General features: G+C 35.9%; 1 protein-coding gene across 2 annotated transcripts; it reads right to left on the bottom strand.

Moving 5' to 3' along the window:
* Positions 1–44,790: 44,790 nt before the first annotated feature.
* Positions 44,791–142,424, bottom strand: LOC149534186 (uncharacterized). Of its 2 annotated transcripts, none has more exons than XM_089804925.1 (5): positions 142,251–142,424; positions 122,647–122,858; positions 122,141–122,222; positions 101,954–102,078; positions 44,791–45,235 (listed from the first exon to the last, which is right to left on the bottom strand). In XM_089804925.1, exons 2-5 carry the CDS (start codon positions 122,830–122,832, stop codon positions 45,017–45,019), a joined length of 612 nt encoding a protein of 203 aa, XP_089661051.1. In that variant the 5' UTR covers positions 122,833–122,858; positions 142,251–142,424; the 3' UTR covers positions 44,791–45,016. The 2 variants fall into 2 exon arrangements, with proteins under 2 accessions (XP_089661051.1, XP_089661052.1); XM_089804926.1 differs by lacking the exon at positions 142,251–142,424 and adding an exon at positions 142,151–142,250.
* Positions 142,425–144,179: the final 1,755 nt, after the last annotated feature.

Genomic DNA, 144,179 nt, shown 5'->3' with positions numbered 1-144,179 from the left:
AATTCCTTTTTAATTCCTTGATCTTTTTAAGTGCATAAAGAAATTCACATTCTAAATTAGCCTCAACAAGTTCAACATCATCATCACTATCTGATTCTTGACAAGTAGTTTTTATAGCCATGAATGAAACTTCATTTTCATCACATTCAAAACTGCTAGAGTCACTATCTGATACATTAGAAATCAAACTCTTCTTCTTCTTAAAGAACTTTTTGTTATAGAATTTCTTTTTACTTGATTTCTCTTTCTCATCATCTATGTCATCATGACTATTATAAGGATATTTAGATGCAAAGTGTCCTATTTTACCACAATTAAAGTATTTGAAGGGAAGTTTACCTTTGTATTTAATTGCTCCTTTATTTAATTTCCTTGATAAATGTGCTTCAAGAACATCAAGATCTTCTGATTTTGAAGAGACTTGCTTCACTTTCTTTTCCACCTTGAATGCTGCTTCTTTGCTTGTGGATTCTTGTTTGCCAAACTTTATCATTTCATTAGCTACAAGTGCTCCATGAATATATTTTATTCTATACATTTTAATATCTCTAATTTATTCTATATAACATATCTTAGAATCAAATCTATCAGGAAGAGATCTCAAAACTTTCTTTACAACATCAATATCATCAATTTTTTCACCAAGTCCCCTTATGGCATTTACCGTTTCATCTATCTTAAGGAGATAGTCTTCTACTTTTTCATCATTACTCATCTTAAGGTCTCTAAATCTTTGATTTCAAATGTTGTATCTTGGCTTCTTTTAACTCTATCATTACCATGATATGTGTTTTTCAATTTGTCTCATACTTATTTAGAAGAACTGCAATGCATTACCTTAACAAAAACATCTTTAGATAAACTGTTAAGTATAGAAAATTTAGCTTTCATATCAGTTTCATACTTCCTCTTTTCATCAGATCTGTAGGAAAAGTATTAGGAAATTTATAACTATTAACAATTGAATCTAAAACATTAACATTAATAGATAATAAATATGTTTGCATCATTACTTCCCAAAAAGCATAATCTGATCCATCAAATATAGGAACCTTTGAAGAACTATCTTGAGCCATAAAAGATAAGTATTCCACTCAAACAAAATGTAGCCAAAGTTTTTAAACTTGATATAGGGAACTTTACTCTGATACCACTTGTTGGAATTCAAACACCACTGAGAGGGTGGGGGTGTGAATCAGTCGTTTAAAATACTTTTAAAAACTTGAAACAATTACAAGTTATAAAAATTTAACACATGAACAAGATAGTTAATGAATAAAAAAGTGACACAATATTTTAATGTGGAAAACCCCTTAGGGTAAAAAACCACTTGAATTTGAAACTTTTTTGGCCTCTTGGGCAAATCTTTTAGAGCTACAACTCTGGGAAGCACCAACACCCTATATTAGTAACACCAATTTCAAGGAACACCAATCCCTTACACCCAAAGCACCAACTTCATGAATACAAGAAGCACCAACTTCAAAAATAAACAAGTGAGATATAAAATTAAAGGATCATCTCTATTACAACACAAATCATGAATCATTAGTTTCAACTTCTTGTTGAAAACACAATGCAGTATATACTTCTGTTCTCCTCAAAACATCCAATACCCAAATGTATTTTCTTTTTCCATTAAAAGATCTGATCAAATACTGATATGAATGAATGAAGCAGCAATATATAACCCTTCTTCTACCTCTAATAAAATTTTTCAATAAAAATCAAATCAAAAATATGAAAATAGAAACATAAAGCATTACCCTCTTCTTTGCTATTAAAAATCTGCTTGTAAACTATTCGATCTACAAGGAATTCCACACCAATTTTGCAACTTCTATCAAAACCACCTATTGAATGTTTCAGAGGAATGTACCCTCTACTTATAAACCAAGAAATTCAAAATTTTGGAGGCAGTTACATACCCCAAACTTCCATTAGACCAAAATTGCTCAAAACTACCAAAACTGTCATAACAATTTGGTACTTGTTTCTAATAAACAGACTTTTTCTCTTTCCACACATGTGTTATGCAAAAACTAACAAAGAATTATTTTTTCTAACTCCGAGACCTTTCTAAAAAGGTATGATGGTTGGGTTCTATCTGATAAAAAACCTTGTTGACTTTCTAATAGACCAAAACTATTTTTTTAAATCCATTTTAAAAAACAATGTGAACATTAAGTGTTGATTGTATAACACTTTTTTCTTAAATATGTTTTGAACAATATTGAAGCACATGAAATAAGATAATTACATGATGTTAGCCATACCATATGTTCATTATGTTATCCATATAATATCCTCATTATTGACACCAATGACAACAATCAAAGACCAAATGCCAAGGGTTCAACAAAGGGTATACAACCAAATCACCTAAAGTATATACTTCGTTAGGTATCCCTTATGAGGTTGCATTAAATACAGTCTTGGCTGATAATCTTATAACATTACCTTAGTCTAAGCCTTATGAACCCATACCCAAACCAAAGAGATGGAAAGAGACAAACTATTACGCCTACCATCAAAATCGAGGCATGTTACTCAAAATTGTTACTCTCTCAAAGATGCCATCGAGAAGTTAATCAAAGATAATCAGATTGAGGTCAATAGTTTTCAAGCCAATGACGATCACACAACATTTAAGACCCCCTTTATGAATCATGAGAGGGGTGAATCATCAAAGGACAACCACAACAAAAAATCTTGACAAGAAAGTTAATTACATTCGATCATATGACAATACCATCAACATGATATCATGTTTTGATGATGTGGCAGGTGTCATTACCACCAAAGAAGAGTGTAATAACCAACATATGATTGTTACTACTCAAGGCCAAGCCTCTAAGGTGGTGTTTCCAAGAGTAACACCTAATCCAAACCAAGCCACGACAAGTTTGAGTATTGCAAAATATAATTTGGTTAACCAATTGTGCGAAAATCCTGCACATATCTCTATTTTTGAATTGTTAAAGATATCCCCTGCAAATAAAGATATTTTAACCAAGGTTTTAGTACCCAATAATTTGGATGTTACCAGATTTCAAAACATTGTAAGTACTCTTGCAACACCCCATTGTGTCTCCTTTTCAGCACAAGATGACAAGTCCTATCCTCAACCTTAGAATTCTCCTTTGCATATAGAGGTATTCATCCATAGACATAAGGAAAAAAGAGCAATGATTGATGGGGGTGTGGGTTTGAACATCTACAAATTTAAACCTTGTTAAGCAGTTGGGTTATTCGGAGGATACAACAAACCCATTGAAGAAAATAACAATCAAAGCATATGATGAACAAGAAAGATCTTCCAAAGAGATGGTTATTGTACCAATAAGAGTTGGCCCTGTAATTAAAGAGACCATCTACCAAGTGCTTGATCTTAATTTGACCTACAACATCCTACTAGGTAGACCTTAGATACATGACATGCAAGCTATTCCATCTACCTATCATCAATGCTTGAAATTTCCATATATGGGTCAAGAGATAACCATATTAGGGGATCAAAACTATATGCTCAACACTATAATTCTATTGTTTCTCATAATAGAGAAGACATATCCACTAAAATGAATTCGCATAAAGACTCTACATTGACTCCAGTTCCAAGTTCATCTATTTTTCCTAGCACTTCCAACACTACATAATAAAATAAAGGCCCTATGACTGCAACATATTTCAACTCTCATGGTCAACAAAACACTCACCTAACTAAAATAGCTAAGGGACAAGGTTGATTGTTCTACATTAGCTCCTATGTCTCTTTCTAGATCAGAGGCAAACCAACTACATTAAGAAAAAATGGACAAGGCAATGAAATTTTTTGAACGTAATTTCCAAATTCAACAAAGGGGAGTGGGGGAATATTCTATTTCTCTATTTGATTTACTTATATCTCCCAAATCACATGGTAAACTACCTCCAACTACACTTCGTCAAATGTACAATCAACACTTTGTTAGAGGTGAGGCTTCACCAATTAACGTACCTACAAATAGTTCATCACCCACTACATCAGGGGGTCATAATCAAAGAGTTCAAAATGTTGATATTTCACCCCATCTCTTTGGTAAATGTTTGATTTTGATGACGAAAATGGGATATAGTGGGATAGGCCCATTAGGAAACAATATTGGCCTACTATAACATATCACAGTGAACTTTAGATCCAACAAACTCAAAATAGGTGTGGGGTATCTAGAGAATCAACATGTGGGGATACATCTTATTCAAGGCCATAACTTCTCCCTGACCAACAACACATACGTGAGGGTTCTTCATCCAAACAAATTTAGATCCCAAAGGTAAAGGAACTATTGAGAAACCCACTATAGATTCAAATGCTATGAATATTTCATTCTCAAATCTCCATATTACAGATGCACCTACTGAAGATGTTCATGGATTTTCCCCAGTTTCCATTCCCACAAATTTTGATAGTGAAGGAAAAGACCCAATAGTTAATGAGAGCGAAGATGAGGACGACTCTACTATGTGGGAATGGGATACCTTATCTGAAGAGTCTATCCATGACAAGGAATATGTCACTGTTCACATCTCTTTCTTAGAAACTATGCATGATCAAGGTTCCCCTGTCCCAAAAGATTCAGAAGCCACTATGGAACCATTGTTTGATCCTACACTATTTGGCCCAACAAATTAGTCAGGTAAGCTACATGATGAGGATCCGATAACATCTCAAAGAAGGAAAGGTGATGAGGAGTTCCCATTCCAAGCTTTGTTTCCACATTTTTTCCAACATGAGATCCAAGATGAATTTCATGAGTGGTTTCATGACCCTAGTCCTTTAGATCACCTAGATGAAGTGTTCGTTATTGATTTTGATGATACAATGGTTGATCCATCACACGAGGTTATGTCTTTAAACCTTCTCACGTTGAGCCATTATCCTTACTTTATCTCAAACTCATCAATTGGGACACATCACCTCTTGAGCTACTCACCTTTTCCACGAACCAAGACATAAATGTGTACCTAAATGTGGTTGAACCATCTCTAAGACTTGGGTCAGGAATTTGATTCATAGAGTAGGAGTGTATTAATGATTCTAGCCATCATAAAAGAATAAAAAGATATAGTAATCCAAGTCACCACATGTTTGGACTAGATGCAAAAATAAATAAAATAAAAGATGGCATAGGGTATGTGCAGGATCATGGTGTACCAAACTATGGCCTTAAATGGCAATGAAAAATCAGCAAATCAGGTTTATGTCAACTTGACACATAATTTTGAAGTGGTTATGGACTTTATATCAAAAAGTTGTAAGAAAATAATCTGTAAGAAATTGAATGTAGTTTCTAAACTACTAGGCCTTATCAGGAGAAAATAATAATTAATTGGTCAAAAGTTTGAATTTTAATGCAGTACTAAGAAAATTTCAGGTCGAAAATAAAAAGTAGGTGTATGTCTAACCACCTTAATCAAAATCAAATCATAATATTTTTTAAATGTAATTATAGATATGAAAAGTAGACTCATGCCCGGATGTGACACATATTTTTTGGTATTTTATTCTAAATAAATAATTAAATATGGATTTTCTACCAAAAAAATTTTGAAAAAAAAAAGTCTCGTGTCTGACCACCCTAACTAATAGAAAAGTTTACCAAATTAATTTTTTTTTTCTTATACTAGCTAAAGTATAGAATGTGATGCAACTTTTAGATTTAAAAAATGTTATACCATTTGAAAGTTATAGCTATTTTTCAATTAGTACGTCAATCAACACTTTACAATAATCTTCATTGATAATTGACTAATAAATACTTATCGAACTCAGAATTTGATAGAAATTATATTGATGGAATCTAGAAAGCGATATTAAAAAAACCTTTTTGTTTTATTCAATTTCGATCAAAATAACATTGTCAGACAGCTATCCGAAGTCTGAGTATCACTAAAACCCTCTTCAAACACGTCTTTTGGGTTGATCGGGTAGGCTTGGTAAATACAAAGCCTAATCGGATATTCGATTTCAAATCGGATATCCGATTTCAAATCCGATATTTGATATGTTGCGGGTGGGAAATTTCAAATCCCAACCCATTTTGGAGGGAAAATTGGGTTTAAACGTCATAGCTTATGATTTATAAATTATTTCACTTATATTACTATGTAAAGACATATTTTAATATATTATATATATATATATATATATAATGACGTAATGTAACGATATAAGATATAATCTAGTAATATATAACAATATATTATGTTAATCTTATTACAATCTATAAATATAATTTATATTATTATTATTTTTACTAAATATAATAACGTAACTTATATATATATATATATATATATAATAACGTAATATATTAAATATAAATATATAATATGTATTATATATATTATTACATTAATATGTATGTTATATATATATATATATATATATATATCTATAATAACATAATATTTTTATTAAATATAATAAAGGAATACATATATATATGTTATTAATATATATAATAACGTAATATATATATATATAATTATATATTATTATATTAATATGTATGTTATTAATAGATATGTATATTATTAATATATATGAGTCAAAGGGGGTCATAGGTCAACCATTGACCCCCTTTGATGCATTAAATGACGACATATGTCCTTAGGGGTCCTAAGACACCTAGGGACATATTACAATGGTTAATATGAGTCAAAGGGGGTCATAGGGTGACCTATGACCCCTTTTGACCCATTAAATGATGATATATGTCCCTACGGGTCCAAGGACCCCGAGGGACATATTTGAATTGTTCATATGGGTCAAAGGGGGTCATAGGGTGACCTATGACCCCCTTTGACCCATTAAATGACGACATATGTCGCTAGGGGTCCTAGGACCCCTAGAGAGATATTCGAATGGGTAATATGGGTCAAAGGGTTCATAGGTCCCTTTGACCCATTAAATGACGACATATGTCCCTAGGGGTCCTCAAATCGGTAATATGGGTCAAAGGGGGTCATAGGGTGACCTATGACTCTCTTTGACCCATTAAATGACGACATATGTCTCTAGGGGTCCTAGAACCCCTAGGGACATATTCAAATGGGTAATATGGGTCAAAGGGGATCATAGGTGACCTATGACCCTCTTTGAACCATTAAACGATGACATATGTCGCTAGGGGTCCTCGGACCCTTAGGAACATATTCGAATGGGTCATATGGGTCAAGGGGGTCATAGGTGACCTATGACACCCTTTGACCCATTAAACGATGACATATGTCTCTAGGGGTCCTAGAACCCCTAGGGACATATTCAAATTGTTCATATGGGTCAAAGGGGGTCATAGGGTGACCTATGACCCTCTTTGACCCATTAAACGATGACATATGTGTCTGGGGGTCCTATAACCCCTAGGGACATATTTGAATCGTTCATATAGGTAAAAGGCACCCTATGACACCCTTTGACCCATTAAATGACGACATATGTCCCTAGGGGTCCTAGGACCCCTACAGACATATTCGAATCATTCATATGGGTCAAAGGGGGTCATAGGTCTCTGACCCATTAAACGACGACATATGTCCGTAAGGGTCCTAAGACCCCTAAGGACATATTTGAATCATTCATATGAGTCAAAGGGGGTCATAGGGTGCCCTATGACCCCCTTTGACCTATTAAACGATGACATATGTCCCTAGGGGTCCTAGGGACATATTCGAATGGGCCATGTGGGTCAAAGGGCCCTATGACCCCCTTTGACCCATTAAACAACGACATATGTCCCTAGGGGTCCTAGGACCCCTAGGGACATATTTGAATCATTCATATGGGTCAAAGGGGGTCACAGGGTGCCTTATGACACCCTTTGACCCATTAAACGACGACATATGTCTAGGGGTCTTAGGACCCATAGGGACATATTCGAATCATTCATATGAGTCAAAGGGGGTCATAGGGTGACCTATGACCCCCTTTGACCATTAAACGATGACATATGTCCCTAGGGGACATTCGAATGGGCCATATGGGTCAAAGGGGGTCATAGGGTGACTTATGACCCCCTTTGACCTATTAAATGATGACATATGTCCCTAGGGGTTCTAGGACCCCTAAGGACATATTCCAATCATGCATATGGGTCAAAAGGGGTCATAGGGTGACCTATGACCCCTTTTGACACATTAAATGATGACATATGTCCCTAGGGATCCTAGGACCCCTATGGACATATTCAAATCATTCATATGGGTCAAACCGTATGACCCCCTTTGACCCATTAAACAACGACATATGTCCCTAGGGGTCTTAGGACCCCTAAGGACATATTCGAATCATTCCTATGGGTCAAAAGGGGTCATAGGGTGACCTATGATTCCCTTTGACCCATTAAACGACGACATATGTCCCTAGGGGTCATAAGACCCCTAAGGACATATTCGAATCATTCATATGGGTCAAAGGAGGTCATAGCGTGACTTATGACCCCTTTTGACCCATTAAACGATGACATATGTCCGTAGGGGTTCTACGAACCCTAAGGACATATTCGAATCGTGCATATGGGTCAAAGGAGGTCATAGGGTGACCTATGACCCCCTTTGACCCATTAAACAACGAGATATGTCCCTAGGGGTCCGAAGACCCCTAGGGACATATTCAAATCGTTCATATGGGTCAAAGGGGGTCATAGGGTGACCTATGACCCCCTTTGACCCATTAAACGATGACATATATCCCTAAGGATCCTAGGACCCCTAGCGACATATTCGAATGGGCCATATGGGTCAAAGGGGGTCATAGGGTGACTTATAACCCCGTTTGACCCATATGAATGATTCGAATATGCCCCTAGAGGTCCTAGGACCCCTAAGGACATATGTCATCATTTAATGGGTCAAATGACATCATAGGTCACCCTATGACCCCCTTTGACCCATATGAACGATTCGAATATGTCCTTAGGGGTCCTAGAAACCTTGTTCATATGGGTCAAAGGGGGTCATAGGGTGACCTATGACGCCATTTGACCCATTAAACGATGACATATGTTCCTAGGGGTCCTAGGATCTCTAGGGGCATATTCGAATCATTCATATGGGTCAAACGGGGTCATAAGGTGACCTATGACTCCCTTTGACCCATTAAACACCGACATATGTCCTTAAGAGTCATAGGACCCCTAAGGACATATTCAAATCATGCATATGGGTCAAATAGGGTCATAGGGTGACGTATGCCCCTCTTTGACCCATTAAACGATGACATATGTCCCTAGGGGTCCTAGGACCCTTAGGAACATATTCGAATTATTCATATGGGTCAAAGGGGGTCATAGAGTGACCTATGACACCCTTTTTCTCATTAAACGATGACATATGTCCCTAGGAGTCCTAGGACCCCTAGGGACATATTCGAATGGGCCATATGGGTCAAAGGGGGTCATAGGGTGACCTATGACCCCTTTTGACCCATTAAATGATGACATATGTCCCTACGGGTCCCAGGACCCCGAGGGACATATTTCAAATGTTCATATGGGTCAAAAGGGGTCATAGGGTGACCAATGACCCCCTTTAAACCATTAAACGACGACATGTCTCTGGGGGTCCTATAACCCCTAGGGACATATTCGAATCGTTCATATGAGTCAAAAGGGGTCATAGGGTGACCTATGACACCCTTTGACCCATTAAATGATGACATATGTCCTTAGGGGTCCTATGACCCCTAGGGACATATTTGAATTGTTCATATGGGTCAAAGGGGGTCATAGGGTGACCTATGACCCCCTTTGACCCATTAAACGATGACATATGACCCTAGGGGTCATGAGACCCCTAAGGACATATTCGAATCATTCATATGGGTCAAAGGGGGTCATAGGGTGACCTATGACCCCCTTTGACCCATATGAACGATTCAAATATGTTTCTAGGGGTCCTAGGACCCCTAGGGACATTCAAATTGTTCATATGGGTCAAGGCCCATTAAACAACGACATATATCTCTAGGGGTCCTAGAACCCTTAGAGACATATTCGAATTGTTCATATGGGTCAAAGGGGGTCATAGGTGACCTATGACCCCCTTTGACCCATTAAACAATGACATATGTGTCTAGGGGTCCTATAACCCCTAGGGACATATTCGAATCGTTCATATGGGTTAAAGGGGGTCATAGGGTGACCTATGACACCCTTTGACCCATTAAACAACGACATATGTCCCTAGGGGTCTTAGGGATATATTCAAATCGTTCATATAGGTCAAAAGGGGTCATAGAGTGACCTATGACTCCCTTTGACCTATTAAACGATGACATATGTCTCTAGGGGTCGTGAGATCCCTAAGGACATATTCAAATCATTCATATGGGTCAAAGGGGGTCATAGGGAATCTTTGACCCATTAAATGACGACATATGTCCCTAGGGGTCCTAGGGACATATTCGAATGAGCCATATGGGTAAAAGGGGGTCATAGGGTGCCTTATGACACCCTTTGACCCATTAAACAATGACATATGTCCCTAGGGGTCCTAGGACACATAGGGACATATTTGAATCGTTCATATGGGTCAAATGGGGTCATAGGGTGACCTATGACCCCCTTTAACCCATTAAATGACGATATATGTCCCTAGGGGTCCTAGGACCCCTAGGGACATATTTGAATCGTTCATATGGGTCAAAGGGGGTCATAGGGTGAACTATGACCCCCTTTGACCGATTAAACGAACCTCTAAGGACATATTCGAATCGGTCATATGGGTCAAAGGGGCTCATAGGGTGACCTATGACCAACTTTGACCCATTAAACGATGACATATGTCCTTAAGGGTCCTAGGACCCCTAAAAACATATTTGAATCGTTCATATGGGTCAAAGGGAGTCATAGGGTGACCTATGACCCCTTTTGACCCATTAAACGATGACATATGTCCCGAGGGGTCTTAGGACCCCTAGGGAGATATTCGAATCGTTCCTATGAGTCAAAGGGGTTCATCGGGTGACCTATGACTCTTTTTTACCCATTAAACGATGTCATATGTCCCTAGGAGTCATAAGACCCTTTAGGACATATTTGAATCGTTCATATTGGTCAAAGGGGGTCATTGGGTGACTTATGACCCCCTTTGACCCATTAAATGACGACATATGTCCCTAGGGGTCCTAGAACGCATAGGGACATATTCGAATCATGCATATGAGTCAAAGGGGGTTATAGGGTGACCTATGACCCCATTTGACCCATTAAATGATGACATATGTCCCTAGGGGTCTTAGGTCACCCTATGACCCCTTTTAACCTATTAAACGACGACATATGTCCCTATGGGTCCTAAGACCCCTAGGGACATATTTGAATGGGCCATATGGGTCAAAGGGGGTCATAGGGTGACCTATGACCCCCTTTGACCCATTAAACGATGACATATGTCCCTAGGGGTCCTAAGACCTTTAAGGACATATTCAAATCGTTCATATGGGTCAAAGGGGGTCATAGGGTGACCTATTACCCCCTTTGACCCATTAAATGACGACATATGTCCCTAGGGGTCCTAGGACCTGTAGGGACATATTCTAATCGTTCCTATGGGTCAAAGGGGGTCATAGGGTGACTTATGACTCCCTTTGACTCATGAAACGACGACATATGTCCCTAGGGGTCATAGGACCCCTAAGGACATATTCGAATCATGCATATGGGTCAAAGAGGTTCGTAGGGCGACCTATGACCCCTTTGACCCATTAAACGATGACATATGTCCCTAAGGGTTCTAAGACCCTTAGGGACATATTCGAATGGGCCATATGGGTCAAAGGGGGTCATAGGGTGACCTATAACCCCGTTTGACCTATTAAATGATGACATATGTCCCTACGGGTCCTAGGACCTCAAGGGACATATTTCAAATGTTCATATGGGTTAAAAGGGATCATAGGGTGACTTATGATCCCATTTGACCTATTAAACGATGACATATGTCTCTGGGGGTCCTATAACCCCTAGGGACATTCGAATCATTCATATGGGTCAAAGGGGGTCATAAGGTGACTTATGACCCCCTTTGACCCATTAAACGATGACATATGTCCCTAGGGGTCCTAGGACCCCTAGGGACATATTTAAATCGTTCATATGGGTCAAATGTCACCCTATGACCCCCTTTGACCCATTAAACGATGACATATGTCCCTAAGGGTCATGGGACCCCTAAGGACATATTCGAATCATTCATATAGGTCAAAAGGGGTCATAGGGTGACCTATGACCCCCTTTGACCCATATGAACGATTCGAATATGTCTCTAGCGGTCTTAGGACCCCTAAGGACATATTCAAATCATTCATATGGGTCAAGGGGGTCATAGGTGACCTATGAGCCCCTTTGACCCATTAAACAATGGCATATGTCTCTAGGGGTCCTAGAACCCCTAGGGACATATTCAAATTGTTCATATGGGTCAAAGGGGGTCATAGGGTGACCTATGACCCCTTTTGACCCATTAAACGATGACATGTGTTTGGGGGTCCTATAACCCATAGGGACATATTCGAATCGTTCATATGGGTCAAAGGGGGTTATAGGGTGACCTATGACCCGCTTTGACCCATTAAACGATGACATATGTCTCTAGGGGTCCTAAGACCCCTAGGAACATATTTGAATCGTTCATATGGGTCAAAGGGGGTCATAAGGTGCCTTATGACACCCTTTGACCCATTAAATGATGACATATGTACCTAGGGGTCCTAAGACCCATAGGGACATATTCGAATCGTTCATATGGGTCAAAGGGGGTCATAGGGTGACCTATGACCCCCTTTGACCAATTAAACGACGACATATGTCCCTAGAGGTCCTAGGACCCTTAAGGACATATTCGAATCATTCATATGGTTCAAAGGGGGTCATAGGTCACCCTATGACCCCCTTTGATCCATTAATGACGACATATGTCCCTAGGGGTCCTAGGACCCCTAAGGACATATTCGAATGGGCCATATGTGTCAAAGGGGGTCATAGGGTGACTTATGACCCTCTTTGACCCCCTTTGACCCATTAAACGATGACATATGTCCCTAGGGGTTCTAGGACCCCTAAGAACATATTCGAATTGTTCATATGGGTCAAAGGGGGTCATAGGGTGACCTTTGACCCCATTTGACACATTAAATGATGACATATGTCCCTAGCAGTCCTAGGACCCCTAAGGACATATTCGAATCGTTCATATGGATCAAAGGGGGTCATAGTATGATATATGACCTCCTTTGACCCATTAAACGATGACATATGTCCCTAGGCGTCTTAGGACCCCTAGGGACATATTCGAATCATTCTTATGAGTCAAAAGGGGTCATAGGGTGACCTATGACCCCCTTTGACCCATTAAACGATGACATATGTCCCTAGGGGTCCTAAGACCCTTAGGGACATATTCAAATGGGCCATATGGGTCAAAAGGGGTCATAGGGTGACCTATGACCCCTTTTGACCCATTAAATGATGATATATGTCCCTACGGGTCTAGGACCGCAAGGGACATATTTCAAACGTTCATATGAGTTAAAGGAGGTCATAGGGTAACCTATGACCCCCTTTGACCCATTAAACGATGACATATGTCTCTGAAGGTCCTATAACCCCTAGGGACATATTCGAATCGTTCATATGAGTCAAAGGGGTTCATAGGGTGACCTATGACACCCTTTGACCCATTAAACGACGACATATGTCCCTAGGGGTCTTAGGATCCGTAGGGACATATTTGAATCATTCATATGGGTCAAAGGTTTGACCCATTAAACGACGACATATGTCCCTAGGGGTCATGAGACCCCTAAGGACATATTCGAATTGTTCATATGGTCGACCTATGACCCCCTTTGACCCATATGAACGATTCGAATGTCTCTAGGGGTCTTAGGACCCCTAGGGACATATTCGAATCATTTATATGGGTCAAGGGGGTCATAGGTGACCTATGACCCTCTTTGACCCATTAAACGACGACATATGTCTCTAGGGGTCCTAAAACCCCTAGGGACATATTCGAATTGTTCATATGGGTTAAAGGGGGTGATAGGGTGACCTATGACCCCCTTTGACCCATTAAACGATGACATATGTGTCTGAGGGTCTTATAACCCCTAGGGACATATTTGAATCGTTCATATGGGTCAAAGGGGGTCATAGGGTGACCTATGACACCCTTTGACCCATTAAATGACGACATATGTCCCTAGGGCTCCTAGGACCCAGGACATATTCAAATCGTTCATATGGCTCAAAGGGGGTCATAGGGTGACATATGACCCTTTTTGAGCCATATGAATGATTCAAATATGTCCTTAAGGGTGCCCTATGACTCCCTTTGACCCATTAAACAACGACATATGTCCCTAGGGGTCCTAGGGACATATTTGAATGGGCCATATGGGTCAAAGGGGGTCATAGGGTGACCTATGACCCTATTTGACCCATTAAACGATGACATATGTCCCTAGGGGTCCTAGGACCCCTAAGGACATATTTGAATCGTTTATATGGGTCAAAGGGGGTCATAAGGTGCCTTATGACACCCTTTGACCCATTAAACGACGGCATATGTCCCTAGGGGTCCTAGAACCCATAGGGACATATTTGAATCGTTCATATGGGTCAAAGGGGGTCATAGGGTCCTACGACCCATAGGGACATATTCGAATCGTTCATATGGGTCAAAGGGTGTCATAGGGTGACCTATGACCCATTTTGACCCATTAAACAACGATATATGTCCCTAGGGGTCCTATGACCCTTAGGGACATATTTGAATTGTTCATATGGGTCAAAGGGGGTCATAGGGTGATCTATGACCCCCTTTGACCTATTAAACGACGACATATGTCCCTAGGGATCCTAAGACCCCTAGGGACATATTTGAATGGGCCATATGGGTCAAAGGGGGTCATAGGGTGACTTATGACCCCCTTTGACTCATTAAACGATGACATATGTCCTTAGGGGTTCTAGGACCCCTAAGGACATATTCCAATCGTTCAAATGGGTCAAAGGGGGTCATAGGGTGACCTATGACCCTCTTTGACCCATTAAACGATTACATATGTCCCTATGGGTCTTAAGACTCGTAAGGACATATTCGAATTGTTGATATTGGTCAAAGGGGGTCATAAGGTGACCCATGACCCCCTTTGATCCATTAAATGACGACATATGACCCTAGGGGTCCTAGGACCCCTATGGACATATTCAAATCGTTCCTATGAGTCAAAGGGGGTCATAGGGTGAGCTATGACTCATTTTGACCAATTAAACAAGGACATATGTCCTTAGGGGTCATAGGACCCCTAAGGACATATTTGAATCGTTCATATTGGTCAAAGAGGGTCATAGGGTGACTTATGACCCCCTTTGACCCATTAAATGGCGACATATGTCCCTAGGGGTTTTAGGACCCATAGGGACATATTCAAATCGTGCATATGGGTCAAAAGGGGTCATAGGGTGACCTATGACCCCCTTTGACCCATTAAACGATGATATATGTCCCTAGGGGTCCTAGGACCCCTAGGGACATATTCAAATCGTTCGTATGTATATGGGTTAAAAAATGAAAGGATATATATATACTATTTATACTATTTTATGATAATAATAATTTTATATATATATATATATTATTTATACTATTTTATGATAATAATAATAATAATATAAATAAACACTAAATATTAATATTATTATATCTATAGTAATAATAATAATACTATTATAGCTATAATAATATATATATATTAATACTTTATTGTAGCATAATAATAATAATATAAATAAACACTAAATATTTACACTGTTATATCTATAGTAATAATATCAATACTGTTATGGGTATAATAATAATATTGATACTATAGCTATATTAATACTATATATTAATACTATTATATATTAATATTATTAATACTTTATATTAATACTATTATACTATTAATACTATTATATATTAATACCACTATACTATTAGCTTAGTAATAAACCAAAGTCGGTTTTCGGCCAATGATTTTCATAATATTAATATAATTATGGCAAAGGCGGGAAATCATAGCAAGTTTTCCCTCCAAAAATTTACTTTGCAATATTGGATATCCGATTAAAAATCAGATATCTAATTTAACTGGCACCAATTCCCAATATTTCCCTGTCCCTGCAGACCCAACAACATCACTTTTTCACTTTTTTTTTCATGGGTTCTGCAAAAAGTCGCGTTTTGGGGCCCAACCAATAAAAAAAAATTCAAAAATATAACCTTAGGTGTTCGAATTTGTCATCTGAATGGGGAGCAACAGTCGTCGAAAGGATAAACGCAAAAGGAAGATATCCAATGAAGATATTGCGACATATAGGGAAAGGGACAAAATGGAACACCGAAGAAAAAGACAAGGTATGTCAAATATCAGTCAAGTTGACGATGAATTAATCGAAGGTGAAATCATAGAGTCAGATAATGAATGTGTACAGTTGGGGAATAAAAATTTACCTATTGAAAATGATAATGCTAAAATTGAAAATTTGGAGAATGAAAATTTTGAAGAAGAAATACCACCAAGTCATAATCCAAATTGCATAATTGACCATGTCGAAGATGACAATGCACAGGAACATAATGCACAAGAACCTTACATATCTCCTAATTATAATCGACATGCAGGTTCTAAAACACCAAAATGGATAATTGAAATTGATGAAATGATTATTACTAGTTTGGAAGGAAAAAAATCAGAAAGAACCATTCGGTTATGGGCTTCAAGACTATATTAGATATTTTTCGACAACAAGACAGTGGTAGAGCAATGTCAGCTTTTCATGCACTTATTAAAGATGCAAAATATGAGACCTATGCTTTTCAAATTGAAGATTCGTGTCAATAAAAAGTTGGAAAGAAATGCCATTATCGTGAAGAATCTTTTCAGTGCTCTCAATAGCATTGAAAAAAAAGTAGAGATAAGGATAATAGAGCTACTCGAAGGGTTATTACAACCTCTTTGGTAAGTCATCATTTGAGAAAGGGTAGATATATGAGACAAACTTGTATTGATTTGAATCTAAATCGTACTACTTTGAGAAGAGCACTTAGTCGACCAGAGAAAATTGATGATCCTCTTCAAAATGAAACATGGGCATTTGGTGGGAGACTTCCATGTTTTGATAAGAAGCTATCCGACGATGTGAAGGAAGAAATTACACAATTTTGGCACTCTAACTCACGAGTATCACCCAATGCTAAAGACGTCTTAAAGTTGAGAATTGGCATTAGAGATCGCACACCACATCCTAAACACCATTTAGAGGTAAGTCAAACTATGTTGTTCAAACAATTTAGAAAGAGTCATCCAAGTCTTCATATATCACAAAGGGCTTTTGAATCTTTGAAGCCATTTTATTGTGTGCCACTCAAAATTTGAAATACATGTTGTTGCAAATATCATGTTGAGTTTTCTATGCACCATGAACTATTATGCTCCATCCTTTCTACTTTGCATAGTAAAGAAATGTTGGAGGATTGTGGGGCTAGTGGGCTTCCAAAATCATCAAGAGACTTGCTAGATAAACTCTTATGTCGTAGAGTTGATGGTTGTTCCTTTTATAGAAATGCTTGCTTAAATGAGAAGTGTTCAGAATGTGGTGGCTTATCCAAGTTTGACACATGTTTCCATTAGGGGTGCGAACAAGATCTTGGAAAGACAATACTAAAAAAAAGGGTATATGAAACGATGAAATACACATTGAAGAGTGGGAGTGAGAGCTCTAGATGTGAATTGGTTGGAAAAGATATCAGTGTGGTTAATTTTATTTCAGATTTCAAGGCAAATCTTTTTTACAAGTATGCAAGACATAGTCACAGGTCTCAGTGGTTGGATCAACAATTTAGAACATGTAAGGAGACTTTTCCCATTGGCACTATTATATCAGTTTTTGATTTTGCTGAGAACTACACATTGCTACATCAAAATGAGACACAATCTCAGTATTACAACTCCATTCAAATTGTAATTTTTGTTCACATAACATATAGACATGCCCCTGATAGTGCGGAAGATAATTGAAAGATTATTAGAGAGTATCATTTTTTTATGAGTGATGATAGATCCCACTCTCACGAGTTTGTGCAACATTGTTTTGAGATTTTTTTTAATTTCTTACATGAGAATGCAATTGCTATGGATAGACATATCATTTGGTCAGATAATTGTACAGGTCAATTCAAGAAGGCTTGCATGTTTTATTGGTTGTGTAGGATGCATGTAGAGAGAGGGGTGCCTTATATTTGGAGTTTTTTTGAGTTCGGCCATGGAAAAGGGGAACATGATGGAGCAGGGGCATGTGTGAAGAGAGCTCTAGTTAAGGAGCAACTGAAGATTTCAACAACAAAGCTTCTTGATGCTTGTAGCATTGTTGATTGGTGTAGTTTAGCATTATCATAAGGGGGGACTCCTGATTCAGTGGTACGCAGGTTCTTTTGGTTGGTTGAAGAAGGGTCCATAGGTGATAGATCAGATTGTGCTATAGTGAGAGACTCATAAAAAATACATTCATTTTGGAGCTCTGATTCTAGTACATGGACCATTTGGACACGAGAACTAGCTTGTTTTTGTCGTACTTGTTTTCAGTGTGATTGGGATCACTGTGAGTCAAGTGAGTGGGTAAACACATGGGCTCCATATTATCTTACTCCATTGTCTATCATACCCTCTATCAAAAATGATGACATGGAAAGTTCACTTGAGCATAACCATCTATCAGATCTACTTCAGCCAAGACATGTCTTTGCATTGGTTGCACCACAAGGGAATGATGAGAAATCCAATTATTGGTTAGCATGTTGTGTAAGAGGCAAACAAAAATTTGCACAACCGATCACAGATGATGATAGATTCACATATCCTATTGGTTCAGTGGTTGTTGTTGGAATATGGTTGCGGACATACATGCTTAGAAGGAACGAAATTCCTGCATTCAAAGACTATCAGAAGCACAAAGTAATTCTCATATATTCGCATCTTATTATAGCAACAAATGTAAATTTATTAAAGCATCAAGGAAGACCAAAAGTAAAAGAACTTTTTACTATTGCTAATTCTGATCATGAAGCCCTGTTGGAGACCCTAAAATAGAGAGAGGACCCTATTGGAATACTCAACTAGGTATATATACTTCTTATGTTATTTTCTTCATAATGATTTAATGAATTGATGATTATCTTGTTTAATAGAATAAGTTACTAATTTTTTTATGATATTGGAATGTAGGTACATCATGAAGAGTTGGAGGGGGGTGGTATTGGGGAGAATTTCTAAAATTTATGATGTATTATGATGTAACATGTGTACTTTTTTTGTATATGGTTTTTGTATTTTGGTAGGTTCTTTGTAAGGAATTATAAGAGGAAGATATTGAACAAGTTCTTGCAAATCATATTTGCATGTGATACAAGGCTATAAGGACAATTTTAAGAGCATTTATAACTATATGAAAGATAATTTCTTGTGGATATCTTATTACAAATTTGGTTTTTTCTTTATTTGACATAAAGTTGACATTATAAATATTAAAACTATTTTTATCAAATTAATCAAATAAGAAAAATCTAGAAAGTACGGATGAACAATTAGAATACTTGATTTCTTCCATTTTGCAACCAATCATAGCATTTGAAAGCATAAAGAGTCATAATATTGTATAATGTTTTGAAAGACTTTCATATTGAAAAATTGTATGAAGCACATTTGGGATAAGCCATGAAATCCATGAAAGAAGATAGCATGTAGGATAAGCAATTAAAGCCAATAAGCAAGATAGCATATGCATAATGACATGATATAAAGTTGGATATGAAGGCTATGAGTGAATGAGAAAGTAAAATAGGGAATCTCATGGATAAGATAATGGTTTTCACCAAGGCACATTTTTTATCTTCTTTTCTATTTTTTTAAAAAATTTTAGAAATAGGTCAACTATTTTCGAGTTAGATAGTGTTCCTAAAGGAAAGATAAGTTATGATAAGCCAAGACCATAGATAAGTATGCTCAATGATGTTGATAGGGTGAAGGAAGTGAGATGATAGTAGGATAAGAGTTCATTCCTTGGAAGGATTGTATGAGTATGGATAGTAGGTAAGTGTAGCTTTGAAAACATTGCACAAGGGTAGGTGACAAAGTGGGGAAGATCAACATTTACACACACCTTGGATGGTTTCTGAATGATGGAGGAATCATGGATTAAATGGATCAAGGTTTAGATGTATGAGCTGGTAGGACAATGTTAGAAGAAGATTGACTGTAATATTTGTAAGCTTTTGAGAAAGATGTTTGGAAGAAAATGGAGTGGAAGCCTTTGGAATATTGAATGTCAACTTAGATTTATGTTCAATATTAAAGTCTTTCAAGAGAGACTTTGGAATCCATATAGCTTTAGATTTTCCTTTGGATACTTTATAACACATTTCTTCAATAATGGGTATAGGAACCCATATTTTCTTTGATTTCACTTTTTGAATAGTGAACCTTTGTGGTATATTCAATATATTTTCGTTATGTCCATTCACATGTTGATTAGATGAGACATAATGATCTCTATTTTTCAATTTATTATTGTATTTCTTGTGTTGAACATCCAAATTGCTTCCAAAAGATTTGGGACTTATGGATGAATAAGGCTGATATGACTGGTTTAGATGGTTGAGTGGACGGTTATTTTCTAGGATGAATGCCTTGTTGATCTTGAGGTACATTAGGAGAGCTAGAAGTAGAAAGTGTAGGAGAAGGTTTGAAGACTTTAGATTAGATGGATAAGGACCAAGGATAGAATTACGAAATGCAAAGGGATGGTGACTAGGGATTTCAACATCTTTAGAGTGAGTAGCATGACCAAAGTCATCAATAGACTCATGAGTACCTTTTATAGGAGAAAGACCTTTGATAGGAGTGTTTGAATCTTGAGCATAGTTTTGAAGTGGATATGGAGAAGTAGAACATGAGGGGACACTTTGATCTTGACATCTTTCTTTATATAGCATAGAAAGATCACTTTTCCCATAAGTTTCAGTAAGCTCAATGGAGGTAGTGGAAATGGTATCCTCATCATATGTAGGAGGTGGGTAACACATAGGATATAGAAAGGTGAAATTTTGGATGAGATGAAAAGGTGTTTGATCTTGATCTTTATTTATATATTTTTCTTTTTGAGAGTCATCTTGATATGGAACACCTTCTAAGGACAAGGGAAAATGTGAGGTGTGCATGATAGAATCATAAAGCAATAATGCAGGATTAGCTAAAGTGGGCATAGTAATCATAGTATTGCATGAATGTTGAGGATATTTAGTCTTAGTAGCATGGAAAAGGTTTGCAGGTTAGCTTGATTTTCTTTTAGTTGTAGCCCTTGAGGGTACGCATGGTCTATATGGAAAGAATTAGGTTCTTTATTTGGTGGAGGCAATTTGGAAAGCTTTGACACTTTAGGAGGTTCATTAGTGTTATAAGAAGTGAAGGTGTCAAGGAAATCATCACTTGACATAGGTTCATTAGCATGATCTTGTGACACATGAGTCATTAGAGGTATCAACAATCCCATCATAAATGAGATCTTGCATTTTATGTTTCAACACTATGGAATATTTAGTTTTATGAAATTTTCTTCCATGGAAATGGCAATAATGATAATTTCTCCACCATGGAGGTTTGATTTTGGGTTCATAAGGTCTAGAGTTGTCTAGTAATGTGATGGATTCATTATCAAGAAGTGTTTGCAAGATGTTATCATGAGAATCTTCCAATGGAGTAAAATTTCTCTCAAAAATTTCTCCATGATAATTTTGTTGTTTCTTAAGTGAATAGAATGCATCCATGTCTTCATCACTATCTTGGTCAAAGATAGGTCCATAATGAAAGTTTGGCATAGGCTCAAAGGAGGTATCACTTGCTTGTTCTCTAAAGAGGTCTTTAGATCTAGAAGATGAAGATATTTGATGTCTTGGCATAGAATATGTAGACCTTGAAGAAGATGACCAGTGTGTATGTAAAGGTCTTAAGGGAGATTAATTTAAGAATGCAATATTCTCCTCTAACCTTTTCTCAAGTTTAGAATTGATTTTTATCATGTGCTTAGAGAGATGAAGGTAAGAAAGATTATTTGTCTCTTCTAGCTCTTTGTATTGAACATATAGATCTTGAAACTCTTTAGTGGCATGGAGGATATCATGATCATCTAGATTTGGTTGAGGTTTGGTAGCACAAGGTTTGAATACCATAGTGGTAGATAGATAATAAAGCATGAAGGAGACTAGAGGAAGCTAATAAGGTGACACAAGATAACTTGATGTCCAAACTAGAGAGGTAGAGTGTTCACATGTCAAAGAGAGGTAGAAATGAATGAGTGACTTGTCAAACAAATTGTCCAAGCAGGTTACAACACTAGTGACTCAAGTCAAGAGCTACGAAAAAATCCCAAATAGCAATGTAGATAAAGAAAGAGAGATGACAAGTGAACAAATTTAAGTGTAGTCAATAGATCAAGGAAACCATTTAGTGAAAGAAATTCTTAGTATGCATATCATAGACCATGAAGTTAGAAAATACCAATAGCATGTCATTAGAGGTAGCTCGTCAGCTCATGTACCCTATGTATAATTAATGATAATATGATTCATGTACACCACATTTTACTATTTTAGTTGCATGAAATGATGAATACATATATGTCAGAACAACAAGGTATGTTATATACAAACCTTATTTATACGCTTGCACCTAATCCTTGCATAAATAATTCATCTAACAAATTTAAATTGACACACTCAATACGATGGTGTAGTAGGATGTGTTTAAATACAGATCGTGAATTATTATTGAGTTAAGTGCTTTGAATTGGCCCTTAGACTTACTAAGAGTTCCTCATTTTATGTGCTTACTAATTCGTACTATGAAACTACTTTGAATCTTAACATGCTTTGATAATAATAATATTGATAGCGAGAAAGTGAGCTTATGGTGAATAATTAGATGTAATAATGTAAAAAGTAAATGTAATAGTATAGTAATTAAAATAGTAAATGTAAAAGCATGGCAATGTAGCTAGATTATTTAGTAGTTGATGAGCTAGATAGTTAGTAATTGTCTTTTGTTAGAGTGAGTTTAATTTATGTATTGAAATAGTAATTTTTGTGTTTAGGAAACTATAGTGAGTGCTAGTTTGGTGAGGAAGAAATGTTGATAGAATGCATAAGGATGAATAAATAGAGTAAAGAGGGAGAAAATGACTCAGTATTGGTCCAATCTTCAAGAGGACCTGTAACCGATAAGATATGGATGCAAGCACATGATACATGTTTGTCACATAAAATAAATTGTTTATTCCATAAGTTGTGTAACTAATGTGTTGAATGATGGATACTATCAATGAAAGTGGCCCCTTATCCATCATGTAGACTTCAAAGCTACCTTTGGGGCATATCTTTTCTAATTTCCAATGGTTAGATCCGATATAGTGTGGTAGATAAGTGCACATTTTCTTATTTGACTAAGGGTGCTCATGTGATGAGTACTAAATCTAAATTCTCTAGATACGTGTGTTTAATCGATTAAGATATACTATACTTCCACACCATATAGTAATTTTCACATTAATATATATTGTAATGATTAATGAATGTGTGTACATTGGTAATGAGGATAATAAGTAATTCTGATCCCCTTCCCTTACATGCTAGAATCATGACCTAGTCCATATGATACAACCGACAGACCCTAATAGAATATTAGTATCAGAGGCTTGTTAGGATATGAAATACCTCACTAATTTATGAGTGTTTTATCTTGAACTTTCTCTTTCGACTCGTGACGCTAACTTGAACTAGACTTTCATCCAATCTATTTGAAAACCACCTGTGACTAAAATGTTACAACTGGATGACACTATCCACATGAATCTTGAACTCCTATTCAATGATAACCTTGTTTTACAATATGTAATTTCTTATGTGACTTCATAAGCTACAAAAAAAATAAAAAATTGTTGTGTTTTTACTAGTAAAATTTAGGGCATGACACATGATCCACGATAAATTGAACAATACTAGATACTAAATTAATATGTATATCATTGTGCACATAAATGACAAAAATATATATCAAAATACATGTATCCATAGACAAAATTTTACACAAATATATATCAAAGATCATGTATCCATAGACAAAGTACTCAAATATATATCAAAATACATAGATCCATATACAAAATGTGGCTGATCATGCCATCAGAATGTGTATAATATCAATGTTTATGTTTACAATGTGGCATATGCCATCTCAAAATGTCTCATGATGCATCCTACAAAAACTATACTATCCTAGGGTGCTGGTGGATGATCAAAATGCAGCCTCTTCACTGCACTAGGTGGATCGGATGACTCCTACATAAACAAAAAAGGAAAACCCAAAGTTAGACTACTAAATTTATATGATTCTACGTATCTAACATTGAATTACTCAAATGCATAATGATATTTTCCGTAATGGAGATTAATACTATCAAAATTTCATAATAAATACCTCTCTTGTCGACATCCTGTGCCGGTCAAGAGTCCTCTCGTATGCCCTCGGCAATGTTGGTACCTCTCTGATTGTGAGTTGTATATGTTCAAATACCTTTGTCAGATGAATCTACAATTTAAACTATAACATTATAATTCATAGCATGCTAAATTTATAACATATTTAATCATGAATTCAAACTACAACTTACTATTGTAGGCTCCACCTCAGGAGTGAGTGGCCACGTCATCAAATCTACATAACTATCCCGTCGGACCTCATGTGCACTAGGAGTCTCCTATGAGATACGAAATAGTAGTTGTTAATATCATAGAAATTAGTTTTGAATGTATTTATGAAGATAAGTGATGCAGGAGCATCCCATGCTCATCAGGGGAACATTGAAGATCCAAGGCATTACAAAGGTCATGGAGCATCTCTTGAAGTCAATTGGGCAATCCTTGCACCAATTATGGCTCATGGAAGCATACAAAGTTATAATATTGGACTCATATGTGGAAAGAAGTTGTAATTGGGCATGAGATAGGATTTTATGATTCCATATGGTAGATGTGTCATTTGATAGGTTCATGTAGGTTGTCATGATCATATCTTGTCATTAGACAAGTCAAAACGTTCAATAAGCCCATTAAAAGCATAGTTTAATAGTTAGAAATTTGAATAGTAACAGTTATGTGTTTTTTGGAGGGAAACTCCATAATTTAAATATTATGAAGAGTTAACAAATGAAACTGATTGGAGGTGGTTGAGGAGGTTACTAACCATCCCTTGAAACTTATAAATTATGATTGTACAGACTGTCTCAGAAAATTGAATGAAAGTGCTTGGTTTTCAAGAGCAACTTGAAGAATCTTTTGTTTTGCAAGTGCTTTCTGATATTGGAATGAGTGGTAATATCATCTTAGATATGTAAATTCATGGTGAATGCTGAAGGATAAGTTCTAGAATTGAGTTTTGGGGTTTGAACAAGCAGGCCCTGGTTTTGAAGTTTGGGTGTTTAGGAGTGTGACCAAGACCTATAATCTTGAAAATCCTTTTATTTAGATCATTAATAGAGACTATGAAAAAGAATTAAGTCAGATTGCAAGTTTGAAGGGTACTTGCTTTGTAAAAGTGGTCTAATTAGGCTTAATTATGAGACAAACTGCCTTGTTTTGTACAATCTTTCCAAAGGAGTGATATCTAATTTTTGGATATGTTATAAAAATCAAAAAAGGGTATCTAAAAAGCTAGTTTATTTTCTTGGTGTTTTGGAAAGTTTGGGATAAAAATCAAGAAAACAGGGTCTGTTGATCTAAAGAAGAGAATAGCCTAGTAAAGGGCAAAACTGGTCTCTTTTGTATCTACTAAAGATTTGTGGGTTTGGAAACCTTAGAAACATGTTGGTTGAAGTTTTTTAAGGTGTGTAGAGGTGGAGGGAACACTTGGTGAATGTAAATCCAAGTTTGGAGTCTTTGGTGGCATTGTGTGCATTTGGGAACACCAGTGAAACATAGGGGTTGGGTCCATATTGTGATTGAATTTGCAAGTTTGTGGTTAGATCCTCCATCCTCTGCATCAAATGGTATCAGAGCATCAACAAGGTCATTTGGGAGTAGATAAGTTGTAGGTTTCGTCATCATAGGATTCTTTGTCATCCTTAGTGTGCTGGTCCCTTTGTTGAAGCCTTGGAGTGTCTAATTCCTCCTTGTGTGTCCTAGAGTTGAAAGGTACATAAGTGGTGTCCAGAGATTTCTTGGTGAGGAAAGAAAGAGAATTAGTGAGTTGGCCCTTGGGAAGGAAGAAAACTTGTTGTGAAAATGCCTCCTAAAAATCAAATGGCTAGAGAACTTGAAGAATTGAGAGAAGAGTTGGCAAGAGAGAAAAGAGAGAGGAGAGAACTTGAAGCATCTAGAGTGAGGGAAGAAAGACAAATGAGAAGAGAGAGGCTGCAGCTTATTGCAAGGATAGAATCCTTAGAAAAGGAAAGGAAAGAACCTAGAGGAGAAGAGGTTAGAGGAAGAAATCATGGAGAGAACCATGAAGAAGAAGAGGTTGGTAATGCAAGGCAAGAGCATGAGACAACAAATGATCCTAAAGAAAGGAGATTTATGAGAATCATTAAGGAAGTACAAGGTAATGGTGGGAAGAACCATATTGATTTGCCAATATACCAGGGTAAAATGGATAGTGAAGAAGTGCTAGGGTGGATAGAGGCCCTTGAGAACTACTTTGATCTTGAAGACATAGAGGCAGATAAGAAGGTAAAAGTAGTAAAAGCAAGACTAAGAGGAACAACACTCACTTGGTGGGCTATTCAGAATGAGAGAGAGGAAAGGTGGTGCAGGGCACCTAACCTATGTGGTAGGGGGGAACAAGTATCTATGTTGCTGGACACCTTGCCACTCCATGAAAGCAAGGATTCAAGTACATTAGGAAGTTGGAATAAAGGTTTGGTCCATATTTTACAAGTTGGTTTATGTTTTTTAATAAAGGCACATGTAAGGCCCACGAGCATTTTGGTGTGGTTATAAACCAAGTGACTCCATGGGACCAAAAGGCCTTAGAATAGGGTATTTAGATTCTAAATAGTATTAGCAAAAAGTGGTTGTTTGTTTGTTTTATGGTTGGGAATGCCTATATGGTTGTTCCAACGGTCATGTAGACCTTTATATATGTCATATGTGATCTTAGTTGAAAGGGGGAGATCAGAGTGTACGGTGGTTTGGAGAAAAAACAATAAAAACTTAAATTTTCTGGAAATTTACTGGTAATCGCTCGGCTGTTACGTTGATATGGATCCGTACAAAAATTTTATGATTGCTAAGTGTATGAAATAGTTATAGGGGTGAGTTAGGAAACTTTTGGTTTTGGTTTGACTCAAAAAGGAGTTGGGGTTTAAAAGTTATCTGCATTTTAGTAGAAGGTGGTCTGAAAAGCCTTGTTTCCTAGACCCTTCCACAAATGCATCCCTAACTTGCATTCCCAACAGTGGCACCCTCTAAAACTGAGGGATATGCAAGTTAGGAGACTAGGCAACATAATGCCAGAGGTTGGAGGCCTGGAGAGAAGGGCAACTATTTTTCCAAGTCGACCCTAGGTCAAGCAAGCCCATGTGCTTGACCGATTTTTGCAAGGTAATTGGTGACAGTCATGGTTGCAGGAACTTCTGATCAATTTGAGTGCTAGAGTTGGATGCATTGAGTGTTTTGGAGATTTCCTTAAGTGTTTTGGGTCTTGGGAACCCACCTTGCCCATTCTTCCTTGAAGCCCTAGCCTAACTTGATCAACTAGGCCTAAGTACCAAGAAGCAGTTTGGAGGGTGTTGGAGCAAGATCAGCCCAAAATCTTTCTGATTCTTAGTAGGTGCCAAGAAGGGTGTTTGGACCTATGGAGAAGTCCCTATGCTGTTAAGGGATACTGGGAGAAAAGTGCAAAGAAGCTAATTGGAAGGCTACAAGGTTTGTAGGCCTAGAAGTGCAAAGGTGTGTTGAGAGTTTGGTGGAACCAAAAAAATTGATGATTTTGGGTTAGAACAGTATGTCCATGATTGTCTCCATTTTTGGTGATAGTTGGTGAGGCTTTTGAAGTGGAATTTCCTTGTTTGGCTTGGAGGTTGAGTATACTCGGAGTGGGTAAGAGGACTTGTGAGAAGTCCTAGAATCTTGAGTTGGATTGTGACAACCATTTATTGGCTTGTGGAAGGTAGTTGCTGCAAACATTGCATCAAAAGGGGATTGAATAAGATTTCAGATTGGGAAAGAATGAAGACCATGGTGAGAAATCAATTCTTGCCATCTGATTTAGCAATCCAAATAAAGATAAGAAGGAACAATTTGAAACAGAGGGATATGGATGTCATGTCCTATACTGAGAAATTCCATACCTTGAGTATTAGGGGAGGACTGGAAGATGGAGATGAGAAGGTGGCTAGATACATTAATGGCCTCAAGTACAATATTCAAGATGAAATAGGATTGAATGTACCAAGGACACTTGGAGAATGTTTTCAGTTGGCAATTCGGGCAGAGGAGAAGTTGAAAAGAAAGAATGAGAGGCAAGAAAATCAGAGAGGAGGTGGAACAATGAGAGGAAGAGGTGTAAGAAGTCAGTTTGAAACTTCAAACGATCAAGACAAAGATAAAGGAAAAGAGATTACATTTGAGACAAGAGGAAGTTTCAGGGGAGGAAGATTTGGAAGTGGAAGAGGTAATAGTGTTTTCATAGGTAAATGCTTCACATGTGGAGGAGTAGGAAATCAATCCTACAAGTGCCCTGAGAAAGGTGTGGTGATTTTAGGAAGGAGGAGAGGAGAGTCATCTTGACCCAAGGAGAAGAGGAAGAAAAGAAGTACAATAATGCAAACCCTGAACTTGAAGAAGAATCTTTGATGGTGAGAAGAGGAACACAAATGCTGCAGCAAAAGGAGACTAGACCATCCATTTTCAGGACAAATTGCATGAGCCATGGTAAGATTTGTAAGATGATAATAGACTCTGGTTCCTTTGATAATTTAGTATCTTATGAAATGGTAAATAAACTAGGATTGAAGAAGTATCCTATTGATAGACCATATAGGGCATCTTGGGTTAGTGATGCACAAAATATTGTTGTGAGGGAGCAAGCAATAGTGGATTTCTCTATAGGAGAATATAAAGGTCAAGTTATATGTGATGTCATTCTAATGGCATGTTGCCATGTAATCCTTGGAAGGCCTTGGCAAGCCTCAAGGAACACTATTCATTTTGGCTTATCAAATGTTTATATAGTACACAAAGATGGTGTGAAGTTTAAGCTAAATCCTTTGACTAGTCATGATGAGGAAAGAGTTATTTGTTTTGGCAAGAAAGAGTTTGTGGACTTGCAGGAGCAGAGGGAGAGTAAACATGATATGAAAGATCTGCCACTGAAGCCATCTCTTTTGGTTATGAAGGATGAGATTGTTCAAGACAAAACTCAGAATTCTGCTTACAAGCAGACAATGACAGCAAAAGGAGTGATGATAGGAATAGTATGGTGTCCTTTGGTGACGAGAGTGAACAAAGAAGTGAACATATCCATGGAGGATAAGAGACAAGGTTAGCATGACCTCAGACAACAAGTTATTCAACCTTTTTCAAGGATAAAACATGATTGTTCACAATCAGCAGGCAGTAAGGTTACCATGACTGGTAACAAGGATCCAATGCTTTTTGTTTCTAATGATTTGTATGCAAGTGTGCAGGGTAATACATTGCAGGTGCAAAGTTGCAAACATCCCTCTAGAAGGATGGGAGGAAAGAAGATAGTACCCCTTAACTCTTGGGACAAGAGTTGCTTTGAAGGTGGGGTGTTTGGTGCAGGGGCACCTATTAAATCATCTAAGAGAGCCTTGGTACCAGATGAAGATAGAGGATCAAAGACATCATTGATTGTTAATTGGGATATATTAAAACCAATATTGGAATCATGTAATAAACAATGTACTTTGAAAGACAAAAGTCATAAAAGTCCTCGTAAGGACCTAAGGGCAACATGATGTAAAATGGCCAAAAGAGCCAAATGGGGTAGTCTTAGGATAGTTTCATACTTAGTTGCATTTAATAAATCCATATGACCAATTTTGAGTCAATGGAATAGTTTAGAAAGTTAGGGAATGCATAAAAACTATAGTTTGAAATTTGAATTTCAAATTCAAACGGTCATATTAGTTTTGGAGGGAAAGTAGTAATTTGGTATTTGTTTGATTAAATAAACCTTTGTAACCAACTTGGTCGGTTGGACAGGTGCATATAAGCCTATTTAAGTTGTAATGAACATATGCAAGACATGAATCATTATTGGTATGGAAAAAATCACAAAAATTGTACGGAACAACAATCATACTTTCCTCTGCATCAATAAGAAAAATAAAAAATAAATGATACTTATACATACAATGGGGCTCTCTGTGCGAATGGAAATCCCTGATGATCTAGGATGCCGAATCTGTATAGGCTCATCGCCAGTAGCCACAACCTATATACAATAAAGAATGTAATTAAATGGGATTACCACAAACATTTTACAAGAATGCATCGATATTTAATCAATTAGAAAACATCTAATTACCTTTCCTTTGTCAGTGCATGTTGGCTCACCCCCCGCACTTTGTCCCCTTGGGGCAGGTGGTATCTGCAAGATAAAAGAAAGATTAGCAACCATATATGCTACAATATCAAATAGAAAAAAAAATGCGAACACAACATAATGTACCATAGATGTCTCAAGGCCAAATGAAATGGTTGAGAGTGTAGCATCGTCTATCTGTCTGAGCTCCTCCTCGGTCATCAACTAAACATGAATGAAGATCACATACATGTAAAAGTCAGTATGGCTTAAAAATTAAAATTACTCTATTATAAAAATTAACTTTAAATCGCATATGTCATAACAAAAAAATGTATACACGTACCAACACCGAAGGAGTCCATGCCTCTGCATTCCCCTCCTCTCTCGCATCAGGGTCTGTAGCCTCTGCACGTGCGTCTGGTGTGTCCTCGTCTAATACAAAATGATACTTAGGAAGATCACTTATGGGACCCAGGCAAATATTCTTGCATGTAATGCAAGTGTGAGGCACACAAACGTGTGATGAGCTAGTCGATGATGAACTGGCACCAACATCATCAACACGAGGAGGCAGGACTGACCTAGCCTGAGATATCATTAGACTACTCAGCCTATGAATGGCTTTGATGGTCTAAGAGCTAGCCTCTGCCATAATATCTGGATGTTGCAATCGAGGAGGGGGGGAGATATCAGGGAAGGGACAAAAGTGCCAAGTTTCTTCTGCTGGGAAGAGGGTCTATCCTGAGGAGCTCCTAGTCCTAAGCCCATGTTGGGCTTCATGCTCCAATAGTTCACTTTAAGTTTCAACACAAATTCTGCATATAATTTTCTAAGGAAATAAAATGGTATGTCTAAATTGCCATGTGGAGGGATATCAAAGACCATCCACCAACGATCCCAAAAATTTGCACGTATGGCATCATTTGTGCACCATTTAATCGATAGTTAGGTTTTTTTTGGGTCAACTGGTATACCCGTTTTCGAGTTAGCAAAAAGGCTAGCCGAATCGTCTTTGGTTATGTTGAGGGTCATGACCTCATCATAATCCAAACCATCATCAAACATTTGGTGCATTTCATCACACCAACGAAGAGCGGCATTTTGTTGGTTCGTAAGGGTTTCAATGTTATCCACTATGGTGTTTAACATGGATAACATAGGAGCCAGTGCAGGTACATTATTATATGTTCTATGCAAACCTCTCAACTTGGTGAGATTTTCATTTATCAAATCCTCGATTCGAGGAGGGTTTTGAGGAGGTAGAGGATCATTTGGTGGACGGTTTTTTGGGGATACTGGATCGTTTGGTGGTGGGTTACGAGGAATATTATTCCCTGCCTTAGTGTCATCATTCTTATCAGCCATTCCTATTGAATTGCAAAACGTAATATATATTTAAAAAAAATCTAAATTTTAACCATTTTTGTCAAAAAAAACCCTAGATTCAACTAAAACAAACAAAATCATCCTAAAATATATTAAATTTAGGTTAAAAATGAGTTGGGGAAGAAAAAAAAACTTAAATATATGATATCCAATCGATAATGGTAATACTAGTCCCAAAATCGCGTAAAATGAGGGCCCACGAGTCTGTGATTTTATTTAATCCAATGCACAGGTATCGGATATCCGATATGGCCGCAATAACATATAATGAGTATAATATATATAATATAACGTATAACATATAATATATATTACATTATATTACATTTTATATATTTTTATATTATATTTTATATATATTATATTAATTTACTATATATTATAATATAAAATATTATATTATATAATAATATTATTATTATATTATATTATTATAATTTATAATATATTATACTTTTTTATTATATATTATATTATAAGATATTACTTTTTATTATTATATTATATATATATATATATATATATTACATTACTATATATTATAATATATTAAATATTATATTATATTATTATAATATAATACATTATAATATTATTATTATTTAAAATAATATTATTATTAAATAATAATAAATAATATATCATACTATTATATTATAATAATAATAATAATAATAATAATTATTATTATTATTATTATTATTATTATTATAATATTAAATAATAATAATAATAGTGGTATAATATTATTACTCTAATTATCAGATATCCGGTCACATGTCGAATATTCGATTTAAAATCGGATATCCGATAAGGCTCGGCCTTACCTTCCAGGTTTGGTTCCTGGATAGGTGAAAAAAAGTCAGAGCGAATTTTGAAGCACTTTTAGGCATCTTCAAACTCTTTTTTTTTCACATCACCACTTTTTGGCACACCATGATCTTGCACATACCCCGTACCTAATGCTGAAAACCCAACTGTGGCACCTAACGATGGGATCACTGATACATTGCTTGACTATTTTGAAGAAAGGTCCTCCATTTTGATTGAGCCAACTGAAAAGGTCAATATTGGGACAACTAGAAAATCCAAAGATCATACATTTAGTAGAATCTTTATCATCTACTGAGAAAGAAGAATTTATTCAATTCTTGAAGGAAAGGCAAGTTAATTTTGCTTGGTCCTATGCTGACATGCTAGGTTTAGATCCAAAAATTAACTTTACATCACCTCAATATTGTACCAAGGGCAAAGCCTGTAAAACAAAAACTTAGAAAAATACATTCTCATGTAGCATTGTTGGTCAAAGTAGAGTTAGAAAAACTCATTCAAACTGGTTTTTATAAGACCACTGGCATATGCTTCATGGATATCAAGCATTGTTCCTATATCAAAGAAAGATGGTAGCATCCAAGTCTGCATTGATTTTAGGGTTTTCCTAGAAGGACCGTGCAAGTGGGAATGCACCCGACAGGAAATTCGAATGTCAAACCTTCACGTGGAAGACCTCAATGAGCAATTCATTTTGTGTTTTTCTATGTTGTGTAGAGTTGTGTAAATAAATGTTTGTGTGTTGTCATTTGACTGGTTTGTAAGTAGTGCTCATTTATTAAAGAAATAAAATTTATAGTTTGATTTGTTTTGTATGGCGTATGATGTATTGAAACTGCAGATTTGATGTAATGAAGTATTTCAAGAATATTAACTCGAGACCTCACCAATGTTTTCATATGAACTCGATTGAGGTACACATAGCCTTCCAATTTGGAGAAGGCACTTATCAATGGACACCAGATAGATATAAAAACATCATATCATCAGAAAGAAAATATCAGTGAATACATAACTTGATGAAGAATCAATGTTTGGGTTTTTTTGGAATATATGGTGTTTTTGAGGTTTTTTTGAATGTTTTTGAATTTTATTGCTTTTTTTTTTTTTTTTTTAAGAGGCATTTGTTGATTTTGATTTTTTTTTTCGTTTTGATTTTTATTCTTTTTTTTATTTTGAAATTGATCGGATTTGCAAATGAGAAACAAATAGATATTGTGGCCAAACTGCTGGGAACTTGTTAAACCAGAGCCAACATAAACCAAGACTCCTTGAAAAAGAAATACAAAAATTTATCTAGATGGATTTTGGAGAAAAGAAAATGCCAGTCATCTGAAAACTGACAATTCCTGTAAAGACTAGAAGGTTCGAGGATGATAAAATCACCCGTTGGGTAGTACAACTTTCCTTTTCTTGTTTTGTTTTTGGATTTTTGAATTTTTAAAATCGTAATACAAAGTGAACTTCAAATTTTGACCAAGTAGCGGAGGAACCTGAATAAACCAGAGCCAAGATAAACCAAGACTCCTTGAAAAAATAATACAAAAATGTATCTGGATAGATTTTGAAGAAAAGAAAATGCCAATCATCCTCAAACTGACAATTCCTTGTAAAGACTAGAAGATGTGGATAGTGCCAATGTGCTTGATTTCAACACAATTTTTAGTGCCAATGTGCTTGATCATGATCTTTGTATTGTTTTTAGTTTTCTCTAAACTACATTTTAATGTCATTGTTTTCTAATTACGTTATGATTTCAATATATCTTTAAAAGCTCTGATTTTTTCATTTTCTCAAGAGGATGGAAGATACATTCTTCGTTTTCGCTTTGTAATGCAACATCTTGGAAAATGAACTTTGTGTTATTTGATGTTCAATTTCTTTCAGTTAGTTAATCTTTCGCATCTATTATGTATTTATGAGTGGATGTTTGTAAACCTTTCGTGTTTTCTAATTAAAAGCATCCATATTTGAATTCATTATAAATCATGTACGAGGAGTTGTACCTGATAAAATTCACAGGAAGATTATCAATCCAATGATAACCTATCCAACTGTTAGTGCTGATTCAATCTTCCTATCTGGGCATTTACAGTTAATTTGTGTTTATTTCTTCGGAGGACAATCTGTTCACTAACAGAGTCAAAAGAAGGTTGGAGAATTTGATCACCATAAAAGGGTGAGAGCATATCCCTACTACTTTGATTCCCCAAACACATCAAACATAGATTGTTCATTTACGAGCCTTTAAATGAAAGAAGACAGGAGGCTCCTAATTAGTCTATGTGTTTGTTCTTAGCCAAATTGCTCTCTATAGATTTCTTTGGAATGTTTGGCATTTTGATCAACTCAAATAGTTAAGAGCATAGGCCTAATTTGAACGAAATTTTAGAGATCAACTTCTTTTAGTTATCTAAGTGTAGAAATTTGAATTGCTACACTTTAAAGAAAAATGAAAGGTTTGGCTTACCTTGTTCGAAGCTAGCATAGGTTAGGCGTATTTTTAAGGGTCTTCACCTTGTTTTTTTCATTTTTTGTCTTTGGCTACACATCTTGCAAGCATGCGTTAGCAAATTTGTTTATGAGTTTTTCTTTGACATGATTTTTGTAGCAAAAACCTCTTGGCAACATCCCAAACCTACGATAAAATATTCAAATTAGAATTCCATGATTTGGGTCACAAATTTAATTTGTTTATCAAAAATCATTAAGTTTCTTTATTAAAAATAGAGGTTTGATCATAAAAATTTGTCTTTTTTTTTATAATAGTCTCCTGCAAGCATCCCAAACCTGCAAAAAAAAATGAGATCAAGATTCGTTGATTTGGATGCTAAATGATTTTTTTAATGAAAAATCATAAACAAATTATTAAAAATCGATTGTTGCTATGAAAAATCTGAATTTTTTTACTATAGTTGCAAGCCATTTTCCAAAACCTTCAATAAAAATTTGAGCAAAATACATTGTTTTGCGTCCCCAAATAATTTTCATATGAAAAATCATATTTTTTAAAATATAAAATAGAGGTTTTATCAGAAAAATCTAAAATTTTGCATGTGATTTCACCCTATTGTCCAAAAACTTCAATAAAAATTTCAGACCAAGATTCGTTGATTTGATCTACTTTTATGATTTTTATGAAAAATCATAAAAATAAAATTTTGATCAATTTTTTTTTACTTTAAAACATGAGAAGGAAGAAGAAGATGAGAAATAGAAGACGAATAAGATGGAGAAGAGGAAGAGGTCTCTCAAATGCTACTTCGAACGTGATGATTGTTGGGTATCTTCTCAAAGCTTCTTCAAACCTGCAAAAACAAGATGTGAGGCTTTCATTCCCCACAGTGGACGTTATTTTGTATGCTCTTGAATGATGTTCCTGTGCAAATCAAAGCTTAGACAATGCAAACGTTAGTGGATTAACTCATATATATCAATATAAAGCATATTCATGAAAAAATAGAATGAAAACTTGAAATGATAGCAAATCCAAAGATAATGAAATTGAAGAACAAACTATCAAATTAAGTCTTTCGAAAGCGTCTCATGTCTCCCTAACTATAAAGGCTAAATTTCTCTTAGATCAAGCATCTCAGTGACATCCTAGAATGGGATATTGTGGGATGAAAAATGAAACTAATGCAAAACTAGCATGAATATACAAAACTATGAATTAAAATGAAACTATAATAACAATGCATAAAAACTTGCTCTATTATCTTAAAATGAAGCTATAATAACCTTGCATAAAAACTTGATTGAAATGCTTAAAATGAAACTATAATAACACTGCATAAAAACTTGATTTTCTCAAAATGCTCTAGAATTGAAACTATAATAACAATGCATGAAAACTTGATGATTCAACTCTTAAAATGCCTTGTATTTATAGATTTTTCAAAGGGTTGGGGTAAGGTTTGGTTTTTACCAAGGGTAAAAGGTTAAATAATAAAATAATAATATCTATGAACCCATTTTGAATAAAATATTCATTATGGAGAATTTACTCAATTATTAAATTATTATTTGAATAAAATAATACTATCCATGAGATCCACTTTGAATAAAAAATTCATAATGGAGAATCACACTTCAAATATTAAATTATTATTTGGAATAAAATAATAATATCCATGAGATCCACTTTAAATAAAATATTCATAATGGAGAATCTCACTTCAAATATTAAATTATTATTTCGGGTCCATGTGAATTAAAATATGATTTTTATGTCCCTATTTTGATTAAAATATGGTTTTGAAGATATTTGAATATAAAATTAATTTTTGAGGATAAATGCCCATTTTAATTTCTTTAAAATTGAATTTCATGTGTAAATTTCAAATGTGTTCAAATAGTTGATTAATTTGAATTTTTGGTTTAATTCAAATTTGATTGATTTATCCTCAATTCTCCAAAATACAACCTTAAAACCTTGCTAATTTGGTGAAAGCCCTGATTAAAAGATGTGGCCAATTTTAGGTGTCTAGAAATGCCCCTCTTTGAACTAATATGCGTAGCATATTGATTCAAAGAATGCTCTTGAATTATTTGGTTTTCATCCAAGTTGAAAAACCTAATGTTTGATGATCTGGAAAAAAAAAAAACTTGGATGCCTTGGTTTGATTGAATGGTTAAAGAAGTTGGATGAGAAACTTAGATAGATTATGTTTGTTTTTTATTAAGGAAAACAGGTTTTGAAAGGAGCTTGAAATCCTTTACAAATCATAAAATTTTCAATGAAGCCCAAACTAAACAAAACTACAACCCAAGGTGAAATAGGTCACCCAACAAGACATAGTGACCAGGGTGGCATCACAGATAACACAATATTCATTAGCCACACAAACAGGTTTTGAATGGGCACCTGAAACCCTATGGTAAAAAAGAGGAATATACAATAGGTCCCTTACCATGTCAAATATGTTGCCCCCTTAGAAATGAAATTGGAAAAATCCAATTGTATTTTTGAAAAAATGATGATAAAAAAGATTGTAGAATGTGATAAGAGTGGTTGCGTTGAATAACTAGATCACACAAAAACTTCAAATAACATTATAGTGTAATGACCAAGTGATATGGAAGATTAATCAAATAGATCAAATAGATGAACCATTCCCGTCTCAGGATTTAGAGTTGGGAAAACGAACGTGTCTTGGCTCAAGATATAGAGTTGGACAAATAAATGGTTCATGATAGAACCATTAGTTGGATAGCTAGATGTGGTTGACATAGATTGATGTAGGATAATCACTTGAAATGAAAAACCGAGCAATTTTTTGGAATTTTGTGTAAACAAGCCCATGGAGGACAACTTAGGTGCTCTAGTGCACATAGTGCACATAGCAAAGATTAAATCTAATTTGGATGATTTGGATGAATTTGATTCAGATAGTGGTTTCATCAATGAAATGAGATAGAAGGCAGTTCTTGATCAAATGCAAAGAGATGGGATGTATGCAATGGTTCAGAGATTGATATGGTAGAAACATGAGAGAATTCCAATTAATTAGGTGGCACCAATCATATGAGGTATATGAGCAAAAGATGAAGGAATGGGTGTCTTTAATGAGCAATAATCGACATATCAAATAGAGATTGTTTTGGTGCCCCTAGTGATAGGATGTAACAATGATAGTGGATAGATCATTCTAATTGAGCATAGATGCACCATGGGGTTTGGTGAAGAATCGGAGAGATGAGACTGTAATTGGACACATTGGTAGACTGGTGATGGTACTATTGAGAAAGATAGTTTATATGATATTAAGTGTCCTTAGGGTCATGAATAGAGGCTAAATCTCAAACTTTATACCAACCCTTTGAAAATAACTTTTGGATGAGCCAAAATGAAGGAATGAAATGCAAACCTAGGCAACATGAAATGTGATGCAAACCTAAGTTATGAAATGCAACTAAATGTCACTTTTTAAAGAGATGCCTTTTAATTATCATCATTGAGCACTAAAAACATGATATAGTACAATTACAACTAGTTCAACTATGACAATATGAATACTTTATCATTCCGATAAAAAAGAAAAAACTATGTACATGAAATAAAATATTTACAGGAAAGAAAACTATGCACAAAAAAATAAAATATTCATAGTATGTACAATATTTACAATAAATTACAAAATTGCCACAATATTTAACAAATACCACAAATAGAAAACAAAGAAAAGGCCCATGATTTCATTTTGGCGTCTCTAGTCTTGGATATCATCGAGTCACTAAAAATCATGGCATAAGAGAAAATAAGCATACTTCAATCCTTTATAGTCGTGGTTGTGTGTGAAGCGAGTGTAATATATATAATTTGTACAATAAATGGGAATGTGGTCCCCACTTGGCAAAATTGTTGTATACAATAAACAATTGTGGACACACATTGGATGCAAGTGAGTGAATAACTTATGAGAAAAGTCGGTGCTTCCAGTGTTAGAAGCATGTTGGCGTGATAATTATGAGCACATAGTGGAAATGTATGTGGGAAGAAATAGTATAGCAGTGCAACTGTCAAAAGGCATTGGATTTTTTATTGGCAAGATAAGGTTGATTGTCGTGCGATTGTGATGTATCGTGACTTGTGCAAAAATCATTCAGATTGGCATTATAGTGCATTGTTTGTGAAAAAGATAGTGGACATCTCAACTGCTCTCAATAAGTTGGTAGCGTGTAGTGGAAGGTAGGAAGATTTTTGTTTCCATAAATAGGTAAGCGATATCCATTGAGCTCGTAGAACATTTGTGGGATTAACAAACACAAGAGAAACTTGTGCAAATAATTGTTTGTTTGAAAATAGCAATGGCAGACTCACAAGAGCAATCGCAACAAATATCTGAGTTGGTAGAGGCAAGAAGCAGAGGATGGGTGGACGATGATAGTGATAGCCTAGAGGAAGGAATGCGGTGGAGGAGACACAAAAGGGCAAAGCGCAGTCGACAAGAAGCAAGTGGAGCATCCTCTCATTGAAATGTGCGACAATGCGAGCAAGAAATGGCAGAGGCAAGCCAACGTGATCCAACCCAGGAGCCAATAGAAGAAAAAGAGGACCCTACCCTGATGCAAATGTTATCTAAAAGTGTGATGCAGATTGCAAGGCAAGATGAGACAGCGGAGGAGATTAGATCTCCAGGTGAGCAGACACGACTAGAAGATATCAATGTGTCTGTCTGCTTTATAGATAGCCAGCCAGAAGATCAAACGCCTATGGAAGAGACTACCCCAGTCATAGAGAAAGGACCTATGGTGAAACTAGTGGCATCACCATTTTGACATGGATAGAGCATCTTGGGGGTCTAATCAATATACCTAAGAAGAAGGCGAGTGATTCTATCATGTCTTCATTTCGTCCTTTCAGAGAAGCGCAACCTGGTGTTGTTTTGCAACCAATTCATGATGCAGTCGTGGCGATGGAAGTGGAGTTGAAGAAAGCGTTGGAGGCTGAGACGGAGCGAGCTGATAACGCAAAGTTCTTTCAAGGGTTGATCGAGAGAGCTTGAGAAGATGGAGCACGCGAGGAGGCGAAGCGGGTGAAAGCAATGCTGTTAGTGGAACGAGCATGAGTAAAGATTGCAAAGGCATCTTTGGCTGCAGAATGGGCGTTGGTGGAACAAATCCACAAGGAAAATGTGTTGTTGCGAGCTCATGTCGAAGCATTTAGAGAAACCATGGCGAAGACCAATGCCATAGCATATCAGTCGCAAGAGCAATTGAATGTTGCTAAAGCAAGGATTACACACTTCATGAACCAAATGCATGAGGTGAAGCATGAGAGGGAGTCCTGGAAAATGACTGCAAACACCTATAATGCAGAGCGAGACATTGCTCAACAGGCGATGACGCTACCTGAGGAACCAAAGTTGCGGGCAAATATGAGTGAAGTTGTGGAGAAGTTAGAGAAGCTTGCGCGAGAGGCAACATACTACATGGGATTGTACCATCAGACAATCCCCCCATAGCATAGGAGAGGAATATCCTTCTCAAATAGGACATTTATGACACAGATGAATACCCTGTTGAGATTCAACCATATCCCGATTCTGATGGATACAATCTGGGAAGGTACAAGACTAATGCCAGGAGCTTCATCATCTAGGACCGTGCAAGTGGGAATGCACCCGACAAGAAATCTGAATGTCCAACCTGCAAGGAAAACCTCAATGAGCAATTCATTTTGTGTTTTTCTGTGTTGTGTGGAGTTGTGTAAACAGAGGTTCTTGTGTTGTCATTTGGATGGTTTGTAAGCAGTGCTCATTTATGGAAAAAAAAAAATTACAGTTTGTTTTGTTCCCAAAACATTTGTTTTGTATGGCGTATGATGTATTGAAAATGTGGGTTTGACATAATGAAGTATTTCAAGAATATTAACTCAGGACCTCAACAATGTTTTCATATGAACCCAGTGTAGACACCTAAAATTGGACACATCTTTTAATCAAGGCTTTCACCAAATTAGCAAGGTTTCAAGGTTAAAATCATATATATTTTGGAGAATGAAGGATAAATCAATCAAATTTGAATTAAATCAAAAATTCAAATTAATCAACTATTTGAGCCCATTTGAAATTTACACATGGAATTCAATTTTAAAGAAATAAAAAATGGGCATTTATCCTCAAAAATCAATTTTATATTCAAAAAATTTCAAAATCATATCTTAATCAAAATGGGGACATTAAAATCATATTTTAATTAAAATGGACTTGAAATAATAATTTAATATTTGAAGGGGGATTCTCCATTATGAATATTTTATTCAAAGTGGATCTCATGGATAATATTATTTCATTCAAAATGGACCCAAAATAATACTATAATATTTGAAGTGGATTCTCCATAATGAATATTTTATTCAAAATGGGTTCATCGATATTATCATTTTATTATTTAACTTTTACCTTTGGTAAAAACCAAACCTTACCCCAAGCTTTTTGAAAAATCTATAAATACAACGCATTTCTAGAGCAAAAATATCAAGTCTTCATGCATTATTATTATAGTCTCAATTCTAGAGAATTTTGAGAAAATCAAGTTTTTATGCGTTGTTATTATAGTTTCATTTTACGATAATAAAGGAAGTTTTTATACATTGTTATTATAGTTTCATTTTAATTCATAGTTTTGCATATTCATGCTAGTTTTGCATTAGTTTCATTTTCATCCCACAATATCCCATTCTAGGATGTCAATAAGATGCTTGATCTGAGAGCAATTTAGCCATCATAGTTAGGGAGACATGAGATGCTCTTGAAAGACTTAATTTGATAGTTTATTCTTCAATTTCATTATCTTTGGATTTGCTATCATTTCAAGTTTTCGTTCTAATATTTCATGAATATGCTTTATATTGATATATATGTGCTAATCCACTAATGTTTGCATTGTCTAAGCTTTGATTTGCACAGGTACATCATTCAAGAGCATACAAGAGTCGTTCAAGCATAATCTATCACCCACATTGCAAGGAGAAAAAAGGGAAAAGGGCACAGTGTTGAATGAAGATTGGGAGAAGATGGACATGAAAGCTCGAGCAACTATATTCCTATCTTTGGCCCTCAACATGCTCTTCAATGTCTCAACTGAGAAGACCACAAAGGATTTGTGGGCCAATCTATCTTCCCTGTATAAGATTACATCATCTTACAATAAGGTATTCATCATGAAGAAATTATATTATTTCAAAATGCGAGAAGGGGGGGGTTATGTCAAATCATTTAAATGAATTCAATACATTAGTCACCTACTTAATTTGGGTATTAACTTGGATGATGAGATCAAGGCTATTTTTTATTTTGTTCTTTACCAAATAGTTGGGAAGATGCAGTTTATGGCACTGAGCACATTGGTGGCTGCCAAAAGCAAGTTAAAATTTGATGATGTTGCAACCACTCTTCTTAGTGAAGACATTAGTGAAGACATAAGAAGAAAAAATAACAGTCCTCATCGAGTGATGCCTTGATTGTTGTAGTTATTGACGATTGTTGTAATTATTGACAATAGAGGAATGGGTCAAGATAGAGGCATAAATAACGATAGAGGAGGATCGAAGTCCAGGGGCCAAAATGGAGAAAGCAAGCCGGATAACAGAAAAAGGAACTGTTGGAACTATAAAATGGCTCATAAAACAGTTTTCATTAATGAAGCCGACACAACATACAAGCCCAAGAATGTATTCCGACAGTTGGGTGCTTGATTCATGTTAATCATTTCATGTCACTCCGTGCACGGAGTATTTTTCGAAGTCTACATATTGGTGACTTCAGTAACAGTTTTCTTGGTAAAAATAAATCTTATCATGTGATTGGGATAGGGAATATTTCATTAAAACTGAAAAATGGATATACTTGACTGTTAGGTGATGTTAGATATGTCCCCAGATCAAACAAAATGTAATCTCAACTGGACAATCGGATTCTCCAAGGTTGTGAAATTAGTTTTGAATCAAATAGATGCAAAGTTAAAGTTGGGTGTGAAGCAAAATCATTTTTGGTAACGGTTACTATTGGCTGGAAATGTCAGTCAGTTTACTGACATGTAACGCTTCTTGGCAGAAAACTATTCTCAAACGCTTATTGTTGCAACGGTAAAAACCTTTAATCTTCCACTTTTTTTCGCTTGCTGCAGACTGATATCAGTGTTTGGTTTTATGGCAGTTGCTGATTGTATTGAGAGTGATTAATAAATATTGAAACCCATGTTCACAGTGGACGTAGCCTGAAAAGGTGAACTACTGTAAAATCTATTTGTCTTCTGTTCCTTTGGATTGTGTATTAGTTCTGCGTTATTTAATTTATTTCTGTACTTTTTAAGCTCGAAATCTACAATGTCAACCTCCGCTTATTATTCTTAGTATATATAAAAGTGCCAAGGTAAATGCTTTAAACATTCACCTAGTACCAAAATAAATGCTTATACATTTATGTCGGTTTGTTATTTTATACAAATGAGAATGAACTGAAAAGAAAAAATACTACAAATGTAATTTTAACACTCTTTTAGCCGCGGAATAAACTGAAATCAATGCCATGTTTAGCCCCAACAATTATGTATCAAATAGCAATAAACCTGTAATAATATGCACTTACATCGAATTCCTTCGATAAAATTCGCTTTCTGATGGAAAAGTAGAGTCAAGATTCATTAACAAGATGCTGCTTTTTCCATTTTATTGCATTAGTTTTTCCTTCAAATAAAAGAAAACTAAACAATCGTAAGGTTTCATGGGATAGATTGAGTTTGAGTGACTACTTAGCTCATAGACACATTTACATTTAATTTGTTTGCCAATGGTGCCTAACTCACAGATACAGGAATGCATGGAAAAAATTACGAGGTTGTTTAAATTATATGTACACTAAATCCCATGCAAAACAGCATATTATGATAAAGGCAATTTTGATCGGAATAAATTTCATGATAAAACAATTATAAAAAGTGCATGAATATTGCTCGAGCTTCCTTTACCACGGTGATTAAAATATATATTACCTGATATATATATATATATATATATATATAAGAATTTTGTCTTCCATGGCACCTTTAATAAATAAGAAATGCACGTAAATTTTGAAGAAAGATTGATTTTTTACACATTCAAACATCTGCACAACAGCATGTTGTATTGCCAGAGGCAATTTAGCGCAAACAAATTTCAATATGGTAAACAATTCTAAAATTCATTGATTCAAGTTTGAGTTTAAAATAATTTAAATGAAAACTTAGTTTTACAGATTTCAAAAATGTTCATTAGTCCTTCTGTGAAAATTTGGTTAGTTGATCACTTTCTGTTTTCTATCTTTGCTAAAATCTTTCCTGACAGGAAATTGCTGCTTTGCAACCACACGAAATGAAATGTAAAACAAATGGAAAGAGAGTTTGCAGAATCCCAGAGAAACAATGGTTCGTATATAAAAAAATATGAATAACTATTTAAACAGGATATGTAACAAAAAAATATCCACAAAATCCAATGATCCAATATGTGCAATAGAAAGCACATATAACAAAAGTATCTTTTTCCATTTCCTCATTCATCATAGAGAAATAAACTATGATCTGGATGGTTTAAGGAACTAGTTACAAACATTAAAATGAAGTGTGTCAGACAGTGCTGCTAGAGAGGTAGATGCGGTGGATATTTTTCATTGTAAGTCTTTTCCGGCAGGTTGGACATTTCTTCTGAACTTGGATAGCATTTGTGATGCACTTTTTACAAAAAATGTGACCACAAATAGTTGAGGTCTCTTCATCCATTGTAGACATGCAAATTGCACAGGTGAGCTTGAGTTCCTTTGGTTCATCAGATCCAGCATCCACCTTCTGCAAATATATATTCAAGTCAATTTTACACAAAATCACCTAAAGGAGTTTAGTCGATGAATCAAAGCCTATTTGTTGTATTACATTACGAAATGACAAAGGGGCTATATTTTACTGGATTTTAAACCCACCATTCCCAGGCAACCCTATCAATAATATTGATCATAAAATTTGACATAGATGATTCCTATGTTACATACTACCTGGTCTCATGTCTTCCTAGTTTATACTTTTAATGTCCCGTTGAGCTTGAATCCCATGTCCTACAACCACCCCCACACCCCCCCCTCCCAAGCACCCCCAGTTTTATATTTAATATCAACCAAGTGAATCTTATATAAAATGAACATGTTTGCAGGTAGCAACACTGATGTTTTCTGGTCCACTAAATTATTTTAACCAAAATCACCAGGTTATTTGAATCTTGTTATATGGAGACTACCTATACAATTATAGTTTCTACCATCTCCCAAGATTCGCAACCAAACCTACCAGATTATATGAAACTTGGTTCATGAAGACCTATGCAATCGTTAATGTGTCCCTTCCTGATGCATTCTTTACAACTTAAGTCTATCCATTGGAGATGATAAACTGAAGCACCATGTTTCCCCAGAATACTTTGTAGTGTAAATTTTAAACCAAAAAATGTGTGTCTAGTGGATCATTAAAGTGAACTGGATACAATACTCAACTAATCATAATAAGCACTCAATCAGGGGATTAATGGCCTCCTTTAGGTGCTTGAACATTAGGCCGAGAGCATTTAAGCTCGACATTCACATGCAGGATCTTTAGGCTGTAACTCTTGTAAAACCAGTCTTATAGATATCTTCATGTCAATCTGGTATTGTTAGATTGCCAGTTGAGAAAAGACACCCACTTCAGGCAAGAAAAAATATTCTTAATCATTGTTTTGACTTTTTTCAAAATCAATAGCAACCAATAAATATCAGACTCAGCCCGCATCGACGAAAATGGCTATTAACTGTTAGGATTAAGGTATCATCTACCTTGTAAATCCTATGACATGGTCCCAACACCCTTGGAAAGTGTCCTAAGGAGCTTAGGCTGTATTGGAAAAATAATATATTATATTTAATTCACTATTGTTATGCCGAGAGGTGTACCCTATAGCTGCAGCACCGAGTTACTAAGTCTGTGTACATAAAAAAGATTTGCTATATTACAAATGCAAAGTAGAGAGTAGAAAATGAAGTGCGCAGCAGTTACACCACATGGAAATGAAGAATGGAGAGGAAATTGGAGGAGTTGTGTTGGCGAAAAGTCAGTTTAGCACTTATAAAACAGAAATATCACCACGACATTTGTCTATATTGTTCCTATCCTTTAGTAATCTATTTTGACCTGGCTGTACCATCTAGATATTAAATTCTAAACATTTCTTAAGCTATTCTGCTGGTCTTTAAACTTGCTGGATTCGATATTTTTACTACCGAGGTGCGATATTTCATTCAATGTTCTCTCTCATTCTGATGTTCTTTCTTTAGAGACAATCCTTTAGCTTGCCAATTATTTCTGTCTCCTTTTTGTTGTAACTGTCCGGACTGTTTTTATTTTGTCTCCCACAAAGATGATTGTTGTTGTTTATATTATAGGGGCTTATTTCCCTACACCACCTCTCCTTTAATAGTGGCCAATGCATTTATAGTCTGCATCATTCAATATAAAATTTGTTTGCTTAAAATATTAACAATGATATTGCACTTCAATAATAATAAAATATTATATTATATTATAATTTAATATGATACACTAATAAAAAAATACTATACAGTCAAGGTTAGGTTAGAGTCATGAATATAATAATATGATAACAAAATTATAGTATAGTAATATTATATTAATATAAGATTAAATAATATTAATGTCCACGAAAAACCAACAAGGTTTATGGGACTGAGCATACAAAGAGAAGAGCCAGCCAAAGCAAAAGCACCAAACGGTGGCTAGGAAGAAACGAAAGCAATACACAAAACAAGAAAGAAGACAAGGTAAGGACTAATGGTCCTTCCTTGTCACAAAGAAATCAATAATAGAGGGGTAAACCCATGAACTATCCATAGTCTTAGAATGCCGTGTAGAGCCGCTGTAGGATTGTCCCTGCTTGGAGAGACTGGTGCAGTGTCTAACCGATCTGGAATGAGAAGCACTGAAAGGCCTTTTCAAACCCCATGGAGGAGACAAGGGAGAGAAAAAGGCAGTAATGAGCTGATCAGAAGTATGCCCCTGAGGTATAAAATACTGCAAGGTAATCTGTTGAAGATAAGTGGCCTCCTGAAGATAAAGTGCAAGACACCGCTGATCAATATAGCTGAAGAACATCGAAAGAGAAGAACACTTTCGGAAAAGGCAGTAAAATCTCCCTTTGATCTCATAGTAAAGAGGACATCGAAATATGAAGTGGATCTCAATCTCAACCTCTGCCAAAGTACACAACTGACAAACCCTATCAGCCTGATCCATATGGTGATTAGTCTGAGCCCTAAGGTGGTGAGAACCAACTTTGAATGAGCCTAAAGAAAACCGTAAGGCATGGTTCCACTGCTGATAGAGATCATAATCTAATATTATATATGGTTACAGTAAAATTATGGTTATAGATCATATTACAATAGAATTATATTAAATTAATAGTTACTAATATAATACTAGCATATATTATACACTTGGAGATATCCTTCTTGAAACATCTATTTTCATAAATTTGTAAAGTGCAATAGACGTCTTGGGAAGGATATCTTTGGGTGTTTATTATATATATTTTTAAATATAAAAATGCTAGTTTGTAATACATTTATAATGGAGATGGTTCCACTAGCAGTGGTAAAGGTAGGTTGTGAACACAATTATTTAATATATTCTCCCCACATGTGGACACCTAGAATAAGATAAATGACTTAGTAAGTGGACGAATGAGCCACCTTTGGACTTCTCCAAGTGGGGCTTAGAAAAGCAACATGTGTCTCTTGGTATTCTGTCATTTATTACATTTAATAAAATGTTTAGCTAGCAAGATTAGGTGACCAAGTTGGAGAGAACATATTAGAGCTTAAACAGGTGTCCTTTCAACTTCCATGTAGGTAATCTAAGGGTTGTGTTTGTTTGGAATGAATAAACTTCTTTGGAATATTTATTGGTTGTTTTCGAGCTCGTCATTCTATAAATTCAGCCTTTTGAATGTAGAGTTATGCGAAACAGTTGAATGTAAACTTTCTATGCAGGATCAAAGACAGATGGGAGGCATAAGGAGGTTGTTTGTAGGTACAGTGCCACTATGTTGGAGGCAAAGAGGAGAACGAAAGTTGATTGTATTGCCTGCACATTTATTGTTGATAATGCATTTCTTATCTCTCTTCTTGGTGGAGTTTTTACCATGAGAGTTTCTGCACATAAATCGTAGGTTATGTGGTTCTCTTATGTTGTTGATTTGTGCCTCACTGTGATTTGTTGAACAAACTGAGATTCATATCCAACAACTCTTGGAGCTGGATCTTCAACTCAACGGACAAAGTATTAGATACATTAAATAATAATCAAGGAAATAATGTTTTCCATGTTTTCTGAAACAGGGAAGATTAGATCTTCTATTCAAAAGCATATAATATTTTGGTTGTGCGCATGTTACAGCCTTACAGGGTATGCCATTTTCTATGAACTGGAAAGCATATATAAGCAACCATTATGCAGTATATTTTCATGTCTTTCTGAAAAAAAGCTCATATGGTATTAGAGCCATTATCTGTCATATGCTGGTCTCAATTGAAGAAGCAAGCTGGTTGGAGCTATTTGCCAATATATTAAATCTTCATATAGTTTATTTTCTGCAGATATTCATTATGGCCGATAAAAGTCCTATGTGCTTGTCCTATATTAGGCATGCCTTTGTAAGTTTTCACTGATAACTTCATTTGTAGTTGACACAGTTCTGGGCAAAGAGGAACATAAAGGGTTTGAAAACAGATTGAAATCAAGCAGTGTGAATATCTTGAACATAAGTCAGATTTGGATTCAAAAATATAACTGTTGATACTTTGAAGTTCGAAATACTCAAATTTATAAGTTTGAACTTTTAAAACATATCAAAATATTTTTCTCTTTTGAGTTGCCAGCAAAGTTATATCAAATACTTTTGATCAGGTGAGACTCCAGTGGAAATATCCCAGGTCATAGGTTGTAGAGTATCAGAGTGGTTAACGGGTGTCTTTTGTTACTTGCATTTTCGATTTGCAAGAGTTTATAATTTTCACGGTCAATATTGTCAAGTTTTTTGGTCAAAGCATACAGCACTTGATTTTGCCCTAGTCTCAAAAATTAAACAAAGGAATATTATAGCTCGTGGAGGCAAATGTCAACTAATAGTAAATACTGAGCCTAAAGACTAAGAGATCTCAACTAGAAAACAGAAAGAAAGAAGCAAGAGAGATTGCTGACCTTGGGAAGTTTTATGAAAGATTTAAATAAGTTTTAATGCTTCTAAAGTTGTCAGTTGCAGTATATTGATACCAGAGATCTAAAATGCCAGATGGGCACTAGCACTTTGGAAAAATCTTTAGAACAAATATTAGACATCAGAAGTTGCACAGGCCTTTTATCTAAACTATCTCCTGTTTTCATCTGAGTTGCAGGGAGGACAATATTTGAATGCTTTTTGTGAACGAAGGATCTTAGTGATCAACTGTTTATGATGAAGAGGCCAGTGGATGATGAAGATGTGATAGCTTTGGTCTTATGAAATTTATCATCAGCTTCTGACTGATTTGTTGAATACCTACACTGGAACATGAAAACCCAAGCACTCAACTTTGAGAAATTATACACACTTTTCTTGTAAAAGGAGTGGAGACAAGATCAGTTGGGCGCATTAACTTCAGAAAATGCAATGAATGCATTTAGTGGATGTTTTATTGGAGAATGTAGGCATAAGACGAGTGTTCTATTTAGTGACTCCCTCAAAGACAATAATACATCCAAGAGATCAAAATGGAATGCTTTTACCAGAAGTAAACGAGACATTATAATGGAAATTTTGAAGAGAAACTGATTGAAGAAGAGTGATATGGTACACCAATGGAAAGCTGAGTAAGCTAATCTATTTTACGATCTGTCAATTTCACATTATCTGGATACAGTCATTCCAATTGGGCTGAACCAGTTTGCACTCAAATGCCTATAGTTGTCTATGTTTTTACTCATTATATTAGGAATAATCTTTTTGCAGACCAAGCCAAAACATACACTCACTTATCCTCCACTGAAGCAAAAATAAGGTCATCGTTAGATGTAATTGCAAACTATAATGTCCCATTTTTAGCTCACCATGGTTGGTGGTTTGGATTAGCCTACCAATGACCCTCATAGGCTAATCAGATGGATGGAGGGTCTCAGTTGGCAGAGTCGGAGGACAATTCCCACTCCAGATGTCAGGGATGTCCAGGATTGCTCTCTGTTTGAGTCAGATTGGCACACTTACTAATTATAGGAAATGTCTATTTTGGGAAAGTCAGGGTTCCTATTTTTAGCAGGGAACTTGGACAATTTGGTAGCAGTATGGAGTTGTGGTGATAGTGACAGAGCTTTCATTCTGTGGCTTATAGTAAGTCAGTTATGTCATGTTATTTTTGGCAGTGCACCTGGCCTTGGGTGTTAGCAAAGTTCATGAGTTGATCGATTAGAATGGACCTACTGGCCTGTGATTATTAAGGCATTAGTTATTAATATAATTAATTATGGAGGAGCTATTATAAAGCTTATTTTGAAAGAGGGGCCAAAGACATCATTTAATGTCTAAATGCTCATTTAAATTATGGCACCCAAGACTTAGGAAATGGCTAAGTCAAAAGGTGGCAACAAAAACAAATAATAATTCATTAATGTCTCTATTGGAGAAGTTGTGTGGTTAGAACCTTTATGAGCAATTATAAAAAAGCATTCGAGTAAAATGGAACCATATTATGAATTGTGGATTTTGTTTGCATTTGGTGAAGACTCTGAGAAACTTCTAAGGGTTTCAAACTTTGGAATGGATATTGGGAAATTCTATAGGCTTTCAGCACTTTGAGTTGGTCAAATACCCAGTGAGGTTGTGCACATGCGTTGGTCTTACTCAAAGGCCAAGATTGATTTGATTGATTGCAAGTTTTGGTGATTTGAAGCTCCATTTGATTTCGATATTGATTGCAATGGCAGAGGGCTTCATTTAGGTGCAGATCGCAGCTAGTTAAGTACGTCTGGATTTAGAGGCAGCAACTGAGAATTTCTGGGCCAAGGGCTAAGAGAGTGATGTTAGGGGTTCTAAAAGGCACATTTTGCATGTTGGGAGCCTTAGCAACACAATTCAGGCCTTGGCATCAAGTTTTAAAAGTTTCTTATTGAGCCGCAATTCATTTTTTGGGTGTTCATAGTTGCCTGCATTCAGGTTCCAGGTTCCAGTGTTTGGCTTTATTTAATTTATCATTGTAAACATTCTCATTTGATGATTAATAGTTAAAGGGTTGTTTGGTGAACAGTTTTCTTAGCTAGCTTGTATTTCAAGCATTTTTATTTGTTATTTCAATATTCTCAAAAATCCAAAACAAGCATACACACTGTAAAATGCAAAAAAAAACTAAAAATTTGCAAAACAATATCATTCAGAGACAGTTGAAACAGTGGTTGACTCATCAGGGTTATAACAATGGTATCAAAGCGGTTCCTGGCACTCTGCTGGGGGTTGGGTAAAAAAGAAAAAAAAAATATTGATCTGACAGATGGCATGTATGGGGAAAATATCACTCTTCAGATGAAAGAAATCAGATGAAGGTTACACCATAGGACAATATAAACGATAGAAGGGATGCAATGCTTAGCATGTTTGGGGAATATAACACTCTTCCTCAATATGTTATGAAAAAATTATCTTTTTACCATTTTATGGACTTTCATCCAAAGCTATATGGTATGACTAGTTCTACAAGGAAACAATGTCATAGGATAGCTCATGACCTATTTGCAAGAAGAGCTGTATCACACAGTGACATGCAAATAGTGTTTGGTAGTAGGGAAGTGGAAGTTGAAGAGGAGGTGGATAGTAGCAGAGTTCAAGTTGTTATCAGCATGGATAACAATTCTGATTTTTATGACAGCAGGTTTTGTATTGAACCTACTCATGTCATAGAAACCTTTTCATGTGCGAAAGATCGTTGTATGGAGTTTCCCGATATAGACACTCAAAATTTTGGTGTTAAAGAGTTATGTGATGCACATGTAGGCCACAGAAAATTTGATTTTATAAATCAGACCTATGAAATAAATCAAAAAACTCAGTGGTTGGTAATAGATCTCAGGATTGGGTTGTGGATGGGCATGCAGCTACCTTGGAAGAAGTGTGTGAAGATATTGTCATATTAACAACTTCTACCTTACCAGTTGAGCCATTCATTGAGGTTCACTTTGTCAACAATCCTTTGTTCGAGATGATACAACATTGTCATATGACAATCCGCTTTTTGAAGTTGATGCTAATCACTCACCTGAGTTGAGCTTGACACAATTTTCACCATCTACAGGCATAGTTCAGGTTTCTTATAGCAGTAGTTGATGATGTTCCCATGTACATGGGTTATGGTTGTGAGCAGGTTGAGGATGTGGCCACACTTATCTCAGCTATAGGTGCAGTTGATTCAGATGAGATGAGTGCATCTTTTGAGAGCAGCGGAGAACCACATGTTGCATTAGGTTCTCTTGTGGTTACATCCACTCCAAGTGTTGTTGGTGATGAATCAAATGACAAAAGTTAGATTTAGAACTATGACAGCCAGTGCTTGATCATGGTGGGAGATTTTTATCGTGACTGCACAGGGAGTACACATCACTACTTTCCTAATCCACACCAAGCGGATTTGATGATGAATTGGTGTGGACTGGCTCCGAGGTTGTACCATCCTTTGTGAGATGAGTATTTTCCATCTATTGTAGATGGGATTAGTGGTTGTAAGTTGCCTTACTTTCAGAGTCAGCACATCGATGGGAGCCTAGCAAAGGATGGAGATGGTGGTCGTGTTACAGACAGCTTCAAATGTTCTTATCTCCAAACTAGAAATGAATGTAAGTTCGGTTTTCTTTGGTACTCGAGTGATGACCAGGTTAGCACTGCAGTATGGGTGGGTCCCATTGATTCACTTCACCACTTTGGGCACGGAAAAGTTGAATTCAGAGTTGAGTAGAAGTCAGTGTGTTCTTCTTGGCAGGATTTTGTTTTAATTTTGTAATCCCTCTAGTGCACTAGAATTTCAGGCAGGGCTTATAGAGGAGCTCTTGGGTGTGTGCATGGTGTCAAGTATGGACGATTTTACTTTTGACCCTCATGTGCATGACTTTTTTCAGATGCACAGTTCAATTGTGCATGTGTTGTACAATGTGTATGAAAACTCACTCTGTTTGGTACTGGGAAGAAAACTTTATCAGCCTTCCGTGTTGCTTCCCTGTGAGATATTCACTCTTGCGATGTCTACAATCGAGTTTAATTTAGTTGGGTAGGTTATGTTAGCTATATTGGTGATGATGTTACTAGAGTCGGTGATCATAGGGACATTCCACAGTTCTACCCATGGGATCTGGGTGGACTGGTGTGTTATTTGTTTTTGAGATTGTTTGGTGACAAGCAATTTCAGGAAGGGCGGATTGTGATGTCCCCTTTGTAGTTCACCATGGTTAATTGTTCAGATTAGCTTATCAGTGACCCTCGTAGGCTAATCAAATGGATGGAGGGTCTCAATTGGAAAATTTGGAGCCCAATCCCCACTCCAGAGGGCAGGGATGTTCAGGATTGCTCTTGTTTGAGTTAGATTGATTGACTTGCTATTCTATAGTGTCTATTTTGGGAAAGTCAGGGTTTCTATCTTTAGCAAGGCACCTTGACAATTTGAGAGTAGTATGGGGTTGTGGTTATATTGACACATGTTTCATTCTAAGTCTTACTATTTATAGTAAGTCATTTATGTCATGTTGCTATTTTTGTTAGTGGACTAGACTCTAGGTGTTAGTAGAGTTCATCAGTTGATCAACTAGAATCAATCCATTGGCTCACGATTAAGACATTAATTACTAAAAATGTATTTGATCGTTAATATACTTTATTAAAAATTAATTACAAAGTTTATTTTAGAATAAAGGCCAATGATATCATTTGATGTCATTAAATGCTCATTTATATAATGGTGGCCAAGACTTAGGAAATGACCAAGTCAAACAAGTGACAACAAAAGAAAACAGTAATTCATTAATGTGTCTTATTAGAGAAGCTATGTGGTTCAAACCTTCATAAGGAATCATAAAAAGGCATTTGAGAAAAATGGAACCATATTGTGGATTCTGTTTGCATTTGGTAATGAATCTAAGAAACTTCTAAGGGTTTCTGATTTTGGCTTGGAAATTGAAATTCTACAGGCTTTTAGCACTTTGAGTTGGTGGAATACCCAGTGGGATTGTACACAGATGTTGGCCTTCCTCAGAGGGAGAGATTGAATTCATTGATTGCAGATTTTGATGATTTGAAGCTCCATTTATTTCAGTAAAGATTGCAATGGCAAAGGGCTTCATTTCTATGGAGATCACAGCTAGTTAAGAGAGATGTGGTTGGATTTAGAGGCAGCGTCTGAGAATTTCAAGGCAATGTGAGGGTTGATTGAGTAACATTAGGGGTTCTAGAAGGCATGTTTTGCATGTTGGGTGCCTTAGCAACACAATTCAAGCCTTGGCGTCAAGTTTCAAGCGTTTCCAGTTGAGCTGCGATTCAATTTTTGGTAATCGTAGTTGCCTGCATTCAGATTTCAGGTTCCAGCATTTGACTTTATTTAATTCTAGACGCATCTAATGTTCCTTGTAAACACTCTCATTTGATGATTAATAGTTGAAGAGTTGTTTGATGAACAGTTTGCTTAGCTAGTTTGTATTTCAAGCATTTTAATAGGTTATTTCAATATTGTCAAAATATCCCAAAAAAGCATAAGCTCTGGAAAAACACAAAGACACTATAAATTTGCAAAAGGAATACCTTTCAGAGACAGTTGAAACAATGGTAGAACCATCAGGGGTCTGACACAAAGAATGTTGGTTAATTGTCAGCTTGAATAACCATACTTCTCTGTGACAACTAGAGCATCTCAAGATGGTGACGAATCTTGTTTATCAGGCTAGAACACAGCATGTTTAAGACTTCATGTTTATCATCATTATAATTAATAGTTACTTGATAATGAATACGTTTGCAGAGTTTTTTTTTTTTTTTTTGTCCCACAGAGGAGTAGATCGTTGATATAATGACTAAATTCTAGGGTTTGTATGGTGGAGGAAATAGGAGCATGTATGGAGCAATTATTTAAGTATTAAGAACAATGGCTCATTTGATTGGGATGAAAAAAATAATTGAAGACATGTCCGAGTTCACCAAAGTCTATTAGAACAAGTGCCGCATAGTTCCTAGTATTTGCCGAATAATTAGTTTTAGTTAGAAAATTAATATAAACAGATTATAGTATTTAATATAATTAAATTTTTAATATTTAATATAATAATATATAATTTTAATATTCTAAATAGTATATTGTTTAACAAATACTAATCCTTATATATCTTAGAAGATAAATTTTCAAGAAATTAAAGTAAAAGATAACACATTATTTTAAAATGTTTATTTATTTATAAAATATGAATTAAATAAGTTTTAAAATACATATTTCCAATTTAATACTGAACATTTTTCTATAATATTTTGTAAATTAATTATTGTTAAATGAAACAAAACTTACCCAAATAAATTATATTAAAGTTTGCTCTATAAAATTAACAAAACCTCATATTTTATTAAAAGAATAGTGTGTATTGGTTATTTGTATAAGAAATATTTGATGAAGTAAATTTTTTTGAATATTTTTCAATAAATATTAAGTGACGTAAGTTTTTAATAATTTTCATCACTGTCATTGGATCGAATTTCTCAAGATCTTTGCCTTTGTGATTTGTGGCTCTGGAAATAGGGTGTAGTCGGTTTTTAATGTGAGTTGCAGTCTTGTGGGGTGAAGACTAATAAAAGCAAATTTTTCTCACAACTGACTGTGCAATGGTTGGTCTGGGGACTTTTTTGCTGGTCTTTGTACATGGGTAGCATTTGAGATCACATTTTGATCTTGCTGATCAGTCCTTTTGCTCTCTGCTTGTGTCTCCCATGGATCATTCTCTGGTCTGTTTGTTTGTATGACTCGGATGTAATAAGCCTAGGTGGCTATCATGTGTAGTGGGTTGGTGTAATTCTGTGTAGGGGATGTGCCACACCCATGTGGCATAGTTTGTAATGGGTGGTCTATGTCAAGAGGCTTACAACCATTTTGTAAAACCATAGTGGCATCTTTGTAATCCTTTTTGAAATAGCAATATATTTCAAATTATTACCTATCAAAAAAAAAATCTCTCTTGTCAAATGTACATAATGAAATTCTAATCGAAGTATAATAAAATTTGGGTGATATACGTGCATCCGAAAAAATAGCCTCAGATGAGGCGTAGTGCTTCCTCGAAATCCGCTAATAAGACCCCAACATTTCAACCAATCACCGTCAAGAAAATGAATGTTGATAAAATTTATAGTAAATATTTAGCATGTATACTACATAAAAATCTAACAAAAACTTTTAAAAAATAAATTTTGAATCGATATTGGTTGAAATTGAATAGTTTAATCACTAGTAAATTAAAAGTGATTGCAATAGTATTTAGCCTATGGCAAATACTAATAATATTATACTATTTACATTGTAATGGTCATTTAAGTCACTTTATCTCTTCCCTTTGCGTCTTAAGATGTATATGGTCAGTCAATCAATGTATCTACATAGATAGTTTAGAATATTTCCATGTCAGTTCTCAGTTAATGATTATTTCTTTTAAGAACACCGACTTTGTATTTCCTTATTTAAGGAGCCTCTATCTCCTATGTAATTAAGTAATTGAATATCAATCAATAATCATTTCATGGTCTCAAAGCCCTTAAGGTTGATTTTCAGTAGTTTCATAACTAGAATTAAATCAAAGTTTTTTACAATTTTTTATGAATAATTGTATAGTCCTAGAAATTATTATAAGTTTTCTTTTTTTCAATTTCTTAATAAAAATTGAAGGTTCCAAAAACGAGGGTTTTTGAAATTACAAATCTCTACAAAGGTTGTCTTTGCAGATATTGTAGGTTTTTCTACAGAGTGCGAGATTTTCTGTCTCAAAATGCAATTTTTGGGGGTTTTGTCTGTTATATTAAGGGTTTCCATGTTTACTTATGGAGGCATGAATTTCTGATTTTTTCCACAAAAAATCATTGATGAAGGTTTCTTGATTTTCTTTTCTACAAAAAGTCATGATGGATTTTTTCATTGTCCATAAAAAATCATTAATGAAGGGCCACACCACCCTACCAACTCATAACCAAAAATGCAACAATATGGAGACAAAGAGAGACAAAATGCTTCCCAAGCAATTTTATTATACTTGAAAATCCTTACAATATTCTCCAAATTAGAGGATTCCAAATTCTTACAATATGAGAGAGCTTCCTCAATAAGAGCTTCCAACTAACTTGCACACCAAGAGCTTCTACAAGAACAACTTACACTTCCCCAAACTTCTACTTGAAGAGCTACACCTTGAGAGCTTGACCTTCCAAAGCTTGATTAGAAATGCTCATATGCCTTGCTTAAATAGGCACTTACCACCCAATGCACGATTTATCCACAACCTTCTAGAATTTCACCTACACAATATCCACAACTTTCTAGAATTCCACCTACACAATATCCACAACCTTCTAGAATTCCACCTACACACCTCGATAAATGGAATGACAACCATTTTTTATTTTATTTTTCTATTACGCCACCTATGCACCTCGAAAATAGAAATTCATTTATTTTTCTTTTCTCCTTTTTCCCTTATTTTATTTTATTTTTTATTTTTCCTTCTATTTTCGTCACTTTCTCTCTCCTCCACAATTTTTTTTTTTGAATATAAATTTTACTTCCAACCCCCCTTTATTTCAGATGCAAGATGCTCCTGCATCAGATTCCCCAAGTCCGAAAAGATGTTCTAGTAACTGGAAGAACATCTTTCGAGATTCAACACAATCCCAAACTGGTTCTTCACATTTATGTCCTCCAAGTCTTCAACTTGCACACTCTTTCCCCTATTTTTCTTCTTCTCCTTCACATCCACCACAGGTGTTCCATAGGTCTGCTTCCCATGCTGATTTCCAATCTTCTCAGAATCTGCCAATTCAACTCGACTGCCAATACTCAAGTTCCTCCTATCGAGCTCTTCATTTTGCAAAGGAATCAAAGAAAACTTCCTACCACCTTTCTCAATAGTAAACACATTCCTAACACAATCATGCACAACCCTGCAATCATACTGCCAAGGTCTACCAAGTAACACATGACAACTATTCATATCCACAATATCACACAATACTTGATCCTTATACTGCCCAATCTGGAAATCAACAAGGCATTGCTCCCTCACTTCCAAAGCATGCTCACCTTGCAACTAGCCAATCCTATAAGGACAAGGATGTCTCAATCTTTTCAAACCAAGTTTCTGAACCATCTCCTCAGCAACAATGTTATCAGTACTACCACCATCTATAATTACCCTGCAGATTTTGCCACCAGACTTACAACAAGTTTTGAACAAACTAGTCCTTTGACAAGAATCCAATGTCTTCTTACCCATTAGTACTCACCGAGCCAACAAACTTTCTCCTTCCTCAGGCTGACTTTCCTGGACTTCAACCTGATTCACAACAGCAGCTGTCCTACCAATAGAACATTCAAAAGATCTATGCCCTTCTTGACCACACTTGAAACAATTACCTCTGAATACACCTCCACCTGTCCTTCTTTGTTCAATAGGTTTTGGTTCACCTTCTGCTTTTGGTTTAGCTTGTACTGAACTATCCTGCTTCTCCTTCCCTTGGGAACTACCTTGATTCTTCCTCTTTAGCTTCTCTTCTACTCTCAAAGCATACTGATAAGCATCCTCAACTGAAGAAATATTTAGCATACCAACCTCATCCTGAATATTGAATCTCAAACCATTAATGTACCGCGTTACCTTCTCTTTTGACAATTCTCTATGCCCAGACCGAACAGTCAACTTGTAGAACTCCTCGGTGTAATCCTTCATAGTCATATCCTTCTGTTTCAGATTCTGCAACTTCTTAAACAACTCAAGTTCATAATCAGCAAGAATGAACTTAGCTTTCAACTTAGTCACCATCAATTTCCATCTAGTGATCTTCATTTCACCTTCCTCTTCTCCGTCTCTCTATAATTCCTTCCACCAAAGAGCAGCATGTCCCTTCAACTTAGTTTGTACCAACCTTACTCTCAGTGGATCTTCAATACCCTCAAGCTCAAAGCAGTCCTCTAATTCACCAATCCAATCAATCAGGTCTTCCAGATTCAAAGTACTTGAAAAATTAGAAACCTCCATCTTATGCTTTAGCTTCAACTGAGATCCAGGTCGAGCAAATTGACTAGCCCTAATTCCAATAGGTCTCTCCTCACGATCAGTTCTATCCTCACTAGCAGCTTCAAAGTCTTCAACAACTTTGTCATAACTGCCTTCAGTACCCACATGCCTAGGTACACCACCCAAAGCACTTACAATTTCAACAATCATGTCACTCTTCATCAATGCAATCTCTGATCTGAGCTCTGCTCTTATCTTCTCTAAGATCCTTTCTTCCACAGCATCACTAAGGTCATCATTTTCCTTAGGGTCCAAACTTCTTGGAGGCATCTTCCAAAATTTTAGCAAACCCTAAGCAACAAATCCACCAATCTAAAAGATCAATCAGCCACAAGATCAACCTTCTTTGCAAATCCTGGTGTAAACTGCCTCACGTTTGACGATCTGTCCACACACTTAGGAACTCCTGCTCTAATACCACTTGATGAAGAGCCACACCACCCTACCAACTCGTAACCAAAAAATGCAACAATATGGAGACAACGAGAGACAAAATGCTTCCCAAGCAATTTTATTATACTTGAAAATCCTTACAATATCCTCCAAATGAGAGGACTCCAAATTCTTACAATATGAGAGAGCTTCCTCACTAAGGGCTTCCAACTAACTTGCACACCAGGAGCTTCTACAAGAAGAGCTTACACTTCCCCAAACTTCTACTTGAAGAGCTACACCTTGAAAGCTTGACCTTCCAAAGCTTGATTAGAAATGCTCATATGCCTTGCTTAAATAGGCACTTAACACCCAATGCATGATTTATCCACAACCTTCTAGAATTCCACCTACACAATATCCACAACCCTCTAGGATTCCACCTACACAATATCCACAACTTTCTAGAATTCGACCTACACACCTCGATAAATAGAATGACAACCATTTTTTATTTTATTTTTCTATTATGCCACCTATGCACCTCAAAAATAGAAATTCCTTTTTTTTTCTTTTCTCCTTTTTTTTTAAAAAAAAAATTCCTTCTATTTTCGTCACTTTCTCTCTCCTCCACAATTTCTTTTTCTTTTTCTTTTTCTTTTTTAAATTTTACTTTCAACATGCCCCCTTTATTTCGGATGCAAGATGCTCCTGCATCAATGTAGACTTTTTAATTCTTTTTTGGGCTTTCCTTGAATTTTTCCACAAAAACATGACGTTTTGTAAATGGGTTTTTGCTTGTTTTTTCCAAAAGAATTGTGGTTTTCTTTGTCATACTGTTTCTTGCTTTTTGACACTTTTTACCCTTTTTTCCTCAAGACAGTTTTTTATCGATTTTTCACAAAATGTTTTGAAGATTTTTTATAAAACTGTTGTTTCTTGCCAGAGTTTTGGATTGTACCTAAAGGTTTTAAGGAAAAATTCTATTCCTGCAAATGTATTGGAGTTTTTGGGCTTTGTTGCTTTTGACTATGTTTGGCAAAAATCGTTGTATTTTAGAGTTAAGAAGTAATTTGAAGTGGTTCTTGATATCACTGGATAAGGGAAGGGATAGCTTTATTACTCAACATCATGGTGAAAGGATTATGGTAGACTTGTTGCAGCACCAAGGAGGGTCTCAGCAGCAGGCTCATGTCGCAATGTGTTTTGAAAAGAAGAGGACAACCTTCCATATATTCATGGCAAAATGACCTAAAGATTCAATATCTGTAGAGTAGTTAATAAATTGACCATGAAGAGAGGGTATTAGAATAATATTGTATTATTTACCTCATAATGTTCATTTAAGTTACTTAGGTGTATTTGGTGGCTTTATGTATTTTCAGATGTATTTGGTCACTTAATCTATCTAGTTAGATAGATAGTTTAGTATAGTTTTATTTCAGTTCTCAGCTAACTTATTTCTTTTAGAAACATCATATTTGCATTTCCTTACTTAAGGAGCCTTCATCTCCTTTGTAATTAATTCATCGAATATCAATCGATTATCATTTCAGTCTTACTACTAAGATGTGCTGGAGAGTCTTGATGTCACTATTAATTGTTAAGAACAATGTGTTGTCTACAAACTGAAATTATCAAATCTCATCAATCTTGATATAGCACATTGTGTCTAATGTCTATGATTATACATCTATGCACAGGTGCAGAGGTTCTCAAGGTGTGAGTATGCAAGATGCAGTCTAAACTCCCAAAACTTAGGTATATGGGTGCAAGTGTCCAGCAGTACACAAGGGAAAAGCATGTGAGGTACATAGGGCACATCAGGTAAACTATAAAATTTAAACTAAAATGTATCAAACAAAAAACTTCAAACATAACATCTTCATGAAACCTAGTCAAATAAAATCCAGAATTATTTTTCCCTTCTTATCCTTGAATGATCTTGATTTTTCATAAAATAATGTCTTTAGATTGGGTGCACATGAAATCAAGGAAATACTTTGGGTATGCTGAGGTGCACATGAAATCTAGGAAATAATTGGGTATGCTGGGGTGCATTAGGTTGTGTAAAGAGTGGCTCACCTGTGAACTTGGATGTGTTTTGCATCCATATATGGACTGCAGATGTGCCTTTAGTGTGCTCCGGTGTCAATTAGGTACACCCAACTTGACAACCTTGATTACAACAATTACTTATGAAAAAGCTCCTCTTGAACCCTTCACACAAAATGATAAACATGCTGAGTGAAAAGTAACCTCTCTAGCATAGGCTCCATGGATTAAATCCACCATCCTAGTCAAAGTGGGGCTACTACCAACAATCCATTGAACACAAATCCAAAGGCCCTGAATGTTTAAATAAGAATGTTAGTTGCACTACCCAAAAGCATTACACACATCAAGTTTTGAAAGCATACCCAACCAGAACTAGTAATGTAAGGAATGGATTGATTCTTGAGCTGCACAATGGTATTGTAGCTTCAGACTTCTGTCATCCTTAGAAACTTTATTGATCCATGAATAGTATATTCTCCAAGAAAGGTAGGAGTCTCTTGGCAATGACCTTAGAAGATTTCATCTTACTCGTCACGGTGCATGATGACATGAGAAAAAAACTTCTCAAGAGCATTGCTACTTCTCTTTTGGGAATATTTACTTAAGCAATATCCCATGGTATCAGTTTGGGTAAGTTCGTGGCTTAATTACATAGGTTTGCCATTTAAATGGTGTACATGTCTATATATATGATGTATGTTGTCCTACATTTTGTCACCACAAAATGTAGGTAATAGCACGAAACTTTTTCAAATTAGTTTCGCATTTCTCTAAGCTTATTACATTATTTAATTGGTTTGCATTGATCAATCAAACTACATAAATTGATATAATGAATCCTTTTACTGAAGGCTTTCATCAAATCTTTTTCGTTTTGCTTTCTATCGAGTCTTTCCTTGATTTTTGAGGCCTTCATTGTCCTTTTCTTTGCTTTTGAGTTTGTGTTTGTTGGTTTTTAGTCCTTTGGTTTTGCTCATGTCACGCCTTTCGTTTTTCCCTTCGATTTGGTCTAACCTAGAGGTCAATCGGAGTTGTCAATCAGGAGGTATGCTGATTTTTGTGCTTCAAAAGTGGACCTTTTGGATGCAACAGCACGAATTAAAAATATGATGTTATATTTTCAATTTGACTTTCAATTTTTGATAAATATAACTTATATTCACTTTTTGTAATGTTTTTAAGTTACTTTAACTTTAAATTTTTAACTTAAAGTGACTATATTGCACTTTATGTTATAATTTTAAGTTGAGTTACTTTTTAATTTTTCACTTAAAGTAACTCTATAACTATATAGTTTCAATTTAATTTTTGGTTTTAAAAATCAAATGTTTATTTAAAAGTTACTTTTTAAATAATGTTTATATGTTATATTTCTAAATATAATAAATACATATTGTTTATGGCCCATTTTGTAACATTTTTATAATTTTAAGTGAATTAAATGACTTAAAGTCTTCAAAAGTGCACATTTTAATATGCAATTACATGTAAAACCCATCAAAAGTGGACATTTTACATGTCACTGAATATAAGGTTCATTTGGTGAACTTTTTTGATGTCATTACATCAAAAGTCTATCATAAGTGGACCTTTTTGATGCTACTGCATCAAAAGTGAAGTTTTTATGCTTTTACATCTAAAAGGTGAGATGCATTTTAAACATGCTTCCTCCCCCAAAAGGTTCGATTTTGCTTATGAGCATATTTTAAAACATGTAATGGCACTCAAAAAGTGCGATTTTGATGAAATGCACATTTAAAAATATGTAAGTGACCCAAAAGGTCCGTTTTTTATCAAAAAACATGTTTTAATATATGCAATGACACTCAAAAAGTCCGTTTTGAAGAACATGTTTTTGCCCTCTAAGAATCCGATTTTGATCATAAGTTGAGTTTTTCTCAATGGATTTGCATAAGATTTCTTCTATTGGAGGCGTTTTTGGTTGGCAATGATTTTGCATACATTTAAAATGGATTCAATAAGCTGAAAAACATCTTTAAAAGCTTCATTCTAAGGCATGTTTTTGGAGAAATCAGCAAATAAATTCATTTTTAATACATGTTTTAGCTCCCAAGCAAATTCGAAATTGGAACTTGAGGAAGAACCAAAAACATGAAAAGTGAATTTTTTCTTCTTGATCTTGCTGATTTTGTTGCCATGGAAAGTGTATTTTTTCTTTAAAAATGAAGAATTTGTTCTTTTTCATGTTTTTGGTTCTTCCTCAAGTTCCAATTTGGAATTTGTGTGTTGAAGTGCTTTGCATCTTGGCATGTTTTGAGTCACCTTCCAAAGATACATTTTTCTTTTGTGTTTCGTACTTTGTGCTTGCTTGCCGGTTTTCTCAACTTTGGAGAAACTACAAGTTCTTTCCCAAGAACTTGTTGCTTCACTTCATGCGAAAGCATCATCACATTCCACTTCCATTTTCCATGTCACAACACTTTGCATCTCATCCAACAAATGCAATTACACGTTTTCCATATCATTCACCATCCGCACATGCATGTAATCCCATTTTTTGCTTCCATTTTCACATTCATCTCATTTTTCGCATCCATTCACACGACACGATTATACGAAATGCCTTACGTTTAATTGCATCCCAAAGGTTCGATTTTGATTACAAGTCACTTTTTGAAAAGTCAAAAAGATGTCATTTTCATCTTCCATGTACTTTGACTTCTCCTTTTCACCAAAGATGACTATAAAGTTCATTATCCCTTTTCCATTTTCCATTTCCATCTCTCCATATGCATTTGCGCCTTCATGAGCAATTACATGTTTGCGTACCTTTCCATGCTTTGCATCTCATCCTCCATTTGCATATACATGTAAAGTGCATCCACCATCCGCATTCGCATTCCATCTCACTTTTCATTCCTCATTGCATGTTGCATTTACATGTAATCCATTTTCCGTGCAATGACATCTTGAAAGCCCAAGTCACATTTTGAAAATCAGCAATCTCCATTTGCATGCATTCTCATGCACCAAGCACTTTACTTCAAAAAAAAAGGGGTAAAGGTACTGATGGAAAGTTGTTCCAAATTTACATCCGGACACCATCAAGAAGGTTTTCAAAGTGTCAGAGACTCTAATTTGTGTTGATCTAAAAAGCAAAATTCATGACAACTTGAGCAAGAAAAGCTGGATCACATCAAGTTTTCAAATGACAACGAACAATTCATCAAAGTCAGAGGTTATCAAAAGACGCAACATCATGGTTATCAAGGTGAATGCAGCAGTACAAAGTACAAGAACTTTCGAATCTGTGATCATCTGGGATTGCATCATCAAAGTACAAGGCCCTTCAGAACAATCCCTAGGATTCTTTCCTTCTTTTCCGTCTTCTTTATTCTTTCATTACTGTAATTCAAGAAGATGCATGGCATGAAAAAATGTAATTACATGTAATGCAAGTTACATTTATGTTAAAAGATGTAATGTGAGTTGCATGTGTAGTTGCATGTAACTCTATATTTTCTCTTTTAGTTAGACTAGGTCAAAGTTGGTTGAGTTGCGCCAACTTTTTCTTCAACCTTTTTCTCAACTCCTGTGCCTATATAAAGGAGTGCCCCCTCATTGTAAAAATTATCTTTTGTTGTATGTAAGAAAGCTCTGCCACATTTGTGCAAGCATAACATTGACTGTGTTGTGCAGTACAAATTTAGGAAAAAAGTGAATAGAAGAAGCAATTGGATTCAAAGCTTTGACTGGAAGCAATTGTGATAGAGCAAATTAGAAGCTTTGACTATAATTTGTGTCTATTGTCTTGATTCATGTTATTATCATGTGTCCAATAAAAGAGCATAGTGATTTAAGAATCAATTGGAGCCGAAGCTTTGACTAGGAGTGATTATGAGATATATAGCTAGAAGTTTTGTCTGTAGCTTATACTTCTTTCTTAATTCACAAAATAGTTAAGTTATTTTTACTTTTAGGAGTCTTTGTGCCCTAATTGTAAAGTTTTTCCACACAGAAGTTCGACCGGACTTAGAGCCAAACCAATATATTTTCAGCTAGCCTTTGAGTTAGTGAAAGTTTATCGATATCTTGTTTCCAGCTCTTAATAGAAGTGTAGTTAGAGAGTCACCGTGCCCATTACTCGCTCTACAAGTAAGTGAATTATTTCTTGAAAGAGAAGAAGAAAGGATATTGGTAACACTCATTTTATAAAATCTCTCAACTTCTTGCTTACCTTGAGTTGATCTAAGGAATGATGAGAAGGGGGAGCCTTCCCTTTAAGGTAGGAGAGACTCTATCTCACATGCTGTGGTTGGTCATCCTATTTTGCGATTGGATTTTTACCCAATACTATCAATTGCAAAATATCCACCCAACAATGTACATATATCTATATATGTGTGTGCATGTGTGTAATAAACATAGCCATCATTTGCCAGTAAAGTATAAAAATAAAATTTAAAACACAACTAATAACAGATAATTCAATAGAAATGTTAAAGATAAATCAAGACAGTTTATTTGTGAAATACAACAATACTTAGTGGTCAAACATGCAACTACACATGGAAAATAAGTATGGTCATATCACTTTGGATCAAGAGAATCACCAACATCAGCTGGTTAAATAGATTCAGAAGTACTCCTAGTGCCACTCCCACTAGCTGCATTATGCATGTCATTCCTAGCAGACTCTTGTCAATCATCAATTAAAACCCTTGTCAACAATATGAGACATGCACTGAAAAGGACAGCCAACTTGTGACAATTGCACATAATCGGACTCAGAGAAAAAATTGAGTTTTGTGCCAAGAACAAAGCTAACATTGAGGAAAACAAGATTTCTCCCACCAAAGATTATTTGATCAATTGCCTTTCCCGACAATTGTATACTCTTAACCACCATCAAAGATTACTAATTAGAGCATGCCTTATACTTGTTATGGTAAATTGATGTTGTTGTAGTTGTATTAAACAAAGGAGACGAAAGCTCCCTATATAAATTTACAAAGACAATGTTTCTAAGAGACAATCGGGAACTAATGATGGAAATAGAAACTACCTAATAAACTAAAGACTAACTAAGATGACCATTGAAGAAACATATATTCTAATACCCTCCCTTAAAGGTCATTATCTAACTATTGTCTTTTGGTCACAAATTCTACAAAACATTTTGTTGATGCTGAGACCCTCTCTGAATCTGCAAAATGTTATTGACCAAGAAACCAAAATTTGTCCATAAAAGATCAGAAAAGGGTACCCCTTCCTGAATGCTCTGCAAAACAAGACAAGAACCTGCCATAGACTTTTCCATTGAGATAAGTTCGCCACTAACCCTCCCAAACTCAGCAAAACATTTGACCATAAATCATCATTAAATATCCAACCTGATGTTGGATAATGAAGCTGCTCTTCCCTGGAGACATAGACAAACACTGAGAACAGCTAGCATGATTTTGTAGACAAAATTGCCAAACCCTCCAAATTTTGCAAATGAGCATGATGCCCCAAAAATAGACTGCAAAAAGGCACAATTTTTTGGAGAAAATTTGGACCCAAACACAATTTTTGAGGTGAAAAATCGATCAAAACCCAACATGATTTTGAGGTGAAATATCAATCAAAACCAGACAATACAAAGCTTTGTTTTTAGGAAAAATAGTAAAACCCATCAAATAATTTGAGGAAAAAATTATAAACTCACAAAGGAATCCCACACAACTTTACGAAATACGTGATGAGAAATTTTTAAGGGAAAATTTATAGAAACCCACTAGAAATTTTTTCGAGCAAAAAATTATTAAAACCCATCAGAATTTTTTAAAGGGAGGCAAAACATGAGACTTCACATAGATGCAAGCAACATGCAAGTACATGCAACCCTAAAAAATATAGACTTTTGCTGCAACTAAGAAATCACGGGATCAAAACCCTTAACCACGCTTGCGATTTCTAGCAAAAATCATCAAGGATGAACCACAAACGTTTCAAAAAATACCTCCTGCAATTTTTATTTCTAAAAATCAAAAAGCAAATTTCTAGAAAAAAAATCCAAATCAAAAGAGGCTCAAATTTACTTAAGATATTTGCCAAAATCCCATGGACTTGCTCTGATACCATGTTATGGTAAGTCAATGTTGTTGTATTAAATAAAGAAGATGAAAGCTCCTTATATAGATTTACAAATACGATGTTTATAAAAGAAACAATCGTAAAGTAAAGACAAAAACAAAAACTACCTAATAAACTAAAGACTAACTAAGATGACCATTAAAGAAACATTAGAATATTTGAATAATTCTCCATGAACCAATCTCTTCTATTTGTGAAGTGTTCAGTTGCACCATAATAGATATAATATGCAAAAGACTTTGAATGATTTGTTGGTCATTTGGTCATGAATGCATAAAGGTTGATACTCTGAATGTTATGTGACATAAAACTTCTGTTGAGACCATCCCTATTAAAAATTTTATCAGCTCCTTCGCAAGGATCCCTTCACTGAATCCTATGGGTGCCTCTACCATGTTCGAACTTCTTGCTATCGCATTTTGGGAGTCCACCCTTCTCTCCATCCCTCACGACACGACCTCCCCTTCGTGCAGTCCGAAATGCAAGAACTCTTGTCCTATGAGTTGGTGATTTGATGAGGACTGTAAGTCCTTCCACCAAGAGTTTGCTCGGCCTCTTCCACTCACTTACCCTCCTTTTCTTGGTCGAGGCTTGCCTACCGCTACTCTCTTTACCAAAAGAGGCGCCTGTTTTTCACGATGCAGTGTCGTTCTCTTTACGCCTCTCTCCTACAGTCCCCCAAGCTTTTTTGTTGCACTTTGTTCTCCCACCATCGCCTCCCTGTCGAACCACAACTTTCTAGTTTTGCACACCTCCACTCTACATGTATCCTCGATCACCCTCCCATTCACATATTCACCCCTTGTAGCATTGCTTTCTCTTAACTTTCTCGACCATCTGTGAGGTAGTTAGATTCATAAAAAGTAGCAAGACAATGGACAGGGGTTCCAAGTGGAGCTCTTCAAGCTTGGTATTACAATTTTGCAGTGCTCTTTAATAGAGTGGTTTGCAAGGGCTTTCCCAACTCTTATTATCTATTTGATCCATAAGACCGGGTCAGTCTTAGACCTCAAAAACTACAGGACCATCATGGTTGGACATAGATTTTCCAAACTCTACACCACCATGTTGAATATTATCTTATCAAAGGAACTTGATCGGTTGCACTATCAAGCTAGGGGACAAGTCAATTTTCATACAAATTTTCAGACCATGGACCATAGTTTGACTCTGCAGACTATCATTAAGGAAGCTCGGCATTGCTCAACGAAAGTCTACTGCTAATTTGAAGACTTTCACAAAGCCTCTGATTATGTCCCTCGAAGGGCTCTCTTCGAAAGACCTCGTGCCATTAGGATATTTGAGACTCTCTTGATGGCTATTATGCGATTATATGAGTTTCGTTGGCAAGTTCGAGTCCACAGGGATTTTCGGATCCTATTCAAAGCACCATCACGGCAAAGTAGGGCTGTCCTCTCTCCCCTACCCTTTTTGGTATTTACATCGATGAGCTCGAAGCTTTCCTTCGAGACTTCTCACTCACTAATGATGGCTACTTCTTACACCAGGTTTTGATCTCCATTTTACTATTTGTTGATGATGTGGTCCTTTTGGCTTCTTCCACGAAGAGGCTCCAACGACTTCCTGATGGGTTGGCCTCCTTTTGTGACTTGTGAGAGTTAGTTGTGAACCTAGGTGATGGTCTTCAACTACTTGAAGACTTCACATCTCCACTTATATTTTCAGGGCAAAGAGGTCGAGATCACTTCCTCCTATACTTACCTAAGGGTTAAGTTTGAGACCTTCCACGCAACCTCTGGTTAATAAGGGCCTCGATTCCCTGCATATACTTGAGAGATAGTTTTTCAAACACCACTTTAAGGATCCCATGACCAAGATGTCCCTCTTGGACTTCTTGGTTAGACCAATCATCCTCTGATCTATTGTGTGGGGGCCCTCTCTCTTGGAGTTTGACTAGGCTACGGTCGAGAGAATCCAAACCCTCCTTCAACGCATGATTAGATGTCATTTGTCCACTCCCCACAATATCATCTTGGCCGAGTTTGGAGCTCATCCTTTCAAGCTTGAGGTCATATTTGATTTGGTTTGGTTTCTTCATTGGATATAGAGCTTCGCGGACTCCACAGAGAGCCACCACAAATTTTCTTACTTGGCCTATTGTTCTTCTAAGGTGGTGTGTTCTTCTAAGGTGGTGGCAAACCCCACCCCTCGTGAAAGAGCTCGTTGTTGGTATGCTCAAGCCTTTGCTCTTCTTGATTTGATTGGGTTGTGATGGATTGCCTTCCTCCCTTCTAATTCTCTTTGGAGGTCCCCGCTCACCTCCTTCCCCCTCGAATTGAATGAGCATGTCAAGCTTGACATCTACAAGCAATATATTATCACAACATAGAGTACCCCTCTGCGAGGACTCCGACTGAGGATGGCTTTCTACAATGACCACTACATGGATATTCATGATGGGGTCATGAAGCACCTTTGGTAACTCATTCATCATTGAATTCATGCCCTTCGCATCTCTTTTAGATCATTTAGAGTAGGCTCCCATCAATTATGTATACGGACTAATCACCAGATTGACAAAGAGGACAAGATCTACCACCTCTGTCCCCTTGGGGAGGCGGAAATTGAGGCCAACTTTGTTTTTCATTGCTCCATCTACTATGAGATCATGGGGAGGTTCTACTACTTCTTGAGAGAGTACGCATCCCTCTCTTTTGTTTTAGATACACTAATCAGCGATGTCTTGCATTTTCTCTTTAGGAGGACATGCGGCTTCGTGATCACACTATGCAACTTCACTTCTCATCGAGACAGACTTCAAACCAGCTCGTCACCTCCTTCAGACCTGTGTCTCTTGCCTGAGGGACAAAAGTGTCGCTTAACCCTCCTTTGGGTCACACCAGGTCTATGAGGCCTTACAGAGGACAAACTCGACAACATCACCCTATCTCCAACAACTCTTTTAGACAGCTTGGGGTACACCCTTGCCCCAGACTTTATCCTTTGGTTTTGGACTACTTCTCGTTTGTGAAGAGTATTTAGTCTTTCCTTGCTTTGTTCCTTTGCTTTCTTGCCTATTATTTCCACATACACCATTTGGTGCTCCTATTGTTGGTTGTTGCCTTGCTGTACATTTTCCAGTGCCTTAGACCTTGTGGTCTTTTGTTGGACATTATAAATTTATCTTTATCTTATCAGCCAACTGATTTTGTAGAAATTTATCATATGACCAAGCACACCACAATAATGACATGATAGATTTTGGGTTCTTTAAAGAATGATCAGGTTTGCTTTGTCCTTTCTACTGAGAAGACTTCCCTTTGCCTTTGCCTTTAGCAATAAAAACCTAAGATACCAGTCTGCCTAGGAAATGCCCAAGTGTTGGTGCTTATTGGTGCGCCAATGCTTTTGGGTGTTGCACTAGTGCGCCTGGGAAGCATGCCCAGGATGCATGCCCAACCACTGTGGGTGTGCTCAGGATGCTTCCAAGAGCACCAAGATAGCACCTGGGTGCATGTAGAGAGAATTCGTGCTTTTTTTGACACTCAATCACTAAGTGACTAAATATCCATGTGTCTAATTGATTTTTTTTTTATTCTATTTTTTCTCCTTTTTGCTCCTAAACCCTAAACGGCCCTAAAAGAGGTCATTCATTGCTCATTCTTCTCATTTTATTTGCAGCTGAGCTCTCTTCTCATTTGGTCTTCATTTTGGTAGTTTCAAAGCAAGGTCATTATTTTTGAAGAGGATCATTTGTAGGGTATCAAAACCTTCTACAAAGGACTTCTTAGCATCTAAGATAAGCATTTGATCCTCTTTATGAGATCTTTTACTATTTTTTTTTATGATTAATTATTCAAGTTTTGAAAGAATTTTAACAAGTTTTTTTCTATTTCTTTTTAACAAATGAGGGAAAAAATTTAGCTATCTTTTTAAATATTTTTGTTTTGCAATTGTATGTTTGACGTTCATAGTTTATTTTTATTATTTCTAATTTAATTTTTATTATTTTCTTGTTAGATTCATAGTTTGTATTGTGCAAGAATAGGCACTACCGGTAGTCAAAGTTCAGCAACAGAGCAAGGTGAACGAAGTAATAACTTCAATATTGATGTAGCATCTCCATTATGGTGACACACTACAAGATTATCACAAGTTTCAAGAGGTGGGTCATACCTTTGGAAATGCAATGTATATGTAATGTCCCCATTTCCAAGATCAATTTTAATAATAGAGTTCATATACGGAATAAATAGATAAATTAAATTAATAATTATATTGATGAAGTTAAATAAATACTAATAATATCTTATAAGAATAGAGTATCCAAATTGTTATTTAATAAATAAATTGATAATATTAAACTAAGTTATCTTATATAATGTCTATTATATAATTATCTTTGAATTATTATTACAATAGAATAATATATTATAATTAAATGGTATTATCAATAAAGAAAATATATAATTGAATAAAGATGCTAGTATTAATCAATAATCAAGAAATCACAAATAAATAAATATTTATATGTTACAACATCATTATAATTTCATATAATTACATATGATGATAACTAATCATAAACATTATAATAATCATTGTGACTCAAACAAGAGTCATGACCATTCCATCTCCATGTTATATATAGATAGGGGAAGAAGACCAGGAGAAGAGGCATTCCAATATATATATATAAGCCAACTCATCAATAAATACACTTACAGAGTTTCAATCTACCAATCGCAAGGGGGACAATAGCATTATAAAATCTCATGCACTAGAAAGCAGAGGAGAGAAGATAGTTGGGTTCTAATACACACCCGACTGGCACATCCAACACTTCATATCCACACAGATGGAACGAGAAACAAATAAGGAGACCATTAGAGAAACTACTAACTCATGTAGCAACAGATGTATACAGACTTACCTGAAGCGATAGAAAGGGGATGATCATTCACAGTCCAATCACAATGTCCATACAATAACATTTGACTCAGCTGAAAAGAATATGGAGATTATTACAAATGAGTATCTCATATTATTTTTTTCTTCTCATGTTACAGAACTTATTCAATTCCTATTATTGTTTGCAAATGGACATATTCAAACCCATCTCCTCTTTCAGTATCTGCATCTGTAACTCGATCATTCAGAAGAAATCACAAACATCCAAGTCAGTGATAATTGAACCAACCATAACTTGCAAGGAAGGCAATGATAACGGAGATGATAGAGATAGTAGAATATAATGCAGGTTGACATAGAAGGTGCATCTAATTAAAATGATATCTGATCATATTCAGATAATAATTCAGATACATCTCATGATATAACCGATAGTAAAGGAGCAAACAAGACTCGTATAATTCAGTTTTAGAGATTAGAAGCAATGCAAGGAACTTACCCACATTTGACATCTATATCTAACATCATACAATAGCAGCCACAGCGACCAAACTGATCTTTTTGCAGTCAGTAAATGATGGAAGATTAATGAGAGAGACTAAGCGGATGATGAGGAGGGCTGACTCAGTCATGGGGAAGAGAGAAAAGCCCAACAATAATAGGTTTTCAGACAACAGATAAGAGGAGATTGGAGCAATCAAGACAAGGAAGACAATGAGTCAATACAATAGCATTCGACTCAGCACAAGCATAGAGGATTGGGGATTGGAAATGATACAATAGGAAGGAATGTAGATTACATATAATGGAGGGATGCGCTCAACACTCTATAATCTAAATCAACATGTTAGTTGCACAGGAAATATACAGAGGTTATATTGTAGCACGATAATGAAAGAGAACAATTAATATTGTTTGACAACCAAACATATGACAGAATCCATGTACCCAAGTTTACATTAAGGAAATATAGAGACAAAGAGGAAACTATTTGCAATACATTGAAATGATATGAGAAAAGCAGTTAGCAAATATAATAATATACTTCATGGCAAAAGAAGCATTGAGAAAATATTAAAAGAAGATGTCATCCAATACAACTTTGAACTAAGTCATTGAGATTTTGTAGTTGGAGCCATCTTGGTATAAAGAATTAAGAAAGTCAAGGAGACATGTAACATTATTCAAATCATATCAAGTCTTCCTAAAGAAAACACCCCCTTTAGAATTAAATCATTATTAATGGATAGAGTTTTGAATAAACAAAAATCATATCTAATAAGGGAACATTACAGTATATCATAGTAAACCATTCAACAACTCATATTATCAGGTCAAAGCTCATTTTATGGGCCTTAATGGTAAAGGAATAACAATGTGCGAAGGAAGCAAAGATGGAAAAAAGATGAGCAATGCACAATTAGCAGGATTTATAAAAGAACATGAAGTTGTTGATCGTTTAGTTAACAAATCAAAAAAAAAAATTATATCAACCTTTATCTAGAAAGAGAAAAGTGAATTTGCACACTAATCATGTTGTATCCTCCAAATATTCATTCTTGCAAGTGGGAGAGGAAGAGGAAGAAGTAGAAGTTATTACCCACAAAAGAGGTCCGTTGGATCAAGCATTCAAAATGGAAGCAAGAGAGCTTGTTGATGAAGCAATTACACATTGCCATTATACCAGGTCTTCCTTTCAACTTGGTAAGATGGTCATATTGGAAGTAAATGGTTGTAGCCATCCTTAGAGCACCGGCTGATTACACTAGTCCTAGGTTTGAAAAGGTGTGTAGTACTCTTTTGTAAAAAGAAAAGATTTTTATAGACAAAGCTCTTCAACCAATTAGAACTTCTTGGAAAACTTCAGGTATAACTATTGTGTCTAATGGATGGAACGATACAAGAACCCAACCATTGATTAATGTGATTGCAATGTCCCCCAAAGGGGCAATGTTTTTTAGGGAGGTTGGTTGTGAAGAAGTAAATGATTCACAATTCATTCCTACAATTCTCATTGAGGCAATAGGATGGTGGGTAGTGAGAATGTGGTCCAAGTGGTAGTGCAGGTGCTTTGGTTGAGTCTCAGTACGACCATATTCTTTGGACACCATGCATCATACTCTCTTAGCTTGGTCATGCAACAAATTGGCACCCAAATAAATTGGATGAAGCAAATATACCAAGAGGGAGAGGAGATACAAATGTTTGTGACAAATCACCACGTCACGATCCATATTCAGATCATTCTCCAAGTTAGAGTCGTTGAAGGGAAATTTAAAATTGTAATTAGTTAGTTTCATTTATTTATTTATTTTGAGTAAGTTTATATTCATGTTAAATTATCAAATTGTTACTTGTATATAATTTTGCTTTATATTTATTGTCATCTTGTTAATTTGCTTAGGTTGTTGAGACCCGCTTTGCATCTCATACTATTGTTATGAGACGACTCCTCAAGGTACAAAGGCCATTGAGCCAAATGGTTATTTCTAACCAACTGGGTATATGGAAGGCTTCAAATTTAGAGAGAGACACCCAAAGATCAAAGCTTTGGTCTTGGATGACAGTTGAGCTCATATGCAATTTGTTTTCGATTTCACTGAGCCTATCCTGACTATGGTACACTTTGCTGATACAGATTCACCTTGCTTGTGGGATGTGTACGATGACATGGACACCATGGTAGAAAAGGTAAAGCTTTTCGTACAAGCACATGAGAATGACTCCACATAATGTTAAGCCTTAAGGTAGAAGCAATCCTTCATCATTGTTGAGATAAGATGACTACCCCGTTGCACCTCTTTGTATATGCCTTATCTCCAAGGTACTATAGTCGGGAAATACTTGCTATGCCGGATAAAGTTACACCATATGCAGATGAAGAAGTTACTACTGGATGTTGCAATGCATTTGCAATACTCTTCCCAATTGATGAAATGAGCAAAAAAGTGAGGCTATAATTTGGCTTATTTGCTTCAAGATCAAAACTTGCTCCATATGCAATAAAGAACCAAAATGACATGGGAGCTATCACATGGTGGTACATGTATGGTCAGCCATTCAAGCATCTACAACCTCTTGCAATCAAGATCCTCTCACAAGTAAGTTTTTATTTTTATTTTTGTTTAACAATTGTATTCTACAATTTAGAGTTTAACATTCTTTAATTTGTTTTTCATTTGTATGTTTAATTTTGTGAACACTATCCAGGTTGCAAATTCATCTACTACTGAACGGAATTGAAGTACATGCATCTATATCCATTCAGTGAAGTGCAACTGGTTGGGCTAAAAGAAAGCTGAGGACTTGGTTTATATACATACCAACTTGCATCTTTTGTCACGTAAGGAGAATGTATACAAGGAATGTCAACCAAGCTTTGGGATGTAACCCCTAAATGTGCAAACTTGGAAGCAACATTTCAAGATCTAACTATAATCACAATTGATGATGTTGATAGCATCATGGCACATGAATCTAGCACAAGTGGAACCATGTTTGTTTTAAATGAACTTGCAAGTCTTGCAGCAAAAAGAGATGATGAGAAAGTGGATTGTTTTGAGAATCCTTATGATTCTGATTGACTGAATTTGATTAGTGAATCTTGATTCTTGACTCTTGATTGATCAACATTGAATCATGAACTATGTTTTGATTTTGTAATTCAAATTGCATTGGAATCTTGAAGAGTAATTTACTAATTAGTCATTTGAACTTGTATATTTGTCCCTTTGTGTTTGTGAAGTCTGAAGTTGAACTATCAATGGTGAAGTATCATGCTATCGAATGTCTTACATTTCTTTGCACACACACACACACATCTATAGAGAGAGAGAGAGAGAGAGAGAGAGATGCCCAAAATACACCCACCCCCCTCCCACCCCAAAAAAAAAAAAAAAAAATTGTGCATCCACGCATCATCATCCCGCACCCGCATCAACATCAGAGCCCGAATCAGTAACTTAGATAAAAGCATGTTCCACACTAACCATATCACTACTGCTGCCACATAACTTCTTCCACCTGTCTTGTTTAATTGCCACTGTAGGATGAGCAAATTTACCAAGGACAAGCTGATCAAGGTATCGATACTCAAAAATGGTGAGCATGTGATGTTTCCAAGCATAGTAATTCTTGTCACTGAAACTTTGGTTGCCTTCCAAACATGATGTTGGGTAGCAAAGCCATCTCTCCCACTACCCAAAGACGTGAAATGAAATTCCACTCCTTCGAGCAGATTTGACTGCAAACTCTAGGTAATCTTGAGCGCCCTTGTTTTTATATAAATATAAAAAGTAACAGCTGCATAAAAATAGACAACCCAACACTGAGACTGATCAGAAGCCCTAGGTCGATGCAGAAACTAATTCACCCAACAAAAAGAAAACCCAATCCTCCATACAAAGCACTCAAACAATGGAAAACAACCCTTTGGTGTGTAGAAAACCCACAATTTGTTGAAAATCATGCAAACAAATGCAGAAATCCCTCTTTTGCATTGCTCAATCACAACATTTAGAGGTCGGACAGAATAGAACCTTAGTTGTAAACTGCCAGAGACCCTCAAGTGCAGGAAAAACTGCCACGGTTCAGCAAAAGAAATCCTCGATGCAGGTCATGTGAGCAGAGAATTGAAAAAAACACAGTTCCAATTAAGATATTGAGAAAAAAATTACAGAAAGATGTGCACAAGTAAATTAACTCTAAATTGTTTAAAGCTTAGCTGTACAAACTGATAAATCATGGCAAAAAAATACATGGACCCATGCAACAAAACTGAGATTTGTCCCAGAAAACCCTTCATGGACACGTGATTCAGAGTAAAATGTCAAGCAAAAGTAAACCTTTGTCGTGATAAGTCAATAAAAGTGAAATGTTCGGCAGAGAGAAAAATATGGTTCTGATCAGAAGAAAACCCTTCACGCCAAAAATAACACAGACAATTTTCAGCAATTATTCCCACAATTTTAATCAAAAAAAATTTCAAAAAACTTCTAAAAATTTCCTCAAAATTTATTGGTAAAGAAACATGATTTTAAATTTTTTTTCGCTAAAATGTACCTCTCCTCTAATACCATAAAATGATACTCAACATAAGACAAAGGGGAGGAATAATCCTTAAATAAGAGATTACAAAAGATCTTTCCATGATGGAAACCATCCAGAACTTATAACATAAAAGAAAGTTACTAAAAAGTACCTAAATTATTTACATGGCTGTTATAAGCCAAATATAACAATACTACTTTAAAGATGTTTCTCGGATGTGGGGACCTAGGGGAACAACTCCCATCACACCACCACCATCATTGGGATGCTACCAAGACATTATAGATGACAAGTGTCAGAAGGACTCCCAGGAATCCCTTGACTACGTAGAAACTTCAACTGATGAAAATGACATTCGTAATGAAGGTTTGTGAGGTTTTGGAAGTCTTGTGCTTGCCAATGGGGACACAACCCTCAACCCTACACCGTATCATGACAACAAGGGCACCAAGTATGCTACCCCTCAACCCTATTTCGAGCTCTTCTCCCAAACTCCTGTAAGAGGCTTTGCCCCAAAACCCTTGCAAAGAACACTACCCCTTGACCCCATTAGAAGCTCTATCCCAAATCCCCACACAAAGTGCTACCCCTTGACCCCATATCTCCACCCACTAATATTGTTGTTAAATAGAAAACTTTGTCATGATTATAAGTTTACACTTCACTTAGGATGTGAAAGTTTCATTTGCAATTCTCTTCGTCATTCTTGGTTTTCTCCCGAAGTTCAAAAACTTCGCCTACAATTATTCATGTTCAAATTTGATGCAACAATTGCCATGTATTTAATGTTTTTCGATTTAAACTTCGCATGGTATGCCGAACTTTCATTTAAAATTAATGTATTTGTAAATCTTTTTATAGCTAATTTTCAAGTTTTGTATGTATTTGTGCCACCCTCACCCCTCCCCCCACCTCACCATCCCCAAACTTAGGCCCTTAGTCCCCTTGTAGTCAAAACTCGTCTCCTTGTCCCCTTGCTAGGAGACTCAACGGAACTATGATTAAAATTTAAAAACAAAGAATTGTGCAACATAAGTACAGCTGGAATTTAAATCAGGAACAATCAGAGAAATTGAAATGAGGTGCACTTGTGTTTAGAACACAAGGTAACTTACATTTCTCCTCCTAAAAACCAGGACTAAATATCTAAAAAAAATCATCTTCCTTCCTTGAGCTAAGTGTTCATTGTAGATAGGTACCACACTGCTTCCACCTTGGAACCCTCAATCTCATTGAAACTCACTTTGTTGTCCTAATCGGTACCATCCAAGTCAATGACATCTAGATTCAGCTTCTTATTAACCTTTGAGTTTTTTGTAATTTATAAAATTCCCAATGCTCTACAATCAATTGCATTGCATCTTTATGAATTGATTTTACACAATTGTCCCTTCACATATGGGCCATTGTCATCTCATTGCAACTATCAATTTGAGCATCTAGGTCTCAGAATTAATTTTCTGAAGCACTTCAATCAATGAACGATGCACTTATATAGTTTACCATGTGTACATTTAAATCACTATAGTCTAGGACCTGGTTCTTGTGGGTATGCTCTTGAAATTCTTCAAACAATAAATTCTTTAGGCACCTACCTCCAAATCCTTCATCTAACATGGACAAATATGTTTTGATTTTTTGTCTAATATTTGCAATTCTCAACTAAATTACTAAATTGATTGCCTGAAGCTGTTAACTGAGTGTGTCCCTCTTCGAGTTGAAACCTTTTTACCATCGCAAGATAGTGGGTGGGCCCACCTGGACTTAGCTACCAAGACTGTCTTGTTTTCTGCATAGAACATTCCACCAAAAGCTCCAATATTTAATTGTTTATTTCCAAAAAAATTATTGTGATCAAATTCAAGTACAAGGATATTGTATTTGATGTTCTACTATTGGAATAGCTATAATTTGATAGCTTATTCATTGACACACATCTTATTTTATGTGACATCAATTTATCTGATTAGGTTTGGTATTCTCTTAGTATTTCCATCAGAAACAATTATCCTTAAAAATAAGTTTCTTTAGTGCTACATTCAAGAGCTCATACCCAAGGTGGAAAACTCTACAACTGCAGGGACTACAGCTTCTCTTGCAACTTTACCAGCTTATTTGTTTTCGTGTTCCCTTGCATCTTCTCATGCTTCTCAACTTGCTCTTTACACTCTCTTGTATTGTTCTTACAAGTGACAACTACCATAACAATGAACAAGTGCATAATCCACAATTGGTGCACATCAACAAAATCAATAAATGGACTGATCAAAAATCCAGTGCATAGGCCTTCAAAGAGAATTGGGTTCCAAACAATTCAACATTCTTGGAGCCCATGGATTTGGTACTTAATCATGTTGTATATGGCATCAAATCTATATGAAGCTATTTTAATGGCTTGTTTTGTGATAGGATATATTCAACACTAGACAAATCTGCTTGACAAGTTAAGATGCGGTCAAATTGTCAAACCATTTAGAAATTCTATTTCCACAACTGCCTCTCAATCCATATGTCATGCCTTTAGGTTTTCTATCGAATTGGCATACAAGGAATAGTGGAAGTCTTTCAAGTTGCCTACTTGATTTGACTAATGAATAGACTTCTGAGGCTTAGCTATCTTTGATTATTCACAATATGTATCACGCCTTCCAAATTAGAAGGTTGTTGAATCCTGACCAATTCTGGACACCTGAACAAGGAACAAGTTCTCCATTTTCACCCCAAAAACACGTGTCTTTGCTTGGCAATCAACCTTTCAACCCCAAAGTTCCCTACTCTTTGCTCATTTATGTTCTCACCTTCTTCAAGTCATCATCGTTCAAAACTTTGAGTTTTAAGTTGAAAGGACTTATATGGAAGGAAACAAAAGTCCTCACTCATTTAGAATAGAAGAAACAAAGAGAGTGTTTCATGGTGGCATGTATCCTAAACAAACCTATCTCTTAGAGGGGGATGTTTTTGAGACTCGAGGACTTGGGTAGACGGAACCCCACAAAACCAGCATCTCTATCGAGGATGCTACAAAGTCGCTTGCTATATCACACATGCTATTACATACTAATTGCCATCTTTAACTTCAAAAAAATTGTTTACCTTTCATGGGGCACTCACACAGATGTTATGTGCAGATTTTGCACACTACATTATCAGGTTCCTCCCGCAAGCCCTGTACTAGGTATAGGTACACGTCCAATACGAGTACATCTGTGTGTACACATTCGGTTTGGGTACACCTAGCTGTGCACACCTAGGCATCCAGGCCCACCCAATGTGTACCTGAGTCTGGTACATGACCTATGTGTACAAACCAACTAACGTAGTTTTCAAGGTAAAATTTGCATATAAGCGTACACACAATGCTAGGTGCTCCAAGGAAAAATCTGCATGTAACATCTTTGTGAGTTCTGCATGAAAGGTACACTAATTTTCTGAAGTTAATGGCAATTAATTCAAGAAATTTGTTTACCTTAAGTGGGGCACTCACAAAGATGTTATATGCCGATTTTTCCTTGAAATCTACATTACCAGATTCATACCCACAACCCTTGTATCAAGTTTGGGTACACACTCCATATGGGTATGCGATGGGTCTATGTTGGGTGTGTGCCCAACATTGTGGGTGTGCTTGTGTGTGCACACCTGCGCATCCACAATAACAAGTGCACACCCAACACAGACCTATATGCACCGATGGGCCCACCCAAGGAAAAGTGGGCCTACAAGCATTAAAATAAAATTAAAAATTTTTGCTTCCTAACCCTAAAATGACCCAATATGTGGCCTTGAAACACACTTTCATTTCATTTTTTTCCTCTCATTTCACTCTCACAAGATTTCCTCTCCATCTTGGCATTTGAAGGAAGGTGATCATATTCAAAGAAGGTCAATTTTGGAGTGCAAAATAGCTTCCACAAAGGAGATTTAAGTGTTTAACGTATGGTGTTTAAACCCTATTTTACTCTTTTGATGAATTTTTTCAGTTTGTAAAGAAGTTTTTAACTATTTTTTTCCCTTTTGTTTTTATGGATTGCAACAATGGCTAGTAGTCAAAGTTTAGTGGGTGGGGAGGGAAGTAAACAAATTCAAAATTAATAAAGCAACTCCTATATGGAAACATACCCGAAGAATTTCCATAATTTTTGGAGGTGGAGGCTTTGTTTGAAAGCATAATTCTTGCAATGCACAATATAATAGCTCTTATAATTGAGTGAAACTTCACTTTATAGGCCCTAGTGGTAAAGAGATTAATATGTGAGGGCCCATATAAAAACAGGCTTCATGTTGTACATATAGCAACATTTATAAAAGAACAAGAATATGCTACCAAATTGATTGCAGAAGGAAAACAAGGTGGTTATTATGGGAAGAAAGAAGCAATGCAAATTACCCTATCAAATAATCACAACCACCCGACATCCCATCTTGCATACACTCGCTACTAAAGATGAAACAACCAATCTCTACCTACAAGAAAGATCCATTAGCGAGGGCATTTAAAATGGAGGCAAGGAATATCACTGATGAAAAAATCATACGTTGCCTCTATGCTAATGCTCTTACATACAATTGTTGACCTTATGGTCAAATTATTTGTCTATTAGTGACTCAACACTTAGTCAGTTGTTTACATTGCTACCGAGCTCTACAATTGCTACCGAGCTTATCATACTGCTAGCAATGTAAGCCAAGTGTTTCAGTTGCTACCGAGTCAATCAGACATATTGCAGTTCATGCCGAGTTTCGTAATGTCTACCGAGCATATGAGACAGAGTATAGTGTTAACCGAGCTCTACAGTGTCTATTGAGCTTGCAGTGTTAATGAAGTGAAGGAAGATAGTGTTGACCGAGCATTTTAGTGTCAACCGAGTCTACCGAGTTCTTCAGTGTTCATCGAGTCATCCAGTGTTGACCGAGGTCCTGTTACCCCAAGTGATCAGTATGGACCGAGTATCTACATCAACCAAGTGCCAAAGTTTGCCAAGTGTTGAAAAGTGTTGCCAAGTGTGAAAACATCACCTGAGTGGTCTTTAGAACCCGAGTTACAACAAGTGAGCCGACTTTGTGAAGACTGTTTGAATTTGGTAATGAATTGGATTGGTATATATGTAATACATTGTATCATATCCAAATATCGATGTGAAAAAGCAGAAGAAGCAGATGAGTATAAATTAAAGAAGGCTACAAGCAGTATAAGGAAAAGCGAAGACTTATCTATCACAGCCAGGTGATCATTGTATTCCAAAGGAATCTCACTCAGCAAACCGAGTTGCAAATTAGAAATCAGCCATTGATTCATCCTAACAGGTGCATCAGTCAAATCCTTTGACAATGTGGACTTAACAGTCTCATTCCAAATCTTCTAACTGAGTGCATACTTCATTGTATGTTGTAAATCATTTCACAAGGTGGACCTAACAGTCCTTATTGCTCCTAATAGGACAGATCATCAGAAGTGATCAATTGTAAGCTTTAACAGGCTAACTTTATACTGCAGTAATAAAGCTTGTGGAATCATCCCCACCCCAATTTTACTTTCTATTTGGAAGGATTTTGGGTTACCAAATATTATGTCAAGTGTTATGAATGTTTTATTGCTTTCATTCTTCCATGCATGCAATTAGATCAAATTATGTGGTGGTGGTTTAATTGGTGAAATAAAGTATAAGTTTTATTGGTTCTTGATTCACACCCCCTCCCCCACTCTTAGTCACCTAGTCTATACTACATTTCCAACAATTGGTATTAAAGCATTGGTTCTCACATTAGAAGTTTAGCAGCTTGAGAAAAGATCAGGGACAATAGAAGTCTATAGACTGGAGAAAGCTATTGAAAATGAAAAGTTGGATCTGCAATGGCCATGGATCAATTCAAGAAAATTAAGGAGCAACTCTCTCAATCACTGAAAAGAAGAAAAGATCTTGTAGTATAGATGAATGACAATCTCTACATTGAAGAAAGAATTGAAGACATTTGTAAAGAAAGAAGTTCAAACGAAGCTGATGCAACAATCATAGATCTACTTGAAAAGAATCTTACTCTTTAGGAAAGTTAGAAAGTTGAAAACAGAACAAGAAATTCAATCAGTCAGATTGTGTGAAGTCATGGAACAAAAGAACAAAGCCAAAGAAGAAATAGAAGAAAAGGACAATAAAATTAATCAACTATCTCTTCAGCAAACAGATATGATTGATCAACTCAATGATGCAAATCAAGAGCTTATCAACTTGAAGACAGAGAATGAAAGATTGAAGAATGACCTTAGCATAGAGAAGCATTCCAATGAGAGGATGATGAAATCTCATGAAAGCATGAATCAATTGAATGAGCAAACTCAATTTAGAGCAAACTCAATTTAGACACAAAGGCAAAGCTGAATTAGGATACACAAAAGAAGGTGAATCATCTTAGCAAGGAGCTCAAAAGAACAAAAGGCCTACATGTAATCATTGTGGAAAAATAGAACATACATCAAACAAGTGTTGGAGCAATGGTAAATCAAAGTTTAGTGGAAAGTGTTACAGTTGCAATAAACCAGGACATACAGCAAGTGAATGCACAGAGAAACCTAAGTTTGAAGGAAAGTATCACAATTACAACAAACAAAGACACAAATCTTTAGAGTGCAAAACCGAGAAATGGAACCCAACAGAACAAATTGTCAAAGCTATATTTGGTTGGAATTACAATGCATGGTGCAGATGTCACTATTATGGTGAATTTGGGCACATTGGAGCAAACTGCATAGAACATCACACAAGAGAGACACTACAAAGAGATGTTTGTATGTACAAAACTTGGACATCTTGCCAAGAATTGTATGAACAGAGAAAGAGTTGAAGATGAAAAGAAAGCAAAGGCTGACAATATCAAAAGTCAAACAAAGCGGCAATGGGTAAGAAAATCTCCTAAGGATGCAAATCAGGGTAATGAAAGTGTTGACACCCAAGTCAATGAGTTGGGTGACTCAACCATTTCAACCTAGTTCTTTATGGAGATTACTGGAACTATGATTCTAAGAAGACATCTCGCATCAGTTCCAATCAACAAGCACAAGAGCCATATCAGCATTCAAGATGCACAAGGATCACCGAGTACATGTCAGCTGAAGACCTTACCAAGCGTGGTCGGGTTGCAAGACCTAACAAAGCTTGGATGCGGATGGCGAGATCATGTCGAGTCAAAGACTCTGCCGAGTTCAAAGTTCTTACTAAGTTGAAGGTATCTTCCGAGCAATAAAAACTTAATCGAGTGGAGGACAGCCTATCACCGAGCGAACAATTGTACGACGCATTAATGGCGACTGAAAGACTGAATTTGGTTAAAAGGGAGAATCAAATGATTTGTTTCACTGCGATTTTCAAAGCAAATAGAGTGAAGAGCATTCCAGAGCCCTATGCGATTTGAAGCTATTGTTGTTGAAGTTTTCTTTTGTGTTTGAAGCATTACCGAGCAACAATGGCATCTTCCAGCAGCCAACAAAGAAGGGTTTGGAGACGTTGGTTGGAGGAGTCAATTGCAAAGCTTCAACGTACAAACTAAGTCCGGCGATCCCAAAGGAACTTGATCCCGTTGGAGCGTAGTCGCAGATTCCTCCAAAGGTACTTTTAATTCACGACATTCAATCATTCTATCACTGTTCAATTCAAGAGCTAGGAACCCTAGAGATGAACCAAGCATTCAATGAATTGTGTGTGAATGGGAGATTGAAACTCGAGCACAAGCATTTGGAAACCAAAGGGTTAACACATATCTTGCATATGCTGAGGGATTTCCAAGGGAAATGGATTAGACTCATCTTGAGCTGAGTCCATGACATGCATTTGTGGTTAGATCACCCTATTCAAATTACAACGAAGATGATAAGATAACAGAATTGTCAATGTTGAACAAGGCAAAGACTACAAAAACCCTAGGTCGGTTTGAACTAAGAGAACTCTTGCCAAGCGGGATGGCAGAGGTATGAAACTCAATGGAGTTACAGACATGGAGATAAAGTTCACTATCCATGTGATTGCTCATAAGATTTACAGTGCGAGCAAATTAAACAGCATTTGAAGCTATTGACCTAGCATTTAAGGTGGCAAAGAACAACCCATCCTTTGACCTTGCTGAGTTGTTGTTGAACCAATTCAGCAAAAACATGGAGAACATGCATGTCTCAAAGAACAATCCATGTAAGTTTGATTCCCTGTTGACTTGTCTATTCTTTTATGTGCAAAAGTTCTTTCCTTCCAAAGGAACTGTAGTGTGGAAGAAGGATACACAGTACTATATCAAATTAATGAATTTATAGTAGAAATGGGTGACAAGTTTGAAAGTATAATGGATAGTCTTGGTGAGCTTTGAAAAAAGAGGGTCAAACAGCAAAAGAGAAGAAGAAGAGAAGAAGAAGAAGAAAAACCAGGTACTTGAAGACATCAAATGCATATTTGTGGATGCTCTGAATATTGAGATTGATGAGAAACAACCTATTTCGGATCAATTGGTTGAAGTTGTTCACAAGTACAATGAGGACATTAACGGGCAAGATAAACTTCTGTAGAGGAAAAAAGAAAATTTGAGAATAAAGTTTTCAAGAGGGTAGCACAAAAGATAGCCATTGACCAAGTAGAATTGTCTACTATTCTTGCTATATTTGAAGTATTTGTAAATAATGTTGTTGCTTTGTTTGTAAAGTTAAGTAAAATATCTAACTTTACAAAGGAGATAAAGGATGAATTATCAAAGATAGATGCTGATTTGAAGGCAAGTGCACATCAATTGTCACTTGACCCTAGTTGTAGTTCTACACATTTTTTAAAGATCAGGTATTTGACTGATCTTTAGGCTGAATTGTTAAGGGAAGAAGCCAAGATAAGGGCCACACTTACAGAAATTAAAGGCATGATCCTTCCCAACATGGATGCAATGCAAAGACATTGATCCATGATAACAATTTCTCCATAGCTGATCATATGATGGAACTTTCAGCAAAAGTACAGATAGCTTTTCATGCATCAAAAGTTTTGCAAGAGAATTGGGACAAGACAATGTCCATAATTTTGAAGGTACACAGTGATTTCTTGTCACATTTTGGTCTTACCTTGTAGTTATGTTTTTTTGGCATTTGTGTCAAAAAAGGGGGAATGTAAATGCATTTCATATGTAAGGAGAATTGTATATACAAAGGGGGAATACATGTACAGTATGAAAGATGTATATACAAAGCAGAAAATATGTTTACAAAAACAATTTTGAAAAATCAAAAACAAAGTCAGAGATTATCGTACAGCAGCAGCAGCAGACAGCAATCAAAACCGAGTTACAAACCTAGATTGTTGATGGGGGAGTTTTGACTTGTATTTTGAGTATTCAGAATTTTGATATGATAAATGTTTTTGTCACTAATGCCAAAGGGGGAGATTGTTGACCCTATGGTCAAATCATTTGTCTATTAGTGATTCCACACTTAGGCAATTGTTTACATTGCTACCGAGCTCTACAGTTGTTACCGAGCTTATCATACTGCTAGCAATGTAAGCCAAGTGTTTCAGTTGCTACCAAGCCAATCAGACAGATTGCAGTTCATGCCAAGTTTCATAATGCTACCGAGCATCTGAGACAGAGTATACTGTTAACCGAGCTCTGTAGTGTGTACTGAGCTTGTAGTGTTAATGAAGTGAAGAAAGGTAGTGTTGATCGAGCATTTCAGTGTCAACCGAGTCTACCGAGTTCTTCAGTGTTCGTCGAGTCATCCAGTGCTGACTGAGTTCCTGTTACCCCAAGTGATCAGTATGGACCGAGCATCTACATCAACCGAGTGCCAAAGTTTCCCAAGTGTTGACAAGTGTTGCCGAGTGTCGGAACATCACTCGAGTGGTCTTCAGAACCCGAGTTACAGCGAGTCGACTTTGTGAAGATTATTTGAATTTGGTATTGTAGCCCACTCCATAAGGTAATGAATTGGATTGGTATATATGTGATACATTGTATCATATCCAAATATCAATGTGAAAAAACAAAAGATGCAACTGAGTGCGAATTAAAGAAGGCTACAAGCAGTATGAGGAAAAGCGGAGACTTATCTATCACAGCCAAGTGATCATTGTATTTCAAAGGAATCTCATTCAGCAAATCAAGTTGCAGATTAGAGAGCAGCCATTGATTCATCTTAACAGGTGCATCAATCAAATCCTTTAACAAGGTGGACTTAACAGTCTCATTCCAAATCTCCTAACAGAGTGCATACTTCATTGTATGTTGTAAATCCTTTCACAAGGTGGACCTAACAATCCTTATTACTCCTAACAAGGTAGATCATCAAAAGTGATCAATTGTAAGCTTTAACAAGCTACCTTTATATTACAGTAATAAAGCTTGTCAGTATCATCCCCACCTCAGTTTTACTTTCTATTTGGAAGGTTTCTTGGTTACCAAATATTGTGTCAAGTGTTATGAATGTTTTATTGCTTTCATTCTTTCATGCATGCAATTAGATTAGATTATGTGGTGGTGGTTTAATTGGTGAAATAAAGTATAAGGTTTTTTGGTTCTTGATTCACACACCCCCCCCCCCAATCACCTAGTCTATACTACATTTCCAACAACAATTTGGTGACATCACCATATTGGCAGGACATAGTATCAGCGATAAATAATGCTCCTCCTGGTTACATAGGTCATAAGTATGAATAGGTGTGTACCACCTTGTTGCAAAAAGCGAGGAAAAATGTAAAGGCCCAACTAAAATCAATTAGAGATTCTTGGAGTGAAAATGGTGAATCTATTGTTTCCAATGGATGGAAAGATTGCAAATACCGTCCATTGATCGATGTTATTGCAATGTCCCCTAAGGGGTCAATGTTTTTTAGGGCAGTTGACTATAAATGGGAAGTGAAAGATGCAAAGTTTATTTCAAGAATTCTCATTGACTGCATAGAGATGGTGGGTTATTAAATTGTTGTCCAAGTTATTACGGACAATGATAAAATTTGCAGGGTTGGAAGTGCCTTTGGTAGAGGCAGCATATGAGCACATCTTTTGCATATTGTGCACCATACACTATCTCAATTGGTGATGAAAGAAACTGGCACCCAAATAGAGTGGAAGAAAGAAATATAGGAGGTCGCGGATATCTAGATGTTTATGACAAACCACCACATGTCACAAGCAATTTTTAGAAATTTCTCAAAATTGGAATTGTTAAAGGAAAATTTAATTTATTTAGTTTCATAATCTTATTTATGTCATGTTTTACATCACTAGATTAAAAAAAAAAAAATTGCATTTTTTACATTTTTTAAATGTGTTATTAAATTACTAATAACATATTCTTAGGTTTTTGTGACCTAGTTTGCATCTCACACAATTGTTCTGAGATGACCTGTGAAGGTGAAAAAGACATTAAGTCAAATTGTTATTACATAGTTACACTGTGTTGAGGGACAAGAGGACAGAGGGGCCTTCATTTGGGGATGACAGGGGGGCAGTGTTGGTGGATAGGGGGGGTTGTATATATTATATACTATACATATGGTACTTAAAATGCTAGTTATGAGATGTTGCAATATAAGATATAACGATGTAAAAGAGTAAATACTTGAACATTGCATAGAATTGGAATATCGAACACTTAACACAAATAGTCGAATCAACAAATAGTCAACATCAGGATGTCCCCCCATCCTCGGTAGAGGTGGCAAAATCTGGTGGCGCTGCTAGGGACAGAGGGACAGAGTCCCCAAGTCCTCAGTGCATCCCCATCTCTAAGACGTGGGGCAAAAGAGGGGGGAGGGGGTGCATCTCCGTCTTACTATAGGTTATTAGCAATACATAGGGTATATGTAAGCAATCAAATTTAGAGAAGGTCTAACAAGTTAAGGCATTAATCTCAGATGACAACTGGTGGGTTTGTGTCGATTATGTATTGGTATTCACCGAACCTATCATGTCTATGCTTCGGTTTGTTGATACAAATACACCATGCTTAGGGGATGTCTATGATAGCATGGACACAATGTTGGAGAAAATAAAAATGGTAGGCTAGAAATTTTCCTCTATCCTTGTTTATTGAGAGATATCTCAGTCGACATAACTTAAATCTTTTGATATCCTAGGTAATGTTATGGTAAATTGATGTTGGTGTTGTTGTATTAAACATCGTAGATGAAAACTCCTTACATACATTTACAAACAATGCTTTTAAAAGAAATGATTGTTAATTGAAAATAAAAATAGAAATTACTTAATAAACTAAAGACTAACTAAGATAACCATTAATGAAATATTACAATATTCTAATAGGTAATACAAAAAAGAGAGAATTATCTTGAAGACATGTTTTACAAAAGGTTATCACCATTGGAACAAGATTATCACCCCATTGCACCTCCTTGCATATGCCATATCTCTAAGGTACTATAGCACTTTTGTAGATTCTATCTCTGAGAGAGTACCGCAATATAAAGATTCTAAAGTTGTTATTGGTACATGTGGGCATTTTGAAGACTCTTCAAAGATCCAGAAGTGGAGTCAATTATTAGGAAAGAATTTGGATTGTTTTTCTCAAGAAAAAATCAGACCCCTTGTGTTATCAAAGACCAAGCCAAATAGATGCTACTACATGGTGGTACATCCTTGGTCAAGATTATGTGAACCTTCACCCTCTTGCAATCAAGATCCTCTCACAAGTTTCCTCTCTCTCTCTCTCTCTCTCTCTAGCCACATATAGTATTGTAGAATTCAACACTTGACATTCTTGAATTTATATTGCAAGTTTAGTTTTAGATTGCTTGTTTTGTATTTACGTTGCTAACTCTTCTACCACTGAACGGAATTGGAGTACATAGTCCTTTATCCACTCGATGAAGTGTAACTAATTGGCTGTAAAAAGAGCTGAAGACTTGGTCTTTAGTCATTCCAATTTGTGTCTTGTGTAATGTAAGGATCCAAATACAAAAAGGGGGCAGTAAAGCTTTGTGATGTAGCACCTAGGTCTGCTGACTTGGATTCAACCATTCACGATCTTGCTATAGCAACTATGGTTGATGTAGATGACAATGATATTGATGATGACATACCACATGGTACAACTAGTGCAAGTGAAACCGCTTTGGGATCAAATGATGATGATGATCTTGATCTTGGAGCCCCTCAAAATCCAATAGATGATTTTTTTGATAACCCCTTTGATGATTGATGACCATTGAATCATATTTCATGAAGTAATTTTGTAAATTAGTAACTATAATGATTTTCATTGAAATCATAAACATAGACATAAATAATACCATTGATATGGCTTATTTGAATATTTTTCACCTATCAATTGTCACTTAATATTTATCTTTGGCATTTGGCGTTGATCAATAATCAAGTATCATACTATGAAATGATTTAGTTTTAGAATTCTGCATATTTCTCTTATATTTTTGCATATGATGCATATATATGTATAGCATTTAATATTTATCTTTGGCATTTGGCATTGATCAATAATTAAGTATCATGCTATGAAATGATTTGGTTTTAGAATTTTGTATATTTCTCTTATATTTTTTTGTGTATCAGAATTCCAAGATTTACCGTCAGTCATTTGAGTCATCCATGTTGGTGAGTCGAGTCATACTTGATGAGTTAGGCGGATTCTAACTTGGACTTGGCCAAGTCGTACATGTAACTTGCCTGACTCACCAAGTCACTGAGTCAGGTGGCTGATAATACGAAGTAATTGGTTAAATACTTGCTTGTTATTAATAAAGATTGAGAGATCAAAATATACAAAAGAATTGAACGATGTTTCCTTGGGAAACAATCGTAAAGAATAGAAACATTTTATTCTAGCTAAAAGAAAGCTAATGAAAACTAATTGATAACTACAAACAAACTAATATTAGAAACATTCTAATATTTACAATAGATTACAAATATCCATGAACTAATAATAGAAGCTTATCTATTATCGTAATACCCTCACTTAATCATTAATCTATCCACAGCACCAAGTTGTCCACTGAATTTAACAAACTTATCAAGACCAAGAGGCTTGGTGAGAATGTTTGCAGTTTGATCCGTTGTAGGAACATATTGCAAGTCTATTGTCTCGTCTTCAACCAATTGTCGTATGTAGTGACAATGAACATCCACATGCTTGGTTCGTTCATGGAAGATTGGATTTCGTGCTAATTTGATAACACCTTCGTTATCAACAAAGTTGTCGGTCCTACTGGTGACATCTGCATATCCCCAAGCATCCGCAAAGCCAAATAGCTTCACAACCTACCTCGACTGTCCCTCTGTGGAGGAGAGAGAAACTGCCTATTGCTTCTTATTGGTCCATGTGATAGCACCAAATCCAAACTGAACACATATCTAGAAGTTGACTTTTTATTGTCAACAGAGCCTGCCCAATTTGAATATGTGAACCCAAAGAGTCTAGGATTAGAACTTCGAGACTGAAGTCCAAAACTTGTAGTGCCCTTCACATAACGAAGCACACACTTTGTTGCCATCCAATGATCACCCTTAAGAGCTGTTATAAAACATGAGATGGAGCTGATTGTGAAACTGATATCAGGCCTAGTAGCAAAGAGGTAGATGAGGCTGCCTACTAGTTGCCTATATGTAGTATCATCAACAGAAGGAGAATCATATTTGGCTAATAACTTAAAACCTTACTCCATGGGTGTAGATGCAGGCTTGCAATCCTGCATACGGAATTTCTCTACCATAGCCCTAGCATATTTGGACTAAGAGATGAATATACCAGAAGACTATTGCCAAACCTCAAAACCAAGACAATAATGCATGAGCCCAAGGTCAGTCATATCAAAAGACTGGGATAAATTCTATTTGATTCCCTGAATCAAAGATGTCGAACTACCAGTGATGATCAAATCATCCACATAATGATGTCACTGTTAGTAGTCTTGATGTACAAATTTGAGTCTGAAGAACTCCTCTGGAAGCCTTGATCACTAAAATACTGATCAATTTTTATGTACCATGCCCAAGGGGCCCACTTCAAGCCATAAAGAGATTTCACTAATCTGAGAACGTGATGTTATTTAACAACCACCTTGAAAAAGGAGGTTGCATAATGTAGACCTCTTTGTGGAGATCACCATTTAGGAAAACACTCTTGACATCCATCTGATGAACCTTCCAACCAAGCTGTGTTGCCATGGCTACAACTAATCTGATTGTGCTCATTTTTGCACTAGGGAAAAATGTCTCCTCATAATCAATACCCTGAAACTCAGAAAAGCCCTTTGCAACTAAACAAGCTTTGTACTTATCCAAAGTGCCATCAGATTTGTATTTGATTTTGTAAACCCATTTGCAGTCAATGGGTTTCTTCCCTGGTGAAAGATTAGAAAGGACCCAGGTGTTATTCTTCAACTAGCTCTAGTGTTTAGATGTCATAGCATGTTCCCACTCTGGATTTCCTTTAGCCTCAGAATATGTTTGAGGTTCAAACACATTGTGAATGTTGGCCATGAGAGCAAAGTTAACAGACTTTGTAGATTTGCTCTTTTTCTGAGCAGTTCTCCCATAAATGAGCTCGTCATCACGAAGATCAGCAAGTGTCTTAGCCCACTACTTAGGTCGGAGAGGAGAATGATCAACATTAGTATCAGGGGATGCTCTATCATTAGGTTCCTCAACTAAACTATCTGGATCAAACTCAAGTAAAACATCTACAAATCTAAGTGATCCTATAGGAGAAATTAGAGGTATCTATACAAGGATCATTGGTATAACTGGAGCCGCATGAGCTACTAGAGCCCTCCCAGCAAGTGGACCTAATGGAAGTCTAACTTCCAAATCATGAGCCTTCATAGGTTGATCTGTTGTATCAAGAATAGGAGAAACAAGCATGAATGGTCTCGGCTGCTCATCGAAGACTACATCATGACTATACATGAGACGAGATGTCTCAATGTCAATCAAGTGGTAGGCTTTGCGAAGACTAATATATCTCGCAAGCACGAGTTTTTGACTCTTGGCATTCAACTTGGTGCGTGACGCATCAAGGATCCAAACAAAAGCAAGGCAGCCAAAAACCTTTAAGTGACTGATTCTAGGATTGTGACCTGACCAAGCCTCTTCCGTAGTTTTACCTTTGACTGTCACTGTGGGTGACCAGTTCAAAAGATAAACTACAGTGTTCACTGCTTCTGCCCAAAACTTCTTCAAAACATGTCTATGTTTGAGCATGGATTGAGGCCATCTCGGTGATTGTTCTGTTCCAACATTCAACTACACTGTTATGTTGTGGTGTGTAGAGTGTGGTTAACTGACATTTGATGCCATGAGTATCCAAGAAGCTAGAGAAGTCACTAGAACAAAATTCCCCCCATTATCTAATCTAAGACTAAAAATAGATTTCCCATACTCCTTTCCAACTAAAGGTTAAAACTTCTGAAATATAGGAAATGCATCTGATTTCTTTTTAAGAAAACACACCCAAATTTTTCTACTGAAATCGTCAACAAACAACAAAAAATACTTGGACCAAAGAACAAAAGGAGTGGCCATAGGGTCGCAAGTATTGGCATGAACAAGCTGAAGTACTTGAGAAGCTCGCCATTAATCGCCACTAGTGAAAGGTGTGCGATGTTGCTTCCCAGCCTGGTATGCATCACAAACGCCAAGTTTTTGAGTCTAAATCTCTAACAAATCGAGGGCAAGCTCTTCCCGAGCAAGCTGAGAGAGATATTGCACATTTAAGTGCCCATACCATTGATGCCAAAGTGTGATAACAGAAGACCGCCGAGCAGTCATAGCTAAGTCTCGAAAATCACCAGAATCAATAAGTCGAAAAAGACCATGATCCTCAAGACCCACTGAAACAATAGACTGAGTCACCCTATCAGTAATGGTACACTAATGTGAATTGAAGGTGACATCCAACTGTGCAATATGTCGCAGCAACTACCTGACTGAAAGTAGATTTAGTTCCATTCCTCGAACGTAGTACACATCGAGGAAAATGAGATTCCTCCCAATAGACTGAATCTAAATGTTGCCTTTACCGACAATGTTGTACTCCTCTGCTACCAAAAATAACAAAATCTGAGTAAGATTGGTAGTCAGTGAACTAGTCTCGGCAATGGGTGAAATGACAAGAGGCACCTAAATCAATGTACCAAGCAGATGACTTCACAAGTTCTGCAGGTCTTTTAGCCATTAAGGCATAAAAGGCAAATTTCATTTGCTCAGTGTACTCTGCATTGTTGGCTTTGGGTTGCGAACCTGATTGCTTAGATTGGGCAGTTAAGCGTTTTTGACATTCAACCTTTATGTGACCAAACTTGTGTCAATAGTTGCATTGAATGTTCTTTTTCCGTGAGCCTTCTGAAGCTAGAGCAGAGGAATTCTGTTGAGAAGACTGTTGAGACTTGCCTTTATCCTTCTGAAAGGATTTAGCAGCAAAGGCTTGCTCTATAGAGGTGGAGCTGGAACTGCTACCGAACTGTTGTGTCCACCGATCTTGCTGAAGAAAAAGTATGCAGAGATTTGTGAACTTCAAATAAACACTAGAAGATGTGATGTTGAGAGTCTCGATAAAATGCTCATAGGACTTGGGTAAACCCCAGAGAGTGATAACCACAATGTCCTCTTCCTCCATCTTGCGACCAATGGCAAGCAACTGATCACGGATTTCTTGAATCCTATTCAGGTGAGCCTGGAGTGATGTTCACTCGTCCATGATAAAAGAAAACATAGCGTTCTTCAAGAAGAAGGCTCTACTTTTCTCAGAAGTCTCATAAAGATTTTTTGAGATGTGTCTGTATCTCAGCAGCTGTCTTGCCGGATGGAATCTAAGAAAGTTGATCATCAGCTATGGAATAATTTGAGAAGCATCACCGCCTTTCAATTATTTAGATCCCACGAATCCTGATCAGTACCAAGGGCAGTCGGACATTGTGTAACACCCAGAACAATCTAATCAAAATTCCGATATTCAAAAATTGCTATTATCCGTTGCTTCCAAGTCCCATGATTTCGACCATTGAATTTTGAATTGTTCTCAAGCAAAATATTAGCCAGAGATGTCATAGCACATTTTTCAATTAAAAAGCATGAAAATCTTTTAAGGCACATACTTCAAGGCAAAAAAACTAAAGACTCGAAAAATTTGAAGGGGTACCCAGAAGAGAGCTCGAAAATCCCAAAACAGATATGTTGTCGATTTTTGGATCTGTTGGCTCAAAAATCAAAGCACCTAGAAACATCCGACGACAACCCATTTGAGATCTCGAAAAACCCACCAAGAATCTCTAAAAATAAAAATTGATCTGATACAAAAATTTAGGGTTTTGAACAAAAACAGCCTTGCTGTAAAAAAAAATAAAGTTTAACCACAAAAAATGGCGGGAATGTGCAAAAAAACAAACGACAGTTGCATAAAAATGATTGCAAGTAGATATCATAGAAAATATTTTCGAAAAATATTGCTCTAATAATTTCGAATAAGAAATTATAATATTTTTCAAAAAAATTCAAATGATTGGCTCTGATACCATATTACAAATTGGTAAAATACTTGCTTGTTATTAACAAAAACCGGGAGGTCAATATATACAAAAGAATTGAACGATGTTTCCTTAGGAAATGATTGTAAAGAATAGAAACATTTTATTCTAGCTAAATATAACTAACAGATAACTACAGCCTAACTAATATTAGAAACATTTTAATATTTACAAAAGATAACCATCAACTAATAATTGAAGCTTATCTATTATCGTAATAGCTGACTCACCGAGACTGAGCCTTCTAACTCAGCCAACATCAATATAGACAAACTTTTTTTACAACTTTTTTACCTTATTTCCCCATTAAAAACGTTCAATTTGAGATGCACGAGTCATATCTAGAAATTGCGTGTTAGGGCTTAATCAAACCCATTTTTGGAATCTAAAAAATTCAAGAAAATGATGCAAGTCATGGAGTTTTATGCGGTTCTCAAGATGCTAATGTGGTCTTGGCGGTGCGGGCGCCGCCCCTTGACCCTACCCTATACTACAATAGGATTTAAGGTTTAGAGTTTCCCCCCAGACCCCCATTTTATTTTTGAAGTACACTACAACTTTGAGTTTGTGGAATACAAGTAATTATCTACACTATTGTCATTAGCCTTGCTAGATATTACTTGATGTATACTTGACGTCTAGAAGACGACTTTTCCTTTTGGAGGGGATGATGTCCTCGACATAAAATGCATATTGTTGTGTTTGATAATATTGGTTATTTTTTAGTGCATTAATTGTCGTCAATGTATTAATTGCATTTGTAATAATGTGATCGATGTATATTTATGTATTTGATAGCTTATATTTGATAATACAATTTGTGTCTTTAAACTTTATACAATAATGAGTGCATGAAACAAGTCTTAACTCCTTCAAAACCTATAAGTTTGAAGGGTTTTTTCATTTTGCCAAGTCTTTGGCGAGTAGTTTTGTCAAGTCATGAGTCAAGTCAGCCTTGTTGACTTCAAGCCAAGTGCGAGTCTGGGAACTTTGATATATATAAACCCCAAATAAATTTTTGCATGTACCTACATACTGTGTTCTCATGCACGCACAAGACCCCATACCCAAACCAGTAACTTAGCTTGAAAATGGATGCACCAAGCTATGGAAAATTGAAAATTATAAATATAAAATTTATTTCAAGCTATCAATTAACTTTTATCATAAATTGATGAACTAATTATAAAATTCAATTATAGTCTATGTTACTCTGAGTTTCCAGGACAGGGGATGGGGAAACAGGTTTTCAGGAAGTTTATTTTTTCGCTGGAGCAGAGGATGGCAGGGGACAAATATATATATATATATATTCATGAATTTCAGCATTACGTAAATTGTAACACAACATAATTATCAATGTCATTCATCAAATCATCATAAAAGATAGCCTCAAATCAAATCATCATGCTTTAAACTATATAGAAATTATTTTATTTATTTTTGGATACTATACTTATTAATTTAATCGTTCATAAAGTTTATCAATGATTTTGTTAACCATTGATTATAAATAAATTGATGGTTGATAGTTAACAAAATCATTGAATCATTTTGATCAGTGGTTTTTTAAAATATTTTTTGTTTTTTGGCTCTAAGACTCTAAGAATGATTGCTGAAGCAGTGAGAAATTTGATATTTCTCTGCAAGTGTGAAGTTCAAACTTCAAATTCTCTCTCTCCACAGTCCAAACGCAGCTTCTTTCTCGCCAAAGGCAGTTGAAAACTTAAAACGAGCTGAGCTTGTGCAACCACAGCTGCCTTGTCTCACCATACACACCAACACTGGGTTTTCTAAGCAAACTTGGACAACAAAAACCTCCATTTTCTTTGTGTTTTCTCAGCTCAACCTCATGCAACGACAAAACCAGTGATAGCATATGTTTTCAAAGATAACAAGTCCATATTTTTGCCTTATGAGTTATAAGGTATAGCATATTTTAATACGTTTTTGTCAGGGTTGCAGTATGAGGGGTGGACAACAACATTTTAAAAATTGCAAATAAAGTAGCCGCTTTTTTGGCCAAATGGGGACGACTTGGAGATGTTCCCAACTGTCTCCCCATCCCCAAAATGGTTTCCGTTTCCAAAACTTTTCCTCTAGGAGTGGAAATGCATTTCCAGGTAACAAAGTTTATAATATTATGATGACTTTAAATATATTTTCCCTCAGGACTGAATAATTTATTTGATAAAAGACAAGATACTGACATTAAATACTAGTCATTTTAGAAAAAAAAAAAAATTCATTTATAAATAGTTATACAATTATACAATTGTCAATAATTAATCTACTACACTACCTTGTTTATTTACAAAAAATCAAAATTAGGTTTCTTTTCGGTTTATTATCTTCCTTTCAACGTGGCATCCTAACATTGCTATCGAATTCCTATATAGATTTGTTGGACAAATCTTACAATACCATGTAAACTAAATATGCAGATGTGCAGTGTTAGAAAAAAGCCAGGCTAAACAAGCAGTAAAACTGACAAAGAAACTTGTGCAGAAAAAATGCTGAAAAGAAGCTCACGAAACACTAGTTTTTTCCAACAAATTTAGGAGTTCTTAGCAGACTTGTGGAGATTAGGAGTGGCTTTTTTAAGAAATAAAATTTTAAATACCTACAAATCTAGCATGGCAAAAAAAGGGCTTTTTGAAGATAATAGTATAAAATATCCACATTGTATTGGTGTTGTACCATATCCGTAACTGTCCTTAGTACGACAGTATAAAATCCTGCAACCTTGTTAAAAATATATATAGTTGTTTATACTCAAAGAAATGACTTACCACTTGGGCAGGAATGATTTGATGAAAATTATAAAATATCAAATATTGGGAAGATTGATCTTTTATGACGGCCTCAATTTTAATTAGATCAATTCTCAACTCTCCGTATCCAACCACATGCCCCAAATAGACTAGTGATTCTTGTCCAAACTCAAATTTTATCTAGAATCTTATGTCCCTTTGCTAAGCCTGTCTAGCATGGAAAGATTGTAAGCCTATTCATGAGATTCCCGAAGGCTAATAAGTGGGTTTATGGAGCCCTGTAGGTAGTGGTAGAAGTAGTTTCTTGATTAGACAAGTATAATGAGCGTAATACCATTTTCTAAAGCTCTTCCAACACTGTCTTCTATACTTAAAATTTTTAGTAAGTCAGTGATGAGCACCAATGGAGCATATTGCCTTTTTTAGTAATGTCAATGAAAAAAATTTTTGATGTTTATCATGAGATTTGATATTCTCTGGAGTTTTTAAATAAAGATAAGTTATTGATTTACAAAGTTAAACTAAATATTTGACTTTATTGTTATTTTAAGCTATTTATTAAATGGACTGTAGATACCAAATTTAAATCAAAGGTGATTTACTTTAGTGAGTGGCCTAAAATTATTTAATGCTACATCAGGAGATTAAAAAAGGAAGTGATTCTTACTGAATAAAAACAGAACAAAAATTAATTCCCGAGAAAATAGTGAAAAAGTACTCCAGAAAAATAGCAGAACAAATAGTCCCAAAAAAATAGTGAAAAGGCATTCCCAAAATAGTAGCAAAAAAGCATTCCTGATAAAATAGAGGTTTAAAAAGTCCTGAAAATAGCAAAAAGTACTTTTTTGGAAAAAATAACAGCCGAAAAGCTATAAAAGGAGGATTGGGGCTCTCACTTTAGGATATTGAATATTGTTATTGTTGATTGTTTTGTTCTTAAAGGAGGTTGTTTCTTCTTGCTTGTTTGTGAGGACGAAATCCTCGTAAGAAACTTTCTCCACATTTTTGAGAGACACAATCTAGAGATCTGGAGTGGCTTCACTGAAAGAGTCACATTGGCGTACACTGATAATAATTAAATAATTTTCTTCGGTTTTCAACGATTTACGTTGTGCACTGGAAATGATTCAGAGAAGATTAAGGACAGCCGGTTCATTCTTGTTGCTGAGAATTACTTTAATAGCTGAGTGGTATGTCATTTTAGTGGCCATCCCATTTTTCTAGGCAGCCGTAGTGATTGGAAGGGCATTTGGAGTTTTGGAGGTTGTTTCAGCTCTTTATTTGGGCAGTGGTTGTAAGGGCTATCATCACTCAGCTGTTGCAATTTGAAGGTTATTAGTGACATACATAAGGTGTAAAGAACCTCATTCTTTCTAGTTCATACCATAGCAGACCTTTCTCTGTTCTGGCGAAGGGGTATGTTAATTTCTGTTATGCGAACCCCAAAAATGAACTGGATTGTTTTGGAAAAATATTGAAATCTCAAGACAGTAATTAAATCTAAAAAAATTCAGCCACATGTATCTCTGCTTTAAGTAATTTTATGACTTGTTTGTACTGTTAGAAGTTACTTTATTTTCTTGTAGTTTGGAATTAAAACATACATTGAAAAAAAAGGCTGTAAGAAGGCAGCATATTACAGATACAAAATCTCTCTATTTAATGTAATACCTAAGTGTCTGGCCTCATCCAGATGTCAGCAGATTACAACATGAAGCTTTCCGATAAGCCATTAAATGATAGAAATGGTGAAAATGCATCACGTGTAGTTCATGCACATATTCTATGGTTACCTATAATATTATTCAGTTCATTGCAGGCCTATAGTCTATTACAAGATAGAGTATTTACATACTTGAACCTTGTTTCTGAAGTAAAGTGGAATGATACTCTTATTGAAGGATCCAGGCAATTATGGCCATCTGAAAGATACTTTGGACTACATCCTTTCTGATATTGCCAAATTATAATTGAACTTAAATAACTATGGGTTCAGTTCATTTTTTACATGAACTCTTTACTACAAGAGCAATGATCTATCCCTGCCAATTTCCACTCATACCATAGTAATTCTTGGAGATATCCAACCCAATATTGGTTAAAAGATTAATAATCTTTTGCTAATTTCTAACAATATTTGTTTGATATTTTCAGGTCAGCACCTATCAATTACATGCATTCTCTAGGACAAAGTTTTAAGCAGCTAAATGACCGATAAACAAACGAAGGCAAAGCTTTAAGGAACAATTCATTTTTTCCATCATTGACTCGTGAATATTGATAGGATAGAAAGCATTAACCTCTTTATTAGTATACACTAGCAGAACTTGAAAAAATACATCATGGCGGATAAACAATGAGATCAAAAATTTTAAAAATAACTCATGCAAAAAAAAGAAATTTACCTTTGAACACCTTTGATCAGCTTCTCCTGATTCATCACAAAGATCAATCGTGTTTATTACAGGAACTCTACTGCGTTTACGACGTGGATTGCAATCTGCCGATGTTTTTATTGTCCCAGTAGTTACTGCATTCCATATAATAACACCAAAAAAGGAATCAAAAAGCATGCAGAGATTGAATAGTTTATAAATCATGCACATGATTAATAGAAACATATATTAAAAATGACTGGATGGGTCGATTTTCCTTTTTTAATAGACATACTGCATACATACACACAAACAGACAAAATCTAATATAGTTGGTCTGAAAAGAAAATCAATAATAAAAGTGCATTAGATTTCAAGTAACACCATATACAAAAAAATGGTTCCAGAACTTCAATAGGATAAAGTATTTGCATATGCGAATAATAATTAACAGAGAATAAAGAGTATTCCCATATGTAAAATCTCCAGTGCCAGTGCACATAACTAAGTTCTTTCTTCATTCAAAGGAGGAGCATTTCTTTCATTAATAATTTAGAATTATAAAACAAGCCAAAAGAAAGAGCATTACAATATATTACTATTTACAAATTGGTTGGATACTTATAAATACACATATTAAACCTGTTTTCTTTTACAAAATGAACAAAGGAAAAGAAGTGAATTTTATTCATTCATAAACAAGTGACAGAGCTTTGTAGGGAACGACAATTGGGATGGGTATAGATTGACTGCATTTGAATCAAATTGAAAGAGAGAAAGGCATCTTGATGAAATATTCACACATGTACAATGATTACAACAGTTACAAAACTAAATTTTACATCAGGAACAGAAAGCTTGAAATGAGGTGCACTTGTGTTTAAAATACAGGGTGACTTACATTTCTCCTTGTGAAAACCAGCATTAAATTTCTATGACATTTCATCTTCCTTCCCTGAGATAAGTGTTCATTGTAGGCAGGTACCATACTCCTTCCACCTTAGAACCCTCGATCCCATTGGAACTTGCTTTGTCATCCTATTTGATACCATCCAAGTTGATGGCATCCAGCTTAAGCTTCTTATCAACCTCCAATTTTCTGTTATTTATAAAAAATTCACAATGCTCTACAACCAATTGCATTGCATCTTTGTCAATTGATTTTACATAATTGACCTGTTATTCATGGGTCATCGCTAACTTATTGCAGTTATCAGTTCGAGCATTTAAGTTTCAGATTTAACTTTCTAAAGCACTGAAATCAGTGGACCATGTTCTCACGTAGTTGTTTACCATATGTACATTTAAATCACTATTGCCTGGGTGCTGCTCTTGTGGGTATTCTCCTTGAGCGTCTTCCAACACTAAAGTCTTTAGGGACCTGCCTCCAAATCCTTCATCCAACATGACAAATATATTATGATGCTTTGTCTAATATTTGCAATTTTCAACTCAATTGCTGGATCAACTGCCTGAAGGTGTTAACTAAGTGTGTTCCTATTTAAGTAGGAATTTTGTACCATCACATGATCATGGCTGGGCACAACTGGAAATAGATACCAAGAGCATTTGCATAGAACATTTCACAAAATGGCTTCTCTAGCAACTTTACCAGCTTATTTGTCTTTGTGTTCCCTTGCAGCTTCTCATCCTTTTCAACTTGCTTTTCAACTTGTGTGTTCGTGGTCTTACACCCACTTCTAACCCTGCTGCTGCTGGACATTCCTTTCTTTCTGATCAACTTGGTATCACAGACATTACCTTGGATAGATGCGGTTTGGTACGGGCGACATCCTTTTTATCAGATTCTTCTCTTTTCCAGATAGGCTTCGTGCCCTTCGAGCGAAGAGAAAGTTCTTTTCTCTCCCCTCTAAAATTTTTCTGGACGAAGATCTTACTAAAGCACAGGTTACAGAACTCAAACAGGGTCGAGGAATTGGGGCAGATGCTAGGCGTGCTGGGAAATTGGCGGTTATTAGGAATCTTAGAGCGGTGGTTCGTGCTTCTCCTCCTACTGGTTGGGTAGAGAGGGCAACCTCCAGACCGGCATGATGGTCTCGACAGCAATCTGACAAGAGAAGACCTCCTTCTCTTCTTGTCAACTGATGGAATGGTAATGGCTCTTTATGGTCAATACCCGGTCTTTTTCAAGATGCAATGGGGTCCTCAAATATTTTGGCCATTACTAAGACTTACAAGAGTCTTATGCGCCCTCTTCCAGGTTATCTTGGTTATCAGTGGCTGTCAGTTTGCAGGGATAAGGTCCGGACTTCAGGTGGGGTCAGTGGGTTTGGGGGTGTTGCCTATTTGGTTCGAGATGATATCTTCAATGTCACTTCAGTTGTTCACTCTAATGCCTATGCCAAATTTATGTGGGTCCAGATCAGTCAGCGGAAATATCGACAAAGAGATATTTTTATTGTTGTTTATTATTGTGGCCTCCTCTCCTTATACCATTCATGACCCAGGGAATGGAGATCCCTATTGTGACCTTCAGGAGAGTATTTCACAGTTCGAGGCTTTGGGTGATATTATTATTCTTGGAGACTTCAACACTCGAACCAAGGATCTTCAGATTCCTTTACATGATCATGGCTCTGATTTGAACTGTACTTTTGAGTTAGGTCCGACTACTATGGGCCTACAGCACATCTCAAAGGATGTTCTTGGAACACTCTCAGTTTATGGCCGTCACCTCCTCCAGCTCTGTGAGTCTTCTAGGTTGTTGATTCTGGACGGTTTATCCTTCCTTCTTGGATCGGACCTCTTTACCTGTTGGCCGCACTGTGGTGGTGCGAGTGTTGTTGACTATGTCATTTCCTCTCATTCCTTCATTTTTTCCATTTGCAATTTCACCATTTCACATCTCCCCTTAGTTGATCATGCTCTTCTTAGCATTTATGTTTGCATTTCACCCCATCCGTCCTCACCTTCGCTCTGCCCGGCTGGTACCATCTCCCTCCCTACCCGCTTTCATTTTCCTGAGAGTGATGGTGAGCTTTTTACGTACCACCTTAGAAGATTTCTGACGCTCGCTAGCTTTAATGAGTCGCTTGCTACCTCTGACATGTTTGATTCGCTTGCCTCTGCCATCTGGGATTCTGCTCTCCTTTCTATTCCCCTTCCTCTCTCAGAGCTAAGCGTCGGAATACCTATCCTATGAATAAATGGTTTGATGTTGATTACAAAGCTTTCCATTGCTTTGTTCGTGTCGCCTTTGAGGCTCAGTCTCCTGCCTTTCCCCATCTGCGCCTTTCGTACCTCCATCTTCTTCGTTGTAAGAAACGTTCCTTTGCCTCCATTCAATGCAAAACCCTTTGCTCCACACTTATTCAAAATCCCCAGATCTTTTGGCGTACCCTTTTCCCTCGTTTCTCCCCCCCGTCCTCCACTCTCAACTACCGCTCTCTAACCTCCCATATCACTACACTTTACAACATTCCTGGGCAGCCACCTCTCCACTCCACTCCACCTCCTTACTGTCGCTTGTTCACCTACTCTAGTATTATGGAGGCTATCAGATCTTTGAGATGCAGCAAAGCACCAGATGAAGAGGGTTTCCAAGCAAAACTTTTGAAACTTGGTGCTTCAGTTCTTGGTTCTTACCTTCCTACACTCTTTAATAGAGTGGTTTGCATTGGGTTTCCTGATTCCTAGTCTAGACATGTGGTTTACCCTATTCACAAGTTTGGGCCTGCTTTCGATCCAGATAACTACAGAACTATTATGATAGGACATACTTTTGCCAAACTTTATGCCACTGCTCTGAACACCATGTTATCTAGTGAGCTTGATAAAAGAGGTTGTAGGGCTACAGGGCAGGCTGGTTTTCAGGTAAACTCAAACTATGGATTATGTATTGACACTGCGGGCTATCATTGAGGAGGCTAGACACTGCTCTCAGAAGGTCTATTGTTGTTTTGTGGACTTTCGTAAGGCCTTTGATTTTGTTCCTCGGGTGGCTTTATTTCAGTGGCTTCATGAGATTGGGATCCCAGATATGTTACAGACTGCTATTATGAGGCTTTATGAGAGGGTTACTGGTAGGCTTAGGACTCTGGAGGGCTTTTCTGATCCGATTCAAAGCGCTATTGGGTGAAATAGGGTTGTCCTCTTTCTCCTACACTGTTTGGTTTGTATATTGATGAGTTGGAGGATTTTCTTCTGAAATCCTCCCAACCAGGAGATGGGTGTTATTTGTATCAGGTCTTGATCTCCATTCTCCTCTTTGCTGATTGTGTGGTTCTCTTGGCTTCTTCTCCCGACAGCTTACAAAGACTCCTTGATGGTTTGGTTTCTTTTTGTCTTCAGCGGCAGCTTGTGGTCAATTTGTCTAAGACACGGATTATGGTCTGTAACTGTTTAAAGACCTCACATCTTCATTTCTTCTTTCAGGGATAGGAGGTTGAGATTACTCCCTCTTATATGTATCTCGGTGTGAAGTTCTCAAGACCGCATTTTAGTTTGAGACTTGCTATTCAATCCAAAGTCAGTAAAAGTATGGGTTCCCTGGCTTTGCTAGAGAGACAATGCTTTAGGCATCATTTTCAAGATATTTCGTCCAAGTTGTCCCTTTTCGACTCCTTGGTTCATCCAACAGTTCTCTATGGTTCGGTTGTTTGGGGGCCTTCTCTTATTACTTCTAATTGGGCTTCTATTGAGTGGGTTCAGATGTTGTTGTTACTACGTATCATTAGATGTCATAGACTCACCCCTCGCAGCATTGTCTTGGCTGAGTTTGGTGCTCATCCTCTCAAACTTGCCATCATTTTTGACTTGATTTGGTTTCTTCATTGGCTTCATGGTTTTATGGAGACATGTGTTGATCGGCATAGATTCTCTCATCTAGCATATTGTTCTTCGGTGGAGATTATGAGATCTGACACTTCTGCTAGGTCTTGATGCTAGTACGCTCAAGCCACCTTTTTGTTGGATTCAATCGAGATTGACATTGATCGTCTTCCTCCTTATCAATTTTCGTTGGATGCTCCTCCTCATCTTCTCCCCTCACATCAGGAGTTGAATGAGCATGTCTGACAGGATATTTATAGACAGTACATTACCACTACCTAGAGTAATCCCCTGGTGGGTCTACGACCTAGGATGGCCTTCTACGCTAAGCATTTTCTTGAGATTCAGGATGGTATTGTTGTTCGCCCTGCTTATCTCTATTGACGCTGGAATCATGCCTTACAGTTTTCTCTAGGCTCATTTAAAGTTTGTGCTCATCGCCTCAAGGTTCAGACTGACCACCATATGGATCGAGCTGATAGGTTATGTCAATTATGTACTTTGGTGGAGGTTGAGACTGAGATCCACTTTATATTTCATTGTCCTCTTTACTATGAGATCAGAGGGAGATTTTATTGCCTTTTCAGAGACTGTTCTTCTCTTTCGATGTTCTTCAACTATATTGATCAGTGTTGTCTTGCACTTTTTCTTCAGGAAGCCACCCATCTTTGAGAGATTACCGTACAGTCTTTTATTCCTCAAGGGCATACTTCAGATCAGCTCATTACCGCCTTTTTTCTCTCCCTTGTCTCCTCTACGGGGTTTCAAAAGGCCTTCCACTACTTCTCATTCCATATCAATCAGACATTGTACCAGTCTCTCCAGGCAGCAACAGTCCTATAGCAGTTCTTCACAACATTCTAAGGCTATGGATAGTTCATGGGTGTACCTCTCTATTACTGATTTCTTTGTGGCAAGGAAGGACCCTTGGTCCTTACCTTGTCTTCTTTATTGTTTGTCTCTTGCTTTTCTTTCTTCTCAGTCACCATTTGGTGCTTCTACTTTGGCCGGCTCTTCTATTTGTATGCTCAGTCCCATAAACCGTTTTGGTTTTTCGTGGACATTAATATTATTATCTTATCTTATCTTGTATTGTTTGTATATGGGACAATTAGCATAACAATCAAACAAGAAGTGCATAACTCAAAATTGGTACATATAAACAAAATCAGTAAATGGACTGACCAAAAGGTCCAAGTTGCATAGGCTTTCAAAGAGAATTGGATTCCAAACAATTCAAATTTCTTGGAACACGTGGATTTGGTACTTCATCATTTTCTATACGTCATCAAGTCTACTACGAATCCATTATAATGTCATGTTTTGTGCACGATGAAATCAACACCACACAAATCTGCATGACAGGTTAAGATGCAGGCAAACTGTCAATTCGTTAAAAAATTCTGTTTCCAAAACTACCTCTTAATCCATATGTCATGCCTTTAGGTTTCTAAAACTCTAATTTTCTATTGAATTGCTCTACAAACTCTATGTTTCTATTGAATTCTTTTACTAGGAATAGAGGAAGTCTTTCAAGTTGCCTAATTAGTTTCACTAATGAATAGACTTTAGAGGCTTAGCTATAGCTGAGCTTTATTTTCATTATTTACAATATATATCATGCCTTCACGATTAGAAGGCTGTTGGTTCCCACCCATCATTAAATCTCAAGTTTCAAAGTTTTCCCTCTTTGCTCATTTATGTTCTCACCTTCTTCAAATCATCATCGTCCAACTCTTCTTGGGTGTTAAGGTGAAAAGACTTCAATGAAAGGAAACAAAAGCCCTCGTTTATTTATAATAGGAGACCCAAAGAGAGTGTCCTGGGGTGATGCATCACCCAAAAAAAATTGTCTCCTATAGGGATGTTGTCCTTCAAATCATCATCGTCCAACTCTTCTTGGGTGTTAAGGTGAAAAGACTTCAATGAAAGGAAACAAAAGCCCTCGTTTATTTATAATAGGAGACCCAAAGAGAGTGTCCTGGGGTGATGCATCACCCAAAAAAAATTGTCTCCTATAGGGATGTTGTCCTACATTTTGTCACTACAAAATGTAGGTAACCATACAAAACTTTTTCATCTTAGTTTCGCATTTCTCTGAGATTAATTCATTATTTAATTGGCTAACATTGATCAATCAATCAACCCCAATTGGTATAATGAATCATTTTGCTGAAGGCTTTCGTCAAGTCTTTTTAGTTTTTCATTTCAATAAGCCTATGTTTGATTTTTCACGTCTTCAACATCCTTTTTCTTGTTTTTGAATGTGTTTGTTTGCTTTTGGTCTTTTGGTTTTTTTCAACCCCTAGCTTTCGATTTTTCCTTTGATTCGGTATATCTTAGGGCTTAATCAAACTTGGCAATCAAAAGATATGACCATTTAAGTGCCCAAAAGGTGGACTCTCCAAATGCAATTGCATAATTTAAAATATTATGTTATATTTTAATGTTGAAATTCATTGTTTGGAAAATATAACATAAATTCACTTTATGTTAGGTTTTAGGTTACTTTATCACTTAATAAGTGACTTTAGAGCACTAATGTTATATTTTCATGCTGAGTTGCTTTTTTATTTTTCACTGACTTTATTAACTATATAGTTTGATTTATTTTTGAGTTACTTAATGTTTTATTTCAAAACATGTAAGTTAACTATTGTTTTTTGAATAATATTTGCACATGATATATTAATTATATAGTGTAAATGTTGTTTTTGACCCAATTAAGTGATATTTCCTCAAAAATCAATTAAAACTGTGCTTAATTGATCACTTAAGTTGTGCAAAAACAACTTTCAGCCCATTTACATGTTTACATGTACTTGCCTTGAGAGAATGTGATTTGCACTAGAAAGGCAATTTTAAAACACTTAAAACAAGTAAAAGCCAGGTTTTTAAAACATGTAATATACCTCCAAGAGTGTGATTTGCATGAAAATAGTCTTTTACATGTTAAAGTGTTACATGTAAGTGCATTTAGAGTCCACGATTTTGCCTTCCAAGGCCAAAATTGCTCAATGTATATTTTTTAAAATATGTAATGGAGGATGGAGAGTGCGATTTGCATTCTTATTCATATTACATGGTTTTAAAATATGTAATGGAGCCTGGAGAGTGTGATTTGCATTGTTTGTTATATGTGTGCATTTTAAAACATGCAATAGCACATGGAGAACGCAATTTCCCTTCTTTCCCAAGAATGCATCCATTTTAAAACATGTAAAGGCCCCAATAGAGTGTGATTTGCCTCTTGACTCCATTTACGTGCTTTTTAATACATGCAAAAGGGCCTAGAGAGTGTGATTTGTCTTCTTGACCTCAAAATACATGCATTTTGAATATGCAAACTCTCCAATAGAGTGCATTTGGGCATTTGAATACATGTAAATGCTATCGGAGACCACGATTTTGCATTCCCAAACCAAAAATGGCTAAAATACATGCATTTTGAGGGCATCTTTTTGCTAAAAACGGCCAGAAAATTAGGTTTCATCCACATTTTTGCATTTGGATTCATGTTTTAGCATTTAGGGAAGACATTTTTGCATTCGCAAGCCAAAAACAACCAACATATATGGATTTTTAGGGCACATTTTTTTTTTAAACGCCCAAAAAATGGCATTTCCAACCCATGCGTTTGGATCTAGAGGGCACGTTTTTTGACATTTAATGCATACTAATACATTTCAAATTCACGTTTTTGACCTCTTTATGCAAAAACAACCCATACTCGTGCATCTAGAGGGCAAATTTTTACCCAAAAATGTTTTTACAATTGGAGGTTTTAAGAATCACGTATTTGGCATTTACATACTAAAACACCTCATGCATTGATAATTCAAAGCTATCATTTGCAAGCATTAAAAAGGTCAAGGAGTTGTTTAGAAATTTGAATTTGGATGAAAGTCAATCATTTAGTCCTATTAATCTTCCACATTTGGCTCATTGATCTCCAAGTAAGTTGAAGTTTTCAAACCTTTACTATTTTGTTGCATATTTTGGCTTATCATTGTACACTTGTTCAAAGGTATGCCACGTATTTTGCAATTTTCCTTTAAATAAGATGAAAGCTTCTATTTTCCAATGCTTGAATTTTCCAAAGAAAATTCCAATTAGGAAATTGAGAGCAACTTGATATTTTGTAACATTTGAGTCAAAAACCAAAGGTATGTTTTTGTTTTGTGTATAGTTTTGCTTGTCATTTGCTTGCTTGTTTAGAAGAAAGTTGAGGATTCTTTCCCAAGAATGCAAGAGCATTTCACACCTTTTCACTTTCCACCTTTCCATGCAAATGCATCACATCTTTCCATATTTCACCAACACATGTCAAGGCATATTACGTCCATTTACCAATAAATGCAATTACATTCTTACCTCCTTCCGCATTTACATGTAATTCTATTTTCAAACCCAATTATATGTAATTACATCCTTTGAATCTAATTACATGTTTTCATCAAGTAATAATTACATGTAAATCACTTTACATGTAATTACCTCCAGAGAACACGATTTTGGTAAAAGGTCACACTTTTAAACACCAAAGTCGCCATTTGCACAGATCCATGTGCATCCCAACTTGCATTTTTGAGTCTTGACAATACCCACAAAAGCCCATCTTTGCCCACATGCAATCCACCCTTGTGAGTCTGATTTGGCCCTTTTCGTCCAAATACATATGCTTTCCAGTTCATTTCCAACCATCATATGTGTTTCATAAGTATCTAATCCATACTTTGAACACTCATCCCTATGGATTCATCACTGTAACTCAAATCCCAAAGTTTTCATGGATCCAATCTCATTGGAAGATGTTTATCTTCATGTTACGACACACTTTTCAAGATATGTTAAAACTTCTTCAAAGAATAGAGACATCCCATCAAGCAGGCGTAATTTACATCAAAAGAAGCAGTAATTCATTTGGTCTTCATTTTCCCAATGATTGCCCAAGAACCTGAGTTTGTGCAGGAATGCGCCAAGCACTTTGTTTCAAAAAAAAAAAATTAGAAGTGTTGATGGAAAGTTATTTTGAGTTTACATCCAAACACCATCAAGAAGGTCTTCAAGGTGTCAGAGACTCCAGAATGTGTCAATCTACAAAGGAGAATTCACGACAACTCGAACAAGAAAAAGCTTGATCACATCGAATTTTCAAATCACAACTAGAAACTCATCAAAGAGAATGCAGTCGTGCAGAATACAAGAATCCCCAATCCCATGATCATCGCGAAGTATAAGGCTTTTGTCTTTAGTCTACAGGATTGATTCATTCATAAATCAACATTTTCTTCAAGTGTTTTCCAGCTTTGTAGATGCAGAAGATGCATTGCATGTAATCCAATTGCATGTAACTCAAACACATGTAATGTAGTCGTATGTAATCCGATTACATGTCCTTTAAAAATGTAATCCAATAATTCTTCTTTCTTAGTTAGACCGGGTCAGAGTTGGTTGAGTTGCTCCCACTTTTTCCTCCTCCTTTTTCTCACTTTTTTTTCCTATATAAGGAGTGCCCCCCTCATTGTAAAAAATCATCCTTTGTTGTATTCAAGAAAGTTCTGCCAAACTTGTGCAAGCAAAACTTTGATTGTGTAGTGCGAATTTGAGAGAAAAGTGAATAAAATAAGCAATTGGATACGAAGGTTTGACTGGAAGCAATTGTGATAGAGCAAATTAAAAGCTTTGACTATAATTTGTGCCTATTGTCTTTGATTCATGTTATTATTGTGTGTTCAATAATAGAGCATGGTGAATTAAAAAACAATCGGAGCCCAAGCCTTGACTGGGAGCAATTGTGGTAATACATAGACTAAAAGCTTTGACTAGGAACGGTAGTGGTAATACATAGACTAGAAGTTTTGACTATAGCTTGTGTTACCATCTCAAATTCACTAAAAATAGAGAGAATTTCCCTACTTCTGGAAGTCTTTACACCCCAATGCTAGAGGATTTTCTTACGTAATAGATTAAAACTAAAAATAAGTTACAGAATACAGATCATCTACTTCTGGAAGTCTTTGCGCCCCAATGGTAGTGATTTTTCTTATAGATTAGACAAACAAGACTTAAAGCCAAGTTGGTACGCTTTCAATCAGCATTTGAGTTGGTGTTGGTTTATCAATATCATCGTTTCCAACTACTAGATAAAAGTGTAGTTAGAGATTTCATCTTGCCCATTACTCACTTTGTGGGTAAGTGGATTCTTTCCTGAAAGTTAAGAGGAAAAAATATTGGTAACACCCCTTATGAATCTCTCAACTTCTTGCTTACCTTGATTTGATCCAAGGAATGGTGAGGAGGAGTGGCCTTCACTTTAAGGTAGGAGAGACTTTGTCTTATACGTTGTGGCTGGTCCACCTATTTTGCAACTAGATTTTCACAGACTGTCGGTTGCAAAATATCCACCCAAAAAGGATGATGTTTTTGAGACTTAGGGACTTGGAGGAAACGCACCCCCACAAAACCACCATCTCCAATGGGAATGTTTGTAGGGCATAATAAAACAATAATGAAATCAAAGATAGTTAGTAATGGGTTTGGGTAGTTAGGTATCAAGGGGATATATCAATTGGTTTCCCTAAACAACCAAGCACTATTTAAGAACATTGGAACATGAATGATGTACTTATTTTTTTTGATAATCAATAAAGAATATTGTTTTCCCTCACAATTATTTGGTGTGCTTATCATTGGTAATGGTTTCTTATGTTGATACTGGTAACATTGAATTCATACTTGAGTGTGTTGTAACCATTCTACATTTTGGCATTGTTGCCTAAGTTTGAGCTTGGAGGTCATATGACAAACGGAATGGAGTAATATCAAACCATTCCTACCACAAGTACAAGTCACAAATAGTCACGGGGAAGAGGAAGAAATTACAGGGGAAGAACAAGTGACACGAAACCTGGTGGTGGTCTCAAAAGTTTTATGTGAACCAATATGTGCAAAGGGAGGTCGAGGGAGAGCATGCCAGAGAGCACGGTATGGGAAGAACTTTCGGTTCCACCAGCATTGTACAGACACCTTGGAAAAATACCTCAGTCACTGGCAAGAAACTTGGTATGAGTAGAGAAAGAAAGAGCCAAAGGACAAAGGGAACAAAGAAGGCAACTACTCCAACAGTTTGCGAAAAAAAGCACACGTGAACTCCAAGAGTGCGAACATTTGAGGACAATGAGGCAATATAACAATTCATAACCCTAATTCCAAATAAGGACCCAAGGGGGGTACCAAAACAACAAATTGAAGGGGAAACTACCCTACAACGGATCCTACGTACTAGGGAACAAGAAGAAAGGTGTCGCCGTCTGAGAAAGGCTATTAATCAAACTCAAGTGCCAAACCAAACAGAACAAAATTTGATTGAAAACAGTATAAGGGAAATAGCCAATTTGGTAATTTCAGAAGGACCGAAAGGAAGGAGAGGTAGATGGAACCTCAAACCCCAGCACAAAGAGAGCATAGTCCTACCCAAGAACAAAGCTCTAGTCAAGCAGAGCGAGAACTACAGGGAGAAGGACAAGTAACTCGGCCAAGTATCCAAGGAGTACTCCAATCGAGAGGGAACATTACCTTGACAGGAACCAATACTCATGGACTAATCCCATCAATAGGGAACAATATCCCATTGGGAGGGAACACCCAAGGGAAGAGCAGGAGAACGAGGATGGCCACAAAAAAGCAAAAACTTCCCAGATTCATAGGAGAAGGATCGGAGGATCCAACATGACATTGTAAAACGTGTATAACAATATGGCAGGCTAATGAAGAGAACGATGTAGACGAATGGTTGAAGGCATTTCCAGCCACCCTAAGGGGCATCGCCATTGATTGTTATACAGATTTGGAGGCCGGGAAGAAAGCTACATGGAAGGATCTCTGCATAACCTTTGAGGAAGAATTCAAACTCTTAAAGGACAATGACGAGATGGTAACAGTAATATACAATACAAGACATGGGAAGAATGAATCTATAAGAGCCTATACGACAAGGATGAAAGAATTGATTGGAAAACTTGAAAATATAAGAGACTCAAACTTAATACTCAAACTTGATACGTTCTCAAACTTCACTTTGCATGCGATTTTGCTTTTGAGGAGAGAGAGCTTTTGCATTTGCAAGAAAATGAACGTTTCAAACTTATTAAGAAAATTGACACAAAAAGCTAGGGTTGCATTCAAACAAATGGATGATAAAGAGCCAAAGAATGCAATAAGTTAGCAAAGTGATCAAGAAATGCAAGCAAAATCGAATTCTCGCACTTACTTGGAGAGCAATGGGCAAATTTTGGAAGAAGAAGTTGGAATGAACTTGTTCTCTTCAAAATCAGGTTTTGGCGATGTGCTTGCATGTAAGAACCAACTGTCTTTGAAAGATTCAACCCTTGGCTTCAAATCATGGTTTATAACCTGCATTACATGTGCATACAGGGATGCAAATGACTTTCTTTTCCATTTCTTTGGCAAATCACGGTTTGGAGGCCCTATTGCATGTAACGTTTTGCCTTGGAAGACCCAAATCGGGCTTTGTAAGTCCAAATGCATATATTACATATCCAATAAATATACATGCAAGCCAAAATTGGGCTTTGAGAGATGCAATGCATGGGATGTTTGTTGCTTTTCAAGCCAAAATTGAGTTTTACAAGTCCAAACACATATTTAAAATATGCATTCCAAATACATGGAAATCAAGTGCAAGATCAATCGGGTTTCTTTGACATCATTGCATCTAATGGAAACACATGCATCTGGACGCCCAAGCAAGTTGCATTTAAAATGCAGTTTGAAATGCCATTATTATGAACGTTTTTGCCTTTAGACCCAAATCAGATTTCTCAAGATGATTTTCATATTTAAAATATGACAAGTAAATGCATAAAAATACCTCTTTAGACAAAAAGCCAGTTTCTGGAGGCGTAATGCATGTAACGTCTTGACTTAGAATGGCAAATTGTGGTTTGCAAAACCCTTTGCATGTAATGTAAATACATTCATTTGGGCGCCTAAACCAAAATCGGGTTTCTTGGGAGTCATTGCATGCTTTAATGACTTGCATTTACATGCAAATGAAATCCTTTCGCAAATCCTGGTTTAGAAGTGTCATTACATGTAAAGTTAATGCATGCAAAGACCAAAAATCGAGGTTTACAAGATGCATTACATGTTTCAAATTGCAAGTGAAACCACCCAAGTAGTTGTTTTGTTGAGAAAATGTGGTTTGCAAGCCAAAGTCGTGGTTTGGAGGAGCAATTACATGTATTTCATTTAGAAATAAAATGTAATAGACTTGCATCACTTAAAACTTCCTATTTAGCACATCTCTATTTGATTTTCTTAAGCAAATATCACTTGAAGGGGTCAAATACATATTTTACATATGTGTAAATAGTTCAAAAAGTGATATTTTACTTTATGTTCTAAATTAAAATATTAAAGTAAATCTCAACACAAATTAAACTACAAAGTGATAGAGTCACTTGAGTGATAAATTAAAAAGTAACTCAACATCAAAATACAGTATAAAGTGTGACCTGGTTGTAAGTGTAGAGTCTCTTTGGTAGAGTGGGCAGCATCGAGGTTTGGCTTCGATTACAATGAATGTTTTGTGAACTGGGAAGAAGGGGTGGAGATAGGGCGTTACTCTTTCCTCTAGTGGCCTACGTGCTATGATCAAAAAGCTTATAAGGCATGGCAGTGGCTTGGGAGAAGTTAAAGCTTGAGATTTGACGCTAACAGGATGCACAAGGAAAGCGATGCCAAAGGATGAGGGTAAAGGATTTTTACCCGGAGGTGTAACTGGTGAAGTGTATGGAGTGGTTTTTGTTTTTTGGGGATGAATTGAAGCCGAGAAAGGGTTGGAGAGGCGGAATGTTTTGCGAATTTCCAGCTTTCAATTATGCAGTAAAGAATGATGGAAAATTGAAAGTTTGAAAGTAGAATGAAAAAGGCTTTTTGTGCTTACCTAATGGAAAAAAGCTAAGGTTGGGAGTGTTTTGAAACCAGGGAAGCAGCGATAGATAGAGCATGGCGAAGCGATGAAGAATGGAGACACTGATGTTTTCGGGAAGGAATGTAAGGCCCGGGTTTTGAACCTGAGCAAGGATGGATGGTGACGTCAGCAAGAGATATGTGTAGGCCCAAGGATATGATGTATAGAACTAATATGGCTAATTCTTTTTGAGCCATTTTCACCCTTTGTAATTAAGGAGATATAGTCGTTTATTTGTATTAATGTGGTAGGTTGTATGGGATTTGTAATTAGATGATATGGCCCAAGATATGAGGCGCACTTTCCTTTTGGATATGTTTAAAGATAATAATAAAATATTATTGTTAACGACCAAAAAAAATACAACATAAAGTGCACTATAATGACATAAATCACTTAAGTGATAAATTAAAAGTCAAAAAGTAACCTTAAAACATAACATAAACTCATTTTAACTTATATTTTTCAAAAAGTGCAACTCTACATTAAAATATAAGGTCCATATATAAAATATGCAATTGAGCTCGCAAACCCCACTTTTAGGCACTTGATCCTTAATATCTTTTGACTAACAACTCCGATGAAACCCCTAGATATCTTGAATCAAAGGGAAAACCAAAAGCAAGAGACTGAAAGGAACAAAAAAACAAAAACAAATCAAACAAAAAGTGCAACTCTACATTAAAATATAAGGTCCATATATAAAATATGCAATTGAGCTCGCAAACCCCACTTTTTAGGCACTTGATCTTTGATATCTTTTGACTTACAACTCCAATAAAACCCCTAGATATCTCGAATCAAAGGGAAAACCGAAAGCAAGAGACTGAAAGGAACAAAAAGACAAAAACAAACCAAACAAACACTTCAAAATGCAAAAGGGACTTTGAGGGTCTCAAAAATCAAGCATAGGATAACAAACTAAAAAAACCTAAAAAAGACTTGATGAGAACCTTGTAAAACGCTTCATTATATGTATTGTTGACAATCATTTGATCAATTTTTGCAAATCAAACTAACAAATTACTTTAGAGAAATGCGAAATTCAATTGGAAAAGTTTCATAGTGTTGCCTCCATCTTGTGATGACAAAATGAATCACAACATCTTTATGTGCCTTTTTTGTTCTTCTTTAGTTTATTGTTGTTAATCTTTATTTCTGGGCTAAACATTAAGACTAATGGATTATCCAAATCTTCGACAAACGGATTCACAAACAATGCCAATGCCAATGGGATCAGTTGCCCAAATAACATTCTCGCTTTCCAAGTCCTCAAATGCGTACTATTTTTCACTATACAAAGAGCTTGTTGTTTGTAATTATCATCTTACTTGAATAATGTTTAAAAAGTAGCTTGCAGCTCCGTTCACCTATTGAAGATAATTGATATTTAAAATATAATTTATCACTATAGAGAGTTTGCAATCAATTAGACAAGGGTTGTTATCAACAATTGGCTATAACAATTTCAAACGAAAAAATCTTGAGGGTTATTTTGATGTAATAAAAATCCATACTCCAGCAAATTTTGTTTTCTAATGTTATAGATCTTATTCAAATTCTGTAATAATTGTTTGTTGCACTAAATTATAAAATATTACTAAGTGGAAATGAACCTGGTTTGCTTGGATCTGCCTTCATTTGACCCTGGTTCAACCTAGGTTCAACCTAGAACTAGCTTGTGTGAGTTCAAACCTTGTCCAAACCCACAGGCAGACCAAACACGGACCTGGACCCGAACCTGAACCCAAACCCAGGCTCAATTTGAATCAGACCAATATGAAGGCCCCAAGCAGGCAAACCTGACTTTCTAGCTTCTGGGCATAGATTATGGTTTAATTAACCTGAGCATGAAACCCCTCATGGTAGAATTTAGACATTAAAGGAAAGAAACCCCCTAATTCCCATCACTAAGTTACTCAATGAAAACACCCAATTCGGCCAAATTCTAAGACATTTCAAAGGCATTTGACTTAAAGAAAGATAACTACATATTAGAAAAATATTTACAACAAAGCTAAGAATATACATTCTATCTTTTTGAGATACATGTTAGGCATTAAATATATAATGGAATATTGAAATTACACTTTCGAGGTTAATTTCATACTTATAATTAATTGTGCAACTACTAATATGAAAATAAGGAAAATTTAAAAAGGGTCATTAAAGTTTCACACTAAATTAAGGTAAATCTTGATTCTAGTTTCAGGGTTTCATTGCATATTTTGTAAACTTGTGGATTACGAGTTATTTAGTAGGTTTTGTTAATGTTGTAGCTTCAATCAGATTGATTTAACGATGAGATACAATGTTATGATTACTAATTAAATCACCCTGATTAGTAATCATTAGACATTATAAAAATATGTATATACATATAGACAATATGATATACATATACATATATACATATATATAATCAGATATGATTAACAATTGTCTAATGATTACTAATCATAAATAATGTGTTAATGAATAGACAAGTCCCATGAAGGGACATGTCTCTCGTTGCCTCATCCACAATATTAATTTAGAGAGATTGTTGCCTTTGGAAAACACATACATCACAAGCAGTGCTATTACATTTGCAACAATCACAGTTTAACATAGTATCAGAGCCAAGTTACAAATGTAAGAAAATCAAAGACAGCGATAATGTAAGGAAATACAGCGATGGAAAGAGAGCATTCTTGAAGCAGTCAACACTCCGTGATTAGCAATAAAAGGAAATCAAAGTTAGACAATTCAAAAAAGAGGCAGGTTGTTTTATAGTCAATGGGGCACTAGAGGGCTTTGATCACAATTTAGTAATGGTAACATTTGAACCTACATAGTGGTGATGCACAGCACTACAGCATACGTGGATAGTAATTTTGAATACCAGCGTCAAATCTAGTGAGGAACGTCTGCAAAGTAATTTGAATACTGATTAACAATGAATGCGAAGGAGGTGGTGATTATATAGGGAAATATACAATTACCATGCATCGTTCTCTACATGTATCCAAAGCAATGAGCAGCTACAGATTGTTTAAAAACGAAGTCAGAAACAGTATAAAGAAAGGCTACGTTGTATTCAACAGTGACAATAACTGAGTCGAGAGCCTTTATGGATAGAAGGGTGGATACTACATTAAATTATGAGTATCGAAATCTTCACCGAACAATCACATCAGAACCACCACCCCAGAAATCTATGGCAAACTAAGTTAAGTTGGACGTATTATGACGCAAATGGCCAAAGCAGCGAAGCACTGGAATGCGGTGGGAGTTTTTTTGTTTGAAGTAGTGTGATTAAAAGTTCATCTGATGGTAATTAGAAGTCAGAAATACCAAGTGAAACATAAGCAGCACCGTGGCACAAGAAGGTCAATAATGCAATGATAAATAAACTACAAGTAATTGCATTACAAAGCATTGGCAACAGAGAATGATGCGGTTGAATGATTACATGAGACAAATGTTAATTTGTCCAAGTCAAAAGCACACAAACAATTATAAAAGCTGCAATTACATAAAGACAAAGTTTTTAGATAACTAAGGTCGCCTAAAGACAAAAAAATTTGATAACTAAGGCCACCTAAAGACAACTAAGTTGTGACCATAATGAAAGAAAAGGTGCAAACATATCCATGAAATGATATGTCCATCCAAAGGGTATAAATTGTATGATATAAGTAGTGACTGATTTTGAGATAAGAGAAGTGTGTATGCGATAATTCAATGTAAATAAAAGCAGATCATTTGAAGTCAACAAAGAAAACAAGTGGAAGATAGAAAAACAGAGATGTGAGTGGAAGAAAAGGAAAATGAATAAAGAAAATGAAAATTGATATTAGATTCAAAGGGAGTCTGACACTTCATCAAAGGTAACTTTGAACGAGGAGCTTAGAAGTTGATATCAGATTCAGAGGGAGTTTGACATTTCATTAGAAGAAACCGTGGACAAGGAAGTAAAAAGGTTAGTGTTTCTTCATGAAGGAGAAGTTCAAAGTGCAATCCCTCATAATTCACTTTTGATGTCATGTGTGTGACTCCATGATTTTAATGGGCTTGCCCCCTATGTACATCATGAGGAAGTGACGACTTCCAAATCATTATCACTTATATTTATTCAAGTTATTGGAAGGTGACGGTCTTACAAGAACTTAATCTTCTATTATGATAGATATCTTATGATGTCTAAGCGAATCATGATAGATTATATCTTGAATGATGGATTAATTTCCTTAAACAAACCATGAATATAATGTTCCTATGGTAAGTATTATTGAGGATACGTGTGCACATAACTTATGGACATTTTGAGTATTTGCCTTCGGTGACTCTAGTGCGACTTGGTATTCAGGAGGCCATTTACTCGGAGTACTTGGCGAATATCATGTGACTTGACATTCTGAGACCATTACTCTTGATATCATGAGATGACATCATTATGGTGGATATCTCCTAGTATCCATACATACGTCATTTCCGATAATATCATATTGAGATGATATCTCTCTACATTGCTTTAGGGCAAGGTGTGTTAAATTCTATAACAAATCCTCCCTAGCTAAAAGGGAGTGTTGATGTTGTAGCTTTAGTCATGAGATACATTGTTGTGATTACTAGTTAAATCACTCTGATTAGTAATCATTAGACATTAAATATACATACATTCATACATGTGTGTGTGTGTGTGTATATAAAATTAACAATTGTCTAATGATTACTAATCCTAAATAATGTGTTAATGAATAGACATGTCCCTTCATGGGACATGTCTCTCCTTGCGTCATCCACAATATAAATTCAGAGAGATCGCTGCCTTGGGAAAACACATACATCACAGGCAGTGCTATTACATTTGCAGCGATTACAATTTAACAGGTTTGTCCATTGATCTACCTAGTACTTTGATTCTTATAGAAATTAGGCATACTGAGAACAATTTTAAGAAACTATGAACAGTTGGGGAAAAAACACTAAGCCACAGGAATTTGAAATGGCCGAAATAAGATAACAAAATGAATGGCATAATCTTGAGTTTATATTCTGTATTACGCTGTTAGAAAATTAGAATAATTATGATTGCAAATTACATGATTTTTCCTTCACAGGAAAGAGCCTTGCACAGAATTCTATCTAGAACTAATATCAAATATGTAAAAGGTCTGCTAAGTAAATATCCCTCTCTGAAATCAACGGGATGTAGAGACAAGTGTTTGGTAGCATAGACTTAGCTTTTACTCGGGGTAGACTTATGCTAAAAAGTCAGAAACATAAAAGGAGTATGAAATTATTCTGCATGCTTACTAATATGATTATTCTCTCTTAACATTCACTTCAGGCACACTTAACATCCAAAAAAGCCTGCAAAGTCCTCAGAATCCGTTCAGGACTTCATTGAAACAAATTAATGAAATCTAAACCTGCTACCATACCTGCAAAACCAAGTAGAAGCTCCACATCTTCTTCATTTATAACTGGATCACGTCCACTTTGTTGAGAGTATGCACTTCTTGCCTGCCCATAGTAAGTAAAGAGTAGTTAACAGATAAAATTATCAGAGACCACAAAAAGGTAAAAAATTCTAGTTCATCACAAATAATAGTAACTTATGCAACTTCAACATGAAAGAAAAAAAAAATTCAAGCAGCTGAATGTGTTGAGAAATGTCCAGGATCTCGAAATATACGGTTATATTCCAATAAAAACAAGATGATTTTCACAAGCTCAAACTACTATTGCTAATCACTTACATAGCCAGAAGATTATTTATAAATGTCAATTTCATTTGTTGCCTTTAAACTATACAAATTTCATAGGAGAACTCAAACAAAGAAAATTACGTGAGCAGAATACAAAAACATGGTATAGCTCAAGTCAATCTTAATTTAACAAAACAAACATGAAAATTCATAGTTAAAATAAATTTGAAGTGACTTACCGGAGCTGATGACCTGGAAGATGAAACCACCACCTCATCATCATTCTCATCATCATCATCTAGAACAACTATAGCAATATTGGTGCCCATACTCCGATTAGACACCAATGTGGCTTCCTTTGTTGACTCTGACTGCACTGATCTCACTTCTGATATCTGGTCACGTTTTGACCGCAGCCCATTCATGACAGTGTTCTCACGTAATCTCACTACTGTGTTAAAGAAAAAAAGCAGTTTCAAACTTGCTTCACATCAATTCAGAGAATTAAAAAACCACAAAAATTATAACAAACTATAACAAGTTTGTGATTAATATACAAAAAAAAGTTTCAAAATGGCACCCATGTCAAGTCAGACACCTTAGCAAGAAAAGCACTAAATAAAACAATATCTAGAAAAGAGCTTCCAATCTCAGTATCACAAAATAATTATCTCATAAATTAGGTTCTTTTCTTATGGACCAAATGATAAAATGCAGCTGTTGTACCCACTATTTCTTAAGCTTTCCATAACATAACAAAAGCATATGGTTCAAGGGATCAAAATGTAATGGTGATGGGTAATGACAATAAAAGTGTGAGTAAAGCCTTTGAGGATCTAATGATTTCTACATCGCCATTATATTGCAATTCCAACGACTGTAGAATCAACCAAAATAAAATCAGTTAAGTAATGAAGACAAGTAACTTAATTTTTTATGACTTGCATGAACAATGTCAAAGATATTTTATTTCTTTATGTATGTATGTAATAATTACAAAGCGGGGGGGGCTGTGTAAGGGATCAGACAAGGTAGTCCATTTGAAGGATTCAAAAGGGATATAAAAAGGAAGCCTCCCGATGAGGGTTAAGATAAACTTTGATAGGACGGCCAAAGGTAATTCAAGCTTGGTGGGTGCAAGATGTCTTATCATAGATAATGAACAGAAAAAATTGGGACTAATTGACAAGACGTTTGGCAGAGCAAATGAAAATAAATCAAAATTTTGAGCGACTTTAATGGTAGTGAAGGCCAGAAAAGAGTGATTTTTAAGAAGATCCACCTAAAGGGAGACCTACAAAAAGTTATCAACACAATTCAAATGGAAAGAACCTAAAACTAGTAATTGGACGATTGACTAAGACAGAGTTTGGTAGTTCTCACTTCCTTCCATAATTTCATTGTCTCCCATATATTTTGAGAAGGCAATGATGTGGCTGATGAGGTGGCAAAAACCTCGGTCAATATATAAGTGGTGAAGGCAAAGATCACTTCAATCATTTATTGGCATGAACTTTGTGGTCAAGTCAAATAAAGTCTATTGGCTCACATGCATGTAATCGAGAGACAAGATGGATGGCACCACAGTGGAGGCGTTCATTTAATGAATGCAAGGGTAAGCATACAGGGTAATCTTCTCCCTCAATCTTTAAAAAGGGATCAAGTGCAAAGCACTATGATGCAAAGTATCTAAAATATTAGCCTAGAAAGGGGCTTTGGTTATGATTCTCCTTTTTGAAGTTTAATTTATAGGTGTGGCCCCGAAAGTGCCACAATTGTCAATTTAAAACAAAAGTACAAAGCATGTGAACTCAACTCACAAGCACCTCTGAGCATTTGTTGTTAGGAGATAAGACCAATGATGTTCAACACTTGGTGCTCTTTACCCACCAACCTTTTCCACCATAGATAAAGATTTTGACATATAAAGTTGTAAGACACCCTTATCTTATGACTTTGCCCTAAGATGTCAGTCCCAAAAGGTGATGTGTATGGCTTTGAGGTTTGGGTAATGCTGCTATGACATTTATTCTTGGGAACAACAGTATGACATTTTCTATCTCGAGTAGTATAGATCTTTATAAACAATGATACTCATAATTGCTAAAACAAAACATTTATACACCTCATTGATGCAAAGAGACTCCCCTTAATGCTTCTCAAATTGCAAACACCATTTTATTGAATTCACAAACGCGTTCAAATCTGCAATACAAATATTACATGGGTCTTCTCATTGGCCTTATCTCTCTATGAAGTATCTTCCTATACATATTACAAATTTTAATCCGCATCTGTCCTCCCATAAATTCCAACAATCATCTCCCAACTTTGTATCTCTCCCTTGTCACTCATTCTTTATTTCCTCCCTACATTCAACCTAAACAGCCAGAGTGATTTATGCTCCCTCACATAATAGATGAAAAATTCCCCTTCTCTATGTGGGAGCCCCTCTTAACTCTCATAAACCCCTCCCTTATTACTTTGTGTGACTATGTATCTCCTTTCATGTTGCTTATCATTCCCCTTCCCCTTGTTGCACCTCTCAAACTTCATTCCATGCAGCCACCATTTCTTCCCCAACACCAGACCTTTCTTGAAAACACTTTTAGCGCAAATTCTAATTGAATTCGTTGAAAAATGACACCTTTGTTGTTCTGACTTCCCTCTCTTAGATGTTTCTTACTATAGAGTGACCCTTGTGATGTTGGCAATACAGCTGGCAATGGAATTACTTAGAAGTTTCTAAAACCTTTTTAACATGCATATTGCATTCCATGAACAGCATTCCTTTAAGCAATAACATGCTTTACTTATAATTCTATATTTTGTAGCTGTTTCAATAAAGAATATAACACCAAAGTTGCAGTCATACATTTGTATTCTTTATCTAAAGTAAAAGTCATTTTCAAGTCCATATACGTGATTTCTGCAATGTCACACAGTAATGTGAGTTGTCTAGGCTTCCACATTTGTATGCATGGCAATTACATTTGCAACATCGGACAAGAATCCTCAATAATACAAATCAAGGGTCCCCATTTGATACAGAAGTACTTCTTAGCAAAGGTCCACAGACAATAAATCCTTATCGCTTAAAATTTCACCCTCTAGCCTCTTTCCCCATGGTAATATTTTTTAAGAATGCAAAACGTCATCATTTGTCATATTTATCTAACAAATTCATCACATGTATCTGCTAGAGATACTCGTCATCTACAAAATATGTTTGCTAAGCCTAATATTTTACGGTTAAAATGGTAAAAGGATTTGAACAACTTCTATAGTCTCCATCATCATACTCGCATCTTTCTTGCCCTACACTACATAATTATTCCCTCCTGTTTGTGTCCTTGGTCTCTATCTTTGAAAGAGCACATGTGAGTATTTGTGAAATTTTTTAGTGCCTTTATAATCATTCAAACCATTTATTTCGATTAAAACTGAATTTTATACATTTTCAAGTAACTAACTTGCCCAAGCTTTAGCAAGCAAAAAATAATAAAAAACTATAAATCTACTCCTAGAGATTTATCTAAAATATTAATGTTCCTAGAAAAAGTACACATCTTGATTTGCAGCTAATGTCGATGTCTCTCCAGACATTTGCATTCCATAGATGCAGTGTTGTCTGAACCCAATGCCTTGATTTTAGTCCATCGCTAATAATCTCATAAGTGGGTGACCTTAGTCAAATCATGTACCAAGTTAACCCAATTGGATATTAATATTGTGCTTGTCTATAGAACAATTTCTAAATTTGCGGAGAGATTGCTCAATTTTCAATTTCTCGCAGACAGCCAAAATTTCCCTACTTTACAAGTTGCACTCCAACCCCCATTTTTTGCCTCCTCATTCTTTACAAACCTCCAAACCCAAATCACATTTTTTCCACATTCTACATTGCTTCCATTTCTAAATCACAATTTCAAAGTCCATATGGATTTTTGAAAGTCTTGCAAACTTCGTAGTTTTATTTCTCTACATCCCCTCCTCTTTTGTTCTTTGTGGACTTCTAGACACTACATCCACATTTGCAACTTTTGCAAAATGCACTCCAACCTCCACTTTCTATTTCCTCACATACCCTATTGCCTGTAGACTTTTGATCCCTACATGCATGTTTGTAGGTCTTGTAGACTTGCTCCTAGCTCCACTTCTTTGCATCCTAACTCCTTTGTCTATTGTAAAGTTTCAAAGTCTCCAAGCAACTTTGCAATCTTTACAACTACATCCCAAGCTCCACTTTGTAACTATTAATCTTTGCATATTGTTCACACCATCATACGAATCGCACCCTTGCAACTTGACTCTGCATTTTCATCATTCTCTCATAACTTTCCCTATAAGCTTTCAAAATTTCCCTACAACTTCTAAAGTTCTTGCCAACTTCCAATTCCTACCATAACTAAATTGTGGACTTCTTCTCAACCTTTAATGCACAATTTGCAAACCCTCATTGTAGTTTTGCCTCCACCATTGGAAAAGTACTTGTCAACTACCCTCTTGCATGCCATAATGCTTTCAATTAAATGGAGTGGAGACCTACAAATGCCCAAATCACTCCTAGATCTTGCTAAACTCATTCAAGGAACAAAATCCATATGTAACAGCCAAATGCTACTAACTCAAGACACACAAGCAACTTGAATGGGTCAAAAGGGGTCTTAGGGTACCCTACCACCTCTTTTGACCCATTTGATCACATAATGTGTGTCTTAAGGGGTCCTCAAACCCCTTAACATACATATAATGGATCTAATGGTTCAAAAGAGATCATAGGGTGCCTTTTGACCCACTTGATAGTATAATGTGTTTCTTAAAGTGTCTAAGAACACATTAGCACAAATATAATGGTTTGAATGAATGAAAAGGAATTAGAGCGTACCCTATGACCCCTTTTAACCTATTCGAAAGCATAATGTATGTCTTAAGGTGTCCAAAGACCCCTTAACACATATAAAATCGTTTGAATGGGTCAAACGAGGTAATAAGGTACCTTATGACCCATTTTGACCCATTAGATCAAATAATATGTCACTTAAGTGATCTGAGGACCCCTTAGCACATATAATACAATTGAATGGGTCAAAAGGGGTCATAGTGTTTTCTATGACCCCTTTTGACCCATTCCATCACATAATGTCTCTTAAGGGGCCTACGGACCCCTCAGCACACATAATATGATCGAAAGGTTTAAAAGGCATTTGATTGCATAATTTGTGTCTTTAGGGGTCCAAGGTTCCCTTAGCGCACATATAATGGTTTGAATGGATCAAATGGAGTCTTCAGATACCCTATTAACCCTTTTGAGCCATTCGATCATATAATATGTATCTTAAGGAGTTTGAGGACCCTTAGAACACATAATGGTTCAAATGGGTTAAAAGGTCTCATAAGCTACCCTCTGACCCCTTTTGGCTTATTTGATCACAAAATGTGTCTTAAGGGATTTAACAACCCCTTAGCACACATACAATGGTTCAAATGGATCAAAAGGTGTCATACAATACTCTATGACCCCTTTTGACCCATTTGATTACATAATGTGTGTCTTAAGAGCCTAAGGACCCCTAAGTACATATATAATGGTTCAAATTGGTCAAAAAGGGTTTTAGGGTACCCTATGATCCCTTTTGACCCATTTGATTGCATAGTGTCTTTTTTAAGGGGTCTAAGGACCCCCTTATAACACATATAATGGTTCAAATAGGTCAAAAGGGGTTATAGGATATCCTATGACCCATTTTGACCCATTTGAAATATTATATGACTATTGAGGCTCTAATGACCCCTTAAGACACATTATGCGATAAACCCTATGACCCCTTTTGTACCATTGGATAACATAATGTGTGTCTAAAAGGGTTCAAAGACCCGTTAGCACATATAATATGATTGAATGGGTCAAAAGGGGTCATATGACCCCTTTTAACTCATTCAATCACATAATGCGTGTCTTATGGGGTCTAAGGCGTCATAAGGTCCCTTATGACCCATTCAACTGCATAATGTGTATCTTAAGGGGTATAAGGACCCCTTAGCACACATATAATGGTTTGAATGGGTCAAAAGGGGTCTTAGGGTACTCTATCACCCCTTTTGATCCATTTGATCATATAATGTTCGTCTTAAGGGGTCTAAGGACCCCTTAACACATATAATGGTTCAAACAGGTCAAAAAGGATCATAGGGTTTGACCCGTTTGATCACATAATGTGTGCTTGAAAGGGTCTAAGGACTCCTTAACACACATAAATGTTAAAATGGGTAAAAAATGGTCATAGAGTACTCTATGACCCACTTTTACCCCTTCAATCGCATAATGGGTGTCGTGAGGGTCCAAGGGACCCCTTAACAAACATAAAATGGTTCATATTGGTCAAAAGTGGTCATAGGTTACCCTATGACCCCTTTTGACCCATTCAATTGAATAATGTGTGTTTTAAGGGGTCCAAGGACCCCTTAGCACATATATAATGCTCTAAATGGGTTAAAGAATAAGGGGAGAGAGAGAGAGAGAGAGAGGGAGGGAGCTGAAATTGGCATGAGTGTGCCCTATATTTTGTATTTTATGTATACTTAAATGTTATATTTTATGTATATGATCCCATTGCTCAAATTGACATGAGTGTGTCCTATTTGAAAGGTTTTTCTAGTCTTTATTTACTATCGCATATGGAGTATGCACTATAGTGTGGCCCACATTTAAACCACTATATTTTCACAGCGTACTAACATTATTTAAACCACTATATTTTCATAGCGCACTAGCACTATTGCCCGAGTGCACATTTTAATGATTCACCAAGCCCAAGGCTTGAATTCACGTTGGACATCTAGCCCAAAGTATTGGTGGCCTCAAACAAGTCTAGGACGTGTTTTCTAGCAAGCATACCGAAAAATGGATGACTTTTCTTATGTTCTCTCCATCAGGTTTCTTCGTGATTGAATATCGATAAAATCAAGGTACATGATATTGTAGATCTTTGTGATAGCTATATAACCATACAATTTATTTTGAATTTAGACTATTTTAAGCCTTTCAACTATAATTTCTTTTGAATGTATTAAATTTTTTCTCAAATACCAACATGTAGTATTTGGAGGATAGATTTTAGCTCGTCCATTGGATTTTGCAACAAGTTAATTTTTTAGAAACTAGACTCTATTCTACACACTTTCAAAAAAAACGTTTTGATTTTTTATTAGTTTTTTATCATTTCTAGGAGGTGTACACAGATATTTCACATTTTTGGTATGTATCCACTTAAAATATTGTAAAAAATAATATACATTGAGAAATTACCCGAAAAATATGGGATAAACTACATGATGTTAGATAACTTTTAACTAAAGCAATTAGAGAATTCCAAAAAAAAAAGTTAGTATTTTAGGGGGACCACACTTGACACTATGTTATGTTTTTACTGAAAAACAGTACCACTTTGTGTGGCCCCCTTTTTTGAGGGCCTTAAATTCCTCCATTTTATTAAAATTTAGTAGTTTACAAACGAGATTCAGAAGACTATGACTTGCTTTTGTCATATCTTGAAATTTTGAGTGTTACTATCATCAAATTCTCGTCGAAGTTTAGAAATTGCTGATTTCAGAAAAAAGTGGCATCTTATACCCCCCTTTTGGTACCACAACTTTGTGAACTCACCCATGCGCTACAACTTACTGCAATAGAAATTGTTTGAAAGTTCTTCAAAAGAAATTTAACAAAATCATTTTTCTATAAAAATTTATGATTGTTGCATTCATGATACAAGATTTGTTGAAGATCCAACTCATGTACCTTGTCTTCGCTTCCTTAATTGCATGTATATTTAACAACAACGCTGCTGCAGCTATAATAAAAATGCTACGCTATTTAAACCACTATATTTTCATAGCACGCTAGCACTATTGCCCGAGTGCACGTTTTAATGATTCACCAAGCCCAAGGCTTGGATTCACCTTGGACATCTAGCCCAAAGTATTGGCGGCCTCAAACAAGTCTGAGACATGTTTTCTAGCAAGCATACCGAAAAATGGATGACTTTTCTTATGTTCTCTCCATCAAGTTTCTTCGTGATTGAATATCGATAAAATCAGGGTACGTGATATTGTAGATCTTTGTGATAGCTATATAACCATACAATTTATTTTGAATTTAGACTATTTTAAGCCTTTCAACTATAATTTCTTTTGAATGTACGCCATTTTTCCTCAATTACCAACATGTAGTATTTGGAGGATAGGTTTTGGCTCGTTCATTGGATTTTGCAACAAGTTAGTTTTTTAGAAACTAGACTCTATTCTACACACTTTCAAAAAAACATTTTGATTTTTTATTAGTTTTTTATCATTTCTAGGAGGTGCACACCGATATTTCACATTTTTGGTATGTATCCACTTAAAAATTTGTAAAAAATAATATACATTAAGAAATTACCCGAAAAATATGAGATAATCTACATGGTGTTAGATAACTTTTAACCAAAGCAATTAGAGAATTCCAAAAAAAAAAAAGTTAGTATTTTAGGGGGACCACACTTGACACTATGTTATGTTTTTACTGAAAAAACAGTACCACTTTGTGTGGCCCCCTTTTTTGATTTTGAGGGCCTTAAACTCCTCCATTTTATAAAAATTTAGTAGTTTACAAACGAGATTCAAAAGACTATGACTTGTTTTTGTCATATCTTGAAATTTTGGTGTTACTATCATCAAATTCTTGTCAAAGTTCAGAAATTGCTGATTTCAGAAAAAAGTGGCATCTTATACCGCCCTTTTGGTACCACAACTTTGTGAACTCACCCATGTGCCACAACTTACTGCAATAGAAATTGTTTGAAAGTTCTTCAAAAGAAATTTAACAAAATCATTTTTCTATAAAAAATTATGATTGTTGCATTCATGAGACAAGATTTGTTGAAGATCCAACTCATGTGCCTTGTCTTCGCTTCCTTAATTGCATGTATATTTAACAACGATGTTGCTGCAGCTGTAATAAAAATGCTATTTTGTGATGATCATATATTGAATTACTTCATCAAACTGCTAATATTCTTTGTTCATGGTTCCACATTTTGCATGTAAGCTGAGGACATCTTTTCTAAGTATAAATGTTCTTATTAGCAATTGTAAAATCTCTCGTCATGTGCCTCTGAAAATTTGATGCTAATTTTCAATCTGTAATCATCACACCACTACTTTCAAGTTCCAAGGGCTTATCAACAATCATATTCTATGCTTATCCTATGGATTTTTGTGAGGAGAGCATTTATTCGAGGCTTTTTGTTCAGTTTATTAGGCACTGTCTATAATTCTGAATTCCATTTGTGTCCATTGTCTACATCTGTATTTTCCTTCAGCTGTGCATTGGTCAAGAAGCAGCTTACTGGGAATTATGCACCATATTCATTTAAAACTCCAGCTTTTTTCCAGAATATATTCCCTGCAATAATCTTGGGATACCAATCTGAATGAGATGACATTTTTGTGAAGATTTAATCAAACTGTCCACTACCTGTGTTTGATTAAAAAAATTGATATATCTTCAATGCTTTGGACGTTCTTCATTCCTCTGTCAAGACTGAAACCCCTAACTTTTCCAGCATACTGTAGTTTCTTGTTTTTAACTTGCTTCTCCAAAAGCAGTTATAGTCTGTGATGGTTAATGGATCCATCAAAAATGTGTATTTTTTAGGGAATGCTTAACCTCAACAAGTTGAGCAATTTATATAATTTACATTTTTTGAGTTCTTACATTAACCTCTTTTAATATTAATTAATTAATAAAAATTGGAAGAGTAATGAATCAATGAAAAATGTGTGTTTTGGGTTGATTCATTAACCTTTAGCAGTTTGTGCTTAATGAATAAAACTCATCAACCCATGTTTCATGAGTAGTGATTCAACATGAATCCATCTCTCATGGGGTTGCAAGCTTTGGGTTTAACCATGGAGGAAACTCCATAGTTATGCACGCTCAGGCTGGAGTAGTACTGGGACAGGTGACCTCCCGTGAAGTCCCGGTGCTTCGCCCCTGTGAGCATCACCTAGATCCAATGAGTGCTAAGTGTTCCATTTATTCTCATGGGAGATGGATTCATGTTGAATCACTGCTCATGAAACATGGGTCAATGAGTTTGACTCAAAATCACACAGTTAAATCCTGATAGCAATATCAGAATTTGACTTGTTGTGGAAATAATCTCCTACTTATCAATTGATGAGCTTAAGGGGCTTTCTAATGAATGGTTCATAAGGCACAACACTTGGTGAAGGTTTTGCAAATGGGGTTGCAAGCTTTGGGTTTAACCATGGAGGAAACTCCGTAGTTAAGCGCACTCAGGCTAGAGTAGTACTGGGATGGGTGACCTCTTGGGAAGTCCCGGTGCTTCACCCCAATGAGCATCACCTAGATCCAATGAGTGCTAAGTGTTCCATTTATTCTCATGAGAGATGGATTCATGTTGAATCACTACTCATGAAACATGGGTCTATGAGTTTGTCTCAAAATCACACAGTTAAATCCTAATAGCAATATCACAATTTGGCTTGCTGTGGTAATTATCTCCTACTTATCAGAATGCATTTGTTATTCATGACTTTCAGAATATGTGGACCAACAGTCATAATAACAAGCCTATCATTTGTAAGATCATCACCTTACAAAGATTACCTTCTGAATATATATGTCCATGAAAGATCGTCACCTTTGATTACATATCTAAAGCAACAATCATAAAAGCATAAACACATATGAATTGAAATTAATTCAATGTTCAAAATTACAATTTAATCATACCAAGTTTTTCTCTAAAGTATACTGACTTCACTTTAGCAAGAGGTTTGGTAAAAATATCAACTATTTGTTCATTAGTACTGATGTACACAAGTTTGATGATATCTCGATCTACCATATCTCTGATGTATTCATAGGGAATTTCAATATGCTTGGACCGATTTTGAAACACTGGATTAGCTGAAACTTTAATACAACTCTAGTTATCACAATGAATGACAGCAGGCTTCAAAGTTTCTCTAAACAGATCAAATAAAAGCTTTCGTAGCCATATAGCTTCTCTGGCTCCTAAGAAAGAGGCTATGTATTATGCTTCAGTAGAGCTTAATACAACTGAGGATTGTTTCTTGCTAAACCAGGAAATCATCTCAGATCCAAAATTGAAGCAACATCCTGAAGTACTCTTACGCTTAGTAGAACTGCCTACCCAATCTGAATCTGAAAAACCATGAAGATTTATCTCAACTTGATCATATTTGACTCCCATGCCAATAGTTCCTCTTAGATATCTTAGGATATGTTTAGCTACCATCAGGTGAATCTTCTTCAAAGTAACCATGAACTGACTCAAGGTGTTAGTAGCATAACATATGTCAGGACAAGTATTCACTAAATACATCAATGAACCAATGATCTTTTGTAGAGAGTAGGATCAATAGGTTCAGATTTATCATGTCATCCTTCAATTTATGTAGATTAAGTTCCGTAGGAGTAGAAGTTGGTCTACAGTCCATCATTCCAAACTTTGTTAATCAATAGTATATTTTCCTTGGTTTAGAAAGATGTAGTTTCCCTTTTGCCAAGCTTCTAGTCCTAAGAAGTAGTGAAGAAGACCTAAGTCTTTCATCTCAAATTCAGTTGTCAATTCTTGTTTGCATTTGCTTATTAGATGTTCTTCACTTGTAATTAATAAGTCATCAACATATAACACAAGAATAATCATGTCATTTCCATCTATTTTGAAATATAGATCAGGGTTAGCTTCATTCTTGGAATACCCTAGCTTTGTAAGATAACTGTCTATTCTTTCATACCATGCTCTGGAAGCTTGTTTGAGCCTATATAGTACTTTCTTTAACTTACATACATGAGTATTCTTGTTCTGAGTAATAAACCCTTCTAGTTGCTCAATATACACTTCTCCAATTTCACCATTTAGAAAAGTTGTCTTAACATTCATTTGATGGACTTTCCATCCTTTAGATGCTGCAATGGCCAAGATGGGTTTGATTGATGCATACCTAGCAACTGGAGCAAAAGTTTCCTCATAATTGATACCTTCCTTCTATGAAAAACCTCGTGCTACGAATCTTGCCTTGTATTTCTCAATGCTGCCATTAGGGGCATGCTTGATTTTGTACAGCCATTTGGAAGAAACTACTTATTTGTTTTTAGGTCTAGGTACAACATCCAATACATCATTTTTTAATATTGAATTGTATTCTTCAAATATAGCTTCTTTCCAAGGTTGACTTGATAAGGCTTCTTTAGTGTTAGCAGGTTTTGATTTGATAAGTTTTGTTACTAAAGCAACATAACAAGATTAAGTTCTTGTTTTGTTGCTTTCTTTTAATACTTCATCAGGTTCTCCTAGAATAATCATCAATAAAGATTACATAATAGAGGCACCCATTTAGAGAGGGTACAGACATAGGACCACATAGGTCAGAATGAATGAGTTCCAATATCGCTTTTGATTTATGAACACTTTTGGGAAAGGTTTTCTTAACATTTTTACCTAGGGCACAGCCTTTGCAGACATCTAAGTGATCTGATTTTAGATTAGGTAGCCCTTTGAAAATTTTCCCTATAGATGACAATTCTTGGAAATGTAGGTGACCTAATCTTCTGTGCCAATTTTTTGTAGACTCTGGGATTTCATGACTTAGTGCAAAATTTTGTTGACTACAAAGTTTATATAAACTCTCATCTCTAACACCAATAAGTGATGGCTTTCTTGATGTTAGCATGTTTAGGCCTAGAGAGAACTCTGTCTTCTTGAAAAGCGATTTTGTATCCTTGATCAGAAAGGCCAGATATAGAGACTAGATTTCTTTTAATTCCAAGTACATATAAAACATTGTTAAGTTGAAGAGTAATGTTGGAATTTAGATGAATGGAACAAGACCCAATACCTTTAATTGGATGAGTGGAGTTATCCCCGATGGTTACCTCTTTTGAGTTGCATTCTGAAAAGTTTTTGAATTTGTCTCTAAAACTTGTTATATGTTGAGATGCTCCACTGTCTATGATCCAAGTGTTTTTGTTTGAGTTTAACTAACTAGAGAGTGCTAAATAAAATGCATGATTTTCTTCTACTTCCTCCTTTTCTTCTTTTATTTCTGCTAGAGCAGCTTGAATTCTTTTTCGTTCAGGACAGACATTATGAGAGTGACCAATTTTGTCACATTTAAAACATCTCACTTTTGACCAATCTCTTTTCTTATAAGGTTTGTTGGATTCTCTCCTATTTTGATTGAATTTTCCTTTCCTGTTGGAGCTTACTTGAAGTGCATGAATGTCTCCCTCTTGATTTAAGCTTATCCCCCTTCACACTAATCTTGATTCCTCTTGAGTGCATTCATTCTTAAATAATTCAAATTTTGGAAGCTCGGGTCGAGAGCTTAGTCCTCAAATAAAAGTTTCCCAGGATAGAGGAAGTCTCCTTAGGGCAATCATCATAAGTTCTTTATCATCAACTTGCCTTTCAATTGTAGCAAGTTGATCTTTTAGTTCAAAGGTTCTTAGAAAATAGGAAGTGATAGTTTCCCCACTGTTCATTTTTATGTATAATAAATCCTACTTTAAGGTCAGCAACTTGCTATTATTATTGATTTCAAAAGTGCTCTTGATAGTGGAGAACATTTCAAATGTTGTAGAAAGGCTAGAAATAGACGAAAGAATATGATCCTTAACGGAGTCTATAATTATTTTCATGGCTTTATTGTTGTAACTTTTCCATGTTTTGTCTGGATCATTTTCCAAAATAGTTTTATTTGATTCTACATACTCTTCTAATTCCATTTCTCTTAGGATTATCATGACACAAATTTTCCATGATGAAAAATTTGATGCCCCCTCCAATCTATCCTCTAACCTCACGTGGTTAACCATTTTGATTTTTGAAACAAAAATTAAAAATTAAAAAATGGTAAAACCTATATATATATAGATAATTTCTGAATAAAATTTCTTATCAGAATGGCTCTGATACCATGTTATTTTTATAGGATCTCTGATAGAAAGAATATCATATTATATCAGACTTCCCTTACTTCTTATTGTTTGTGTGTAGCAAGAGTGTACCTTCAAAATGCTTCAATGTGCTTTGTCTGGAATACTGAATGCTGAAAAGAATGTATTTGATAATCTGCAATATTACTCTGTCGGTACTAGGACTGCAAGTATGTTATGTATTGATATTGCCTTGTCCACCAACGAGAGCAAATACTTATATAAGATGAAGGGTCATGTCCCCATAGGGGCATGACTTTACGTGGCCAAAGGCCACATAGGATCATCACCCTAAGTGGTCACAACCGTTAGTTAGTATAATCAACCGGCGGTTAATCACGCCCAATAAAACATGTTTGATAATACTTAATATGTATATCGATGGCAACATAGATGAAGCCTAATCCCTGATCGGAGATAACAATGTTATAATATCAATAATGACAGTAACCCGATGTGAATCGACAACAGCAATAAGAGAGGCCCGATCTAAATCATGTCTTGTGTAACTTATATACATACATATCTATACATATATGCATATGTATATTATCATGTGTGTGTGTGCGTGTGTATATATATGTCAGAGCATAATAGATTCAGATACTCAATATTACTTTGATGCTAAACTTTCAACATAGCAAACCAATGTACAGGAAATAATGTGAGAGACAGTTGATCGTATATTTATTGTATCTTATTGGCAAGATAGAATTAACGTAGACGAGCTTGGATCATGGTAGAAGACTTGTTTGTCCATCTATGTTCGTGATAGCAAGGTAGTTAAATTATTCTGGAAAGGTCGTCGTTGTGTAATGTGCAGTATATTTTACTGGCAACCAACAGTGTTGAGGAAAAGTTTTATTTATCATTGTAAAATGTAATATTTGTATTGTAACGTGTGGGAACTGCAATGTAATATTTATAGTGATGCTTATGAAGTGGTGTATGCCTTAGCATGGACCTAGGTAATAAATTGTACATTGTGGAAGCTTTAACAAGCCAACCTAATTAATTATTTGTAAGGGTGTAAAGGAAAGATGTTTTACCTAGGTTGGGATGTAGTAGTATGATCATCATGTGTATTGTAGATGTGAAACTTTATGCTATATGATCAGAGAAGAGCAGTAATTGAGTTGGTTGAGTTTGACAAGTAAGTTGCAAAATAGTCAGTTCATTGATTTGGATATGTTATCCTGAAAATTTGTTCTTCACACTTGTTGAAGCACTTAGGCAGTGGGTCTCTTTGTTTATTTATCAACCTTACAAGGTTGGAACCTTCTAACAAGGGTTCAAGGTCTCCTAACAGGGATTTGTCCTCTAACAGGGATTGTTGTACTAAATGCATTGTAATTAACTCCTACAAGGGTCACATTATGAAGATTTGTTCTTCACACTTGTTGAAGTATTTAGGTAGCGGGTCTATTTGTTTATTTATAGTCGTTAACAAGGTTGGAACCTTCTAATAAGGGTGCAAGGTCTCCTAACAAGGACTATTGTACTAAATGCATTGTAATTGACTCCTCGCGAGGTCACATCCTGAAGATCCGTTCTTCACACTTGGTGAAGCATTTAGGCAGTGGGTCTATTTGTTTATTTATCAACCTTTAACAAGGTTGGAACCTTCTACCAAGGGTTCAAGGTCTCCTAACAAGGAGTTGTCCTCTAACAAGGATTGTTGTACTAAATGCATTGTAATTGACTCCTAACAGGATCACATCCTCTAACAAAGAACTTATATATTAGAACACTATCTTGTGGTTATCACCCTCATTGGGGTTTTCCCTTTGATCAAGGGGTTCCCTAGTCAACAAAATCATTATGTTATGGTGTATGATTTCTCATTAGTATGCATCATTGTTTTAATTGTTGGAGTTCAGCTTTATAAGTTTGGTTTTAAGATTAATTGGTCACAATTAATTCACACCCCCCCCCCCCCCCAGTTGTGTGTGGACTTTACTTCTTAACAATTGGTATCAGAGCATCAGGCCCTCTTTAAGAAGGAATCTTAGCAGCTGGAGGAGATCTATGGCTTACAGGAAAGAAAGTCCTAAGTTAGATGGTGATAACTATGACAGTTGGAAGGATAAGATGCGAACACACTTGATCTACAAGGGAATTGACTTTTGGTTGATTACAAAGACTCGAGTATAGGTTAAATGAGAAAGTGAGCTATCTTCAATCACAAATGATGAAAAGAAGATATTCCAATGTAACATGATTGCAAGGGAAGCATTGATCAACGCACTACCAGAGTTAGAATTTATTGAGGTAAAAGGACTTGACCTAGCACATGATATTTGGATTAAATTAGAAAAGTTATACGAAGGTGATGAACATACAAAGAAAGCAAAGTTGCAAATTGGAAAACTAAGGTAGAGAATATTAGGATGCAAGAAGACGAAATTGTTAGTACATATGGGCAAAGGATTACTAAGATTACTACAAGTATAAAAAGTTCTGAAGGAACTGTAATGGAACATGAAGTTTGTCAAAAGATTCTCAAATCCTTGATACTAGCTTATGAGAATGAGGTAAATGCAATTGAAGAAGTTATTCCTCTTCTTCCAAATTTTAACAAAGAAACACTAATTGGAAAATGGCACGCTTTTGAAACTAGTAGATTAAAAGATGTTTTGCCTAGAGTTGAGACTGCTTTTGGTGCTAGTGCACACAAAGATAAGAGAGTGTTAACAAAAAGTGCAATTTATATTAGGAATAAATTGTTCAGGTTGTTCAGGCGGTTCCTAATATAAACTTATTCCTAATTTATATCAAGTTGTTCAGTGCTAAGATAAATTGTACATTGAGGAAGCCTTAACAAGCCGACCTAATTAGTTATATGTAAGGTTATAAAGGAAAGATGTTTTTCCTTGGTTGGGATGTAGTAGTATGATTATCGTGGGTATTGTGCATGCAAGCTTTTATGTTGGATGATCAGAGCAGAGTTGTGATTGAGTAGGTTAACTGCAGCAAGACCTAATTAATTATTTGTAAGGGTATAAAGGAAAGATGTTTTTTCCTTGGTTGGGATGTAGTAGTATGATCACTGTGGGTATTGTGCATGCAAGCTTTTATGTTGGATGATTAGAGCAGAGCTATGATTGAGTTGGTTGATTGTAGTGAGCTTCAAAGGAACTATTTTGGCAAGTAAGTTGCAAATCAATAAGTTCATTGATTAAAATATGTTTTCCTGAAGATTTGTTCTTCACACTAGTTAAGGCATTTTGATTTAGGCTATGGGTCTATCCGGTTCTTTATTAGCCTTTAACAGTACTGGAACCTTCTAACAAGGGTTAAAAGTCTCCTAACAAGGATTTGTCCTCCTACAAGGACTGTTGTACTAGATGCATTGTGACTGAAAGGTCACATTCTCTAATAAGGAGCTTATATATTAGTACACTATCTTGTGGGTGCCATCCCGAGGGAGGCATTCCCTTTGATCAAGGGTTGCCCTAGTCAACAAAATCATTGTGTTATGGTGTATGGTTTCTTATTGTTGTGCATAATTATTTTATTGTTGGAGTTCAAAATTATAAGTTTGGGTTTAAGTTAAATTGGTCACAATTGATTCACCCCCCCCCCCAACACACAAGTTGTGAGTGGACTTTACTTCTTAACAATAGCGTCCTCAAATAAAAGTTTACATGTTTTACTTTTTACACATAAACAACAATTCCAACAATAGCTCACTAAAGTGAACTTCATTAGCCATTAACAATTTTGAGAAATAGATAACAAAAATGTCAATTAGTGAATAAGGAGATTAAAATAGGCATTGTGACTAGCCGACTATCTCATAGCCAAGCATAAATTAGTCTTGGTAGGAAACTTGAAAGGGCACCAGTAAACTGCCCTGCCGAACTAAGCCAGGAGCAAGCAATATTCACATCATGGCAACTTGCCCCTCATCCCACAAGTGGCAAGAATGGGTAACTATGCCAAGTTCCATCCATCAAGGTTATTGATTCACCCCTCCACCCACAAGAGGTAGGAATGTCCAATTATGACCAATATCATCCCTTGGGGTGGCATAATTAGTTTGAAGGAGACGGTAAACCGCATTTCCCTAACCTCTTCCTCCAACTTTACATTTAATTGATTATGGGATAATTACATTTTTTTAAACACATGTGCAAAGATATAGCATAAGTAAAAATCGCATTGTAAACAATATTTATATAAACAAATCGTATTATAATAAAGTACTTAGAAAGCAATATTTATAATGATCATAGGCAACTTTATTGCATAAATGGTTGATTTGATAGAATGATGCTTAATTGCTGAATTGCATATTTTCTTTATCCCAAGATGAGGTGATGATTGATGTAGATTTGAAGATTGTTTGCTTAATCTTGTTGATTGATTAATTGCTTGATTTCTTGAGTGATTAATGATTGATGGAAGAAGGTTGATTATTGATAAATCCTCCTTCAAAGATTTGAATGAAATCTCCTTTATACTTTATCAGTGAAAGGGACCCACATCGCATAAGAATTGAGTCACTAATTTTTGTTGTTTCCTTTAAGAATAAAATATTATTCCATACATTGATCTCCCTAGAATGTCCTCCTCAAATGAAACCTTCTCCCCTTTATATCTTCCAATGTGGGGGAGAGACACGCCTCTTCATCGTGTATGTCTTTTGCACAGGTCACAACCCCTAACCATCTCTAGCCTTGATGAGAGTCACAACCTTTTGTAATTAACACCTTTGGAGAGAACCACAACCCTTCACAATTACCACCTTTGAGAGAATCACAACCCTTCATCATAACCTTTCACAATTACAACCCTTTTGAAAGTGTTACAAACCTTCGGAATTTTGCCTTTGAAGGAGTCACTTCCTTATTTCCTTCTTGTTCCTTTGTCTCTTCTATTGATTCTTTCTTTAATCACACCTTCCTTTTTCTCTTCCTTCTTATTGTTATTTATTAAATCCTATTTCACAAATGGGGACATTTCATGCTCCACCTGCCAGCATGAACAGAAATAATGAAAGATTCATAGCAATTCATTGTCCTTGGTCATATTCTAATACTACTAGGGTTTGAAGTGCACTTGCCACTATCAAAGTTAGATTTACTCTCGTGGAAGGTTTCCAAGGTTAAATTCCTAATTTCTTTATGTTGAATTCTTTTAGTTTCCAACATATTATTCTCCTGATCCACAACACCATTCATCTCTCTCAATAGCTATCTTCTATAAGACAAGTAGAACGGTAATTAATAAATTCCTGATTCGTTATTCTGCTTCAATTTAAGAATTTAGGGAACAACCTTACCATTCTTAGACAGCTCACATATCCTATTCCCCTTCAGATTCAATTACAGATTTCAACTACCTAGCCCATATTGGTGAATACCATCTAATTAAATCTTACCCTAAGAACGCAATTATTTGATGATTTCACAATAATATGCTACAAACCAAATTTAACTAAAAAGGTGTTTTCCTCGATAGCAATACACCAAGTTTAACTGAAACCGTATGCAAAGAAACACCCTGGCAATATCACTAGTACAAACCCTCAAGTGGTGAAAAAATTACCATGGTTTTACAGCATTCGTGGGACTTCGTCAAACCAGTATGTAAGGCAAAACTAGGGCACAAAATAAATGCCCTAGTAGCTCCATTAAATTTATTCGTAAAAACTGTCATACAACACCTAATTGTAACTTAAATTAACAGGCCATCGGTACTTATACATGAAAAAGGAGATGAAGCGAAAGAAAAATCCTTAAATCTTGAGGAAAACTGTACGAAAAACTCTTCAACTTGCAGCAATGGAAGGTAGAAAGGTCGAACCTGCAACAAAATCGAAGATTCAGAGACAACAGAGTAATGGCCACCCGTAACACCCTCTCCGCGCGTTTTAAACTTCGATTTTTTTTAATTATTTTTTAATATGGAAGTCAAATTTTGTAGGCTACTTTTGTCCCGTGTCCGAATAGCTCGACCTTCTTTGAATGCAAATGCATGGCTTTTAAAAATATTGAAAAATTTTCTCTTAACTTCCAAATTTTTTTTTAAAACACCCTTTTCCTTAATTCCCGGAGGGATTTTCTTAACTTTCTCCGGGTTACAATGAAAGGAGAGAAAAATGATCTCAACATGGCATATGTATTTAAAAACGGAAATCTAAGAGACTTGAAATCTCTTTGTCTTTAAGTGTAGATTAATTAAATGATAGTAATTGATAACTTTGATTTATTGAATAGATAAGATGGTTTTGGAAAGATGAAGATTGAGGAGGTTTAAGTTTTTGTTATAAGTATGATTTGATAATTTTTTGGATTGTAAGTTGATATTTTAAGATGTAGGATAGTAATATTATATTTGGTTTTGTGGTGTCTGTTAATTCTATATGAAGTAAATTTGATATCATACTGATTTGAATCTGTTGATCGAACAGATCCAATATATGCATGAAATCCCTAAATGAACAGGCCTATATATATTTGATTATTGCCTTCATTGTGATCGGCATCTCCTTGGGACATTTTGGTTAAAGTCAAATTGCTAAATTTGGTTAGTTTAATTACTAACTAATGATTATCTCTTAGAGACGTTGATTTCATGAAAGCAATTATGTATAGGGTGGACCTAGATAGGGACATGTCCTTTCTAAGGACATGCGCCTTGGTTGTTATATATATATATTGAGGGTATATTAATTGTGTTATAACTATAACTAATGTAAGTTAATATATTAAAGAGACATGTCTCTTCAAGAGGCATGCCTCTTTATATCACATATATATTCATTCGTATAGTAACTTGGAAAACATATAAAATATCCAAAAGTGTTATTACAAGTTACAGAATAGATTAATGGATCCTATTTCACTAGCACATTACAACAAGTCTACTCCTTAGCATTTACTGCCTTATACGATTTATAGCAGAAATAAATATTTATAACAGAACTAAACATCATGGCAAGAACACATGATACAAAATAATATAATTACATAGTAATTTGTAATTACATTAGTAAATATATATTTTTAAATATATTGGGGAGCATTTTATTGTTTTTTTTGGCACATGATATATATATATATATATATATATATATATATATATAATTTTGGGCGAGCGGGGGCCACCACCCCCCACCCCCTTTCTCCTTCGCTTATTCTTTTTCTGGCGACATCTTTAGTGCTGATGCACGGTCTGGTATATTTAAAGACCATCTTCAACAAGAGTAAAGGCATTATATCAGTATTGGTTGATCAAAATTTGCAAAAAACTTACATGGTATCAGAGCTCTGGTAGTCAAATCTAGGCTCTACAAATTGACAATCAGATTTAAAATATCTAACAACATCCTTCTACCTTAAATGGCTAGCGCAATCAAACCCAAAGATAGGTTTGATGGAAAATAACACTTCATTGCTTGGAAATTCATAATTATGATGACTCTTGAAGACAATGATGTAATATAGTTTGTTGATAAGGAATCCAAGCAACCTAATGTTGATCCTCGTAAGACTATATGTATTAAAGGAAATAGGAAAGCCATGCAAATCATATTAGATGGAGTTTAAAATTAAATAGTATCTATGCTAATGAAACATCAAACAACATTTAATATGATGAGTGCATTATTAAATGCATATGAGGTTAATAATGCAACCAAAACCATTGCACTAAAAAGGCAACTAAATCATATAAATATAAGGAGGGACAATCTATGAATTCATACTTCCTAAGGGTGGCTAGTCTAAGAGA

Source organism: Cupressus sempervirens, chromosome 10, assembly GCF_028749045.1.
Source record: "Cupressus sempervirens isolate cs-2001-9-10 chromosome 10, ASM2874904v1, whole genome shotgun sequence".
Taxonomy (NCBI): domain Eukaryota; kingdom Viridiplantae; phylum Streptophyta; class Pinopsida; order Cupressales; family Cupressaceae; genus Cupressus; species Cupressus sempervirens.
The sequence above is the reverse complement of the archived record's forward strand: the minus strand, read 5'-3'. Positions and strand labels throughout refer to the sequence as shown.

Bases quoted from the DNA above. Each gene is read 5' to 3' on its own strand.
- LOC149534186 (XM_089804925.1), bottom strand. From the start codon at position 122,832: ATGAATGGGCTGCGGTCAAAACGTGACCAGATATCAGAAGTGAGATCA. The intron at 122,223-122,646 runs GTAAGTCACTTC...TACTATGGGCAG, and splicing joins CTTCCAGGTCATCAGCTCCG to GCAAGAAGTGCATACTCTCA. The intron at 102,079-122,140 runs GTATGGTAGCAG...TATGGAATGCAG, and splicing joins GCTTCTACTTGGTTTTGCAG to TAACTACTGGGACAATAAAA.